Source organism: Erithacus rubecula, assembly GCF_903797595.1.
Source record: "Erithacus rubecula genome assembly, chromosome: 2".
Taxonomy (NCBI): Eukaryota; Metazoa; Chordata; class Aves; order Passeriformes; family Muscicapidae; genus Erithacus; species Erithacus rubecula.
In genome coordinates this window covers 45,500,292-45,622,187 of record NC_136685.1, presented here as the reverse complement: position 1 = coordinate 45,622,187, position 121,896 = coordinate 45,500,292, and the positions used below count along the sequence as shown (strand labels likewise).

The 121,896-nt window shown below is 40.0% G+C and overlaps 2 protein-coding genes and 2 long non-coding RNA genes across 7 annotated transcripts; 2 read left to right on the top strand and 2 right to left on the bottom strand.

Annotated features, from left to right (window-relative positions):
• The first annotated feature begins 8,850 nt into the window (after positions 1 to 8,850).
• HDAC2 (histone deacetylase 2) lies at positions 8,851 to 31,819 on the top strand. 2 transcript variants are annotated; one of them, XM_079326121.1, is made up of 14 exons: positions 8,851 to 9,272; positions 16,598 to 16,710; positions 17,030 to 17,147; positions 18,015 to 18,089; positions 18,394 to 18,532; positions 20,311 to 20,452; positions 23,408 to 23,500; positions 23,599 to 23,707; positions 25,147 to 25,287; positions 27,192 to 27,300; positions 29,387 to 29,517; positions 30,402 to 30,557; positions 31,233 to 31,290; positions 31,491 to 31,819. In XM_079326121.1, the coding sequence occupies exons 1-14, from the start codon at positions 9,221 to 9,223 to the stop codon at positions 31,519 to 31,521; spliced, it is 1,467 nt and encodes a 488-aa protein (XP_079182247.1). In that variant the 5' UTR covers positions 8,851 to 9,220; the 3' UTR covers positions 31,522 to 31,819. The 2 variants fall into 2 exon arrangements, with proteins under 2 accessions (XP_079182247.1, XP_079182248.1); XM_079326122.1 differs by lacking the exon at positions 8,851 to 9,272 and adding an exon at positions 15,653 to 15,702.
• An 18,780-nt stretch (positions 31,820 to 50,599) lies between these two features.
• Positions 50,600 to 53,580, bottom strand: LOC306811984. The gene is made up of 2 exons (XR_013776775.1): positions 53,481 to 53,580; positions 50,600 to 52,746 (listed from the first exon to the last, which is right to left on the bottom strand). It is a non-coding gene; the product is annotated as an uncharacterized lncRNA (long non-coding RNA).
• A 22,778-nt stretch (positions 53,581 to 76,358) lies between these two features.
• On the bottom strand, positions 76,359 to 78,995 carry MARCKS (myristoylated alanine rich protein kinase C substrate). Of its 3 annotated transcripts, none has more exons than XM_079326140.1 (3): positions 78,757 to 78,995; positions 78,335 to 78,455; positions 76,359 to 77,257 (listed from the first exon to the last, which is right to left on the bottom strand). In XM_079326140.1, exons 2-3 carry the CDS (start codon positions 78,431 to 78,433, stop codon positions 76,502 to 76,504), a joined length of 855 nt encoding a protein of 284 aa, XP_079182266.1. In that variant the 5' UTR covers positions 78,434 to 78,455; positions 78,757 to 78,995; the 3' UTR covers positions 76,359 to 76,501. The 3 variants fall into 3 exon arrangements, with proteins under 3 accessions (XP_079182266.1, XP_079182265.1, XP_079182264.1); XM_079326139.1 differs by having other exon boundaries at positions 78,335 to 78,507; positions 78,757 to 78,992; XM_079326138.1 differs by lacking the exon at positions 78,757 to 78,995 and having other exon boundaries at positions 78,335 to 78,750.
• A 5,570-nt stretch (positions 78,996 to 84,565) lies between these two features.
• On the top strand, positions 84,566 to 86,450 carry LOC306798264. The gene is made up of 3 exons (XR_013773308.1): positions 84,566 to 84,766; positions 86,119 to 86,176; positions 86,253 to 86,450. It is a non-coding gene; the product is annotated as an uncharacterized lncRNA (long non-coding RNA).
• Positions 86,451 to 121,896: the final 35,446 nt, after the last annotated feature.

The following is a 121,896-nucleotide window of genomic DNA, read 5'->3' as shown; positions in this document are numbered from 1 at the left end:
ATATGATAAAAGAAAATAGGGCTGAGGAGTTTGCAGACACGCTGATAAAATTCCTGTCTCAGGATACTCCATAGGTTGTTCCTTACTCCTAAATGAAATTTTTAGAATCATCCCTTGGTGCTATATCATGAACACAAATGAGTTTTTATGGCCTGTAATCCTTGCATTTGAACACATCCCAGGAGCAATCCAGCAAAGTAGTTCAAATGTGTCAGCATTTTATCTGTCATGGTACTATGGTATTAAGTAGAAGGAAACCAGGGCAGTGATCATCCTCCTGAAAGGAAGTTGAAGCAAGGCAGGTCTCTTCTGTCAGATAACAAGTGACATAACTAGAGGAAATGGTTTTCAGTTGCATTAGGGGATGTTTAGATAGGATATTAGAAAAATTTATTCACTGGAAAGATGGTGAAGCATCAGAATGGTCTGCTCAGAGAAGTGGTGAAATCATCATGCCTGGAAATCATAGAACAATATAATCACTAATATTGGAAAAGACCTCCAAGATCATTGAGTCCAACCTTTGACCAAACACCACCATGCCCCCTAAACCAAAGCACTAAGTGCCATGTCCAGTCATTTCTTAAACACTTCTAGAGATGATAACTCTACCACCTCCCTAGGAAACCCATCCCAATGTTCTTTTCTGAAAAATTATTGTCAGCTTGTTATTTGTACTGCCTCAAGAGTCATTAAGGACAGATGTACTGTCAGTTCTTCCTGTATGCACACTGAACACTGAAACAGACTTCAAAAAGGCTAAAAACACACGACACCTTAAAATTATATTGGCCTTGTCTTCATATGCAATGGAATTCACTATTTTTTTCTCTAAAAAAGCACCAAGAAACATGACTCAATACGTTTATCTTCTCTTGAAAAATGTCAGATTTTGGGATAAGTCTTTATCAGTCTTTGGAAACTCCTTGAACTTAAGACAGTGTAGAGAATCTGTCAGTTATCCAAAATGCAGCAGCTTCATTGGGTGGATTCTCCTCCTTCTCAAGTGCCCAATATAGAAACATTTGTCTTCTCAGTTTTTTGGTAAAGAAGCCTGTAGCTACTTCTTTCCCACACCTGGAACAGAAGGTGGGCAGATGTAGCTTCATGTGTCCATCTTATGGCTCAATTATGCAGTTCACAACATTGTGAAAGCTGCTTACTAACATCTTAGTATGCTTAATCATTGCCACCTAAAAATCTGAGTCAAGGGACACTTCATAACCAGACTCAAATCCTGCTTTAATTCAGGACTCCATGAAGAAGAAATTAGTGGAGAATTAGGCTATCAAGCTATGTATGACAGAATAACCTCTAGTTTTCATCTTGTTCATGACAGAGCATTAAATGCTTGAGCTGAAAAAAGATATGAGATTTAGTTCTGTTATTTGCTCTTCATGTTGGAACTAAAGTCTTTGGTTTCTACTATATTTTGCTATTAAAGTTTAGGTCTCTTGGGAAACTCAAGATATATTTGAAACTGTTAAAACTTTTGACATAAACACAGTAGCAGAAATAACTACTCATTGCTCTCTAAATAGGTTTGACTATTTAAGTAAACTGCTGTGAAATTAAGTTGTTTGGGAATCATTTGGAATGTAGCTTGACCAGATCTTCAGCTGGAATAATTAGCTGAGGTGCTAAACCAGCTGTTTGTGTACACAGTTAGGCTTCAGTCAACCACCATTTGAAGAAAAGAAGAAAAAAAGCTGTTTGAAGCCACCTAAAGCTTAGAATTAAAGAAGTCATACTTAGCCCCTGAACCAGCTTTCTCCCTCTGCCTCTCTCATCAGCTCAATGCATTTTTTTTTACTTGCCTTCCCTCCTCAGGCAGGAAGTATCATGAAAAACCTAAAATACAGACATGGCTGCAGGAGATTTTGGAATTTGTGATGCTGGAAGAGTGAGAGACCACACTTGGGGTTGGAGATATTAAAGAATCAGGTGTGATTTAGAGTCTGGCTACATGTAAAGCACAGTTAGTCACAACCTCTCAGCTATGATCTTGCTAAAGCACACTGACTCTTCGTCACTCCTGATCATTTCAGAGGGCAACACTTCTACTAGTCTTACACCACTACATGTACTCTTTCTCTTGTTCTTAGCTGTAGCCTAATGGGCATTGACTATTACTGTAATATCCTGTGAGTACTCAGCAGATCTGACTCACCCCACAGCTGTTCTCTTTGGACAACATGGGTCCCAATGGTCTCCTCGCTGGTGAAGCACTGAGGCACTTCCCACACACCTGTCTGTCTGATCTTTGTCCACAATGGCCTTTTGATTGATGTGTCTGAGAACACATGGACCTGCACAGAAACCCAGAAAAGGACTGAAGAGATGAGGATGGTGCAATAAGTAGACCCTTTTCTTGATCCAGGTAGGCTGCTTTTGGGGTGTACAGTCAAACCTGGAAATAGAAAAGGGTTGTAAGGCCAAGTAAGATAGATTGTGACCATGCCAGTTGTCACACAGCCTTCCAAGATGTCTGTTATTTAACCCTGATATTGAATATATCATGCTCTAAAACTGATTAAAAAGTCAAAAAAATGCCACAGGCAATTTAATGGGGAATAAATATGGAACAGCTACTTTCTCCTTTATTTATTTTTGCTTGCTCTTTAATCACTCCAGTGACAAGAAACATGTTTCATCCTGCCCTTCAAGTGTTTTACTCTACCAGACACTACCTGCATGAATATGATATTCCTGAAGAAATCTGCTAACAGAGTGGGGTGAGGCAAGGGAAGAGGAATATTAACAGAGACGTGAGTGTTCAGCCAGCACATCAACACTGATGGCTCCAGGAAAAATGATGGCAGGAAGGTGTAGAGAAGAATTTGCTTCCTTTACCAAAGGCAGTGTTGTATATAAAAGAACAAAATATACACAGTATATATAAATGCAGTATTTTCACCTGGATAAAATATGACAAATTCTTACAAACTACCAATAAAGCACAGTCCCCAAAATGGTAAATTTATGTGGTTTCTAGAACATAATATTGAATCAGTGCTGCAGAATGGGTATTTTTGTATTTGGAAGAGATAACGACTAATTTTTTTTTAAATTTTTTTTTAAGTGGTATTCCTGGGGAAAAAAAATCATTGATGCATAAGAAGTGCTAAATGATGACCTTTTTTACTAGATTTAAGAGGACTAACATGAAACCTTTGCTCACCTTTGTTTCTGTTCTTTGATACCCAGGTTTATTGTGCTGCAAAGAAATGTTGTGGTACATTGCACCTGTGATATATCCACCCTAACAACGGATGAGAAGAGAAGGAACATTCATGACTTTGCAATAATGAGATTGCTGATCCACAACCTGCTGGCAATTTCTGTGCAGGGGAAATGAAGTCAAGTAGAATTGCCAAGGACCTCATCTCCATGCTGATAACTGCACATCTTCCCGTACGCATCCATCCTCAGATCACTCTTTCTCTTATTAATACTTTTATTCTTATGGCTGAAGTAGTTGCAAGTACTCTTGTCCTCTTAGCAGTGAACTATCCATAGACTCCATAACTCCATTTATTTTGTCTGATTTTATTCATTGACAATGTTTTTATTGCCAAGACTCAGTCAGACAGGAAATTCAAACTGATAAGTACCAATTCTAAATGAAATTTTTCCGTTTATCCTTAATTGTTTTCTAATTGATACAATAACTATGTGGATTGTGGCTTTATATCAATTAGTCTCTGAAGATTAGAGTCAGTTTATACTGAAACTAACCCACCACTGTCAAATTGCAATAGTGTTTATACAGTGCCTCATGACAGTATAAATTAGATTTAAATTGGATTTAAGAAAAATTGGTGCATTTTCCTTTTGCAGACATATCTTTATTTAATAACAATACACATGGTACACCAGATAGGTAAAAAAGCACTGATGAGATATTTGCATAGATGACCAGTGCTCACTGGTTTTGCTTGCTTGAGAGATCAAGGGTTAATCAAGGAAACAGGAGGAAGAGTGAATCATGCAGGGACTAGAATGTCTTATCAGCTGTGACCTGCTGAGCTACTGAGACAGGGAAGAAACAAGGAAGTGATTTATAGGTTATAGCAGTTCAAGACTCACTCTTCAGGATTTGCTGGAGATCTATGATACTCTTCACCATGCTCATCCATGTCCTGCAATGCTCCTATTGTCAGACTGTTTTCCACTAGCATGGCACTACATACTGAAAATAAACCCTTACCTCTCTATGTCCATACCAGCTTTCTGTGAATTAGAACAAAAACATTCAACCCTAGCAATTTGCAAGCATACTAACGCAGAGTTATTAAAGCACCATTTATAGGTTCAGAAGGCCCATCTCCTACTTTTTACAAATTTGCCTTCCACTCAACTTCAGTATTTAGCTTAGAAGCAGACAGGATAAAACTAAGTAAAGCAGACATGAGTAAGTTACAAGTACTGTGCTTCATATGGAGGTCTCTGTCTCTGCAAAATACATTGTGATGAATGGTTATTTTATAATCTATCTTTTCAAATGTCATTTGAATGTCATAAATATAATGTCAAATGATAGATATATGTCAGATTTTCTAAAATAAAAACGTCTTTCTTCAGACATTACCAGAAACAGAGAATATCATTCAATTGTCTCACTGAAAGCAAATGTAATTTAAACTGATCTGTCTTTGCAAACAATGAGCACTGAAAAACTCTGCATACCAGACACTCTAGCAGTCACCAATAAATTGTGTTTAAACTAAAAAAGGTAGTGTGAAACACCTAAGTTCTTTGAATGGTGAATGCGTATCATTTATTCAGTAAACTTCAATACCAATAGGAAAAGTTAATCACTTTGCTCCCATTATACTATAACTACCATTGCAGTTTCTTCTAATCCACGTTCCTACTCTTTAAAAAGAAGGATTCTAAACCAAAATATTTGAATATTGATGTTTCAATCCATTTATCTAAAGGCAAGCATTAGAACAATTGAATTATGCCCCTTTCAGTAAAACCTGCATCTGCATTTACATGCAGTGCACTGAAGACAGAGTTTTCCTGGCTATTGAATGCCAGGCACACAACTGCAGAGGGAACCAGTTTCAGGCAATTGCAGGAGACATTCAGTGGGTGAGTACATCTGTCCCAGGCACAACAGGATACAGATGAATTATATTTACACACATGACATAGACATGAAGACACTGCACAGAAAAATGACAGGTATGTAAGAGAATATACTGGCCTAATACTACTTAAAATGAAGTCATTGCCACTCAGGAACAGGGCAAGTTCCCCTCTCAGCTCCCAGACTTTTGCATAGCACTAAAACAAAACTACTCTTAGTCTTAGCACTTTTCAGTAGCAATCAAGGAAAAATATTCAGCAGTTTACCCCCTTGAAATTCAAAAGCAGCTAGTAGATAGCAATACTGTCAGTGCTTATTGCATAAATAAGAAATCTTAATCTGATCAAATATGAACCCCACAGTTAATTTTCTATTTAGTTTTCTTTATTTATGTTTTCTTTAATGATTTTGACATTTTGTATAAAGTAATTTCATTAGCAATGTATCTGGATGATGAAAGCTATGTTTTTTTCTCAGGAAAGTGACTCCAAAACCATGTTTACTCATGCTTTCCAGAATTTTGTAAGGTCTATCAACAGCATGAACAGAACAAGTCAGTAGCATTGTCTGTGATTTTTCTCCTTATATTTACATGTGTATGATTACAAGATTGCAGCTGTGAATGCTGCTAATAGGTACCACTTGAAAATGCTCAGCTTCACAGATAAAAAGAGGATGGGAGAAGAAATTAGTATGGTTAGGGGTAAGAGAGGTGTGATGAGTTGGGCTTAATGATATTAGAGATAACTCTTATTTAAAAAGTTGATTTTGTGAATGTATTTTATATGTTTCTCTAAGTTAAGTTAGTTTGGATTTTTTTTATATATATACTTATATGTGTGTGTGGGCTTGAACAGCTTGGATAAGAAATAAGCTAGGTGATAGCAAGCTTTCTATCTGTGTCTTTCTGCTCTTAGACTATGCCAGGAGTGAGAAGGAAGGTGAATTGCTCATCATTTCTGTGGTGTGCAAGGCAATGCCACTTTTCTTCAACAGCAGTTAAGTGAAAAAATAGGTGCTCTAGATCTTCCATTTAAGCTCTGTTTTAAAAATATCTTTGAGGGAGTGGGGGTGGGGACAGTGAAGGAGAGGACCCTCTGGATTTGAGAATTATAGATTGCTTTTTTAATAAGAAAAATAAAGGGATAAACTTTTACCTATAGCGAATTTCTTGATTATTGTTTGTATAATCATTTAGTGACTTTTCACAGTAGATGAAATTTAGGATAAATACGTAAGAAACAGTAATGCCTTCTATTATAATGCTGGCTGTGTATGTTGAAGATGGAAGTTACTCTTCTGTTTAAAAGATCCTTATTACTATTTTTTTTTATGTCCCTTCCCAAAACAAAACAACAAAACTATCTAAGGCACAACATAAATTCTGTGTAAAAGAATAAGCTAACGTTAATATAATGCTGCAGGAAAAGGGTGAAAAAAAAAGCTAGCTTTTACCCAGTAACAGAAACAAGCAATTACTGGAAGTTTTAAAAAAATATCATCATTATGCTATAAAGTGTCTGCATGTTGCAACATAATAAAAGGAATGGCAGCTTTTCCAAGTGATACTTTGTTTTATAGTCTATTCTGTTTTCCAGTGGATCTAGGCCTCAACTGACTGGTGTTCATGCCTGTTTACCCTGGCAAGTGATGTTCCAGTTTCTTCTATATCATTAGCTTTTGTGTAGCATAGCTGTGCTGTTCCCTCAACAAGCACTTTTGAAGATACCTGCACTTTGAGAAGCTGGGCTGGTCTAGGAAATCCCCCTTGTATATACAACCTGTGAAACTTGATATTTAAGCTTTACAGACCTTGAAATAGTGTCCTTGCTGTCATACTGAGTTGCTGTGAATTCAGTGAATGAATTCTTACTCCTTTGACTAAAGGATAACTTTGTATGCTTATTGATGCTTGCTCGATTCAGGTGTGAGTTACTATTCAAGGAGCTTGTCTAAACAAGAGCTGCACTTGCCTGGATTTAGATGTTAGAAGAACTTGAATAGTCATTTTTACCCTGAAAGTAACATAGCTTCTCTTGATTTAGGCCATTTAAATCAAAATAAGCTATTCCTATATAAGGTTGAGTATCCATATGAAACTAATTGAAATTATGAACTTCTTTTTTTCACGTGAAGTCACTAATAAGAACTTTGACAGTGCATCACTGCTTTTATTGAATTCTCTATGTAGTGCAATAAAAGTATTCCTGATATTCAGCCAGCTGATATGTTATTGTACTCTTTTGATAGACATATTTATCAGGCAACTACAAAATGTTGAGTAATTTCACAAACACATTGAATTTCAGTGGTCAAAGAAGCATATAATACAGTGATTAACTGTACAAAATAGTGTCTGGAGCTTCTAGCATCCAATCTAGGTCTCTTCAAGTAGTGGCAGCACTAAGCAGGCTTGAGATAAAAAGGAATTTATTGCTAAGTGCATATCATGCCTCTCACAGTGTTATGCAAATATTTTGCTGCACTTTGCACCAAGAAGCAAACATCAGCTGTACTATAAAGGTGTAGGAATCAATTTTGTGTTATTTCTAAGAGAAATTTCCAAATGGAACATGAAAGAAGCTGTTTAAAAACGCTATACCACCTGACTACATCATAACATCATATCCTTTTGTTAAAAGGTGAAGGGTGAGAAGAAATCCAGGATTCCATAGGGTTATCCTCTGGGTGTTTGTGCATACATGTGCATGTGCTTAACAAAATAATGTTTGCAGTTGTCTTTCTCTAACAATACATTTTTTTTTAATTTTTTTTTTTTTTTTTTTTTTTTTAATCAGCTACAAGGACCCAGACTCCTGTGAGGTACCTCTAAGAGTGAAAGCAACCTAATCCTGGGAACAAAGATCAAACCCGTGTTTGGGCATGTATGGCTTTGTTGTGTGACATAGGTTTATACAAATCCCTTATTATCATCGAATAGAGAACCACAAACGGCAAAAAAAACATGGGATTTATGTACTTTTAGAGACTCCAGTAAATCAACAAACCTTGAGAGACAAACAAGACTTAGGCCTTTCCTGTCAGCTGCAGCAACAGCAAACTTCAGTGTAACTGATGTGTATCCACAGACTCGCTTATCACATTGAGAACCCCTGTACAAATGCAAATACAAGTAAGCTGGCTAAGTACGAATGGGATCATGTTTCTCCTTCCTGTGTTTATACCTGAGCTGAGGCAAGGAGAGAAAGCGGTAGATCTCGAAGAGAAATGATTCAGATGTTAAATGGTTCTTGCATGGGCATGCCTGGGTATTTTGGGGGAATTGCTACGTGTTACTGTGAAACATGCCTTGACTTCCTCCAGGACAGGGATACTGAGGTGCAACACTTGCAACTAGGACAGAGTACTGACTGACAGAAACACCCACAAAACAAAAACCAAACAAAACAGAAACTGTTTTTGTTGTGGAAAAGACTCTTTCACTTGGGGAGGGCCGGCCGAGCAGCTGCAGCCGCCCCGTAGAGGGTGAGGTTCGGGCCGCAGCGTGACGGAAAGCGCTGCGCGGTTGGGGACGAGGACCCGCGGCCGGTGCTGGGGGGCGGCTGAGGGGCTTCGCCGCGGCCCTGGCGCCGAGCAGGGCCCGGCCCGCTGCGGCCCCGAGCGCGGGACTCCTCACTCCCGCTGCCGCCGGTGCCACTGAGGGAGACAGGGCGCCCACTGCGCGCATGCGCTAAACGGCTTCGCTGAGGGGCGGGGATACAGCCCCGACGCCCGCGGCGGATCGTACCACCGCGCGCCATGGGGGTGAGCCAGAAAAGAGCCTTCTCCAAGAATTCGCTAATGAAGAATCCTTGCTGGTTTCTTCGCTGACTTGTGTGTGTAAATAAGGGAAGCTAGCACGGAGAGGCAGGCGTGAGCCCACATCCCCTCGCGTGCGTGCTTCCTTCTTCCTTCGTTCCCTCTCCTCCCTCCGTCGGTGGCAAATTGGGCGTGTCCCGCTAGCTGCCCCTCCCGCTGCCGAGGGTCCGGCCCGTTCCCGCTGCTGGCGGTCCCGGCGTCGCGAGTTCCCGCTCTCCCGCCCCCTCCTTCCCACCCTCCGAGCCGGCTCCGCGCTCTCCTCGGCCTCCCGCTCCCTGCCCACGGCCCCGGCGCGGCAGCCCTATGGCGTACAGTCAGGGCGGCGGCAAGAAGAAAGTCTGCTACTATTACGACGGTGAGCAGGGCCGGCGCGGGAGCGCGCGTGCAGGAGCGGGGGGGCGCCCCTCTAATGGCCGCCCGGGGCGGGCTGTGTCCCCGGCCCCGCCGGCGCGGCCGCCCCTGCCCCGCGGTGAGGGACGAGCCCCCTCCGGCCCGGCCCCGCGGCGGGCGGGGGTCCCCGCCGCCTCCACCTGCGCCGCCGCGCCCCGCTCCCGCCGTCGGTTCTGCTCTGCTGAGCCCCGCGGGCCGGCGGGCGTGGGGCGGCGGGGTGGGGGCCGGGGGCGGTGGAGTCGGGCGAGGTGCAGGTCGGGGAGCTGCCTGCTCTGCCGGGCCCGGTGGTCGGTGCTGTGTCTATTGTTTTCCCCCAAAATAGTCACCGCTCCATCGCCTCCCATCTTCCCCCCCTCCCAAAAAAAAAAAAAAAAAAAAGAAGAAGAAAAGTTGAGACACTCCCCTCCATCCGCTGAGCACGGAGGCGTTGGAGTCGCTGCCGTGTCTGGCTCCTCCCCTGCAAAGAAAGTCCAGGCCATGTGTAGCTCCGGCACCTGGTGATTGTTGAGCTGAGGCCTTTCCCTGCCTCGGGCTTTCGTACCGAGGGCTGGGGTGCGGAGGGACAGGGGCGCTCTGCCCCCTCCTCCGCCATTCCCCGAACCGAACTCGGATCAGAGAGAGGTCTGGCTCCCACGAGCCTCCCTTCCTGCAGAACGCGGAAAGTTGAGTGCGTGGGTGTTTAATCGTGAAATTTGAGTTGCATGTAGGCCCTCTGAGTTTCCACGCTTATGTGGTGGGGACACAGGGGCTTGCGATCTGCATTGTCAGTCATGGCAAAAAAGTGCTTGGTTTGAGATATTTTCAGCAACTTGTTTTCAGTTTTCTCTGGCCCCAGCAACAAGAACTTTTAGGTTTCTTCTTGAGCTTGAATTTATTTAGCCCTTTTTGTACTGGGAGGTGAGCTCGATGGACAGATTATAAGAGATTTTATTAAATTGCCTCCTGTTGTAACAATTTGTACGGTCGCATCTGAGGCTGGGCTTGGCAGTAGCCAGGAAACAGGTTGAGGATGTTCAGCCGTAGTGCTTTGGCCTTTTCACCATTTTGGAAGTGAAGATGAGTGGCTAAACCCACTCAAGATATCAAAGGGTGTGTTGCCGCAGCAAACCTGCCATTCTTTGGAAATGGCTGATCTTGTGGGGCCTGTCTTGGCTTTTTTTTTTTTTTTTTTTTTTTTTTTTAACCACACTAAAGGAGGCAGAGTGGTGGTTGCCGCCCCCTTCTCTTTGTTGCTAGCACTGGTTCTTTGTTCAGCGTAAAGGGGAAAGGAGGCCCCTGTTAGGGATACTTCTGGTGAGGCTAAGATCCTACTTTTCCTAGGGAAGAGGAATCACTTTTCTCCTTGTTGAAAGAAAGACAGTAGTGATAATTTAAAAGCTTTCTCTCTGAAAATATTTGCCTTTTTTTTTTTTTTTAATTGTTTTGCCTTTTTTTTCTTTTTTTTTTTTCTTTTTTTTTTTTTTTTTCTTTGATAAAGTCAGGTAGCTGTAGTTAAGTAGATGCTGATATATTGTTTTTCTGTGATTACTGGATTTTGGTACTCGATGCTAGCATTAGATTCTATAAACAGCCAAAAAAGCTGTCCTTGTGAAGAGAGGGGAGAAAGTGGAAGAGGAACAAGTTTGGAGATGGCAGGATAATGGCGACTTAAAGCAGTTGTAGCTCTTATGTAGACTAGGATAAATGTAGCTAATAATGTTGAGACAATAGTATCTGTCGTGCCTTAAAATAAATGTTTCATATGTGACAGAAACAGTTTTGGAATACTTTTGATGTCTCATTTATTTGTATTGCCAAATCCAACAGTTATTTTAAATGTCTTTTGGAAATAGAGTTATTAGAAGAAATTTTAGAGTTAATATCTAAAATAAATATGCTGATGCTGCTGTGTGGTTCATCTGGCAATTCTGAATATTTGTAACTGTTGTACCCACAAAGCCATTGAATCACAGTGAAGGGAGTGTTTGAAGCCTTAAATAACCCAAAACAAAAAAGAACAAAATACTGAGGTTCTAGTATATCTCTAAAAGAATGTCATGTCTGAAGAAAACTACCCGTTTTTGGGGTCATAATTGGCTCTCCACACCCACTTTTACTCAGTTTCTTTAAAGTTACAGACTTTTTAGTCTTGAAAAGCTCTAGAACTGTATGTGATTATGCTGAGATGCAATAAACTTCCCCGTGCTTTTTGTGGAACTTGGTGTGGTTGTCATTTCAGGCTGTTTTTTAAAATTAGCCTATCACTTTCTCAGAGTGTATTACTGTTAAGATTTTGGGGGTTTTTGGGTTTTTTAAAAATCAATAGTTTCAATAGCCTTCATACTGTACTTTGAACCAATAAACTTTAAGTAGACAAAGTTTGATTTCATTACCTTGAGTTTGCTTGTAATAGAAAATCAACCACATCCAGAATCTTCATTGCTTGTGATCATGCTCAGGTCAGGATTTTTGCTTAAATTTAAACCAGTACACTTGTATACTATATATACATACTATATACTATGTTCATGTACATACTATATATTATATATACTATATGCATAGTATACTATGGGAAATACGAATTAAAATGCTTTAGTGGTCTTACTTGAAATATTTTTCATAAATGCTTCTAATCTTGATACATGGCCTTAGCTTAGCAAAGTGTGCACCTCACACTACTCAGAACCATACTAGATGGAAGGCTATCATATCTTTTATTTTAGTCTCTTACCATGTATTTTCAGGTTGTTATGGTTTTGCAACATTGCGGCTCAGGTAGTTTTGCTCTTCCAAGGTGTTGTAGAGTTGCCCACAGCAATGAGAAGAGGTCCAAGATGGTCTTTGCAGCTCTGTGCTCCTGCACAGACAAACACAGTTCTAGAGAATTGTGCAGCAGTCGGTGTGGTTACAGTGAATTCATGTGTTTATTCCATGCCAGTGCACTGGCAGTATTGTTTAGATTGGTTCTTGTGCATAATTTAGTGTGGGTGTTCAAAAGGCTCTACATTCGTGAAAAATTTGGGAGATCTGCATCACAGTGCGGTTGGTTCCACCCATAAAGACAAGACTAAACCTGTTTTAGTAGGGCAGTGTGTTACTATAGTTGGGCATTGTTTGAGTAGTACTTCTAGTTAAAGCTTACATCTGCAGATAAAATGAACTTAAACTGAAGTGTTTTCTGGAAATTCATCAGTCCTTTGTACAGTGCATTCCAAACATGATGGTATCCAGCCTCTGCTCAGGGATCAAAAGTCGGATCTTTGCTACTTTTCTTCTGTCTGCCTAATTTTAAAACCAGAACAAAATACCCAATCCTTCAGAAACTAGTGCAGTAATTTTAGGCCTGTTTGGATAGCTGTATGTTAGACTCATCAGGCATTGGTGATCTTTTCTTTTACATTTCAGCTTTTTGTGAATTCATTCCTTAGTGTCACTGAATTCAATGTAACTGCTGCTCTTAAGATTTCTTTTTTCCTTGTGGTTTCCATTGTAGCAATTTGGTTTCTTCGTGTAGTGCAGTTCTGGAGTACCTCACTGTTTCATGGTAACTTTAGCTAAAGTAAGCTGGGATGTGGTCCCTGTACATAACAGTTTAGCTGTTAAAAGTTATAAAGTAATGTAACATGGAAGTTACAAAGTATTAAAAAACAAGTGTAGATGCCATCTCTTGTCTCTTTGTTCTGTCATGTAAGATTGCTTTGTAATGGGTAAATTTATTGGTGTATTTTTCTGTATGTCATAGTAACTGCAGAAACTAATACTTTTTTGGGGGCATAGCTTTTGTTAGTTGTGTGGTTTTGGGTAGAATTAAAATTCCTTTAGGGCATATAGCCTCTTGTATTTTCCCATATGTTAGAATATTTTCTGTAGACCTTGTAAAGTCTCAGAGCAGTAGGTGTCTTAAATTTATGCTCATCTAAGGAATCATGGGTATTTTTTTAGATAGCTCTCATCATTTTGGCCTGTAGCTTGCATGAATTGGGACGAAAATGTGTATGTATATGTATATATATATTTGAACCCAGAACATGACAGTGCATGTAACAATTGTCAGGTAGATCTTCTCTATCACATAGTGAACAGTGTGGGGCAGTAATCTCCTACAGCATTAAGTGGGCACTTGGTTTGTCTCTTTTTAATTCAGGACTCAACTTTTCATAGATTATATGTTGCTACTTCTCGATGAGAGCCATTTAGCTGGCATTTTTACTGGTATAAAACAGTAAATTTCAGTTTTAGAAGCCTTGCTGTGAAAGATTAATAGATTTGCAAACTTTTTATTCATGCTACTTTGCATTTTCCTCTCCTCTTCCTCATTCAGTTACTTTTTTTTCTTTTTGCTTTCCTTGTGTTTCCATACTGGTAAGTGATATACTGTGCTCATAACTCTTCTGTATGATTTTTACTTCTATATTAGTAAATTCTTACTAATATATTACTTTATATTAGTAAGTATAAAGTCAAGTACTCATACTATCTGCAGTAATAATCTTGTGAGCTTGGCCTAACTGTACCCATTCCTCATATACAGTTTTAGTCAGTCTGGTAGAGGTTTGCACAGAGCTTTTTAGCTCCATCAGTGAGTGAGGTGTCCCATCCTCACGTATACTAGCTCGTGGTACACCTTGCTTTTCTTCCCAAAGTGCTCTAGTAAGGCTGTGGCATATGAAAAAGCCATACATAAATTTCAGGATCAGTGGATTAAGTGTTTGTGCCAGGAAGTGCACCACCCTCTTCACTAGGTAGACAGACTTTTGACAACTTTACCTTCATCACAGTAAGATGTCTCTATGATGGGTCCCCTTTATGATGTAGTTGGAAATCAAGGTGCTAATGAAGAAGGATCTTTCCTCTTTTCCTTCCTCACCCCTGCCTAATAGGCATCGCTAATCCCTTGGAACTTGATGTGCTTTTTGTACATATGCTTAAAGAATTTTTTTTATGAGGCTAATGCCAAAACCCTTTTTTGTTGGTGATACGAAAGCCTGAAAAATAGGAATGGTATTGTCTTGCCTGTTGCTGAAGTGTATTATGTTAATATCTATTGTAAGTCACTACTGCTGGCCTCTAATACAGAAGGATCAGTATTCTTCTGCCAGATATTCACCTACCTATCTTCTATTTGATAAATAAACTCTCATTAAATCTACCAGTGTGCCAATTCTTTTAAAATTCTCTTTTGTGGTAAAAAAAAATAAAATTAAGGAAGGCTAAAAAGTGTGCTTGATTTATTTATAACTGTATGTTGCAGTGTATGATATAAAGAATATGCATAAGCTAAAATTTATTTAGTTGATTATTTGTGGTTTATTGAAGGATATGTTGCAAGTGTATTTGGGAAATTTGTTAACTTTTTCTCTATTTCATATGGAAAAAATAACAGACCTTATATCATACATAAGATATAAAATGCTTCTTAATTGTATGTTTCCCCATCCATCAGCATTCAGAATAAAATGCCAGTGATGACTGTAAAAGCTGAAGTAGTTAAAATACAAATGACCTCCTTAAAACCTCCTATTTTTCATCCACAAATGTATTTGTAATGAAGTTTCCTCAATAATATCATATTATTCATATGCATTACTTTCTTAAAAATCTCAAAATTTATAACTCTTACTAGCTTGAAGACTTTTTTTTTTTTAATCTGGCACTTAATAGTAACTTCAAAACATAAAGTAGGGCTAGTAAATTGTTGGTTTTCATCTTCTAGGCATTAGTTTCAAAGATCTGTGATAGATTTTTTCCTAAACATCAAATATATAAGATATTCTTTTGTAAAGTGCTTGAAAATGTTTTTGCTGGAAGGAAGGAGTTTATACTCTTAATACTTTTGCTCTTGACCTGCATGTGGCCAAACCTGTAGGCTTGCAATAAGTAGCTGACCAAAAATACTGTTCTTCTACTTAATTATCCAGGTTAGAAGGTCCAAACTCTTCAAAGTTCTTAACTTAATTTTAAAACTTGGTTTCTATTGTTCTAAAACTCTATTTCTATTGTTATGGGATAGCTAAGAGCTAGATATTGAAGGGTTTTCTAAAGTTTTTCTAAACGTCATCTTCTTATGTTACATTAGGTTATATCTATTTTCTTAAGTGTCCTTACTTTCCTTGTCTCTTTGAAAACTGAAAGGTTGAAGGATTTTAGAATGCTTTGAAACTTTTAATCTTACTGTAATACTTGTTTTTCTTGGTAGTTGGTGATGCTACAGAAAGCTGAGATTTATCCTTCTTCCATGAAGCTCATATTGAAGAGGTGAAACTAAAGCTGTTTTGTAGTGGTGCTGCTTCTTACCTCTGACTGATAAAATTTGCAAACTAGTATGAAATTGTGAAAATAGTGTTTCTTTTGTTCCCAGTGGACAAGGCAGAGCATGTTGAAGGATGTGAAAGAAAAGTAAAAAGTTCAAGAAGGTAAAGTTCAGTAATACTATCGGGAAATTGGGTGAAAAAGAACAGAGGTGCTGTCGTGAAGAGATGTTTTAGAAATCTCCAGCTGAAAGCCATTGACAACTGAACATAATTTACAGGCTTGTTTATGTTTCCAGAGACAGTTCTGCTTAAAATGGTTCATGTGTTGAGAATGCCAGTGCTCAAAACAGGATTGTGTATTTTTTAACAATACCTGAGCTCAGAAGAAAATTTAACTACTAGCCCATGATAGCAGCTATTCCTTCCTTGGAAATGAGTGTCAAGTTTGTTAACTTAATTGTGTGCCTAGTTGGTCTCCAATATAGCAGAGGTTAATCTGGATTATAAAATTCTTGTTAAAGTACTGTGGAACTCCAGCAGCAGGTGTCTGGGGACTCTTTGTACATGTAGTTGCCACAATGGATCTGGAGCTGACTTCTAGGTGTAACAGGGTTAGTAGTTAAGGACAGGCTGAGGATGATATAATGAAATCAGCTCATGCAAAATGGTAGGTTTTACTACAGCCTCTGTTGTGATACTGTGTGGCCATGTCATCAGTAGTGTCACCTCTCCTCTTAATTCCACTTCAGTTTCCCATTTTATTTTTCATTCACTGTTGGGCCAGAACTTCACTCTTGATTTGAAGCCATGTCTTATACTTATCTCTCCCGCTACTGTCTGCTTGTAGTCAAAGTGTTAGATTTGGCTTCTTTTTTTCCCTCTGGCTCTGACATACAACAGTTTGTTTCCCTTGTGTTCTTTTTCAAGTAGACAGTATTCCCTTTGTGGGGTTTGTTTTCTGGAATCATACCTGTTTACTTACCTTGTGAGAATGATTAAGAGGCATTGAAACTTGTTTTGTAATATGAATAGCTATTCTTTTGTGTATTATTGGCAGGTGATATTGGAAACTATTACTATGGACAAGGACATCCAATGAAGCCTCATAGGATCCGAATGACTCACAACTTGCTGCTAAACTATGGCTTATACAGGAAAATGGAAATTTATGTAAGTATACTTGCTGAAGCATTAAAATGCTGAAGCATTTTAAGTTATTTTTAAAGGGCTTCAAATATTGTCACACACATAAATAGAGGTGGAAGTGAAAATAGAGAATACTGAGTTTATTCAGAACTCTTTTACTTAGAGGTGAAGCAGTATTTAATGCAGTCGTATATTGTAACAGAGTAGCCCTTGCCACTACATTTTCCTTTCACTGTTTTCCCTTCAAAGTAGGTGGGATTTCTTTCTAGTTGCCTGTTTTAGCACACTTAGCTCATTTTGCAGAGCACTCTGATTTATTTCTTTAACTTGTTCTTGTTTTCAGCGACCCCACAAAGCAACTGCTGAGGAAATGACCAAGTACCATAGTGATGAATACATCAAATTTCTCCGATCAATAAGGCCTGACAATATGTCTGAGTACAGCAAGCAAATGCAGAGATGTAAGTGCCAGCATCAGGATAAGTCTGTATGTACATGTTTTTATGGTTAGCATTGTTTGAAGCTCAGTATTCACCAGTACAGGGGTTAGAGAAATACTGTAACAAGAGTAAGTAGCATATGCCTGCCTTTAGCTACACTTTTTCATGAAAAGCATTGTCTTGACAAAAATGTTTTTTAAGAGTATGTAAGGATTTTGCCCCTCCTTTCACAGGATGTATTCTAGATGTGAAATACGTCTGTTGATACTAAGGCTTGATGTACAGATTGTGAACTGTTTGTGAAAGTGTCTTGTAATCTTGCTTAAACAAATGGCATTTAGAATATTGGAGAAGTAAAAATGAATGTGTGAAAATGTGTTTAAGTCAAGAAAAGAACTTGCTTATTCCACTTGGAGAGAGAAATTAAAAATTGAACATCATTCACTGTTCACCCTTTCTGTATTCATTAATTCCTTTAATTACAGGAAATACTGTTAGGAATACAGTTTGACAGCTACTATATCAATTTTAAAGGCAGTATTGTAACCTCTTTGTGATGCCTTATTGTCAGCAAATTATTTTTCCAGTTGTACATTTTTTGACATGACCCGTGTTAATCAGTATTTCTTCAAAAATCTAAAAATTATCAAACTTCTTCAATGAGGAGAAAAATCTTCCAATAGAAACCAAAAATAATTAAAAAAATAAATATTAGTTTGGAGGTATACTATTAGGACTCTGCATTGTTTTCAGTGTTTAAATTAGCCTAACAAATGAGATGGGATATAAGTAATTAAAATGCTGAATGAACTGTGCATCTCTGTTATTCATGTGTATATTGGTGCTGTTGGAATGGTATTTTGACATAATACTACATTTCTTATACAGTTAATGTTGGAGAAGATTGTCCTGTATTTGATGGCTTGTTTGAGTTTTGTCAGCTGTCAACTGGAGGCTCTGTTGGTAAGTATAGGTTGTTTGCCAACTGTTTTATAGGTTTACTAGGTTGATGTCAGCAACTTAAAATTTTGATTGTGCATTATAAAATGAAGTAAATACATAGGGATTTTATATAAATAATATTTTAAAAATAATCACATCAGTTACAGACTAAAATATGAGATTTATCAAGTATCTAAGTATCGGTAAGAAATTTGTTCTAAATCAACTTATTTTAAAAATAAAATATTATTACATGTAGCAAATTTAAAGGCAATCAGAAATTTCTGACTCCATTTGCTTTCATTCTTCTGTGTCTCTTTTACAGCTGGGGCAGTAAAATTGAACAGACAACAAACAGACATGGCTGTCAATTGGGCTGGGGGACTTCACCATGCCAAGAAATCGGAGGCATCTGGTTTCTGTTATGTCAATGATATTGTGCTTGCCATCCTTGAGTTACTGAAGTAAGTTGGTAATAAGCACAAGTTAAAATTAAAAACTGTTAAATTTAGGTATTTAAATGTTTTTTATAAATATATAAATATAAAAAATATAAATTAATAAATAAATATGGATTGTAGTTATTATTTAAGTGAGTTTTCATAGCCCATGTTGAACTTTTATTGTTTCAATTAAGAAACCTCCAAGCTCTGCCTAGTTTGGCTTCAGCAAGATATTAAAAATAAAGTACAGGCAAACTGAAAAGATAACTAATAGGAGATAAATCCAAGCAACAATGAACCCTGTAAAACACCATATGCTGTAATTCTAGGTGTCTAGGTGGTGGGAAAGAACTAGAGTAGCAGATTTCAGAAAGTGGACAGGTTTATTTTCTTTTTATTAATATTTCTGTAAAGTCTCCCTCTGCTACGCATGAGGACAGAATAGTGGGCTATATGGATCACTGCCCTGACCCCTTAGGGTGATCATTTTACTCATAATCTTACACCCATTTGGTTTCACAATATGTCTTCTTGTTTCCTGTCATTTGATTTGTTACTGAATCAACAGGAATATTCAGGGAATATCATGCACTGAGCATTGGATTATTTCATGAACTATTGTAGCTGGTTTTAATAAATAATTAAATAACAGCTGTGTTGCTGTGACTGCAAAATAAGAAATGAGGAGTAATGAAAAGTGATCGTATAATTGACTTCAAACAGTAATGCTTCACTAAAATTTCAAGACCTAAGTGCTGCTTTTACTTCTTCAGAGGACTGTATCCCTATTAATAACATAAATCCCATCTATTGGAAAAAATATTTTAGGTATTTGATATTTGAGTCTTGTGAGGGGAGCAGCTGATTTTTCTGGTAAGGAATGAGGCAAGTAGCTGTAATCTGGAAATCTAGAGATGGAAAATATTTCTGAAGACACTAAGAATAGTTAATACTAGCACATTAAGACATTCATTTTAATGTGCAGCATATATTCTGGAGCTGTCTACAGTCTACAAAATACGATTTTCTGTGGTCCAATCATGAATTTCTTAGTTTAATGTGCATGTGGCAGAAGGAATCTTGTGAATAGTTAAGGGTTGTGGAACTGTGGAACAGTCCCTGAAATTATGGGTGCTCACACTCTCAGTACTGTGCAAAGCATGATGAAAAAGCATCTTCTGATCTTCTGGAAAATATAAAATTTAAGGGATACTTGCTGTTTCTGGTGCTCTAAGGCTTCAGATAAATCACAAGTTTCTTTGGTCATCTCAAACTGTCCTGAAATTTGCAGTATTTAAGAAAATAATAAACAGTAGTATAATAAATCTATGCAAATATAAAGTTCAATACACTTTAAGTGAGAATGTGCCTTTCTTTACAAGCTGGAGAGATGAAGAAGAAAAGTCAATGGAAAATAAGTATTTCTTTCTTGTGAGCTTATGAAACACAGACTGTGTTGGTAATTACTGAGAAGGCAGAAAGAAAGGTCTTGGGGTTAATGAAAAGGGTGAATTCAGCAGATGTGATGTCAGCAGAAGCATAAGGTTTAGCTTCTATGGAGTGAGACAGTTTGGGGTAATTACTAAACAAATTTCTTATTTTGATGAATATAAACTTATTAATGTTATTCCAACTGTACTGAGAATTCTAAGAGCTTATGGTCACATAACCAAAATCATCACAGTGATTATAATCTTGGATTTTAATGTTTGGTTGGGGGTTTTTTTTGGTGTTTTTCTTGTTAACTCTTAGTATATTATAAGAAATCATAATCTGTTTTATTTATATGTTCTTTCTAGATATCACCAAAGAGTGTTGTATATTGATATTGATATCCATCACGGTGATGGTGTTGAAGAAGCATTTTATACCACAGATCGTGTCATGACAGTATCATTCCATAAATATGGTGAATATTTTCCAGGCACGGGAGACCTTAGGGTAAGGTTGAACATCAAGTTTCATTAGGTGATAAATTCTCTCTTACCGTCTTCCTTGTAGATACTTTTTTTGCAGTTACAATAACTATGTCCAATAGTGGTGTACAACAGTAAGTTTTCAGAAAAAATGTTAGCCTAGAGTGATAGATTAGTTGAGGAATCTTAGGAAAAATAACACGGGATAGTAGCAAACTAAACTATTCACTTCTACATGAAATTAACACATTCACTTATAGATAAATAGGCTGAAATCTTTTTTCAAATATAATTCATTTAACTCACACAAATTTTGGAGATATCTCTAAGAAGACAGTATGGCATATTTATGATTATCTTTACATTTCAGTTCTGCAGTTACAGTGCAAAGTACTTGTTTGCAGTTCACCCTTTAACAGTCACAAAGCTTAAGTTAAAGTTTGAATTTGCTATGTTTTTTTTGCCTAGTAATACAATTGACTCATTTTTGGAATATTTCTTATGTTATGAAGTGTGTTTTAAGTTCTTGTGATACTCACTGCCTAAGAACTTCAGCATTCCCCATATGGAATTATGTACTGAGCATCTTGGCTAGCCTGAGGGAGGGAGCATTTGCCCACAAAGAATTATCATTAAAGCTGTTGTAGCATCTCTGGCAAAGCTGAGAATTGGAAACAAATTTTCCTGGCCCTTCATATTAATTTTAAGTTAGTCATTGCTCATGTTAGACTCTTGTCTGTTAGAACAGGAATTTGTTCCGTTTCACAGCTTGAAAGAGGATTACAAATATTAGGATTAATATATTCCAACTTCAAACTCATAAATTAAACCTCTTTTATCAGAGACATTCCTGGGATATGCCATTCCACTGGTGTTAGCAACTTTGCATATTAGTTTGTGCGTATAGTTAGAAACTTTAAAAAATTGTAAACACTTCTAAAAAGTTACCCTACAAAAATGCTGTGCTGGGAAATAATTCACTGTTTTCCTAATACATTTAAACTGATTCATGAGATAGAAATATTCATGTTTCAGCTATACTCCTGAAAAGTGTTTCCCAGCCTATTGGTGATACCCAGAAGGCACAGGAGTAAGTGAAAGTTAAGCAGTGGGTTGCAAAGCATTCAATTCAGTGTGGTTGTTGCAGCTGAATGTTATTATGGTTGTTAGATTCTGTTAAACTGTTCTAAATTGATTTAGGAGGAAATCAGATTAGTTTTTATCTGTGTGGTTTAACTTGACTGGCCACAAGGTGGTAGTGGTGCTTCAAACTAAAAGCAGCTCAGACCAGGATGTTTATCATAACAAGCTGCTGTTGCTGAATTTGGCTTTTTTTTTTTTTTTTTTTTTTTTTTTTTTTTTTTTTTTTGCTTTTGGGAGGGTTAGATATCTTGGCTTTTTAGAAGCAGCACTTCCCATTGACAGAGAAGTTTGTGGACTCTTCACCTCACCACACCCAGATTAAAGAATGAAAAGATAGCATAGTTTAAATAAATAAAAGAATATTTTACAGGTTTGGGGATTTATTTTTTTAGCAGTATCAGTGAAAAACAGTATCTCGGGCATGGCAGCTTTTTTTCTGAGGTGCTAGTTAGGATTTTGAAATGAGCATTGTCTGCATGGAGGCTTTAGCAGGCTTTATTGCAATTATTACATCCCCATAGAGCTTTTTTGTAGCTCCAGAGAATACAAAGCCAATTGAACGGACGGAAGAGCTAATTCTCTGAAAAGTCAGTGTTCCTTCTGGAGGCCCATAGTGTGTTACTTCTTTCTGCCTAACTTGATCTGCCATTGATGATTATTTTTATCACCTTTACCAGCCAAATCTCTTTGGGGTTCCGTTTTTTTTGCAGCATTCATCCATTTTCTACCTGAATGTATTGTTCAGTCTAAACTTCCAGTGTCGTCAGTAAGTTATTTGACCTTCTGCATATCTTAGATGATAGCACACGATTTGCCATTTATACACACAAATAGATCAGCTAAGTTCCATAGTTCTCCACAGTGGCCCAGCTTCTGTGAGGCAGTTTGATCTGTTGGTGAATGGGAGGCTACCAGAATGCTAAATTCTTTCTTTAGGCTTTAAAATTAATGTGAGCGTCAGTTAAAACAAAGGTCCATTGAGTAGCTCAAACAATTACTCTGTTTAGGTGGAAATTGTGTCAACATTTGACTTTGCTGTGTTTTAGGATAAGATCAATTTAATGATTTTTTAAAAAATCTGTGAAGCAAGACAAGGAGAGGAAGCAGAGATCTTTAGCTTTTAAGGTGATCGTCAAAATTGAAGTGGTTGAATTCAAGGTGTATTCACTTGATATATGTGGGGTTTTGTTTTTTTTTTTGATTGTTGTTTTTTTTTTTTTTTTGCAACAAACCTTTTCTCTTAATACATAGGTTGTCTAGGAAAGTTGATTAGATAGACTATTACCGTTCCTGTCTTATTAGATGATGGAACTGAGAATAATTTGCAAGTTTGGTTTTTTTTTTTTTGTTGTTGTTGTTCATTTAAGAAGTTTCAGTTTCTTCTAGAGCACCTATAAGTGGTATCTGTTGGATTTTTCTTCTCTCTCTTTTGCTGCAACTACTTCCTGATCCTATGTTTAGGGCAATAATGTGGTTTTAAAAGCCTCCTGAAGTCCAAATCTTCTACGTGACACTGAAAAGATGCATATCACCTAGGTTTTCCTACTTTTGTTTGGTTCACTGTTATTACCAGACTAAACTGATTAGTTATGATTTGTCTTTTTGTCTTAAATCTTCAAATTAAAAAATCGAGTGTATTTATTGCTATTTTAATCTTGGTGTTCAACTCCTACACTCTGAAATGATTTTATGGAATAGGAATCAAGTAAACTCTGCCTCTTCTCTCTCACAGATAATGGTACAGAACACTTCAGCAGACTTGTGTAGACTCTTTTTCGTGATTCCATTCTATGTGCTCCTGTGTTTGTATTAAAACATTTGTCATCTTTGCTTGTAGGACATTGGTGCTGGAAAAGGCAAATACTATGCTGTCAACTTTCCAATGAGGGATGGTATAGATGATGAATCATATGGACAGATATTCAAACCAGTGAGTGCTTTGTTTTTTGTTCTTAAGCTCTCTGAAAACTCTTAGTTTTGTATTTTCATTATATCAATTAATGACTCACTGTTTTGTGTTGATTATAGATTATATCTAAAGTAATGGAGATGTACCAGCCCAGTGCTGTGGTATTGCAGTGTGGAGCAGATTCACTGTCTGGAGACAGGCTGGGATGCTTTAATCTTACTGTTAAAGGTAAACAGAAATCTGTCTGTTTTTTGTCTGTAACTTTTTAGTTATTAGAAACCTCCACCTTTCACACTGTTTTTCAAGACACTTGCATGATGAGGACTGGAGTCACAAAGATTTTGTTCATTACTATGATTAATCACCTCTTTCTTTGCTATACAGGGATGGCCAAAAGAAACCCAGAAGTTGCCTCTTTCTTTCTGTCCATCTAAAAAAGTTAAGAAGCTTAGCTTTCCATATGCTTCCTAGCCACTCAAGTGATTCCCTTTCTTCTATGTACAGGCTTTCTGTAGCTCTAAAACAGCGTCCTGGAATGACAGGACAGCAGGCATCTGCAACACTTACACTGATGGGCAAATACAACTAGTTAGTAGTCAGCTGAGTAGGACTACAGATGCTAAACGTCAAACACCCTGTTGCATGTAAAATAGGTATTACTGGAATGAGAATACTCACTACATTGTTAAATTTATAGTGATGTTATACTGAGCCATATCTTAACAATCATTTTAATTAATTATCATAGAATTAATTTTCTTTAGTGTTACTTAAGTTGCTACCTGCAATTGTGATTCTCTAAATCAGGTTGTTAATTTAGCAAGTAGCATTATTGTTACGTTATTGTTATTATTATTTAATTATTATTTATTTAAATGATAGAATATTAAATGTATAGCAAACTTTTGCTAAGCCTTCAATCCATCCTTTTTTAACTAATGGGTTTTTTTGGTTTTGTGATTTTTTTTTTTTTTTTTTTTTTTTTTTTTTTTTTTTGTTATGCGACAATTAGAGTTTTGTAGGCAACAAAATGCAGTATAGTATCTGTTGGGTCTGCAGTGTTTCAGGGTTCTTTTCTTGATTTGCACCAGGTGGCAAAACTACTTCAGTTGCCCATACAGCTCAGATTTTTTTCCATCTTACATATCTTGGAAACCAAGAGAGCTGCTGCCTCCTGCAGATGCCTTTCAGTATGCTGTATCTCCCTGGAGTGTGTACTGTCTTGGCACCAGTTCATTCTGTAAGCAAGACTTAGCAACCTCTAATACAGGTTCAAGTTTAGAAGTAGAAAGGACCGAGTACTGGTTATGTTTTCCCTTCTTCCCCCCCATTGTATTTGACTGAGAAATTGTCCCTAAATTTGTCACGGTGTATGGCATCATTTATGAAAAGACAAAAACAGTAAGAGCATTTCAGAACAACATCAACAGACCATCATGCAAAATCTCTGAAGACTGGGATGGATGATGTTCATTGTGTTTTGTACATTTCTAGTCTGTAGGTCTTGTCTTCTTGTGAGATTGTGCTTAGCTCTAGGGGGAGACAGTTCTATTTAAATCAATTCAGTTCTTGTTAAATGTGACTGCATATGTCTGATTAAATAGTTTGTTATATATTTTTGTTTAATAGATATCTTGCATGTATTGTCAACTCTTTTTGTTTTGCAGGTCATGCTAAATGTGTGGAAGTTGTAAAGACATTTAACTTGCCCTTGCTGATGTTAGGAGGAGGAGGCTACACAATTCGTAATGTTGCTCGGTGCTGGACATATGAAACTGCTGTTGCCTTAGATTGTGAAATTCCTAATGGTAAATATTGATATTCAAATTAATATTTTATTAAGAAATAATCATGGGAGATCTTGAGTAAACAGCAGATACTTGTGCAGCTAGCTGTAATGTATCAGTTTAGAATAAAATAGGTAGAAAATTATTGCTAGAATTTAGCCCATAAATTTTCAGTATTTTATGTACTAAATTAATGTAAGTATTTATGGCTCTTCTTATGCCTCAGCAAAAATTTTAAATGACTGAATCTCGTTTTGAAAATACAAAATGTAAAACTTATGGAACTTACTTGTAAGTATTTCTAATATGAATACCATTATGAAAGAATGTATACTGCATTTTAATTGTACCAGTGTCAACCTGTAAGCTGTACAACATGGATGTGGTGTACATAAAGATATTATTGACTTTACATAGCAAAAATACTGTGTCTTCATTTTATCTGACAAAAGTAGCTGTAGAGGTATATTGACTTCCATTCTTCCATTTCCCTCAATTTTGGCTATACAAGCTATCTTAAAATTTAAAACCACAAAAAACAATAGTAGACTGCTTTAGAATAGTTGAATGCTGAAGTAATTTCTCTGAGGAAAATCCCTAAAGATCCTGGACTCTTTTTATTTCTGGCCAAATATGCTCTTGGATATGCTTTTGGAATGCCATTTATATAAAATTGCTGTTTGGACTGATTTGTTGCAAATGAGTCACTGGCAGTTTGCATGTTGAACTGCAACTTTTGCTGATAACCTTTTGCTATTCATGTATCTCTTGGTGGATTCAGTGTTTCCATCTGACTTCAGCAGAATGCTGGTGTCAGTGAGAAAAAACTATTTGGAATGTGCTTTTCAAGATACGTATTTTCCATTTTTCATGACAAAATATATTCTTTGTCAGCCAAAGCTTTTGAAGACGCGGTAGCAGTTCCTTATCTTAGGTCATTTTTTTTCCTATTAGCATCTCCCTTCCAATGGATTTTATATATATATATGTATGTGTGTATATATACATATATAATAAGTTTTTTAGATTTTTTTTAACAGTTCTCTCTTCTTTTTGGGTCCTTGTCATCTTCAATCTGTTCTGAGAAATAACAGTGCATTTCTAAATGTTGCAATAGTAATTTAGTAGCAACTTAATCTTCCTGTCTGTTTTCTATCTGCCTTACCAAAATTGCTTATCCTGTAATATTCATAAATGAAGAAAGACAATGGTCACAACTAAAAATAAATTTCAGTGTCTTACTTCTCAGAGGTTCTATGAATTTTTTTTATATTTCTCTGCTTTATCTGGAAAGATACAGTCCTATTAAATATAAAATATTGAAATACAACAATGTAAAATAGCTGTTGTCCTGGCCATGTATTCTTCATCAAGTTCATTTTGTTGGTTCAGTATTCTAGTCAGGGACACTATTTTCTATGAAAATGCAAAAAGTAGGGTAAGGAGGGAATCAGACTGAGCCAGTCATACCACTGAACCAGTTTCTAGCACTTGGCAAGGATATTGAACTAGCTGTGATCTTCAGTCTAGTAACAAGTATTAAAACTTGTCCTGAAGGAATATTTTGAATGGCTCACTGAAACTTTTCAAACTGGACTAATTTTGAGAACACCTACAAAAAATCATCAGTTGATCTTCTCTTTCCTGCAGAAGTATATTTTTTAATTATTTCTCAAATTTGTTATTGAGTTATTCAGTGTGTAATTGCTGTAAGTCTTTCTCGTTGTACTTTACCAGCAAATTTAAGTTCATTTATTGAATAATTTAGAGGAAAATCACTGAGGAGTCCAGATAACAAGCATTACTTGTTTGAATGCTTAAGGTTTGATTGTTCTCTAAGTAAAATCCTGTCAAATCTACTGTTGTATTTAAAATTTGTAAAATCCTTTTCCAGTAACAAAGTTATTTTGGTGTTTGGTTTATAGAGTTGCCATACAATGACTACTTCGAGTATTTTGGACCAGACTTCAAGCTTCATATTAGTCCTTCAAATATGACTAATCAGAATACACCAGAATATATGGAGAAGATCAAGTAAGTAATGTTTACCTCATCTATCAAGTAGGTCATGTGGATCATGTTTCTCCAGAGGTTTAATTGTTAGGCAGTTTGGAAGACTGTATACCTTTCTTTGTTCACTAAAAACAAGTACTAGAATAGATATGAAATGTTTTTCATTTCTGTCAGGGTTTTTTTGGAAGTCTCTTCCTCCAGCAGAGTGCATGCTTATAAAGTCTAACGACTATAAATATGAAAATTTATGACCCAGCTTGGATTTTTCCTTTTTCCAGCATCTGAAAAGATGACTGTTTTACTTGGATTCCCATTCTAATTTTGTAGAAAGTTTGTCCTGCCAGAAAAGAAGCTGGTGAGCTATGATGACTAGAATTTCTAATTCTCAGCTCCATGTCTAAACATGGACTGAGAATATTATTCTTTTAGCTGTCAGATGCAAAATTAAAAAGTCATATGTGAGCTCGAACATCCAGAGCTCTGGAAAGACGGTGATACATGTGCAGGCAATTGAGTGGCTGTGATTTAACAAATCCACAAGGTTTGAGCAGTGCTCATTGACAAGCTGTGGTGATTGTGTGTTTTTAGGCTGTGCCACTTTTGATACTTAGTTTATTCCTCCTTGCATCTTGACATTTTTATTGGAAACAAATATTTTACTTCAGGAGTGAAGTAATGCATATATACTGTTCAGAATCAGTTCTGTGCTGAGCTGGTAGGAGGCAATTAATTAGCCAGAAGTACTCTTGGCTTACTGGGATCTGTCCTTGCTCTGGGTTTAAAAGAATAAACTCCCACCCCTGCCCCGAATTCTAACAGGCTGTTAATGGTACAAATTCTTTCAGTTACTAAGAATACCTAAATAAAGATGTAAAATTGCATGCATAAGTTTGCCAATACTGCTATAACCTTTAAAACTGTCAAATTGCAAAATTCACCAAAACTGTTAAAATACTAATTTTTGAGTGATTAGTATGTAGACTGTGATGGGTGTTCATAGCATGACTATATCAATCACAATCAAATGAAATAAGTTTATAGTGTGTGATGAAAGGAAAAAGCCCACTTATTTTTTGTTAATGTAATTGTACAAAATTTCTCAGCAGTAATATAGTTCTTCAGCTGGTGATCTGCCAGGCTGCTTACTGTATGTTATATACTATTGAGCTTTTGTGGTACAAGTAGGCTGCAAAACTTGCTGCTGCAATTCCAGGCAGAGATTGCTCTTCATCAGTAGAAAACCCATTCTTATACGAGCACCCGCAAGATCAATGACCCGTCATTTTGGAGAATCCTCCTTCAGTTCATCTTGTACTTTCACAGACACCTGGCTTTAGGGAGTTCCCATGCAGGGCAAAACTACTTTGCTAGGTCAAATGATTTAAACAGAGGCAGAGACTCTAAAGATTCAAAAAAAGCACCCAGTTGCCCTTTAGTCCTTCAAGTTGTGCAGAAGCATGCTAAGGTAATTGTTGCAAATGCTGATATTTGGTACTTGCCAAGCCTGCCTTTCTACTTTGGAATAATAGTCTCGAGTCCCAAAAGAATCCTTCTTTTTCCTGTACATGGTACTTTGGAGTATACCATCTATCACATCAGGTTGCTTAGGATAGAACTTGTCTTCGTTCTCCTGAAACAGCCAATAAAGAAGTGTATCCAAATGAATTAATTTTGTCATTGCTGCTTATAGTTGGGAAGTCTTCATGCTTTTAAGTGTCTGACTTTCTTTCTAAGAAACTAGACAATAGTGTATTATCCAACTTAATATTCTAGCTTATTATAAAAGAGTAGTACTGACACCAGTTTAGCCCACATGGGCAGTACTTGTGCTGACCCTGTGGGGAATTAACAATTAAAGTTGTTTGAAATTAGTATTTGTAAAGTACAAAGAAAATTATGTTCAAATACACTGTGGATATTAATGATCTCATTGGGATGGAAAACTTCCTGAACTTGGCATGCTGGTTTTTTTAGTTGAAAAATGAAACTGACTGTAAAGCATAGCCAGGTTAACTTTGAATGCAGAGTTCAGAACTTTATAGAAATCCAAGGAAATGCTAAATGCTACTTATGTGTTGTGATAACTACTCTTGTCTGTTACTTGCAGGCAACGCTTATTTGAGAACTTGCGCATGTTACCTCACGCACCTGGTGTACAGATGCAGGCCATTCCTGAAGATGCTGTTCATGAAGACAGTGGAGATGAGGATGGAGAAGATCCAGACAAACGCATTTCTAGTAAGAAATATCTTTTCATGATAGAACATGTCCATGGTTGTTTTGGATTTAATTGCTCAGAACCTAAGTTGTCGTAGTGTGCAGTATTGGAAGACTGGCACTTATGTTTCCTGAATAGAAAAATATACCTCCAGTCTGACACTTTTGATATTTTTAAGGTGGCATTCATGTGCACATTTGAACTTAAATGGTCTAATGAAGTGCTGGAAGAAACTTGTGTTTTTCATCTTATGGAGCAACTTGGCTGTTTCAAATCTATAGTAGATACTTCAGAAGACTAACTGAATTTTAACTCAAGAAATAGCACTTTACTTTTTTGTGACTAACAAAAGACAGAAGCTATGTTTCCCTTTGAGGTAACATGAGATACAATGTTTAAGGGAAAAAAAAAGCTTTTATTTGCTTTGTTGTGAGACAGATTTTCCATATTTGTGATATTACCCTCAACTTTATTGCCATAACTCTTCTATGAACTTTGAGTTGTTTTTGAGCTATAGCCAAAAATTTCCTGCTATCTTTAGTTTTTTTTGATGGCGATTAGAATAATTCTATAACCTCTTATTAGTGTACCATCCATCTTCTGAACTGTTGAATTTTTTTTTTTTTTTTATCCTGGCATTTAGTTTTCACTATTTGAAGTTTTATTTGATACATGGTTAAAGTATTCCCACTCTCTCCCTGTGTTTCTGCAAAGCTACTTTTTGAAAGTTGTTGTGTGAGTCTTAGAGTATCTTGAAAAATAAGTGGTTTTGACTGTAATTTAGTTTATCAGTATGAAATGATTATAATATATTACTACTCATTCTGAAGTTGATAGTTCTTTTTTAGTAGGCATGTTGTAGTTTGACTTTTAGATTAATTAATGTCATAAATCTGAATCCTAGTTCGAGCATCTGATAAGCGCATAGCCTGTGATGAAGAGTTTTCAGATTCTGAAGATGAAGGGGAAGGTGGACGACGAAATGTTGCCGATCATAAGAAGGGAGCGAAGAAAGCCAGAATAGAAGAAGACAAAAAAGAGACTGAAGACAAAAAAGCAGGTAGGACTGCTGTGTGATTTCATTGTATATTTTAGAACTGCAAATGTCAGTCCTGCCAGGAGACTGATGTTTTATCTGTTAATTAGCTGTTGAGATGATATATTCTTTTCCATCATTCTTAAATCATCTATTTTAAACTTAGGAGTTTCAAGATACAGTATTCAGATTAGTACAATATTTTCAGCTTGAAGTCTTAAAGCCATGGATTTGTATGACTTAATGAAAATAGAGATGAAAAAAATAAATGTTGGGCAAAACATTTGTTCCTGTTTGCTTTTGTGGGGTGAGCCAACCAGTTTTCTCTGAAATAGAAACCAGACAGGGTTCTGGGGACAGTGTAATTCCAAGGACTCTTGATTTTTCTAAGAACTGGATACATCTTGAGCTCAGGGGAACTCCAGGTCTCATTACTGCATGCCATCATTATGGCCAGTCAAGAGAGAACTTGCCTTCAGGCATTCTGAATCACTTGGCATTGTGCCCAGACTCTCCTTTGGATGAATGCATTTAGTGCTGTGCTTTAATATGTAACTAGTGACTTCTCTTAAAAGCCAGTTTCCTCTGGCTAGAAATATATACCAAAAAAAAAATAAACTTGGTCATGCTCTTTACTTCTTAAGTATTTTAAGGCTCTCTTGCATCTTTTGGTATATTTAAAATCTTGTGATTTTTCAGATGTTAAGGAGGAGGATAAAACCAAGGACAGCAGTGGTGAAAAGACAGACGCCAAAGGGTAAACACTAATTTATTAATAATGTTATTTTTTGGATAGTGTTTAAGTCAGTACTGTATAATATTTTTCAGTTTTGTGGAGATCAATTTCAGTTTCTCATAATACTAAATATTTTAGAATCAAGACTAGTAATTCAAAATTACATTTCTAAATCAGTTAATTGAAAAAATTAAACAACACTTTTCTTTGCCTTTGTACAGAGCAAAATCAGAACAGCTCAGCAACCCTTGAACAAAAGATAGCCTCTCATCAGTTGCAGAACATAATACTAGAGTCTGAGAATACCTAAAAGGAGAAACGTTTTCGTATGGAGAGAGACTGCTGATTTCATTTTGTACTATTTGGCATGGACTGTATTTATTTTCAAATGGCTTTGTTCTGTTTTTTGGCAAGTTGTATTGTGAGTTTTCTAATTATGAGGCAGAAATTCCTTTCTTCACCATGCTTTATGTAATAGTATTTAAAAATGGATGTGAGTTATTATGTTAAATGTCTAAACTGATCTATTAAAGTAATTTGCCTTTCCTGAGCTGATTTTACCTTTTTTGTAATTTTATCTTTATTAAAAAAAAAAAAAGTACATGGTTGTCTTTTGTCCATCATTGAACTACAAAGAGGAAAAACTGTTTAAATTAGGCAGACTTATCTTTGAATACCTAGCAAGTTTAAATAGACAGCTGGCAAACAGGCAAATTGAACTGTGCTGTTTTCATTGACTCCACACATTCCAGTGGTTCCTATACGAGGTGCAAACACATGTTTGGGTATACAAGTGAGATTTAAATGGTTAAAGTGATGCTGGAATAACTTCATTGTATGAACTCGCATTTTAGTGTGAATGTTTTAAAACTCTGCAGTCACATGCCTTGTACTGTCCAAGAACCTTTCCCACCACCAGAATCTACCTAAAAAAGTGACTCATTTGCTGTTCATGAAATCAGTATATGGTCATCTTGAAAAGCTTGCAAGATAGTAAGTGAAACGTGGGATTTAACTTGAACCCCATTCTAGTTGTTTTACAACTATGAGTAATGTAAAATTTTCTCACTCTCTTACAGAGGATTTTACTACCCTACCCCCTTTATTGATTCATGAGTTAGTTCTGGTGCTTGAATTAAGCAGAGACCTCAGTGACCCCATTCCCCTTTTTTTTTTCTCAATCTACAATTGTCTTACAAAGCTTTGAAATCAAGGTTTCAGAGCAGTGAACACAGAAGTTAGCAGAACTGCACTGCTACTCAGTCTTTTTTCTTTTTTTCAAATATAAGGTTTTCTTGCTACATTTTTAACCTATTTTCTCTCTATGGTTGTGGTATATGTTGATATTGTGCCTGATGCACCCCAGGGCAGCACTGGCCCTCGTGGCTGCCAAGGCACTGCTGGCTCATGTTCCACTTGCCATCGACCAGCATCCCCAGGTCCCTTTCCAAGGTGCTGCTTTCCAGCATCTCATTCCCCTGTCCATACATCCAGGGCTGCCCCATCCCAAATGCAGATTCCAGCACTTTCCCTCATTTAACTTCATAGGGTTGGTGATTGCCCAGTCCTCTAATTTGCCAAGGTCTGTCTGCTGGGCCTTCCTGCCCTCGAGAGAGTCAACAGCTCCTTCCAGTTTTGTGTCATCTGTGACCTTGCTCAGTGTCCCTTCCAGTCCTGTAAGTCATTTATGAAGATATTGAAGAGCACAGGGCTGAGGATGGAGCCCTGGGGGAACCCATCAGTGACAGGTCACCAGTCCAATGTCACCCCATTCCCTATAACCCCTTGTGCCTGACCCATGGCATGATGTGTTTATCCAGCTGTGTGCCTGACATTTTGGCCAGAAGGATACTGTGAAAGAAAGTACTGAAAGCTTTACTGAAATTAAAAAAGATTACATCAACTGGATTCCCTTGATCAGCCAGATGGGTTACCTTGTTATGAAAAGGAATCAGGTTTGATAAGCAGCACTTTCTTGCTGTGAAGCCATACTGGCTGTGACCAATGATTGAGTTGTCTTTCAGATGTTTTTCAATATTGTGGGAGGAGAAAAGTTTAATTTTCTTAATGCTTTTTTAATATATGCTTTGGTTTCTGCTTTTTTTTTTAGTCTTTACTCTTTCTGAATACTTAATTTCAATGCCTGGGAAAACTTAATAAGGATAGAATTCTTAAATAGGTAGAGAGAGGAGAGATGTAAGAGTTTTTTTTTCAACACCCATGTACTTGTACTGCTATGCTCTTTCTTCCAGGAAAGTACTCATGAGACTCCAGTAGGGTTTATCTGACTCTGTATTGGAAAATCACACATTTAATTTTTTACTGCAGTTTGGTGTAGCTGACAGGTGACTCCCTGCTATTTGGATGATATTTTAAAAGTACATTTGCCCTGAGATTTAAGTATTATGCTAACTTGTTTCTATATATGACTAGAGCAAATATTTGCAACTCAGTTGCAAATTCAGAGTAGCATGAATTCTTAATTGCCTGCTTCAAGTGTTTGTTACCTTTTTGTCTGAAATTTAGAATGGATGGCAATTCTCTGTCATTTAAGACACTGTTAGTTTTAAATAATTTGTGAATTAATTGCTGGTTCTGTTGGAAATGAAGACTAAGTATGAGAGTAGAATTAGTGGACTGAAGTACAGTATTTAAGAGGACAAAATAGTGGGGGGGTTTATATGAATTAGACTGTTGCTGGCCATGGACTATGACCTGTTTTTGCTACACTGAGAACCTCTTCAGTGACACCTGTGTGAGGAAGCATTGCTTCTTTGTTTCATTTGAATGGAGATAGGTGAGGTGCAAGTGCTGTAGGACCATGCTCTGTCCAAATGGTTTGTTTGCCTTCCTCTTGTCTTATGTTATTTGTCAGCACAATTTTTCTGAAAAAGAAACCAAAGAAGCAGACAACCCAAAACACACAAACTAAACAAAACCAAATGCACCGCTCCCCCTCAAAAAAACCCCCAAATACAACCAACCAAAAAAATCCAACCCACTCCAAGAAGAAAGGTGCAACCTTTGTGTGCTGTAAAACAGTCATGGTCTATGCCTGACCTCTGTGAAGATTGGGGAAGAATGTTTGGGCAGGGGATTGGATGGTTGCTGTGAAAATTAGTTTATTTAATATTTTAGTGAATCGTATATGCCCCTTTAGAGCACCTAGAACTTCAGAGATGCTTTTTGTGATCTTAACAGTCTCAAGGACAAATTGCTGCGTTTTTTTTTTCATGGTTGAACCATGGATTCAGAGACAAGTCCTTTCCTTATAGCAAATCTTCTTCAAAATCAGCTTGGAATTGTGGCCAAAAAAGTTGAATTTATAGCATGGATTGCTTTTCTGTATTTGCAAGCCCCACAGAAAATACTTCTAATGTGCTTGCAGTTTTCCATTCCATTTCCATTGCATTTTGGGAACATGAGTATCTGTGTGGGGAGGAAAAAAAAATCTGAAAAGGAATACAGAATTTCTTTTGCTCAGAGCATAGAATTGCTTACTTCTGTACATATGTATGCTAGTGGTTGAAGATGGCTGATGTGGCTGCACTTAGCCAAATTCAGTGTGATTTAGAAATCTGTAAATAGAGCAGTATTAGAAAGGAGTATTATTTATGGTTAAGAGATGTTGCAAACATACAGCCTGTAAAATAATATCCAGAAGGCAGCAGCAGAAATAGTACCTTTATCAATATAGCTACCAACCATAGGATGTTTTATTGGTTTAGGGGATTTTGGGGGTTTTCTTAAAAAGTAATTTGTAATAATTATCTATTTGTGAGGTGAGGACATAGAACATGGAGACTAATGTGTGACCGTATTTGGTCATATCATAATTCACTCCAAATGTTCAAAAGTTGACTTCAACAAATAGAACTGTAAATGCAAATGTAAACATCTGCTCTGTTATGGGTATGGTTAAAGCACTGGCTTGAATGATGTATTTGCAGGGAGTGGGGGTTTGGTGAACTGCAGACATCACTCTTGTTTCCTCAGCACCACCAAATTTGTTCTTTGTTCTCCATCCTATGGTAAGAGGGTAGCTGCACTCTCTTCCCACTCCATGGCTGTGTCTTGATTTAACCATCTCTCTGTTAATAATTTTTTAAGTGAGGTAATTTTACACATTTGAAAATGTTTCTTTAGCTAACTGAAAATATGAATGGATGCAGCCATTTGAAAATGTTGTCTTCTAAGTGACAGGTTTGCTACTTTTTGCTAGAAAAATGAATCCTTCAAAGTCTTTATCTTTTTCTGCCTCACTTGTGTCATTTTGTTTAGTCATATCGTCTTTGTAAGACTATACACAACAAGGAAATACAGGAAATTATTTTTAGAAAGTTTATATACCACACTCAACTGTAAATTTGTGAAGTGTTCAATTCTTTCCATTTTACCTTAGAAAATGCCATATCTTTGAAATGGTGTTCATTTCATTCTGGCAAAACAAGCTATTTAAGTTGGACACCAGCAGGTAGAAATAAAGAATAATTTCCTAGATTATAAATTTGTATTAATTACAGCCTAGGCCTTAGGTTTTTCATGGTTGTGTTGCCATAAGTAGAAATAACCAATAAACCTAACCAATCAACCAACAAAAACAAAACAAACAAAAAGGCCCCCAAAGAAAGAAAAGAAAAAATCTGTGGGCAAGCTTTAAGTAATTCCATGTTGTATTTGCCAAATCATCTCCACCATCTCCACATGGGTGATGCGTATGCTGAATTGCTCTTTGTTTTTTAAATCTGTTTTTAAAACTTTCTTTGTGTGATGGTCTTTTGGCAATATTTAATTCCTTAAAATGCTCCAGGACTTAGCTGGAGGAGGAAAAAAAATCTATATCATTCCAGATTGTATCGTGCTGCTGTATTAAGCCTAGAACAAAACTGATTCAGTATTTATAAAGCAGCCTTTTTTCAGGCTAGTGAGCAATTGAAGACAGACAAATCGACATTTGGGCTGGAACTGGAGGGAAGATCAGAGTTAGTTATGATCAGAGAAGGGTTATGAGTCAGAGAGACATGCTGTTGTGTGTCTGACTGGGATCTCATTTGGTCGGGAAGGTTTTCAAACACAATGGCAACATACTTCTAAAGTTTCTACTTAGTATCTTTCTATGGAGAAAGTTTCTACTTAGTATCTTTCTATGGAGAATGAAATTATGAGGGAGATTTCTGACAGATCAAATTGGAAGAGCAATACTTAAACACCATGGATTTTTAAATTGAACCTTTCTGTGCTAACAGTCTTCATGTTAACCTTCTCATTATTTGAGTGAAAAGGCCGTGCCTCCCTACTTACTGTGCAGGGTTTTCGTGTTGTTTCCCTTCCCTCCTTCCTGCCCTTCCCCAACTATTTTTGGCAGTGTTTTTTCATTCGCTGTTCAGTGAATGGTAATACAAAAGGAATCCATGCATAGCCAGTGCTTCTGTAACTGCAGATAGCATATGTTACCAGTCCACAAAATTGTGCTATGCACCTGAACATCGAAAAGCTAGACACTCTCCTTTTTTCTTTCTTCTTTTTTTTTTTCTTTTTTTTTTTTTTTTTTTTTTTTTTTTTTTTTTCTAAAGGAAAAAGCAGAATGTTTCTAGAATTGCCCTGCAGAATTTGACATACTTCTTGCACCTAGAGAGAAACATTAAAACCAGTAAAGATGATATCTTTTCCTCAAGCCGGATGTTGATTTAAACCATTGGCAACATGGGAATAATACATAAATGCTCCATCTCTCTATCCACAACCAGCAGGAGTCCATGACACCATGCACACACAGAGCAAAACCAAAACAGTCAGAGATTGGTGTTTTGCAGAAGTAAGGACTTGTGCTTGACTTATGGGATGAAGAAGAAGCACCCAGCAAGGCTGTGCTGCTCTGCAGCCCCGAGGGAAGTGTGTGTAGTGCCTTTAAAAGCACTTGCTCAGCTTTCAGAAGCAGTTCAAGGGGAGGGATAATCCAGGTCTCTGTTCAGCCTGGTTTAGACTTTCTCCTGTTTACTTTTCACAGGCAGGTGTTGCTTAGCCTGGACGGCATTTGAGAGACATTACTAAGGCTCACATAACCTCTGAAACTTATTTAGTTTGGAAACCATTCTACATGCCTCTGCCTAAAGCTATGTTTGTTGTATTAGAGGGAAGTAGGCTGGCAGAAAGGAAAGAAATCCTTCCCCTGGTATCTGTAAAGTCTGACAAAAGTGTTTTCTGTTCTGTTTACCTTACTAGTATTTCCAGTTCTCAGATGGATGGTGCCTTAAGGCTTGAAACATGAGGTAAATTCAAGTTATAAGTTATTTTGAGTTCCTAAAGGGAAAGGATTTGATGTTAAGAGGCAGATAAACGACATTTCTGCCAATCAATACCTCCAAATGAAAGTCACTCTGGAGAGCCTGACATCTTGTAGTCTCTAAATTGATGAACTGAAATTTTGCAGCATGAGTAAAGTCTTTTTGTCACAGCAACAATGATTACTTACTACATACATGCCTATCAAGGTTCCTTTACACGATGACATGAAAAATTCCTTTTTACAAAAGTATATTTTTAATATTAGAAGTGTTTCCAGTGCTGTTACAAATCCACTGGTGTAGGAGTTTGTTTCCCTTTCCTCAGGTTGCTGAATTGTCTCCTGGAGGCAGGTGGGGAGAATCGCACCGCAAGCCTTGGCATGTCCCCACTGGGCTCATTGTCAGTGTGTGCTGAGCGTGCCTGGGCACGCTGCAAAGGAGCAGCAGGGCATGATACCACGGCTGGTTTGGCTCTTTGAAGCCCAGAGTGATACAAACCTTGATGAATGGCTGGGGCAGCTCCTGCAGGGACAAGTGCTGAGACAGACCGCAAATAAAGGCGCGTCTCTTCTAACAGGCTGGGCTTGAAACAACCTCGCTCAGCTTTCAGCAGCAGTCTTGCCAGAACAGAGTTCAGCTCAGGTTTAATTTAAAATTAGGTCTCAGGTAGGCTGAGCTTGTGTTTAAGGGAAACAGTGCTGGCTGAATGCATTCCAGCAGCAGGGCATTGAACTCTGGTGTTAAAACTGAGACAGTTAATTCAGTTGAGGCTGGGTTATACGTGATAGAAAGGAAATAGAAAGGAAATCTTGCTGTTGCTGGTCTTATCAGAGGGTGCAAGGATGGGACTTTCACTTTTAGTCCTGGAGACCTCGCTTCACCAGGGTAGCCTCCTTCTCCCCTGCAGCAATCTCACCTCTTGCTTGCTTAAAATCAAGCAGGTCCTGCCTGTGCAGGCCCAGCCATGGGATTTCCTGGCTACCAGGAGTACAGAACCCTGCAAGGAGGGCCTTGGGTAAAGATGCTTATGGAGTTTCAGATGTTGCAGGTCTGTGAGGGCGCACTCCTCTGTTCCCTTTCTTCTGGTGGATCACTTCTCTTTATGGGGCAGAGAGCAGCTTAGCTGTGTGTGTAGTCCTTGTTCTGGTTGAGCCCGTGGACATGAGCAGCTTTCTGTGCCCAACCAGAACCTGGAGTCATTTCTGGGAAGCATGAACCATTGCCTCTGAGGGGGTGGGAGCCAGCAAAAGAGGAATAAGGGGCTCCACCTCTTCCCTCCTCCCTGTGCAGGAAGTTGTATGGGAAGCTCTCACCCTGGTGGGGACATTGCCCTGCAGGACAAACAGAGGAGGTATGACCTCAGTCAGCTCTGCTCCTTTGCAATGAAATGCTGTAAACAAGGGCTGCCTGCATGTGATAGTTCTTTGTTAATCTAAACACAGCTAATATAAAAGATGTGCAAGGCCCTAGAGAAACTTTCAACCAAACAACAGAGCCGAAAACCTCATTACCAAGCACTTAACTAACATGCTTCTGATTTCTTTGAAAAGAAGCTCAGAAAACATGTGGTAAAATCCTGCAGCCTTTTTCCTGAACTCCTGAATGGTCATTAAAATTACTGTTGCCCTATTTAAGGAATTTGAAGTGCGTTTCTCAAGGCTAAAACGTGCTCTGAGTATCCCCATCTCACCCTGCAGGAATAAGACCCCAGTCCCAGAGACTGAGAGCACTGGATGAGCATTTGTCTCCATGGTGTCAGCTCAAGTACTGTTTCCTTTATTTCTGCTCTTTTCTTGCCCTTACATTTCCTCAGCCTGTGCCAATAATACAGTCAATGGTGACATAATAAGCTGCTTTGGAGAATTGTTCTGGGACTTGGAATGGCCCAGCAAAAAGGTTCTGTTCACTCCTCCTCTTAAAGGCTGCCATCACTGTAGTGTGGATGGTAAATGGGAAGAGGCAGAGGCTACCTAATGTGGCACCAGTACAGAAAGAAAAGCTTAACAGTTTTTCTTCTCCTTGTTACACATAGGGCTCACTTCCCAGGGTACAAATTATACCAGTTTAAAAAGGAGTGTTACAGAAGTATTCCATACTGAAAGTGGCCAGTCTTTTCAGTGTTAATGTTCAAAAAGGGAGTAAATTAGTCCTTCTCAATAATACTACTGGAAAATACTATCTGATTTTTAAAAATATTATCTCCTTTCCAATTTATAATTTCCATCTTAGAGCAGACTTGAACATTTGTTGTTTAACTCCCATTGAGCTCTTAGGCTGCTGCTCTAGCAAGGAAATCTTGTCAAATCTGTGATGAAAACATGGCTACTTTATCAGGGTAAAACCTTACCTACTTCATCAAAAAAGAGGTCTAACTGCAAAATAATTTGCTTTGTTTGATTTTTTCACTATTTCAGCTCTTTTTCCTTTTGTCAGCTCTCCAGTCCCAAGTGTTAAGTCAGGAAAATGCTGCTGCATGTTACCTGTGAAGAACTGAAGAGCTGTTACAAACACAAACTATTGTGGTCCTGCTACTATGTGTAGTCCTATTTATTGTTTCGCTTCTGCCTTAAGTTTTGTTGTGGATGGAGGGTTTGTTTGTAAATTCTTTTGGAGTTTCTCAGCTTGGTGAGTTCCTTAAGGGGTGGGGTGCTCTGTGTGTGATTGCCAAAGATACTTGGACAGTCCTTCAAATCTTTGTTGTCTTAGGCTTCTTGCAGCTGCTCTTATGCCTTTTTTTTTCTATCCCTACTTTTATTACTCAGTTTTTCCTGATTCATCATAAAAATCCGAATTTAATAGTCATGGAGACTATGCAGAATTATTTACTTACCAATGTAAAGTCCCTTCTTAAATCTTGCTTTGTAGAACTTTATGGGATGAGCTGGCACTTTGTGTACTTCTGAATGAGCCCTTCTGAGCTGGCCTCTATTGCTTCCTCTTATTGATAAAATCAGAGGCAGCAGTTAACAAGCACTAAGCCAGTGCAAATTAAAGGCATTCTTTCACTGTTTTATTTTCCCTTCCATCCCAGCTCTTGAGTTTTCATACTATCACTGAGTGTCCTTTTTATGAACTGAAGAAGTAGATAAAGATCCAGTGAAAATAGCTGCAGACATGACATGACAGACATTGAAAAAGCATGCATAGCACGGGGTAAAAAATATTTGCAACACATACATTCGTGTTGGCCTTTTCTTTTAATACCAGGATGTTAAAAAACTGAGAAAGCATACTGAAAAATAAATCAGTTCTTGTTAACCTCATCTTAAAAAAAAAACCCCAAAACCAAAAAACTCCAAACAAACAACCCCCCTCCCCTCACTTCTAGCCCACTGTCCCACTGTCATTGTCTTGAAATGGAAACAAACTGTATATATGAGTAGGAATGCATTTATTTTAAAAGGCCTGGTACAGGCAAACTGAGCCTTTCTCTCTGTGACCCAAAGACTTCTGGAAAACTCACATTGAAATAGCAGAGCAAATAAGCTAAAGTGGAATGGCAATCTATTTGTGTGGTTTGGATCCATCCTTTGGATTGCTCTAGTGAAAAAATTCCCTATGAAAATATACAAAAACCCCCAAACCATTAAGACTTTCCTTTTTAAGCTATGTATATTGCTTTCAGGTAAACTTTTCCTTTCTGCTCAGCAGCAAAGAAACTGTGCCCTGCATGGGATAGCTGAGGCTTACATGGGTAAACTGGATCTGAGTGTTGAGAATTTTAGCCTGACTGTATCTCAATTTTGATTGCTCAGAGGAATGCAGACTCTGAAGTGTTGCTCCTCTCTTTTCTGTGGTACAAGTGAGGCAATTCCACTGGAAGCCTACTGAACACGTAGCTTCTTAAAGGAGGCCTTAATAAAAGCTGATGTTTGTTTTTGAAATATGTCTCAAGCTCCCCTTGGGAGACACAGAGAGATGCTTCATTTTCCTTCAATTTCTTTACTTTGGAACTTCTGAAAGTAGGTACTCAAGTTTTGAATTTTTAAAAAGCGAAAAACTAGATGTTGAGAAGGGTTAGGACTGGAAACCTGGAATTCTTGAAGTGTCTCAAGTTCAGGAAAAAAAATTTAGGGCATGTCAGCATCTCATCTTAGAGTAAAGATGAGGCATTCCTGAGCTGTCTTTGGAGCTAGGTGCAGCATAATCATGTTGGATAATGTTCCCCTGGGTTAAGTTCTGCTGAAGGACAGGACTTGTTTGATGCAGAACAGTGTGATCCTGGCTGACCTGTATTTAGCTGGAGAAACAGTGTCCCCATGCAGTGCTGCAGCTGCATGTCTATGTTGGCTCTCCATTGCACAGCTGGCAGGATCTTTATGTTCATGTTTGAAAACAAAGATAAGTCTTAACAATTTTAAACAGACACTTTCAAAAATCAGTTTCTGAAAATCAGTAGTAACTCTGTTGATAAACTCAACAATCCCCTTTTCATCCCAGGAATTACCATGCTGGAGAAAACACCATCTTGGAGAAAAAAAAAAAAAAAAAAAGAGAAATTATAAACCTCATGTAGGATTAAGACAGAGGAGCAATCCAATTAAATCATCTGCCAATTATCTTACCAATCTGAAGCTCAGGTTGAATTCACCCTAAGGGCATATGTATTATTTTAACATACAGGATGCTCTGCATTAACTGATCATGCTCTTTCTAAGTAACTATCCATAAAAAGGGACAAATAATTCAAAACTAAATGTCTATGTAATACAGAAACTACAGAGAAACATCTTTTTAAAGATCAAATGGAGATGATGAGGAAATACCTCATTTGGGATGCTGTGGTAAAAGTGCATTGAATGACTGTCATTGTGGAAAATTCTCAGCTGATTCCTATAAACCCAGCCATACTGACATCAGGCCTGTTGAAACCTTGCTTTTGCTACAGAGTGTTCAGAAAACAAAAACATATATTGATATGTTTGCTGACTAAATAGCAATTTCCTACCCTCAAGAGGGTGCACACACAGGTCTTCCCTTTGGTAGCAGAGTGTGGGTGTGTTGTTTCCCACAGCAGACAGAGAAGCTGCATTGTTCAGAACTGCCAAGGGGCAAAGGATCCTCTGCCACATGCATGGGTTAAGTGTCTTTGGTTCCCTCCCCCCATGCATTAGTTCAGCTCCTTCAGGCAGCAGATGCATTTTGTTCTAGGTGTCAGTTCTGCTCTTTGTGTATTAGCTCAGGATTATTTTATAAGGACTTTTTCTTCCATGTGAAAATTGGGTGGTGTCTGTGACTGCTTGATTTTGAATTCAGTGAGAATTTTTGTGCTCGGTGGTTTTTTGTAGGCTACAGTAGGTCAGGGTTTTAAAGGCCTGGATAAAAGATTTAGTTATCAATCCATCATCAATGGTCTTGTTTAGCAGAATATGCAATAACCTGCATTTTTTTCCTAGTGTGAAATATTTTTCTTAACACAAGACTGTATTTGGATGCAAATATCTTTTGAGATGCTCTCATGGGACCATGTTTTTTCCAAGAAACACTCAGTGCCTGCAACAGCTTGTATGTACAGATAATATTTTCTTGTTGCACTGAAACAAGGCTGTAAGGGTGCAAATGTGTGCTGTTTAATAAAGAACACCTCGGGCTCATCTTTGGTCTGCTTTACATTCAAGCTTGATCTAAGTAGGTACTGAAGAAATGCTCTTCAGCCTAGAGAAAAAATATACTCTCTGCTTTGAGAGAGAATGATCCATGTATGATTTTATGCTAGTGCTTCACATGGAAATCACCATATCTAAGGACAACATCATTCTTTCCATTACTGGTGGGATCCCTTCCCATTCCAGGCTATGCAAATAACTCAAGGCTTTCAGAACACCAAAGTCCTACATCTGACTTTTCCCTCTATTTGGAAAACATGTTTCCCTCTTCAAAACCAATTTATGTTGGCAAATCCTAAGGTCCTGGCACAATCCTGAGAAACACCCCTTTCCTTCCTAATTTTTTTTTCCTCCATTGGCTGGAGGTTGTGGTTTTCCAAACCTTTGACATTCAGTGCTTTACCAATCTACCTGAGGCTTTCTGTTGTTCTGTACCAAAAGCCTAAAATATCCTTTTTAATAACCTGGTAACTTAGCACATGGTGTACATTACTTTCTGCAGCACATCCTTGATCAAGTTCATTTATTGAGCTTGGAATAAGAGACTTAGTGGAGAAGTTACACAATTCTCTACCAATTCATCTTTATACAGGAGGAAGTTTGCTTTTATATAATAAAATGGTAGCCATAAAATGGGAGCTTTGCTTATTAGGACAACTGATGATCATCACAATTTTGTTTCTTCTTGTTGTTACAGTGTTTGTTCTTGAGAGGAAAAATATTACTGCTGTGAAACTGTTTAACATATGAATGCATGTGTTCTTTTTGTGATGATTTCTTCCTGATAATAATTTGCAGAACATACCTCATGTTGCAAATGCAGTTTTCCAGCATCTCTGTTGATAATTCTCAGTTAAAGAACAGAGCCCAGGATTCTGTGTTTTGAAAAGTTTTCTGTTCTCTTTCATTTTGCTATGTAAAATCAAAAATGCTTACAGTCCCTTCCTGCTTTGGAGCCATTTTTTTTCAGGCTTTCTGCTATCTCAGCAAACCTTTCACTTGCTTTTTCAAGTGGACTGTTTCGACATTTCAGTCCTCTGCACACAGCAAAGCTGGTCCTTGTTTCTCATTGCTGATACCATGACATGCTCAACTTATCCACCCTCATAGTCCTTGCTTAAGCTCTTAAACTTGTCAACTGCTTCCAGATTTTAAAGCTTTTCTTTTCTTTAAGTTTTTTTTTTTTTTTAATTCTGGTTCCAGCTGTTAAGTAGGTCAGAGTTAGAATAAGATTAAGTTTTTCAGATCTTATTCCCAAAATATGTCACTTAGTATCAACTGAAACCATTTTGAGCACTTCCAAAAGCTAAAACTATGCAAAATAATCAAATATATAATTTGAAAAATCGTTTCTTTTCTTTTTAAAAAACCTTTCCAACAACATAACTGCCTTTCAAAAAATATTGAATCTAGAAGTAAACTTGAATTAGTGGTGAGTACTGCCTTTATAGTTTTCTATTGTCAAGGAAAAATATGCTTTGGGTGTTTTAAAAAGACCAGCAAACAAAACCCTAAGAAAACCTCTGAACCATCTAGTTCTGGTGCTGGAGACTGTACACTTGTCTCCCATTTCCCTATAGTTCTGGGATCACTCCTTATTCTGTTCTCTCACTCAAGAGTTGGACACATTTGTCGTATGAGGATCTATGCAAGGGTATATATAAGGCAGTATTATATGCAAGCTCTGGGTGCATGGGCAGCAGTTAAATGGGAATATCTGTGCAGCTGCAGCTCATCTCCAGGTTGCTGTCTTGCCGTCTTTATTAGCTGCATGCAAATCCACCAGCCCTCCAGATGCTGTTGACCTGGCCTGCCTCTTGAGTGGAAGGGAGGCATATGCATAAATATGACATGATGTCTAGATGTTATGTAATCTAGGTACTGGAGAGCTGAAAATCTGTGCCAGTATAGGATCTTTCTTTGAAGAGGAAAAGGAATGTTTTTATGGATAGGTACATACTTTTACTGCTACACTTGAAATTAACCACCTTGTAGAAATACATATGAATGTCACTGGAAGGGCGAGACTCATTGGAATTAGCTCTGGGAGAATCCTGAATAGTCTTCCAAGTGTGTTCATTTATCCTAATGATAATTTATTGGATGGATTTAATATTTCTTAGTGCAATGGGACTTTGGGGTTTATAACTCTGAAATAGATCATGCAGTTTTTCTAGCCAAAGAAAGGGGAAGAGGTCAAATGTAAATCTCATCCTCCTCTTAGAGGCTGGAAAACAGTAACTGCAAAAAAAGTATTTGGTTCATTATCATACTTTTCGTAGTACTGTAATAGTAGAGTGGCACTTCTGGAAGTAGCCTACCTTTTTGGGTTGGGAGTAAATGGTATTTAGAGTAAGGGATGCTTCAGTAATACAAGTACCCAAAACAGGACTGGCAGCAACCTGAACATCCATTCTTACTAAATGTACTAACACAACATCACTCTACCAAGAAATGAAAATACTTTAACTTCTTCCAGGAAGTAGCAAAAAAGATGGATTTGAGTAGATGCCAGGAGATGTGTAAATAATAACTATGATTACATTGACCTTCCTGGGTAATTAAGGCCAAATGAAAAACATGCTTTAGCAATCTTTTCTGAGGATTTAACCCCTGAAGGGTTGCAGGTCTATTAACTCAGGCACCTATGATGGGTGAATGCCCTGAAAATCACCGTATGAAAAAGATGAAAAGCATGGCAGCATGGCCCTTTCTAGCTCTCTCCCATCAAGTTTTGTCTCCTTCCCTCAGGACAGTCTGGCACAGTGACTCTGAATGCCTGACAGTGTGTTCTGCAGGAGCACAGCTAATTGCCTAGACATTTTTGAGGCTGAGCAGGGAACACTTCTGAGTCCACATGCACTAAACTGCTGCATGTATTTCTGCAAGATGGGAAATTGAGATGAGCATTTGCAAAAATTACCATTCTGCTTCTTTGAATATAAATAGTTGGTTTAAGTCTCAATTCCTAAATTTATTCCAGAAAAAAAAAAAAATCCTAACTACCCCATTTCTGCTGTGGCAGATTTGCCCAGCATTCAGCACTGCTGAGTAGTTTAATGATAAACATAAACTTATACCTTGTAAAAGCCATTACCCTATCTGGCTTCCAGTTTCTAGGGATGTTCAGAGTAAAGTTATATCCAAAAAAAAGAGGGAGTAACAAGCAGAAACTTGCGTGCACCATGACAATATTTAGATGTTTCAAGCCTTTAAATTGGGCACCAAAGATGTTGATCTCGGCTCCCTCATTGGAGTTGGAATATATTTATTTTATGCTTTTATACTACTGTGCTAAATGCAGTAGGGTTTCTCTGGGGGTAAGGTTGAAATCCAAGCTGTTCTGGTGAGTTCAGAAGCCACCAGGCTCTCACTGAGTTCTTGAAGTTTTCCTTTGTCTGTGATTATCTCATCTGCTAAACAGAGACTGTAATGGTGAGCCATGTGCATTGACAAGGCTGAACATTTAATGTCTACATGGGTTGAATTCAAAAGTAGACTTTCACATCTCATAAAGGCAGTGATCAAATTATGTATAGAGATCTTTAAGCAATAACCAAGGTTGTACGTATGACACTGGATGGGGAGTTACTGATCTATTTGTATTAAATTTAATAAACCAAATCCACTTCTTGTACAGTCTAAAATCTAAAAGAACAGCTTTGAAATCCAGTGCCTATTATTTGACATTAAAATGTGCTAGGGCACATAACTGCAAGGAAACAACCATTACTGTTGACCAGCTTTCAAAGTGATCCAAAGATGTAACAGAATTGATTCATTATTTTCCTTTCAAAATCAGAAAATATAATAGATTATCACAAGTTCTCCCCTCAGGGACAAGAATGTCATCCTTAGTGTTTATGGAATAATACTGAGCTTGGAGAAAAGGCTTACAACTTCAATAGGTCTTTACAGCATCCCAGGAGTGTACAATATTCATGCTTTAAAGAGCTTGTCACAGATCTCCTTTTATTTATATAAACAGAAAAAAAAAAAGCCTTAAATTGTAGCCACAAACCCTGTTGTATGCAGATCCCAACAGAGGATTATTTTTACTGCTTCTTTAACTATTTTCCCCTACATAAAAGCTGTCCACACATAGGTGACAGGAAACGTTCCCTATCTCTGCAAAAATATGAGAAGAGAATTTTTAAAGATAGCAGTAACTATGAAGTTTTATGTACTTTGGCATTTCAAACTGTGTGTGCCTCTGATTTAGCAAAAAATGAAGAAGTCTGAGGCAGACTGAAGTTTCCTCCATTAAAGAGTCCTCCTTCTGTTTTTCATGGGGACATAGATATAAGCTTCTGGATCAAAGCCCAGCTACTTTGGAGCCCCAGGATCTGTGTATTGTAGCTGACCAACCTCTAAAGTGCCAACACTTTTTCCTTGATCCCAGCCATATCCACACAGCCAAGGCCTGCCCTGTAAATTGAAGAGACTCACCCACAGGACCTACACAGTAGCTAGAGGAGAATAAAACCCCACAAGCATTGCCATCAGCTTGTGAGCTCACAGGACAGGACCCAAGTGATCCCAAGGCTGCTCCAGGACTATCACCATGTCCTGATCAGAGCACTTTCTGCAGTTGCCCAAAGCTGCTGCTTGTGCATCACCACACCCATGTGCAGCACTCTCAGGAACTGCTCTGTGCTGTAGGACAGTTTTGATGAGAGATAATCAGATTCACCTGGTGGGAAGCACCAGGGCATGGATACTGCAGTGAAGAAAGTGTACAGAAACACAGCCACTATCTCCTTTTCCAAAGTGGTTCAGTTAACAGATCCTCTTGTCTGCTCAGAGCTGTAAGAATTAGTGGCTGTTCCTATACTGTGTAATTACCAGGCCTTGAGCTAACAAGCATTGACCCTATGAAATACAATTTTGCTTAATTCAGTTTGGCAATGGAAGCATCTTAGTGGCCTGGTGGATTTGTAAAACCCAGCTCTTTTAGTCTGAGGTAATATGTTTCTTTGCAATGCGTAAGTTGAAAAACCCCATAGTGAGAGAGACCAAAATTATGAGCATGAAAAAATGCTCCAGAGAATCACAAATTAATACATATACAAACAAAAAGGGTATCATTCAACCACAAGAGCTTGAGTTTCTGGGTAAAAATATCCACATCAGTGCTGGAGAAAGGACAAAAATCAAAACAGCTAAGTTGGAGAGAGGAAGAAGGAATTAATTTAGACAAACTTAGTTAAGTGGAAGGTAAGGTACTTCCCTCAGATGTTCATCCCCCTGAAAGAAAACAACCCTGAAACTTCCAGAGCTTTACATTTCTTCCACCCCAACAGAAAGTGGTGTTTCACTGCTGAGATCAAATTTATTTGCAGGCAAGGGTGGAGAGAAGGAAAACACCACATTGTTGCATTCACCTCCTTTAATGGTCTAGAGGGAAGTTGGAGTTTTTTGTTATTCCCATCACAGCAATAGTAAAACCAGTACTATGGATGAGATTTTGGTCATGTGTGTGTACACATGTGCTGCTCTCCCAACACAATCAAATTGAAAATAGTTATTTCAGCCAGGATTGCATTGTTATAACAAGCCTTTTAGATCAACAAGTTTACAGTTTAACTTCCTATAGGCCCAGTAAAAGATCTGAGAGAGGAAGTAAAAAACAGACAAAGGAAAATTGATCACCTGTTGATCTGGCTCTTTTCAGCAGCACCTAGGGTTGATGAGAAAATCATTTACTGATTGACAGCCTAACCAATGGTGTCAGCACTGGCATTCTACCCAGGTATGTACCAGTAAATATAGTAATGGAACTGGAACTCAGGGGATTCAATATTACTTGCAAATGTAGGAAACTGTATTTATATATGGTGTGAAGCTAGTAAGTCTGTGCCACTAGAATTGATATTTGTGCCTGCACTTACCTATTTGAATGAACGATACGGTTTTAATGTTTATGAAATTATAATTTCTGTTCTCCATCCAGGAGGTATTTGAAAGAAAACAGCAGATGTAAGGCTGTGCTCAACACTAGTTACCTTGAGGTGCTTCAGCTCATTTCATAAAGGTGCTGCTCCTCTGTGTAGGTTTGCATGGGAGCAACCAGCTCCCTGGCAGCCCAAGAACAGGACGACCCACCCATCAGATTCCCAAACAGAAATCACAGCTGGAAGTAAAGCCTTACATCCCCCCATCCCAGAGAGCTGCCCATCTGTCTTGAGTGAGGGAGTGAGAAGGAGTTTGTGTTTCTCAGAGAAACATATTTCCCCTGAGAGCTGGGCTGAGCACATCCTACATATTTCACATAAGGTACTGAAGAGCCCTCATGTAGATAAGAGCTCTGAGTGACTTGCTGGAGCATTAGGATTTTACTAGCCTGAGTGTAGGAAGGCATCACATCCCATTCCAACCTCCCTGGTATTCCCCAATCATCCAGACATCTCTTTTCAATGTGTCTGAAGCAGTATGCTGAACTGGATTTGGGGGTGTATCATCACAGGGTAATGCATCACGACTAAAAGCCAAAAGAAGAGAAGTCTTCTAAATCTCCCAGTATGAAGAACCTCCTTCAGGCCCACCAACAGAAGCCTTCACAAAAACACAAACCCAGAACTAAACAATGAGCACTATTATGTTTCATGCTTGAGAAAACAATTAGATAAGTGATACTTCTAAGAAAGTAAACTTCTTCTATAAATGCTTGCTACAGAGCTAAACACTTTCCGAAATAACAGCGGCTTGCAGCTGGAGAAAGAGAATGCCACAACATTTATGTGTAATCATTTAGGAATTATGTTAAACAGTTTGATGAGGAGAAAATGCAGTTTTCCTGAAGAAAAGTTTTTTAAAAACTCACTCACAGATTTTGGAAACAAGACCTACTGTACCAAATGTCTCTGATAAGACCAAGAAATTTCAAGTTTCTTTCTATTACTACAACTTGTTCAGCTTCATGGGGTTTAGCAAAAGTCAATATTTTTGCTCAGACAATTTTCATATAGTCTTTTCTTATCTCAGTTATAAGCTTGATCACAAATCCACTGAAATAAAAAAGCCCCAAACCTCTCCTCATTTTCCAGTGGGACTGAGTTGGATGGAACATTTTATGCAATTGGAATAAACAGCAAGACACCATACAGGATTGATTTTTCACCACTGAGGAGTCAGCATAGTTTAGAAATCCAGGGTGAATATTTTTAACTTGCTGTAACATTAGCTACTCCAAATTTTTATATCACTCTGATGTTATTACCCAGCCCAGTCCTTGGAGTGATGCTATCTGGTTCTCTTTTAGCTTTGTTTCCCCTGCAAGGGACAGAGGAAGGAGGACAGAGATAGTGACGGAGAGTAAATAACATTAAATGATTATATTAGTAAATATATTTCTTTCCTGTCAATCTCAATACAAACTGGAGCAAGGTGATAAGAACTACTCCTGACTCCTACCAGTGCCCATGCTTCCAGTTGTGAGACAGAGGGAAAGAGCAGCTGCCTGCTTGGGAAGAGCAGAGATGGGACAATTGACATTTGCTTCTTCTTAGGATGCACTTAATTGAAAACAGAGGTTTTCTTTTGCAAAGCACATTGACCTACATTTTTCTTCTGACATAGGAGCTTCCTGCTCAGCCTTGAGGTTTGTCACACTTCACTTTTCCCAGCTTGGTAACTGCAGCCAAAGACCCTAGTCAGCAGAGGTTTAAGGCAGACTGATATCAGACCCTGCAGATCTTGTTAGTGAATTCTGTAAGTCTTCCTTTGACCAAGCCCACTTGCTGATAGAATGAGCACTCCATGTTCACTCTCTGTAGGAGCTGACACCCTGCTTTCTGCATAAAAACAGGGGGCAGACAGACAGATGACCTGTTCAAATGCCTTTTAGGTGGTTTAAATTTAGTCTTTGGATTGCTCAGCCTCAACTGCCTTTTGGGCAAGAGGGAAGGAAAAAAAAAAAAAACCTTGGGAAAAAAATTACTTGAAAAATAAACTTATTCAAGAAAGGTTTTTATTTCTCATTTAGTACAGAGGAGAATCTTATATGCAGAACATCAGCTATTAAAAGTCAGATAAAATATTGTTTGGTCAAGACAAAAGTAAGGATGGGTCATTTACTTATTTCAAATACATAGTCTTATTACAAGGCATCTCCTTTCAAAGGAAAATACAGTCAGGCTGAGATGCATACATCAGCTACATGAAACTTTCTGCTACCAAAATGTAGCACAGGAAGAGTTAACAGGTCTGGCTTTTACATTGTCATAAGGAGACTTCATTGCTAGCATCCCACTGAGATGAATGAAGGCAGCTTATGTCTAGTGTTATTGTTTCCATGTGTTTGGCTCCAGACTTAAGCCAGCATTCCTCTCAGTTTATACTTGAAAGGTTATCTTCACAACCAGAAGAAACAGAAACTTTCTGTAAATATATGTATGTGTAAAGAGGAGGGCAAATACAGGTTAACTCCACTTATTCAGTTCCAGCTTTCCTGAATTAATGTTTTGATAGTTATAGCAAAAGGAATTTTGTTTACAGAAGCTTCTGATTATCAGAGTGACAGAGATGTCCCTTACAGCACATTTGGTCTGTTTTAAATACATAGGGTGATCTGATTAATATTAACACAATTTTATCTTGTGGTTGGTGATTTTTAGTCTTTTAGGCTTAGCAATAAAGTATCAGCTAAAAAAGAACACAGGAAAAAAAAATGCAGCTAGGAATTACAAATGGAAGAAACAAAGTCTGAGCATATTTTTGAAAGGAAATGCAAACAATCTGCATTTTGGTAAATTAAAATATACTGCTTGTAACAATAGTGCTCCAGAAGGAAAACGTCTATAAAGACTGGAAGTATTTCAGTTGCCTTGAGTTTCATCATGTGAGTCCTGCCAAAGCCTGTTTGGTTTTTTCCCCCATTTTCTCCACCAGTAATCTAAGACTGAATTTTCAGCATGGAAGAGTACCTGTAATTGTGCATTACCTGTGCTTCTCTGGACACAAGAAGGAATCAAAAACAGCTCATTCAGATCAGTGTTTTTACCCTACCTCTGACTGATAGGATTTAGATAAAGCACAACAATTAATGTATTTCTCTTTGGGAACACTGAAAGTGTTTCCAGCAATATCCATTTATGGGTATTTTGCTGAATCCAGAATTCTTCTGATACGAGACTCATATATATGCCCTGGCTATAACACTGTGTGGTTCTTATTTCTGCAGTAGTAGGTAATAGATCAGCATTTTTGTTCTTTAGAACATGAGATTTTCATTTAATTTTAAAACTGATCTATGAGGATATAATTCCACAGACTGTTTTATTAGACATCTGGCAAAAAAAGAAGGTAACATATTGACAAGGGTGATGTAGTGCCTAACTTCTAGGCTCTCCCCTTCCCTTTCTCTTAAGGTAGTAAGAGCCTGGTGCAGAGAGCATCAGAGCCTGTTCAGGGACCTCAATTCCAGCCTTGACCTGAGCTCGCTGTTTCTTGCCAACAAGAGGCCTCTGAGAGCTTAGCACTGCCATGAGAAAATATGGCTTTAGGTGAAATTTCAGATGTCTGTATATGGCCCTTGGGAGCCCAGAGAATCAGACCCACAAAAGCAAGTCAGAGACTGGGATGCAGTCCTGTAAAATAACTGGAACTGGGAAAGAGGACTTGGTCATCTTTAGCAGCAGCTCCAGAACAGGAGTTTAGTGCTTCTATTCTATGGGAAGTACTTCTTTAGGCACCTTAGTCCAAAGCTGAAGACAAGATATCATTATTCGTGTGCCAAACAGCAAAAGCATAGGCTCCCTGAGGGGCATTATAGCCCTCCAATATTAATTACCCAGATAAATTGGGCGGGGGTAGATAATTTGAGAAATAAAACTTGCTGTAGGCACCAAATGTTCCCAGAAGAAGTAATAAATCTCTTAGATATATATATATATATATAAAATAAAAAAGACCTGACTAATATATGTGGGGTTTTTGCTGTAAAATTCTCTTTTGCACAGTCTTCTACTTTCCACCACGGAATTTGCTAAACCGCCAGAGGCAAGGTAAATTTTTAAATGTACAAATGTTCTACAAAACTTTTGCTGAAGGAGGCATTTGGCCACCTCAGTTTTGGAAGCAGCAAGCCCATTTCTCTGTCAGCCTGAAGCAGCCAGAGTGCTGCACTGACCAACACCTCAATGCACAAATATGTTCTACAAGAAGTGGTTCCTCTACTCATCTTAACCCATGGGATTTTAGTGGCACTAACCAACACAGCCACTCAGGTCCACCAGCAATGGCAACTCTCTGGTGCCAGTGAGACAGGCTTTAGCAACAGCTGTTCAGTGAAACTGGAAATTATTCCTATCCAAAACTTCACCAGTTTGTCACCAGAGACGGTGACACTTGCTGAAGTTTTAAAGGTCTTGCAGAAAGCCTTGAAGGTCAGAGCAGTGGATGCAGGTGAGGTGCTCCAGAGAAAACAAGGCAATACCTACAGGGACAGGGTGACCTGGAAAGGTCCCTTCTTTCAGTTGTTATGGTGGCATATTGCTTGAGCAACCTTAACTGCCTCTTAATAAAAGTTTATCTTGATGGCTGAGGCAGAAGTGAACATGATTGTTGAATTTGTTTAAGAGAGACTGAAAAAAACAGGCTACAAACAAATTCCTATCATTAGTTAATGAGAACAGGACAGAAGTAATGAGGTTAAAGCAGCAACGGAGAAGAAATTTAGCCTACCTGGAGAAAATGTTTTCAGAGTTACACAGAGATAGATTTTGTCATAGTAAGTCGTGCAAATATTTCAATGAAAAATACAGAGGTTTAGAATAGATACATTTGTAATAAAAATGGTTCCTGGGACAACAAGTTTGAGACGCGAGTTGGACTAAATTCCCTCTTTCTTTTATCTAGGTCTCTATCAATTTTCTTTATGCACATTATCCTCCTGTCCTTGAACAACCCAAGAAAAATTGCAAAAGTTTTTTGGGCTATTTTATGACCCAGCTTTGCTCTTTTGTTTCCATGATCATCCCTTCTCAATCCTCTGGGACACAAGCCCTCTCTCTTGACTGCAAAAAGAATTTAATAAGAACCAAATTTTGATTTTAGTTGCATCTATTCAGCCCCAGTCTAATAAACAGCATTATGTGAATGAAATGCTAATTAGATAGTACAGCTGAGGTTAAGAAGGGAATAGTTCAGTCCCTCTCATGCTGTTAGGGCTCAGGTTCTCCTTTATGGCTACGTACCAACCATATTATGCTCCCAATGGAATGAGAGTGTGGTAATCTTCCCTGGGATGCAGGGTTGTGGCTCTTCTGGCTGCCAGGTGGGGAATGCAGTGGCTTGGCAGCACGGAGACAATGCAGCACCAGTGTCAGCCTCACAACTTTAGCAAACATCAGCAAATTTATGCCTTGAGCTCCCAAGTTTGAGACGATTTATTTCAGCACAGAAACTCACAGCAGAAGTGCATGCAAGGATGAAAATAACATCTGAAGGGATGAGAAGAGATTATGAGCAGGTAAAGTTGCCTGAATATGTGAGAGTCTCTGTTACACTTTCTCTTTTATTCATGTATTGATTTGATCCTGTGCAGGACTGCCTGAGAGGTGTGGGACAGTCACAGACACCAAAGGAATTAAGATGTTCCTTAGCACTTCCCCCGAGAGACATCCACAGCAATGAAATGTAACAAAAGGTAGAAAATTGCTCTCATTGGATCAAGGAAGGGTGGAGTGCTCACAGGGTTTTATGGAGACACAAGCTTTCCTTGTGCACAGAACAACTGCAAAGACAGGATCCATTCCCTCTTGGGCCGCTAGGCAGGAGAAATCAGAGAACCTCATTTCCATCATAGTAGGACTGCACGACAAACACTTCTGAGGCCCCCCTTTGTGTAAGAGCCATCAGTTTAACAGCTGCAGGGGACACACACGAAGGACAGCCTCAAGCCATCGCTGCAGACAGAAGCTCATGCCAGCCAACATGCTGCATTCCTACAGCTACCAACTGGAAACCAGCCCAGCAAACGCTCCACCGTGGGGAAAAGAGACCACTTCCAGCTTCCAAGGAGGGAACAGGCAACAGACAGGTTGTGTCATACCTGCATGCAGCAGTGGGTTCTGTAGAAACATCCAAAAAACAATTTCAGGTCCCCTTGAGCCTGGAAAAATCTCTACAAGGCAGCTACATCTATGTTTTCTTCTTTAGCCATAAAAATTTTAGGGTATTACCCTTCATCTTTCAGATCTTTCTCAGACACATCTCCGTGTAAGAAGGCTTGCCCAAGGACCACACACATACTTTATCCCCACTGCACTACAGACTTACTAGTTCTTACATTATAGATGAACACCCAGATGGTACATTATTTTTTAGGTTTTCTTATGAAGACTGCAAGCAGTTGTCATGAAAGTCTAGTCTTCTTCCTCTGGAAATGCAGATTTAATTTGTGGCTGCTTCCTTTTAGTGTAATGACAAAAACAGGATCTTGGTAGCAGCTGGGAATAAATACTTAAAGATTTAATTATTTCCCCCTTCTCTAACCAAACGACTACCTAAAACCAGCTGCAATGGAGGTAGTCCTGTGATAGCATGCTGCAGGGAGTAATTTTTCAGGTCAAGCAAAATTGTCTAAACTAATAAAAAGGAAACAGCTAACAAGCTGAGAAATCAGAAAATAGAAATATATGGTCCTTTATCTTCTTTTGATTGAACTCCCGATTAAGGAATCTGTACTGGAACTACAGTACTTCCAGGGGGAGAAAGAGAGAAAAAAAAAAAAAAAAGAAAAAGAAAAAGGAAAGTTTGTAGTTTGTTTAGGTACAATTTAAGATGTCTAGTTTACTGTTTGAGGTTTATGAATATTTCTATCCATTTTTCCTGGGCAAATCACAGTTATGAGGAACAGTGTTCCTGACATGCATGATTCAGGTGAGAAACTTGTATATGGGCTGTCTCTGTGGACTCTCTTCATGTGCTGTTTGGAGAAAGCACATGTGGTTTTGTGTGCAAAACTCTAGCTATCAATACAGCAGTGCCTACCTGACAGGGACTGATTGCAATTCTCCTTTCTGGTTGTGGGCAGTCAGAGGGGATGGTGATGTTACTGGAATCTTCTGCATTTTACATGCTTTGAGGAAGGAGCAGGAGGGAGCCAAGCAAGTGGAAGGACCTGTCCTTTTCCACTGTCCATTCTCTCCATGCAAGTTCTGGGCAGAAGGAGGAGATAAATGTTTGGGGACCAAAGAAGAGCTTGATGCCATGAGATGGTGGAGCAGGATGAAGGGCAATGTTTAATTTGTGCATTATGCATACAGTGAGGCAGGAAGAACTTCCCTACAGGCATCTTTTTTTTAGGAAAAACAAGATATAAAACTCTTGCCTGGTCATTAACAAAAGATCAAGCTTAAAGTCTGTCATGTCATTAATTTAAAAGGTAGGCTAGACACTAAAAGAAACGAGCTTTGGGAGGCCCTCAAACTGCACATATATGCTAATAATGAGATGCTAGCTTCAGCCAGAATGTTTCCAGTTGTTACATTTCAGCTCTCATTTTTAAAAAGCCTTTCGCCCTTACAAGGAAAACAGAGAGAGAGAAGATTTTATGACTGCCTGATGGATTTTCAACACTGCTTTGGAAGGAAAAAAATTAAATCTGCAATTTGTATGAAGAAAAACTGCATGGAGTGTTGAAAGCTATTGGAGTGGTCTTGTCTTAAAATCATTGGAGATTTTCTACTTCCTGTAGGCTGAGCTCAAAGACACCCATCAATGTGACTTGCAGAAAACTGAGCAGTTAAGGAAAAAAGGTAAAACGGATGTCCTTGGGCTCTTCCTTGTTTTGGGCCACCAGAGGCAAGTTCTGAGTGAGGCTGGCTGCTTTGAAGTGGCTGGCTGCAGCTCCTGCCTGCCTTTGCCACACTGGCTCTGTGAGGGTGTGGTGAGGAAGGAAAAAGAGGAATCCTCCCTGACCAGAGGATGGATCTGCTGAAGGCCAAGACAGCTTGATGCTGGGCAGTGACAGAAATCTTCTATAATGCATGGTAACATCTGGCTCGTGTCATCTTTTTCTGGTTCAGCTGCTGGTTTTTTTTTTCATGTGAAAATACTAAAAACAGATCCAAAGCTTCCATAATTGAGGCTGTAGCAGTTGTTTCTCTTTTTTTTTGCTATTATTTGAGAAAACCTTTATAGCTCCCTTTAGATTCTGCAGCTCATGGATTATAAATCTGCTCTTCAAAGCAGAGGAACGCAGCCTTCTGGCGCTGGGAGCTGTCACACCTCCTGCAGGAAGGTAGACAGCCTGACTGCTTCAAGCTGTCTAATTGCAACAGCCAAAGAAAAGATTCACTTCTCTTTCCTTTCTAGGTCACACAATATGAAGAGACGGATGGGTTGTCTTTATACTGTCCCTCAAAAACATATTTCTGTGCTCTCCTTTCTAGCTATTCCCATATCAGTTGAATGAACAGAGTGAGGGTAGGAGCAGCTCAGATAAGCAACAAGATTGCCTTGCTCGCTCTTTCCCGCTGAGCAATTCACATGTTGCCTGCAGAGCTCTTGTAGGTGTTACATGTGTCTACAATCACTTTCTCCAGGCCACTGGGAGGGCTGGGTTAAGTGGGAAGATTGTGACCCCTCGGTATCTAGGGGGAAGGATGGGGCTGGTAAGAGGGGTGTTTTGAGGGCAGAGTGCTCTAGCTTTGCTACGAGGAGGGCTCACCCTGTCAGAGATTCCCAGCATGTTCCCTTTGCAGCTGGCAAGTGGTGGGAGTGGCTGTAGTGCTGCAGGCACTGCTGGGAGAGGCTGCAGCTGCCTCAACGCTGGCACTGTGTGCCCCTACTTCAAGCAGATGAACCAGCAGCCCTAAGGAGCAAAGGAGTTCATGAGTATGGAGGTCAAAAGAAGGCTGCTAGAGGATCACTGTGGATACAAAGTTCTTCCCTTCCTGGGTTCTGCCTGCTTTCATCTCTAGGAGCAGAGTGCCCTGTTTTTATAGCCTGTAATAACAGATGCTTTTTAATGAGTGCATGGACAGACAGCCTATTGTCTGGGTTTGTGCCTCAGAACTGCGTGGTGGGAAGGGCTATTGGCACTTGCCTTTGTTTATTCTGTTTCTAAGGATGTGTGGTCCTTAGAAGGATGGGGGTTTGCTGTCTTTCAGGTGTTTCAGGGCCAGAACACAGCCTGTTTGTGTTATGTTTGCTCTTCTCAGAGTAACCCAGCTATGCCATGGCCTGAGAAGGACCTCCACACGCCTTTAATCCAAATGGACTCCAAGGCTATCCAAATGGCCCCAATAAACAAGGGTGGCCTATCTGAAAATATTTCCTGGTTGTGAACACTGCAATGCAGGCAGTTAGAAAGCCTGGCTTGTGCATACATATTTTCTCTTTTTTTAGTGTCCCAGTGGGGAAGACAATCCCTGAAAGGCTATGAAGCATGGACTAGCTTTCAGAGCTTACTCCTTGCCAGCAGCCTCTCTGTGTGAGGCCAATAAAATTTGTTTGCACTTGACAACAATAGAGTATTTTTGCATTTCAGTGTCTCCTCAGGACTGACTGCTGTTTGGGAAGGCCCTTAGGTCTATCCCTCCCTTTTATCCCATGCAGAATGAAGACACCACCCTTTGATGCCCTGCCTCTAGAACATGGTCACTAGCTATAAACATTGGTATGGGCTTACAAAATGGGTGGAGTTGCTTCCAAGCACTGACCTAGGTGGAGACTGCCCTGTCCTTTAGTACAGCAAAGGCTTTTTCACCAGGCCAGTGACCCTACTGAGTGGGGTCAGGCACTAAGCATTGCAAAAGATTTTTTCTCTCCTTCCCTGTGGATAACAGGGAAACTTTGAGATCCTTTTTTTTTTTTTTCCTCCTCTCCAGTCTTATGAGATGTGTGGGTGCTAAAAAAGTCATAGTAGATCAGGGATTGTGCATGGGAGTGCTAGCCTACTGCAAACACAAAGAGACAGAGCCTTTCTTAGGAGTGATGTAATGAGCTGTGGGCAGCTGTTTTTCCTAGGGCAACCCAAATACTGTGCAGGGGGGTCTTGTGTGTGGCAATCTCAGATGCTGTATGAACTTGTGAGAAAAGCTCATTGATGGAGATGTGACACCCTTGCTGGCACAGCAATCCAATGAGCAGCTGGGCAGACCCCACTGTGAGCAGGAGACAAACCCTGCAGTAGCCAGGGACTGCTCATCTGATGGGTTGCTGACAGTGGGTTGCTCTTCTTTTGCTCACAATATCTTTGAAACCTCTCACCAGCTCCTTTTGCTGTGCTGAGCACGTCTGCTACAAAGCCCTTATGAAATAAAATACTGGCTCTGAGAAAGATAATTATTACAGGCGTTATGATCCAGAAAAAAATTTCTATTAAGTCAGATCTACATTGCTTAAATTATTTTGAAAGAAAATGACAGTACCTCTATTTCAAAAATGGTTAGAGAGTGTTATATTTAATACAGTTGTCTAAAATACTACACAGAATACTTTATTGCTGTGCAATAAAAAATAAATAATGTGAATAGTTATATCTTCCTCAAGCATAGCAGCTGGATCTTTTTTTTTTTTTCTCTTTTTTTTTTTTTTTTTTTTAATCCTAGGAGCTTGATTTGCTCAGTTCTTGTAAGGGACAATTAAATTTAATGATCTACTCTTCAAGAAAATGACCTGTGATTCTGAGAACTTTAATTTAATTATTTCCCTGCTTGAAAGAAGTCTGAAGTGCTTTATTGTTTAAAATAATAGTGTTTGGTGGTTGAAAGTCAAAATGGAAACATCTCAAGGAAACAGAGCTAGCTTTTCCCATATAAAGGGCTGACATACCACACTAGGGTAATGCTATTCTAATGGGCTTTTGCCTTTTGGTTTGAACATATAACTGACTGCAAAAGGTGCTTCATTGAATTTTTAAACAGAAGAGCACAAATTTTGGAGAAGAAATTACAATTTTAGTTGAAAGAGAACTAAAATCTGTTTCTGATGATACTTGCTAATTTGTACTATAGCATGACATGACATTTCCAATGCAGCTATTTCACTTCCATGCTAGACGATTTGTATGGTCACTTTGGTAAAAATTAGAAGCTTTAGTGAGGTTTTCTGGATCATTTATAATCTGATGGGGTTTTTTAAAATTGAAAATTGCTGACAACATAGAAAACCTGAAGGAGTAAAGGAGAAAAATCAGCAGAAGCTATCTTATGACTTATGGTTTTCTTTGTACAGATATATTCCATAGCAGTTCATATACTTATTTAATTTTGTAAAAGGAATGTTTGTTTGAAAGGGATAGAGAAGGCTTTGGCTGCCTGTTACTGATAAATCAACTTTCCTGAATACTCACTGACTCCTTTAAAGCTTGGAAATGTGTTTTATTATCTGAACAAGTTAATGAAGAGCAACCAGTCTGTCCATTAATTATATCATTAGCTGCATTTAAGCCAGTATTTAGCACCACAGTGCAGTAGATGAGAACTAGTTCTTGCTCCTGTCACATGAAGTAGCTCCGTGCACTGGCACTGAAGTCACTTCCATGGGTCCCATGAAACAAACATGCAGAATTTGGGTTTGACAGTGGTCAAAATTGAAGCCTTGCTGTGTATTTCAGCAAATAAAGCACAGCAAGATAAAATCAATTAGTGCACAATTTTTTTTAATGTTAGGTATTTAGTGTAATGCTGTCTGTATAAAAATTGAGATTCATTCCATTATTTAGTGCACTTAATGGATGTTCCTTAACAAGAGACATCCTTATACATGCTATTTCATGAAACTTGGTAAGTATAGGCAACATTCACTCTTGACAGCTGTAGATCAAATTACAAGCAAGCCACAGAGAATGTTTCTGCAGAGGGAACCCTTACTCCCCTACTGGGCTCCTATGAAAGGCTTGGCCAAAATCCAGCTGACTTTGCTCCTCAACTGCAAGGAGCCAGACTGCATTACCCTGCTGGCAGCACTCAGCATCCCTGAGGAGGTTTTTCTGAGCAGAGTCCAAGAGCAGTCACCACCCAGGGCTGCAGGGTATGGTCTGCAGCTGGGGGAACCTCGTGCTGTAACTCATGGCTGGGTGATGGCCCACAGAATACCCTTCCAGGGCAGCTGGAGCCTCCCCTCCTCCAGCCACCAGTGCAGCTCCTGCAGGGCATCTCAGTCTTGTGTGGCTGTGGGTGTCTTCACATCCTTGCCTGTCTGCTTGCAATTGTCCCCATGGCTGGGGGAATGTTTGTCACAGATGCTGCTACAGCATTGTTCTCATGGTTGCCCAACACCAGAGGCACTGGCCTGCTCAGGGTGCAGGACCCTGGGCACTTGCATCCCCCCCAGCCCTTCCTGAAAGCACTGGGATTGATGAAAGGCTGCATCCCCATCCCACATTCTTCAGCAGGGAGGAAAATTTGCTTCACACATGCTCTTGCCATGGACTGTGTAACTCACATGGTAAAACCAGCAACCCAGATATACAGCATACAGGGCATATTTATAAATAAAACCTTTACTGTGTACAAATGAGGAGACTCTGTTATTACATAAGGACATGATTTTAATGGGCTTTAATGCACCAGTGGTGTGGTGAATGCCTTTACCAATTTCTGTTCTGACAGCTACCATTTACCATTACCATCCTTCACCAAAATGCAGCCATGCTTAATACTGGTTTTCAAAGTTGTGGCTGATGTTCATTTACATGCCAATTGTCATCTCCTGCAAGACATATGGGGTTTTATATCTGTATCTGTCACAGACTGGACTGCTAATGGTTAATGACTCAAACAATAGACCACCAAGGAGGTACCTGGGCATTTCCACCTGAACCTGAGCAAATATAAACCCAGTGGACCCTGTGCTTTGTGGACTTCTTTCACTAGATCTAGACTGCAACTATCACTTTGATAAAGATGGAACTCCCACAGCAAAGAAGACCAGAACAAGAGGACCAAATGAATGCTGTTAGAATCCATGGAGTGGTGATATTTTTCTCTACTTAATCTGTCTCTCTGTCACTCTCTTTCTTTCCCCACCCCAGACCCTTTTCCCTACTTCTTTCTCTCTCCCTCTCTACATCTCATTTACTGAATTCAGTTATTGAATTCGGCATGGTCTTGTATGCACCTTAATTTGGGCAGAGAACTCTCTAGTAGTTTTAATAGCTGGGTCTTAACTATATAGTAGAAGTGGTATTTTTTTAAAGGCCTGGTGGAACATCTCAAATTCAAGTAGCAAACTTGCTGATTCTGCCCTTTAAAAGATCCATGAGTGACTAGGGAGGATTTTTGTGGGTTTGTTTGGTTTTGGTGTTTTATTCTTCCTTAACAAAGTACTCAAGATGGCTGCTATTAAAAATCCCTCCACATGACTGTTTAGGTAAAGTTCAGTGCCAACTTTCGTTTTAGCTTCAACTTAGCAGCTCTCATTAATTTCTCACATTCTTCTGGGACTTGGGATTTCCATATTTGGTTTTACTCTTGGATTATATCAGACAAGTTTGAACAAAATTCTTTCAGCTAAATGAATGTGAAAAAAATATATTCCATATGTTGTTATCGAAATCTTCTGTAGCTGTTTAAGTCAAAAATGGCAAGCCAGAAATCTTTATGTTGGCTTGCAATAGAGCCTCTTCAAGAAAACACTCTTACGTTGAAGAAAATTGGTTAAGCAGATTTAAATCAACTTGTCATTTTTTCTGCATACTCTGTAAACCTATTTCATTTTCCCCTCTCCCTTTTTCTTAATTTAGTTTTTGAACCCTTGTTTAAAATGACTTTGCCAGGGATTCATTTACTAAGAATATCTTTAATGACATCTCCGTTATGGATACATTTGTCAAGAACCCCAGCTGCTAAGACCAATGGAGCTGAAAAAGACAAAACATGCATCATTGCTTCAGTATATCTGTGTGTTGCCGACTTTCTTTCCCAGTTCTTACCAGTTTAAGCATCAGACCTGATGATCTTACTTAGGTCAGTAAAATGACAATTTTTGTTTGTGTATGGTCAAACAGTTTCTTGCCCTTTTTTAATCCTAAAAAGATAAATAACATACAAAACCTAGGCTAAAAAGAGTAGCTGACAAGTATCCACTTAAAAGTCAGGAAACCACAGAGGTTGAGGTTGCTACAACAGTACTAAGACTTCACACTCTCTTTATGTTCTTATAAAGGTTACAACACACTTTAACAAAACCCCGTGTTTAGAAAAAGATTAAGCCTTTAAACTCAACTACTTAAATCTAGGAAAAAGTGAGACTCAGGATAGTTCATTCTCTGGTCCACTAAGTATCTAATAATTTTGAGTGCAATGGGATGTTCTCAGTGAGAGAAAACCTAAACTCTCTCTTTCCTGCTCCTTCCGTCCAGCAAGAATGAATGTGCTGCAGAGCAGAGGAAGGACTTTTCTATGAGATAGGTATTCAAATCTCTTCAGCCAGGCATGGAAGCTTGCCAGCAGTTCCCAAGAGTATGCTAGCTCTCAGCTATTGTAAAAATAAGTACATAAAAACATATGTTGAAAATCCCTCACATCCTTCCTTTTCTCCCCTTGCTGTGTTTGCCGCTGGCTAAACAGGGCAGCTAGGAGCAGGGCACTGGAATGCCTTTCCCAGGTAGTTAACTTTAGACATTATAAAGGGACCCTAGACATCAAATCCATGTGTGAGGTCAACGAATCCTGTTATTCCCCCTACTACAGGGAGAACTACAGTGCAGAGAGATGAAACACCAAAAATTCTAAATATTTGCTGCTGTATTCCTCATTCTTGTGTAAAAATCTTAAACACTGAAGGACTGACTGTTCCCATTTGGTTTGGCTAGAGTGGTAAATCTGAAAAACATCCCTCACAGAACATTCTAAATCATTGGACTAACCATTTGCCCGAGGTTGCATGGCAAACCAGCGTCAGTGACAATGGAAGAACACATTTCCCTGGGACTCCAGTGCTCTGAGCACACAAGAATCCTGTCTCTTCTTCATTCCTACTTTGTTACCTGAATTATAGGGATGCAAGAGACATCAACCTCATTCTGCTTTTTTCTGAGGAACACTGCATTACTCTTTTCTTTGCTGATTCTACTTCATAAATAACCATGTTTCTGATTACAGGCTCAGGAGGGGCAGGTACTACTGAAACCCACATGCTGGCTGTGACAGGTACATTTACATAGAGGCCTTCATGTTTAGGATGAAATTCTTAAAGTTTCCACGAAAACTATCTTTTGGTAAAAGAACTAAAATTAAGTTTTCATGTGCAACTTTATTTTTGGCAGTTTCTCAGCCTTAGCTTTGTAGTTCATATTTCCTTGTTTTAAGAAGAAACTGGGCTCATAACAAACATCCTTAAGTCAATTCCTGCTTGTTATTTTAGTGAATAAATCAGAATTTTTGATACTTTAAAGAGGAAAAAATGGAAAAAACAAGTTTGTTCTGAAATGCTGAGACTAATAGGAGTCTGAGATGAGGGAATCACAGTCTCTACCTAGATCAGACCATAGTGATTATTATAGTGATGGAAATATATCATACTCCTTGCTGACATTTCAGTGATTAATGAAAATACATGCATAGGAGAAGGTGCCTAAATTTCTCTTGAAATTAAGTCCGGCCACACTTGAAGGTGAGTGCTAAAGTGTACGTACTAGGACAAAACATAAAATAGTGTGTGTCCAGGGTAGACATAATAAAGAAAATAAAATAGTGATGAGACACATAACAAAATGTAGCCTGAAACCCACAGTCTTTTCAAATCTGCTTAGCACAGTGGGGTAAGAAATTTGGTTACAGGCTGTTTATATGTATATGTATTTTATATATATACACACTATATTACATGCTGTCTATATGGAACAGTGGCTATAGACTATGAAAACGTGGATCTGATTTTAGCACCTGAAGATCAGACCTAAAAGGAGCACTCAGCAAAGATTGATGAGCATTTCTCTTTGTGTTATTAACCTGTGCTATGGGGCCGCATGCTAGGGACATGTTTGCCATTGTGCACAGTAACACTCTACAACACTCTTTAGGTACTTAACATGTTTTCTGCAGGTCCACCATAAATTATAATATATATCACTACTTGCAGATTTATAAACTGCTCAGTTTATCAGACTGTCTTTGTGCCTTTGGTCACCATAAAAAAATTCATGTGGTTTAATGGCAGATGCTAAAGGATAGGGACACTCCTCTTGGAAAACTAGTTCCTTCTTATGAAACCAGCATGGCAACACTTCAGTGCTGTTTTGGTTTCAGTTTGTTTTCTTTGTGGGCTATAGATTTTAAGGAAGGCAGTACACAGGATTTAATAGAAAAGAGTTGGGTTTGTGCACTACAAAAAAGGAGAGGTTTGGAGGCTAGGAATTTAGTTTGCTTTTTCATCACATGAAAGTTTATAATGAAGAGAAATCAGTTCTCTGTGCCAGTTGAAGGGAGTATCAAAAATAATTAGCATAGTTTGTGAGAAGGAGGATTTTACTTAGGTTTAAGGAAAGGATTTCTGACTACAAGTCTAATTCAATGGGACAGCAGGTTACACAGTAGGAAAGTTGTGGAAAACCCTGTGGAGGTTTGAGGTTAGAACAGATAATCTGAAAGGTACAATTGTCTTTATCCTGTCTTAATGCCAGTGGGGGTCAAAATGTTTAGCTTAAACTCCTTTCCCTATCTATATATCTTTGCTTTATAATTTCAATTCAAGGTAATGATTTCCAAAAGGTCTTGAGAAATCAAGGAAAACTTTGTCTTGTGCTTCAGTAAAAGTAGTACAGGAAAGGGAGGGTACAATAATAGTTGTCCAGAATTTATCTCATGAGATACGTATGTATAAACATCCAACTAAATAGAAATACACATGCACTAAGAGAGCCACATATTATTCTTAATGCAGTTACTAGTAAGTCTCTAAGCAAAAAGAGATTTTGAAATTTAATCAATAGTTTTTAATATTAATAATATGATATTTTATTACCTGTTAACTATTCAGTCTAAGATGTAGACTGTTGAGGTAGGTGTTATAAACTCACAGGAAAAATTAGAACAGTTCTTAAAGTGTATCTTTCTCCAAATATGCTCAAAACAACCCTGCTGGGCCCTTGCCATTGCACTCAAAAGAGGACCAGTGCTTGAGTGATATTTCCTGTGAACCACTTTGACCCTGGGATTCCTGTTGCCTGTGTAGTCCTCATTTTCTTTTTCTGAATTAAATTTCTTTTCCTGAAGCACAGTCCTTTGCTGAAGTTCTGCTTGATTTTTGGACTTTCTCTCTCAAGTGTATTATGAGTATTCTGAGTTCCCTTTTACATGCACTTCCAGTCCTCCCAGTGACTGCTATACATTGAGGTTATTTTTTAGCTGATTTTTCTCAACATCTATTTTCCTAGTTCTTTTTTCCATTGGTGTGTTTATGAGAATGTTGCACAGGACAGCATCAAAAATATTGCAGAAGTCAACATCTATTACAGCTCCTAACTCCCAATGCACTACTAAACTGGGTATACAGTCAGAAGAGATGGCAACATGAAATTGACATGGTTTTTCCTTATGAAGCTGATCTTCACTATTTCTAATAATTTTATTCACCTAAAAATACATTTTCTCTAGTGTATTTTCAGTTATCTTTGTTAGCTGCATCATCTGTAACTTCCCTAGTCCTTGTTTCATTGTGTTGTTCTGCTCAACACACATCTCTCTGTCCTTCTACCAGTCCCTCTCCTTTTGTTTTTATGCTCCTCAACCTTTTTTTTCCTCATTCCTTTTTTTACCCAAATCTTTTGTGAAACCATACCTAAAATAGGTATTGGATTTATCTTTCTCTAGTTTTCCAGATTATCCTATTTCTTTTTACTGTCAAAAGCCCTTACTAATGACTCAGAAATTGTTCAGCTAATTTCCTAAAGTTGTGTGAAATCCTTTGACTACTACTTTTTAATGTTATTCTCTTAACTATTTCCCTCATCTTGGCATGTTTTAGAAGGAGTTTTCCAAGCTTAACACTCTCAGTAGCAACAAATGCTCAATGTCCCAGTGGTTATGTTGGCTAAAACAATTTTAGGGAAATTCCCTCCCATAGCTCTCCCATGTGGCTAGCAATACAGAGACTATAAATATAGCCAAACCACAAGCATTTTTACCACTTTAGCTGATTTATGCAATGTGATGGTGAAAATGCCATCAGGCAATCCCTGCACTACCATTCCTGTCTGTGTTAGAGGAAAAGTTGATGAAGTTTTTAAGCTTGTGATTTTCAGGTAAGTGCCTCTGATAACTTTGACATAATTGTCTAGAAAATCACAGTGAACACAATAAATTTTACAAACTAGTGCGGCCACTTTTTCCAATACCATGTGAAAATAAACATGAAATAATAAACATGTTTTTTCTTCCATTTAATGCACAATATACACATTCATTTCATCTGCTGGTCCATGAGGACTCACAGCATTCCAGATGACAGATCTGAACCAATTTTCCAGTAGTTCCATTATAAATCAACTGGAATACATACATTTTCTTCCTATATCAGTAGTTTTGAAACACAATTTGGATAGAGAACTTCTTATTACAACTCTTGGGAATCACAGGTTATATTGGGAAAGTTCAGATTAAGATATTTTCTTAATAGAAAGTCTATGAAGAATCTTTGTTTCTGTACTTTAACATACCAATATTTAATCAAGCTGGAGGATAGCTTTTAATAAAGAATTAATAGCCCCTGAAAGAAAAATAATATCTCTAAATGCAAATACTCTCCTTCAAATGGACACCTTCCCTCCTTTCCAAAAACCCACACTTACTGTCATGCTGGAAATTGCTGCCAGTGCTCAAAACAGCCACTTGACAGAGTAAAAAGTGTTTTAGTTTCAGTACATGAAAACGGCCTCGAAGTGTCACTAGAGAGCTATTGATAATCTGTTTCAAGATACATTTCAAGGTTTTGGGGCTGCTTGATCTTTTCACTCAAGAGCCACTTCTAGCCTAATCTTTGTTATTTCTTGCATTGCCCATCAATATATGTGGCCATGAAGATGCCCTGGCCCCTTGTACACGGATGGCAGGGCTTGCAGTATCACAGTTCCACTTTTATGCAGTCAAAGAGCATGAAGTGAAAAAAGAAACTTGCAAATAACAGGTCTTTGGGTGGGTAGCGTGGGGGTAGGAAAAAAAAGGAAGTTGGTAATTTATTCCCTCTCCCTTCATAATCTTGACCAAGACAAATAGCAATGTGACTCTAACAATGGTAGGAAGTGAAGCAGCCTAACCTTTCTGCATTTAGCCTGGAAGCGTTTTCAGAGTAGAGACTGTCTCTCACAGTTGTTTACACACAGTGCCTGCCACAAACAAGACTCATATTTAATCTTGGCCATTAGAGCCCGTATCACAGTATAAATATTTCCTAGTAGTGAAATGAACCTTTGTTTACACTGCTGCTCAGAAGCCATCCTCAGCCGCGCTCCTCCTGCGGGATTCCTTCCCGGCTGCCCACGTCACTGTCACCTGCAATTTCATTGCCTTTAATAAGGCAGGTTCACGTGTAAGGAAGCCTGCAGCATGGAAGGTTTTTAAACCTTGCAAATGGTGCATTTCTTACACGTGTGTTGCTTCCCTCAAGTGCTGCAGGGAAGGTTCTGATGCTCAGCACCCTTTTATGGTCTCACTGTAAATTTGTGCGGCTCCTCTGAAGAGTTACACTACAAGTGGCCTCATTCTGTCTTTGTCACAAAAGATGAAGAGTGTATTATTTCTGCTAAAATCCCCAGGAACAACTCAGCGTTTCCATCTTCTGTATCTCTGTGTCAAAGCCACACAGAATGTTTATCCAGCAATTGCTTTTGTAGTTAAACCTAGCACACCTGCCATGAAGAATTTAGGAGCAGTGAAACTTCAGAAGTACTAGTTTGTTTCTACTTCTATATATCCACAGATTACTAAACTAATGGCTATCATAACATGCATGCAATAACAACAACAAGATGCAAGTCAAGGCCCTAAAGCCTCTTTAGATTAGATTAGATTAGATTAGATTAGATTAGATTAGATTAGATTAGATTAGCACTGGGATTTAAATAGAGAACAGTTGGCTTTAAATCTCTCTGTTTTTTAAATTTGATTGTACTATTATAATATCACTTGAAAGGTATTTTCCCCTTCTTTCTTCTCTTTGGCCCAATTTATAATAACAGCACTGATGCTTCATGATCTTGAAATTACAATTTTCTGTGCAAGCAACACAAAAGCAAAAAAAAATCACCAGATTAACACAGCATTCAGCGGATAGCAATGACAACCACAAAGTATCATTTTTACATTGAAAACAGCAAATTTTTCTGATGACTTATCCAGAGGCGCTTGTAAATATATTTCTGCATCATCACTTCGATGTATAAGCTTGTTAAGCATTAGAAAGACTCCATGTGATGGAGGCAGAGGAAAAGCCAGGATTGATGAACCTCCAGAGTATAAACTTCCCCATATGTAACAACAAGGATAAATTTCCAGCAGCACTTCATTTTTGTGATTTGCAACAGCAACACGTAAAAGTGCTCCTGTCCATTTTGCCAGTATGGTCCTGTGGGTCTTCAGCCTCTTAATTCTAGCAAACAGAGTACTTTCTGGTACCTTTATAGCACACCATTTCTTGTGGATTCCAGGTGGATGCTGCATAGAAGAATCAAATGTATTTCTCTTATGATTAACATGCATGGGGGAATTTCATAAGTGCATTGCATAGCTTAACAAACTTTGGGAAGCACTGATTTCGACCTCATTCTAGTGTCACCAGGATCCATAAAAGGAAGTTATAAAATTTATCATACACATGACATTATTTCACCACGTGAACATTAACATGTAAAGTTGCTAAACAGCAGAATAAAGTAATCATAACAATTTTCAAATATACCTGCTTCAAAATATCCAGGAAAAAAGAATTCAGGGAATTTTTGGAATTATTCTCATTCCACTGCTTTGAATTATCTTCCTGGATATTTATTAGAAAGCAAAAATGTATGTAGGATATGCAAAAACAGTGCTGAGGGAAAAATGAAAAAGTCATGTTCCTTTCGGTGTTCTGAGTATCAGTCTATGATTTCTGCCATTTTGTTTAATTATCAAAGTGGGATACATTTGCTGCCCAGTCTCCTCAGAGGAGGTAAGTGCTCTGAGCTATCTCTGCTAAGTTTGGTTCAACAGACTCCTAAGCTGCAATGTGGGACTTGTGAGTGTCCTAATGATTCATTCCTGAAAAATGTTACCTTCACCAACCAATTTTGAGCTTGGTTTCATTGGTGGTGTTTGATTAGAACATAGATGTGCACTCCAGTGTCTCTCATAAGTAAATTATATATTTTTAAAAAACAGAAAGGGGGTACTCTAAAACATGACAGCCTTGCTTCAGGGGGCTAGCAAAAGCAGTTTCTTCCTTTGGTTCCTAAAGCTTGGAGATTGGTTTCTCTTTTTGTCTTAGTCCCCTGTGTAAAGGCCCTGCTTGTGCAGGTCTTAACATTCTTTTCCAGCAAGAATGAATGGGGTTTGCTTCCTTTGAACAGCAGGTTATCCTTGCAAGCATGGCTTATTGTGTCATCAAATTAATTTTAAATACTCAGGTGGTTCTCCATGTCAAACTTCAGAGAAATAGCTACTCTAGTATAGGACAGAAAAGAATTTTTTGCACCTGTTAGAGCTACTCAGCAAGAACAACTTACCTAAACAACAGATCCATAGGTATTTTTCTCTTTTTTAGGAAACTAAGGTGTGAACTTCAGGAGAAAGAGTCTAGTTTGTACTATATCTAAAAATAAATCTCCCTCCAGTCATTATGGTCTCTGCAAAGAGCAACTATCAAATACTTTATTGCCAACAGTATCAGTTGTGGTGTTGGAAAAGCCCCTAGAAGGTGGCATTGCTTGGCTCAAATCATTCCCTCTCCAGCACTCTTCTAGTGCAGGTTATCACACACATGGCCACAGGAACTATCCTAAGAATCCTAACACCTGGATTACTTGCTACTTGGTGATAAAAATATATACATCACCAGTAATATTTCCCTGTACTTGCAGTTCCAAAATCAGAGCTGTGTTAGGTGCAAAAAAACCAACCAAACAAACAAATCAAAAACAACAACAAAAAAAAAACCCTCCCCCGCTTTTTAATAGAATAATCTCTTTGATATTATATCTAAATTAATCATATCTTTGAGAGCTAATATTCCATATATCTTGTTTGTGTCTTTCTAACTGCAAATATTGTCTTGTTTCACCTAGTACCTTGATAGTCCTGTTTTGGAAAAACACGTCTTCCTGCAGCAAAGACTGAGGGCAAAGATGTGTAAATAATACTTGCAACCATCCTCAAGACTTCAAAACATTCTAGAAACATTAACTTAACCTTTATGTCACCTCCACCAGGTAACATTATTCTAAAAACGGGGCATTCTGAATCTGAATTCTTTCGTATAAATAATACCTCTTGCTTTTATAGAAAAAGTGTACTGTAAGCGAACAATACAGCCATAATTTACATATTTCTAACTCTGTACTTAATTCACAGGGCAATACTTTGGCCACCTTTCTCTTCAAGCATAATTGCCACTTTGATCCCATTGCTAACCCTCCTCTGATCTTCCCAAAGGGCAACGTTTCTACTTCAGAGCAATCTCAACAGTTGTCCCAGTAAACACATCACGAAACATGTTGCTACACCTTCCCTTTCTGAACTCTCAAACAAGGAACAGGCCCTAAAAGCTCACCACCAGGCTGGCTCTTCCTAGGGCAAGCCAGTGCTCAGGCTTTCAGTAACCTGCACTTCTTTGCAGCACCACCTTATTCTCCCTCACTGGAGTGACAGGAGCCTGCCCTGCTGCCCCTACCCTGCCACACCCACGGCCATGCCAGTGGCTCCCACTCACCCACAGTCACCTGAGGATCTTGGATTTGTAGGGAGAACAAATTAATCCCACTGTCTACACCATGTTATAAACAAGATACCATTTTCACTTGCTTCTTACTTCAGGAAAAAAAAGGACCTGCTTTATTCTATATCGATGAGCTGAGAATGGTAAAAAAAAAAATGAAATATCCTTAGCTAGAATCAGGATGCTTTCAAACTAAGGTACATCATTATAAAAACACATTTCATCTCAATTTCTCAAAACAAACACTGAAACCCAAGTTTCAATATCACTAGTCCAATACCACTAGCTATGACCTTTTACCACTCTTTCACTACACAAAGCAGCATAAAGACTAGATTCACAGGACTAATTTTGCAGGAAACCATTAACCAGCCTTACAGTTTCAGACTAGAATGTGCATTATTCTGGATTTTTTAAAAGGCAATATCAAAGGACTTGTAACTTAGAAAAACTCAAACAATCAAAACAGACGAAAACCTTCAAGCTTTATCTGATCATTTGCAAGTGAAGTTCAAGAGTTAGCTATTTCAAACAGTATTGTAGAACAAAAACCATTTTTCAAACATAAACAGCATCATAATAAAGAAGCAAAATACATGTGCAACACTTGCATCTAATACAACTGACAGGAGTTTTTAGATATGGCAGAAGTCGATACAAGACTTGATTTGTATCCAAGGATTGTAGATCCAAGCAAGAAGGTGATGGCATTCCAGCAGAAAACAAAAAAGCCTGTACTCCACTTCCCTCACCCATCTCACCTTTCCCTTTTCTTGCCTTGCTTCCTTGCCTGAAGGTAAAGTCTCTACAGTTTCACAGTAATAAGTATCAGGATCAGATACAAAACTCAAATACTTGAGGTCAGATGCCTTGGTTTAGAAAGTCTGAAGTGCAGTTTAGATACTACCAAGATAGGCATGAGATCTAAAGCACTTTTGTACAACCAGGTTACATTCTTGGACAAGGTAAATGGTTGTCTCAGTGTAAGTAAATAAACAAAGTAAGTAAATCTCTAGAGCCCCTAGTCAGGCAAAATTAGATTCCAGTTAAGCTTTATCTAAAAATATGACATTGTTTCAGCACATCTGAAATTACCTTGCTCATAGCAATAAAATTCTGCTTAAAAAGAATCACAATATAGGAAAATTGGATTGAAATCACACATTTTAAATTCACATACTCTCTGAAAGAATTTGTTGAAATTAAAATACTTATTATAATTGGCATTTTCATTGAGGCAACCAATGTAATTAAAAAAAAGTATAAAGCTTTCTCAGTAAGAAGATGAAACACCTGATCAGTCACTAACACCCAGCCTCTTAATTTTCTTTGTACATAAAAAAGGATATTCCACAATTCCACAGAAATGACTACTCAGTCCCTTGGGAACCCAGGGAGAAAAGATGCTCCTGCACAATTCTCTGGCAGAAGGCAACAATTCACAACTCCTGCATTTCCATGATTCCAAGCCCTTTCTTGACTTCTGTTCTCTTCTTAAAGAAACCACACAGTGGAAAACTGGCACCATCAAATCTCACCCAACTGCTGGAACAGGAAGAGCAGACCATGGAACTGGTGTTCTTATGATGCACTTTTGAAACTCCACCAGTGTTGGGACTTGGAAATATATTTCAAGTCAAGTCAAACCACAGAATGACAAAGCCCCAAGCCCAAAGTCCATCTGCCAGGGAGCAATTCTGCACTCTCAAGAATGGGAAGTGCTTCAGAAACCACCAGCTGAGCGGAAAAAAACATGAAAGCTTGAGAGGTTAGGAAAAATCTCAAAAAGAACTTTACTAGCAAATATTTTCTTCACATGTACATATGCAGTTTGACAAAAAAAAAAAAAAAAGAAAAAGAAAAAGAAAAAAAATCAGACTTCTCTTTAAGAATCCTTGGATTTAAATATATATATTTATTAAAAAGAGACATTGACTCTATGGCCAAGACATCATGCGTCTCAGAACAGGTTTTTACAGCCATGTTATAAAAACCCCTTAGCAAAGCAGTTATGCACTAGACTTCAAAGACATGTACTCCAAGAATGACACTGGTGTGGAGGATCTTGTTTTACATCCATTTATTTTTGTCCCTCAGCAATTATAGCATAGTTTCAATACATTTCTAAAGTTATAGAGAAATACCAGGGCAACTAGAGTACATACAAGCCAAAGTTAAAATGGTAGACAGCTGAATTAAAAAACAAACAAAAAAACAAAAAACAAAAAACCCAAACAAAACAAAAAGAAGTATGCATTCAGCAGGAAATCTACTATACTTCATTCAGTTTAGGCTTTGTTCTTTAGGGAACAAGGTGCTAACGTGCCATTTTCTCATAAAATGAATCATAATTGCTTCCAAAGAGTTTCTGCTGAAAATGGTGGAAGCAAATAAGTGTAACACTAAACTTTCTCCTATAAACTTAGAAGCAACACTTTCTTGAATCAATTTCCACCCTCCAAACACCACTGCTGCTTTTCTTACATTAACTCACTGTTTTAAGGCATAATTGCCCTGAGCAATATGCTGGAAATTAGCCAAAAAGCCTAACAATTAGAGGCAAGCACCAAGTAATTTTTTTAATAGACAAATTCCGAAATCCATTTTGAAACTCACCTGTACTTGGGAGTAGCACTTGAGGAAGAAAAGAAAATATTGCTTTTAATTACTTTAAGTAGAATGGCAGTGTAAGTTTCCTCCTTCTCCTTCCAGGCTAAAGTTTTCAAGATAATAATTGAGGTACCAAAGCAGGACCAGAACACCAAGACCTAAGTAGGACATCTGTTCAAAAGCTTAATTTTTAGGCAACCGAGCATAAAAATTTCAGTGCCTCACTCTAAGCAATTCAAATTAAACATTATTTTCCTCAAGAGGCAAGACCATCATACACTGGATATCTCTGGTCTTAAAAGAAAGATGGAGCCTGGACAGGAGAATCATACACTCTACATGCTCAGACTGCCTTCCAGTCCTCTTTTTAAAGCCAGAAAAGCCTACAAATTACCTGGTGCACTGCACACTTGCTCTGTAAAATGCACAGTATTACAGAGTCTAAGATCCAGGAAGGTACTTTTCAAAGCTAGTGCTAATAGCACACATGACTGTCTCTGTACAAATTTAGGCAATACTGGCTAGTCCCTTTAAGCTACCAGAGTATCCATAAAAGAAAGACAACCAAATTATACATTTTATTCACATTTATTTTTCGCTTTTAGTGTGCTCACAGAAAATTAGAACACCTTAAGCAGGAGTTTAATAGCAATTTTTGTAAGCAAAGTTACATTCCATCTCTAAGTCAAATTGGTCAAAGCTTCTCCAGTATTTACAAAAACATGATAGACAAGATGCTACACAAAAAAAAAAAAACAACAAAAAAAAACCATTGCATCTGAAGAGTTTTCTTTTATTTTCAAAGACGACTGGAAAAGAAAGCATTGTCTGCTGTAATCAAAAACATACCACAGTATAAACAGTAACCATTCCACTTATCACAGCTTGGTTGAGTTTAAAATTTGTGTTTAAAAGGTCCAAGATGACTGCAGTTTTACAAAAATGGGCAGGGTGGAAAGAGTTGCAAACTTCATGTGCTTCTGGATATCAAGATTTGTTTTTTTTTTTTTTTTATACAATAGTCACAGTTAAAAACACCCTGCTGGTAATACATAATTACACTTTATTAAGGTCATAAACCAGCAATAAACAATAAAGCCTATACAACTTGTATTTCTACTTAATCACTGACTGATACAGCTAACATGAGATAAGTGAAAAGTTCCTATGGTTTAAATGAATTCCTAAGACTATGATCTCTTTATCTGGGTATTGATTTTTATTTTTTTTTTTTTTTTCCTTTTTCCTTTCCTTCTTAATCAAGACTTGTAGTGTTGTAAACCTTATAGAACATCTGCCTCACAAAATACATCGTAATAACTTTCTTTTAAAAAAAAGACTAACCCCTTACATCATTTCTGGCGGGGCGCGCTCCCGGCAAGGGCTGCGCGCCCCGGGTTCCCCACTGCGGCCCCTGTCACTTCATTTGATATCCCTTATTGACCCACCCATCTCCTTCATATATGGGCATGTCCATAGACCGATCGGCAAAAGTTTTATAATATGAAGAGAGTTGCAAAGTATGAAATTAAAAAAAAAATAAACGAACAAAGAAAAATAAAAACCAACGGAAAAAAAAAATCCGAACCAACCAAAACAAAACATTAATACTGATGAAAAAAAAAACCCCGAAAAACCAAAATATAGAGGATGGGAGAGGAAGGCGGAGGGGAGCCCCCCTCCGCCCGTTGGAATGGCGGCAACACATAACGATTTGAGATGGGAGCTGCGGGGGGAGAGAAAAAAAAGAAACGAGACATCTTTTAAATCAATCCCTGGTTGTAGACAAGTTCTCCGAGACCAGTACCTGGCACCACTCCAAAAACAAACAGGGGGTAAGAAAAGTCCGTCGGCGAGGGGCGGCGGCGGCGCTGACTACTCCGCCGACTCGGCGGCGGGTCCCTCGGGACTGCTCTCGGCGGGGGGCTCCTGCCGCGCCGGCTCCTCCGCGGCCGCCGCCTCCTGCTCGCCGCTGCCCGCCTCGCTCGTGCCGGCGCCGGCGCCCGCCGCCTCCTCCGCCGCCTTCGCCTTCCCCTCGGCCGCCTGCTGGCCCGGCTGCTGCTCCTCGGCCGCCGACGATGCCGGGGCCTCTTCTCCCGCCGCCTTCTCGGGGGCGGCCTCGTCCGATTTGGCCTCCTGCGAGTCCGCCGCCTCCTCCTTCGCCTCGGCGCTGCCGGCCGCGCACGCCTCCTCGGCGGCCTTGCCCTCCTCGCTGCCCGCCGCCTCGGGGGCCGCCGCCTCCTCCTTCCCGCCCTCCGCCGCCGCGGCGGAGGCGCCGCCCTCGCCCTCGGCCCCCTCGCCGGCCTCCTTCTTGTTCTTCTTGAAGGAGAAGCCGCTCAGCTTAAAGGACTTCTTGAAGGAAAAGCGCTTCTTTTTTTTTTTCGGGGTCTCGCTGCTGGACGAGGGGGTCGCGCCCTCCTCAGTCTTGGGGGAGGACTCGCCCTCCGCCGGGGAGGCCGGTTCGGTGCTCTCCGCCTCTCCCGCCTCCTTCTCGGAGGCGGGCTCCGACGAGGCCGCCTCCTCCTTGCCCGTCTCCTCGGCGGGCGCGCTGCCGTTCGCCTGCACCTCCTCCTTGCCCGCCTCTGCCGCCGCGGGGGAGGCGTCGCCGTTCACCTTCAAGTGGCCGTTCTCCTGCAACACAAGGACCGGCGTTACCGGCGGTGCCCGGGGGGGGTCGCGGGGCGCGCTCCCCGCCCTGGCCCCGCCGCTCCCCGCGCTTCGCAGCCCCACGCTCTCGCCGGCCCGGGCGCTCCCGGCGGCGGCCGCCAGAGGGCGCCCCGGCTCCACGCAGCGGCGGCCGCGCCGCGCACCCCCGCCCTCGGCGCGCCCCGTCCAAGCCGCGGCGGCGGCGCGGGGCGGGGAAGGCGAACAAAGCTCGCCCGGCCCGGCCCCGGCCCCCCGCCCGCCGCGGCCCCTCCGCGCCCGGGCGGTGCGGCGAGGCGCCCCCGCCTTGCCCCCCCCTCCCCACTCACGCCGCATTTGCATCTCCCAGGCGCCCGGAGCGCGGCTGGCTGCCCCGGGCGGCAGCTGCGGGGGCGGCGGGGGGTGGCTGCCCGCAACGCTCCGCCGCTGCGCGGGGCAGCGGGGGCACGGCCGGCCCGGCTCAGGCTGGGGAGGGGGCGCGGGTGGGTGGCAGAAAGCCGTGCCCCGCGGCTGGCGGGCCCCCGGCGGGGCTGCCGCGGACGGGGCGGGCGCGCAGCCCCCGGTCCGCGGTCCCGCTCGAGGGGCTGCCCGCGGAGCGCCCTGCCCGGCGGCTCCGGGCCCCGCTCCGCGCGGCCATCCGCCTCTGCCGCGGGAGCCGTTCCGCGGAAGGCACCGAGCGTCTTCGGGGGGAGGTTAAGCGGGCAGAAAAGCCAAGCGGTGTAAGATCCTTCCGTTTACGAGCCATTGGGACGCTCTCCATAATACACGAGGGATTTAAAAAAAAAAAAAAAAACAAAAAGAACCGTGCCCCTTCCCCCCCGCCCCCCACGCAGGAAAGATAAAGGAACGAATCGTTCAAAGCCGAGCCCGTTCAACCAAAATAAAGAAATTATTCCTTTGCCTCGAGTTGCAAAGATAAAAGGATCGACCGTATTCTCCATTGAATGTGCCACTGGGGCATCAAAGGAAGAAGAATTAAACAGGATGCGAAAGAGAGTCCGTCGAAGTTGGCTTAGAAAAAGGAGGATATTTAATATTTTTTGAAAATTTCTTTTCGTTTTTTACCTGTCCATTCGCCTTGGATGGAGATGCAGCCACTGCTTCCCCAGGTTTCTCGGCGGCGGCTTCGCCCTTTGCAGCGGTCTTGGAGAACTGGGCACCCATGCTGTCTTATTCAACAAAGAAACTCAACAGATCCAAAAGGAGGGGAAACAAAGAGCGTTGGGTTGGTATAAATACTGGGCGACCAGCAGCAGCAGCAACACACACACACACCAGAGGGGAAAAAAAAAGAGAAGAGAGAACAGAACCGATTATAATGCACTCCTTTTAAAAATTTTAAAGTTGAAGAGATCAAAAAGCAGCAGCACAGGAGGGAGGGGAAAAAAAGGGAGGAAAAAGTCGAGCAAAAAAAAAAAAAAAAAAAAAAAAGGAGCCCAAGTTTAGTAAAAAAGAAGTAATAAAAAATCCCAGATTTGTAGCCGTACTGTAGACAAGGAGAAAATGGAGAAATCTCCCTGGTTGCTAATAAGATGCGGAGTCCAACGCCCAAGTGCACAGATGAATGGGCTTCCCGAGCGGTGACGGCAGCGCTCCGCCCGGCGCCGGCCAATCGCGGCCGCCGCGCACAAAGGGGGGCGGGGCCGCCCGCCCGGCGAACAATGGAGCCGCGATGGCAGCGGTTTGAAATCGGCCCCCGGCCGATAATGAATGTGCCGCTCCGCTCCGCTCCGCTCAGCCCAGCCGCGGCGCGGGCGGGCGCGCCGGGCCCCGCGCCGGGCCGCCAACAAAACACCCCGAGCGAGCGAGCGAGCGGGGCGGGCGGGCAGGGACAATGGTGCGAGGGGCGTGCGGTGAGTGCGAGTGTGAGTGTGAGTGAGCGAGAGCGTCCCGGCCCCGCCGCACGCCCCCGCCCGCCGCCGCCGTGAGAGAGCAACAGATAGTGTGTGCGAGCCCCGGGCGGGGAGAGAGGGAAGGAGGGGATTTGCTGCTTGCTTCCCCCCCCCCCCCCCCTTTGTTTTTTTTTATTGTTTTCCTTTTCTCCTTTTCTTCTTTTCTTCCCCGGGTTTAATTGGTCGCGATTGTTAAATCGCCCCCAATTTGGAAGGTATTTGGACCACGTAGATCGAGTTTCGCCGAACGAGATTACGAGTCGAAATTAGTAGGTCTGTAGGCCAGATGTTGCAAACGCTAAAGCAGTGGCAGCAGGAGCCGCTGCTGGAGCAGAAACGGACCCCTCCCCCATAGAGATATTGGCTTGGAATAAAATATTTTGTGATTAGCCTGCGGCTCTAATTAAATTCTGCTGTCTGATTATTCCTGATTTGTGTTTTTAAAGTATTTTGTAAGGCGATGACCCACTTCACGATTACATTTCCATGCATTCAAGTAGTGGGCGAAGCGACGTTATCAGGGAAACATTCTCGCTTTCCCAAACCTCAGCCCCGAGTGTGTATTTACGTTGAATTTAAACCCTCGAATAAGATGTAACCCGAAACTAATGCACGCGAATTAACGGTGATCTGGAGCGCTTATCAGCGCTGGGGTGGGCGAAATATCACGGACCCGAGTGATTTCCTTTTTCGGAGCAGGGGGTGGCGTGTGCGGGGAGCCGGCCGGCTCCCTCCCTCCGTGCTGCGATGCGGGGAAGGCTGGCCTAGACCCCCCACGCCCGGCACCCCCATCCCCTTTTAAGGAGCACAAACGAGCGTCAGAACGATCGTTTCCCATAGTCGGGTAATCTCCTCCGAACGCCTCTTGTTTATAAACAAGGATGTTAAAATGATTCCGATAATGAAGGGCTGCGGAGCGGGGAGGGTCGGCTCAGCCGCCCACCTCCCTCTCCCCGCGGATTGCCGGGGCTGGCGGGGTCGGTGGGCTCCGTGCGGAGAGCCGCCTCTCGGTAACCCCGGCGAGGGCAGCCGATTGCTTTCAACCGCTCGAGGGGAATATTTCGTTTCTCGGGGGGCAAGAAAGGGCATTTGGCTGGCATTTTTTACGGGGGAAATAGATCCTCTCCCTCCCTCCCGCCGCATTTCACGCACAGCCCCTCCGCAGCCGCCGCCGCCGCTCCCTTTGTCTCGGCCGCCGCCGCCCGCCCCGCCGAGCCTGGCGCAGCAGCGTCCCGCTCCCCCGGGGCAGCCCCCACGCCCACCCGTGCGCCCCAGCCCCGGGGCCCTGCCGGGGTGACCGCCCACGGCAGGGCGGGGGGCCGGGGGTCCGGGGGTGCCGCCGCCGCGCCCCGACCAGCCTCGGCGGGGCCGCGCCGCCGGGCGGTTTCCCTGGCGACGGCGGGGGCGGCGGGGCCTCCGCGGTGGGATCGGGAGCGGAGCGGGGCGGGAGCGGCTCTGCCCGCCCCGGCGTCACCTGCGGGGCTGGGCTGGGCTGGGCTCGGCGGGGCCGGGTGGGGCCGGGGTCGTGGCCGGGGGCGCCGCGGCGGCGGGAGCCGCTCTCCGGGGATCCGCCGGCTGCCGCCTCTCCCGGGCGCGCTGGTGGAGCGGTGCGCGGCAGCGGGCACGGCGGCAGAGGGATGGAGAGAGCTGCGGAGGGCTCACCTTGTGGCGTGACGGCACCGCGACCGTGGGGCACGGCCAGCCGGACGGCTCCTTCTTCGGGATCCTCCCCCGCTTCTCAACTGCACGCGTTGGGTTTCGTGTGCTCCTTTTAATCTGGATTTTAAGGAAATCGTGATTTTGTTGGCGGTGGTTTGGGGTTTTATCTCTTTACACTGGTTGATGTAACAGATCACCTAAGAAGACCTGCTGGAAGACCATGACAGGACTCCGCAGTCAGTATCAAAAGGCATCCTGAACGGGTATAGACAATTTCACCGGCACGGGCTTATGCATTTCTGCTTTCCACCGTAGCTACGTCTGAATTTCAGAGTAACGTCACTGAAAAATTTCACGTAGTGACTTGGAGTTTAGATGATGTGCTTTACATTATGCTTTTGATATGTTTTTCAACCATTTCAGTGTTTTCCAACTTGAAAAGAAAGTAAAAAAGACTAAGCCTTGACTGATCTTACTCTAGGTACTTAGTTCCACAGGTTCTTCTGTAGAGTCTCGGGACAAGCAGGAAATGTGGAATATATGTATGGTCCCTCTGTCAGTTTCAGTGCAATTAAACCTCGGACAGCTATCTCTAACCCAAACCCTTGACTGTGAGGTGCAAATACAAGATTTAACCCCTTGAGCCCTTCAGCTACCAGGCTGCTCCTTGTCTCACCACACCTTTATGCACCCAGCAAAGAGATATGCTGGAGGGGAGATTCTTCTTTCTTCAACTTGTACTTCACTCAAGTTCCTGGTGTTTTAATATCCTTCCAAGAGGCAGGGAGAGGGAAAAGAGAAAGACAAAAAGACAGACTGAAAGACAGAAAGATCTCTGTAGTGTTTTGTAACAGGACTAATCAGTTACAAAGATGAGAATGCCTCTTTTCTACTGTGCCTTCCACATAAAAAGTTGTCCTAGAATTTCTGTGGTAGGAGCAAGGATGTACCAGTGTAAAGTTGCCTGTGTATAAGGTGTTGGAGACTTAGTGTCTGAAAAAATAGTGATACTGTTGTCAAGTGTATTTGCACAGAATAGAATATTCTCAGTTGGAATTTGTGTTAAGGCTGACACTAGCTGTGTCAGCAAAAAAACATATATCCCCCTGTGTCATGTGTAGTCATGCTTCTAAAAACATGACAACCATAACTGAGACACAGCTCTGTGGAGCCCCAAAATGAAGAAGAGACAAGGCCATTGTGATGATCTCAGGGAGGCAGCAGGATTTGCCTCCCATTGCTCTTCCAAAGATTTAAGGGCTCTGTCACTCCAGTCTCCTAATTTCTAAGTGTGTTGCTCCCCCTAGATGAAGTTGTCTTTTTGCAGTGCGTCTAAAAGGTGACTCCTATCACCACGTTTTTCCTGAGGTATTTTCATCCTCAACCTTTTGGGAAGGTGGAAGACTGAGGTGTGGAATGATAAAATGCTTTGTACAGTGCTGCCCAGCAAATCAGCCTCGCAGCTGACAGTGTTACTGATTCTTGGCTGTGACTTCATGATCATTAATAATAAATCTGTGCCTTGCAGCCACAACTTTGATTGGGCATAAACAAACCTTCCTGTCAAGCTAGCCAGGTATAAGCATGGTATGTAGTGCTTATGTCAACTTGGCACCAACATTCTGTGGGAGGCCAGGAAAAAAGCTGATAGCTTTTGGCCCAAGAGCAGCTGAGGCAAAGTTGCTGCTGCAAAGTGTTTGGTCACAATTGGAACAAAAGCTGAATGTGGTGTCACACTCTGGGTTATGTGGCTGTGGAAATGCTGACCTTACATCAGGTACTCTGAAACTGCAATTTACTCCTATGGCTTCTGACTCCTGCCGCTACTGCCAAGCCTCCCAACTCACTAGCACCCAGCTTCCCAGTACTACCAAAAAAATTGATTTTCATCCATTCCTGGAATACAAGTGAATGAAATGGTATTTTCATTTGACAGTTCAGGAAAAGGAGAAAGCTGCTCATATAACAGCTCCTTACTGGTATGGCAGCTTCTCACTGGAGTCCCAGGAAAACCTATCAGTGACACTTATAGTCTGCTAAGGTAAAAGCACAATCATGTTCTAACTCCTGTTAAAATTTGGAAGTTTTAAAAACATGTCCTAACTTGCCACTCGTAGTTGGGACTCAAATGTATTTTAACTTGTTTGTTGGCAAATGCACTAAAATGCAACACACCCTGTCAACACTGAGAATCTGAAAGCATGTTAATTAAAAGTTTTCACTGACACTTCTTATTTTTTGTAATGCACCTTTATCCTCGTCCAGACAAGCCTTTAAAGAAAGTGAATCTATGAGCGGTTTTGGGAGCTGGAATCCAATGTTTACAGAATTCCTGAAACAGTGTGTGCTGTCTAGTGTTCACATTGTGACTCTCCCCTGGGTGATCTGAGCTCTTAGGAGGTCCTGGAGTGCACAGAGACCTTTCCTATGTGCAGAGACTGCAGCAGGCAAACTTAAAAAATTATAATCAAAGTTTACACTGAGAGATAATATTTCCTATATGCTGACCTACCACAAGTCCTTTATTCTCTTATTTAGAAGGTCCTTATGTAGAAACAGTGTAAGACAAGCATAGGACAGAAAACATCTTGCTTGCACAAGAACTGTCAAACTGGGACAGGAATGGGGGAACAGGATGATATGAGATCAATAATGTTAAAAGTTTCAAAACTAAATCAGATTTGCAGAATTTACATCTTTTCCAGTTTCTTCAAAATGAGTATTTCATGATGTCTGAATTAGTGCTGAGATTTCCTACTGACACATCACTTCAGTTTCTTCAAGCTTTACTTCAGTTTGGTGCAATGCTATCAAAAGCTTTTAACCTTTATGTCACTCACAACCATTACAAGCCCTTTACTAATATTTGCCAAGCTTTTATTAACTGAATACATTCACCAATGTTTGTTAAATAGGATACAGACTGTTTGAATGTCCAGTGTACTGGGAAACTGAAAACTTAACAGTGTTTATAATAATTTTAAAAGTATCATACAGCTGGTATCTATCATACCTAATAAAAAAATGCCAATCAACTGGATAACTGGCATCCAGTAATGAGGCTGGTTACTTCTGGGAAGAAAAAAATCCTCAAAGTAAAATCAAGAATAAAAAAAAAAAAACAACAATAAACCCAACACAACCCAACCATAAATTTCTTAGATGATACAAAGACACTCTATGTAAAGCCCGAGCCCCTCCCTTAAGGGCAATCACAGCAAGGCACAATAACTAACAATAGGGATGGTGTGAGTGTATCACTAAAAGATTGGTCCATACTCTATGCTGATTCTTCTTTAAAGAACACCATTTCAGCTGCAAAGAAAGGGCATCAGACCTCCATTGCATTAAGCAGGGTGTGGACAGAAAGAAATCGAGATAGTGGAGAGCTGTAAACACTTTACAATCTTCAGTTCTAAGGACAAATACTGCTCCACTGTAGTTCCCCCACAGCTTTACCCAGGATAAGGCAACGCAGCAGTAGTTCTGTACTCCCTCCATTCCCGTGCTCCGGCCCTACAGTTCCACTCCCTCCATTGTGTGTGCCCTGGCTTTCCTCTGACCTCCTGATAAGCCATTTTAGAGAGTTAAACCAGCAGAAAACTATTCTTTCTCTTTTGCCCAATACCCTTCCTCCATTCTCCTCCCCCCACAACCCCTTCCCACCCCATCCTCCCCTCCCCAGCTTTTTGAGCAGGGAAGGATAGTTTCCTGCTGGTTTAGCTTCTGTAACCCTTGGTGTGGCCAGACAAGTTGCAGTGATGACAAGCAGGTGATAACCTGATTGAGCATAAAGTTAAGCTTCAGTTCCATTGACATTTGCTTCAACAGAGCCACTGCCTCACACAATCCCCCCCTTCCCTGAAACTCGTGCTTGCTTCCAGTTTCCTGGTTCTCCTTCAGTTCTTTTGGGAAGTGATCTAAGTGAAAAATGTCTGATGAGCAGGTATCTTTTAGAATGGCATTGATAGGTGATGTCTCATGATGTTTTACTGAAAGACCACACGTGCTTTAATGATGACTACTTTGTGTCATGTGGCTACAGCTAACCTGGCTTTTATGAATTCCAGCCAGATTTGGAGGGGACAGGAGTTGTGTAAGAGTTGAATCATGTAAACTTATGCTGAAAAGTGTAACAGAGTGTGAAATGAAACCGATGGACCCAGCTAAACAGAAGTGTCTGAAATAGGAAATAGGAAGCATTTGAGCTTGACTCAGAGATTTGCATTCCTGACATTTAGTTGTTGTGAATTGAAACTGATTTAGGGTTAAATCAAACAAGAGCTTGGGGTTTTGGAATTAACAGCCTCTGCACCAAGTGCCTTGGCTCTCTGTAGGGCTCATGCTATGGGGAGAAAGCCAAGTGCCAAAGTCTGTAATTTGCCCAGCTGGCAGGTAGAGGCTGGTACCCTAAGTCTGGTTTTATGATTCTCACTGCCTGAAAAAATACACTGCAGCCACAAGATACAAAAGGCTAAGCCAGCACGAGTTGCTGTTGTTGAGTTGTTGTTTTTTGTTGTTACATTCAGCTCAGAAAGGCTGTTTGTTTCTGGTGGCTGGAATAAACGATATAGAGTGCATCCCAGTCAGCTTGGCAGAAATGTATGTGACATGTACTGTCTGGCTGCTAGTAGGGCACAGATTTTATATCAGTGGTCATGTAATCCCCAGAAATACATCACAAATAGGAAATACAAAGCATTTGTGCCTGTCTCAGAGACTTGGATTCCTTATATTTGGTTGTAGAGGAGTATATTCCTTTACTTGGAAGCCAGAACTCTGACCTCTTCCCTGCCGTGAGGTGCTTTTGCCCCTTTGAAAGCTTAAGAGCCAGTCCCTTTTCATCCAGGAAGCATGGCTTTAATTCCCACCTAAGAAAATCTGAATCCCTTCATTTACCTCCCTCTGCTTTTCCCATGAAGTTCTAGGATGGGGAAATGTGAGCACAAATGTTTCCATTTTCTCTCACTGAAGCTGTTCAGAAAAGGAGTTAAGAGTTACTCTTTGGCATGGAGAATTACATAGTAATTGCTCCAAAACCTGAACATGATTCTGCAGTCTAATTACTTAGCAGGCTTGCCTGGGAGTGGGAAACAGCTTGCCTCTGGTCCTTACTCTTCTGAAGGTGTTATAAGTTTTCTAGTTTCTAGCTCTTAGAGAAAGCAAGGACTGGCCTTCATGGACCAAAGTTAGTGGTTTGTCCCAATGACTTCAATATACAGTCTTGATTCTGTTTTGTCTCATTGTTCAGCCTTCAAATTATTTATATATATATATAATTTTTTTTTTTTTTCATAGTGGAGCACTGAGCAGAGAGCTGGTATGCTCTGGCACTGTCATGTTTCCAGCTGGACAGGTTAATTGCACAGCTTAGAGTGATCTGCTGTCATAGCCTCTTCCCTCACATGTGACAAGACTTCCTTCACATGCAGGTAGATCAATGTTCACACAAACTTCAATTGCTCTGGACTTCACACAGGCAGAGAGATGTCTTTGTGTTTTCCCAGGGAGGGCCTTTGAGCAGCTGTTTCTGAAGTGCTTTGGAGAAAGGACAACTGAGGTGAGACATGGTGCATTGGTTGGACACCTCTGGGGACACATCTTGCCTCTTGTGTCTCCTGGCATTTTGAAAAGCATGGCAGATCATACTTTAAAGCTACAGTTTCTAGGTCCAGTCTGATGAATTCAGCAACTTACTGATAGCTTTAAATTTCCAGTTTGAGTTGGGATAACCAAAATGCATCTATGTCCTTTTGTAGATCTGGCTGCAGTTTGTAACCCACCAACAGAGAAAGAACTGACATCTCATATTAGACTTTCAGATTTTTCATCTTCTTTTTTTCTTCTTTCCAGTGAGTTATTTAGACTATTCAGAATATCATTCTGATAATACAGACCCACCAAATTTATTTTGGTTTTTATTATGACTAAACATTTTATATTAGAAAGTGCTTGTTTTATGTACCTTGCTTTTCATTGTAATTGTGTGTAGTTCTGTGAGCCAGACTATAAAAAGGCTATAAAACTATTAAAGAACATCCAAAGGAGAACCATGAAGATGGTGAAGGGCCTTGAGGGGAAACCATACAAGGAGTGGCTGAGATCACTTGGCTTGTTCAGCCTGGAGAAGAGGAGACTGATGAGAGACTTCATTGCTGTCTACAACTTCCTCATAAGGGGAAGGCAAGGGCAGACACTGATCTTTTCTCTGTGGTGACCATGAAAATGACCCAAGGGAATGAAATTATGTCAGGGCACTTTTAAGTTGGACAGTAGGAAATCACCTTATAGGTAGTTGGGCACTGCAGCAGTGTGATTCTTAGGGTGTCCTGTGCAGGGACTTGAATCCTATAATCCTGGGAAGTCCCTTCCAACTCAGGATCTTCTATGGTTCTCTGTAACCTGTGCCAAGGATTAAGTTCATACCCACTTCTATAAACCCTTAGAAGAGTTCACCTTCCTTATACAGTGAGTTCATTTGTCTTTAAGAGTACAGATACTTTGGTTTAGAGCCACCATTTTAAGTGTAATAGGTAACAGAAACTACTATCTGCTCGTTAAAGGTGTTGATTCAGCCTCCTTGTGTTAAGAAATGGGTAATAAAGGTGGGTTTTTTTCAGTGGCTTTAAGATTTTGTTGTAGAAATATTCCTTAAGTCATGTACTGATTTTTGAAGATGTAGTGATTGAAAGGTCATTTTTTGTCACCAGTGTTGCAAGAAGCCACAGTCTAGGCTGCAGGCTTCAGGGCAGTAAATTAAGGATTGTTGAAACAAATGGGTTAATGATTACAGATTCAGCTGTTTAATTTAGAAAGGCACATATGTGTAATGCAAGAGACAGGAGGGGTTATTGGTGAAATAACTGGTTGAAGACTGGGGCATTTATCCGTATTCCTGCCAGGAGTTAGTGGTGAAATAGCTAGTTTAAGATGGGGGCATTTTAGTCCATATTTCTGCCCTGTGGCAGACTGCCTCTGTGATTGAGGTAAGTCTCTGTAGGTATATTTGCCCTGCAGACCAGGGTGCTGGGTTGGGGCACAGGTGTAGTACAGCTTGTTGTGGATTTTAGAAGCAGACATGGATGTAAGCATAGATGAACTGGCTCCAAGTCTTGGTAAAGAATATTTTTCTACCTTGAACTCTTTGTGTCTATGTTGCCAAACACACATCCCCTGGACCCAAGCTGCTATAAGGCCACTGTCAAGCAAAGGCAGCAGGAGGCTGTGGATAAACAGGTAGCTCCTGACTAAGCTCAGACTGAAAAAGGAAGAATGCAAGAGGCAGAAGCAGGTGAGCCAGGAACGATACAGACACAGTGTGCCATGAGGTAATTAGCCAAAGCCCACCTACAGTCAAATCTGATGTGGGAGAAGGGCTTCTACAAGCTTACCAGCAGCAAAAGGAAAATCAGGGATAATGTGGGCCTGCTATTGAATGAGGGCAGGGACCCTGGTGCCAAGAGATACAGAAAAGATCAAGACAGTGAATACCTTCTTTACCTCAGTGTTTGCTGGTCAGACCAGCCTTCAGGAACAGCAAGACTGTGTGATAAAAAGGAAAGTCTGGAAAAAGGAAAACTTACCCTTGGTGGAGGAGAAGCCCATAGAAAGGAACATTTAAATAAGCTGAATATATACAAGCCCCTGGGGTCCCCTGGGAAGCACCCACAAGTCTTAGGGGAACTGTCTAATGTCACTGCAAGAATACTGTTATTATCTTTGAAAAAGTTGTGGTGATTAGAGCAGACTCACAAGGACTGGAAGGAAAATAATATCAATCCTATCCGTGAGAAGGCTAAGAAGAAGAATCTGGTGAACTATAGACTAGCCAGTATTCTCTTGGTTGCCAAAGAGAGAGACTGTGAAACCTCTATCCTCAAAAGTCATCTGATCACAGTCCTGGGCTACTGGCACCCCTGCTTGAGCAGGGGGATTGGACCAAATGATCTCCAGAAATGCCTTCCTGTCACAGACACACTGTGATTCTATGTGATTCAGACTGTGATATTGTTTTCAGTACTGCCTTAGCTATGCCTACACTCAATTTAGTTTCAAGCTGTATTTCTGAGATCTTGTGCCTCCATTAAATAGTTTATGGAACGTGGAAATTAATGCACCTGCCTATGTGCCTTGGAAGTATAAATGCACCAAAGATTGTGCCGTGCTTTCAGTGAACGAGGCATACAAATGCCTTTTGTACACATTTATAGCAAAGAGAAACTTTACAATCTTTTCCCTCTGTACAATACAAATTACATTAAAGTGTGAGAAAACAATATCTGTAATAATGTTCTTGAAGCTAGGAACTCAGAAACTGAGTAAATCACAGGTTTAATGCGAACCCCTGCCTTTACAAGTTCCCATGCCTTCTGTGATACTGTGTTGGAGTCTATACAGAGCAGATGAAGTAGTGTCACAGTAATTTTTGTTTATTCCTTTTAAATTATACTCTCTCACACTTTTGTAAGGTCTCCCATTTCCCCCCATGCAGCTATAAAAGGCTGCCTTCAGCCTGTTTGGGCTCCAGGCACGCATGCGGTCTTTTACTGACAAAAGCAGATGGCGATTTCCCCTGCAATCCGTTTCCTTTCCCTGGCTGGCATGTGAAACACAGAGAGCATACTGGAGGCCATGCTGTCATACCAGGCCAGCCTCAGAGTGCTCCCCTCGCAGGGGAGAGCCCAGGACCTGGCTGCCCATCAGGCATCTGAATTACTGGAAACTATTTCACATTTGGCTTAGAGCTATTTTGACAATCTTCAGCTGTATCCTTTATTTCTTCCTTCTCAGCATGTAAATGTCCTTTTTATAGTAGCTATTCTTACAGAATTTATGGTTCTCTTTTCTTAAAGCTTCTCATTCCCAGTTCCCCATTTTTATTTAAGTTAGTCCCTTTTCATTTCCTGGGCATACCATGCTAAGCAAAACATCCATTTGAGGGGTGAAATTTTGTGTCTTCCTCAAATTATCTTATGATGCTGGCCTCTATTATTCCTTTTTTTGTCTTCAATGTGGCAATTCTGTTCTTTTTGCCACACTGCCTTTCATGCTTATGAGGAACTCTGCAAAATGTATTATTATCTTCTTTTGTATGCTTCCTTAAACCCCTTCTTTGCTTTTACACCTACCAGTGCAAAGAAATGACTGGTTAATCCATTGATTTCTATTTTTTTCCCCTTGGATTTATTGGTAGTTATTTTGAGTTTGAAATCTCTGTGGGATCAGGCCTATCTTTGTGGACTGTCGTTGCCTTATCGGTTAGCATAAGGACAGAAAAAGTGCAAATTTAAGCCTCTGAGGTGCTTTAATCTTGGCAGTCCCTGAGCAGAGTTCCCCTTTCTGCTTCTTACTGAGATTTGCTAGGGAGGATGTGCAGCTCAGTCAGTGTGTGGGCATAAAGCCTGTAAAGAGCTTTGGAGCAACAACTGGCTTGACACAGCACGTGCAAGGAACAATTTATCTTTCATTCTTAGCCCCACATGTATCATGGACACTTTAATTTCTTTTTCTTTACCCCGTCAGGATTTTCAGATTGCTTTTCATATGGCTGTGTTCAGCACTATTTCTTTCAGAATCAATTCAGTTTCAATTTTTCATTCATGTAGAAAGAAAAATTTCTGAAATTAACAAATAAAGCATCTGACTCATTTAAATGCTTATGAGCCTAATACTGCATTCATATTACTGAAAAAAATAAAGAAATGCTTTCCTTTAAATCTAAATTTTCTAAAGCATAATCAAAGGAATTTTTTGTATTCTTAAGCATTTTGAAGTTTGCATGTACAATAACATTTGTAATACATTCATGGGTGGTCTGGAAATCTGTGAGCAGCAAGTATGAAGCACCTCCACACTAGCAAAAGAAGCAAAAATTCAAGACAAAAGAGAAATGGGAAAGACATAATTATCACTGAATGTGCAGTCAGACTTCCAGTGTCCAGAGAAAACAGGTAACACGGATATTTTTGAGATCATCTTTCCTTCTCTGCACATTTGCAGCAAACAGTAATGCAGTTCTAGTACAGGCTGAGGCTTCTGTGGTGGCAATGAACAGAAACTCACATTCAGGGAGGTTCAAAATGCAGCTGAGCTTGGCTTTAGCAGGCAGACTGAGACCATTCAGACTGCAAAGTTCATTCTTGATGGAGAGTATGATTTGAGTCTTCAATGGTTATTAACACAAAAGATGTCAAGAGCTATGAACACATGTTATAGTGATACCAAAGTCTTTGAGCAAAGTGCCAGAGGGTTTCTCAGAAGATTCAGATGAGGATAGTTTCTTTCTTTATGAGCTCATCAATCCCCATATAAAGCAGACACCAGTCTTTGAAAGGCATTTCTATCTCATCTCCCATACTCCATACCCCATTTATAACCCCTTTATAGAGGGCAGACCTTAGGGTGATTCCTGCTCTCCTCCACTCCGAGTGCAGGACCCCATTTCCTGTCACCTAAAGATCCAAAAGTGATGTTACACACAGAGAAACTCTACCCTTCCTTGGCACTTGCTTGAGGAGAAAGAGGAGCATGGCTGCTGGGGGTGAAGAAAGGCTCAGGAACTGAGGTGAGTTTGGGCTTGGCCAGTGAAGCATAGGGGCAGGATTCATGTTCCAGATGCTCAGCTTTGCTGTTGTGTCAGCAAGCTGCAATGTCACTGTCCTTTGACACTGCCATCAGCAAGCACAGCTCTGCTGCCCCTCACCCTGCTGGTCATTGTCCCAGGAAAAGAAGTTTTCTCTGTTCTGTGCTGTCAGGTTGTGCTTCTAAGCAGATGATTGTATCTTGAAAAGACATTGTGTAAGATTAGAAAAAGCCAGTCTGTCTGAAAGGTTTGGGGGGGAGGTTTTGGCACCACAGCAGACAAGACTGACACATGATTATGTTATCTACCTGCTTGTCATCAGATACACACAGTGCATCTACTGCCTAGCCAGCAAAAGGACTGAAAGAGGAGGAAGGCTGACCACACCTTTCTCCAAGCCATGGGTTCCCATATCTTTTTCTGCCAAGACAAGGCAGGAAATGCAGTGTGTGCTTGTCAGGGTTTCAGTGAAGACTGGTCACACAAGGCTGTAGTTTCCAGCAGTTTCTAGGATTGGAGAAGTGCTTGGGACAGGACACTGCACTCACTCTGTAGGAAGTGCACATCATGGAGGGGTTGGGTACCTCCTGCAGTGTTTCTAGCAGTGCTGTTCTGAAACTCTGGCTGGAGGAACTCCAGCCCATTGCCCGGGAGTGTGGCCCTGTGCCCATGGGTGGGACAGCAGGGGTTGCCAATTAAGTGATTAACTGAGCACAAGGGCCTGAGCCCCAGAACAAAAAGTGGGCTTTTCACGAGTCCTGTCTCTATACTATCAGAATGTAGTGAGTTTCTTCCCTTCCTGTGCCTCGAGGTCTGGGACAAATCATCCATCTTTCTTTTCCTCAAATCTTCATGGGGGGCCCCACTGCAATATCACCAAGTTTGATGAGGGAATGAAGAAAATGTGGTGGTTTTATTTTTATATCTGTATTTACTTTCTTTTTGGTTTGGGTTACTTGGAAGCCTCTCTATATAAAAATACTTTCAAATGTAATTTGCTTCCTTGGGTGAAATTCATCTCCAGCTCTGCAGAAATGCTGTACAAATGTGGTGCTCTCACAGTTGTTTTTGAGCAGTTATCAGAGTTTTCAGAAAAGGTAACAAAATATAAATCAAGAGAAGCATTCAGACTGGTATTTCTGATTTTTTTTTTTAGTAACTGATGATAGACTGCAGGCTCAATTAGGTTTGGAGGAAGTCTTCCAAACACAATGTTTTTCCCTTTATATTTCAAAACAAAAATCTGTATGTAGCACAAGTACATCTATGCACAAATATATCTGTTATGCACTGACTCTATTCCATTCATCATACAAAAACCTTTACAAGTATCACAAACTTGCTGAAGTCAAACAGAGATAAGAGCAACTCAAGTTCTTTTAATTCTATTATTCTAATTTTAATTCTGCTTTACTCAGCATGTGCGATTACATATGTCAACTGTATCTGGGATTTCTGGGAGACATCCTGGGCAAAATCAGTACACATTTTAAGTCACTCTTACACTTCATTAACGAAGTCATAATTTGGTATTTACTAGTTCTTAGCCACTGAAGCAGCAGATGTGTAAGATTAGGAGAAAATGTGAAAGGTAAGGTGTTGAAGTACTTAAATCTCCACTATATTCGGGTTTTTCTAAAACAGAAAGTGAAATCTGCTCTGATTTCCAAAGAATTTATGGAAAACCTCGAAAGCTGCATTTTCAGTTTGCACTGTGCTTTTATTAGCTCTATTAATGATGTTAGAGAGACACATTGTTCTCTTTTAAGCAGCTTTCACAGGGTTAGTAACTAAAGTGCTTTGTTTTCTGCCTAGTCTTAGTGATGATTAATGGCAAAGAATGCATGGAAATGGTATAGATCTGCTTTTCTGAAAATTGTTTTGTAACCATGTCCAACAGCACTGTGGAAAACCTGTCATCCTCTGTGCTACTCTCCTTACCTGGTTACAAATATTAAGAAAGGGAATAATCATGTTGATTAAAGTAGCAGGGCCAACAAAGTAAGGTTTTTCAGGGTGCTTGTCAAATGTTGAGTAATAGGTGGCTCCCCCTGAGCCCAAGGTTTACAGATAGACAGGAAATGGGGAAGAAGGCATAGCAGCAGAAGCAGAAACAATCAAAAAAAGCATTCCCCTTCTCAATGGGTAAGGACAGGGCTACTTGACAGGGAGAAGGACACTTGAGGATGGAAGAGCATTGTGGGGAAGGCTGGGAGGAGGATGAGGTGAAGCTGGTGAGATCAGCCAGGAGCAGAGCAAGCCTCTGATCCACACAGCATAAGAAAAGGAAAACATCCAAAGGTGCAAATGTCCAGTGCTTCCTGGCTGGGATCCTGTTATTCCTGTTATCCACCTTCCCCTTTCTTTGCAACTCTTCCTCAAAGCCATATGGAAGCAGGATTAAGGTGGGTGGAAAGTGCCACCTTTCTCCTCATAACCTCAAAGCCGGAGGATCTCCTCGGGATGGCCTGGGGCCTGGCATTATAGCCACCATCTGTTAGCTGCTGCTCTCTCTGCGGTGGCCACAGTGGTGGGCAATGGCTCAGACAAGGTGCACACAAGGTTCACTGTCTGACAATGTAGTCGAGAGCAGCTACGGGAGCTGGCTGTATCCTGCTGGCAGATGGGACAAAGAAAACATCCTCACACTCTCTTTGTGCATGAGAGACAAAAGGGTCAAATGATTTCCCTGACACCACACAAAATGACTGCAGAAAAGGGCGAACAAATCTTACTTTCCCTGAGCCCAGCACTACACTTCAAATCTGAAACCCCTGTGGCTCTGATAGAGGTGAAAGGGAAGGCAAAGAGACAGGAAAAAGGAGGAGAGAAGACAGGGCATACTGGCTCATGACTGCTCGTATGCACTGCCTTAACTGAAGTTAAGCCTTTACACAGAAGCACTGCAAATGTTGTGGAATTCAAATCTGAAATGAAAATACTGGCAGAAGTGTAGTCTGGGACTATAGTTTATGTTCTCTTTTTAGGGTCTGTATCACTTTATCTGAGAGCCTTGTGATTGTCAGCAGATTTTATTCTCACAAAATCATAGAGAGCAATAAAAGTTTTCTGTCTGTATTGGGAAGGCAGACAACTGAAAAAATATATTATTTTGAGTCCTCCAGAAAAACTGAGGCTGGTTTCAGCTATAGACCTAAATCTTTATAAGTTTCAATCTATATTCCTAAACCCATTAAATAAGCTTTTCTAAATTAGCTTTTTATGAATCTGAAGTCTACTGCACAGTCTATGCTTATATCACTCTCTGAGAGAGCAATGTGGCTTTATACCTGTGATGGGTCTTCCTTGGGGAGTTTGTTGGGAGCCTTTTCAATAGAATCATGAGGAAAGGTGTGGGCCTGCTACAGGGGTAGAGAGTCTGAGGACACTGAAATGGAAAGAAGAATTTCATTTGCTCACCAGTCTCAGGAGTATTTGGCCTTATGAGTAACCTTGGAGAGCTGTGAGGAGGTGGAGGAATGCACATTTGATCCTGAAGGAATGGGTATTAGGAGGGGAAGATTCAAGATGCAGCTTCTTAAACTTTTCATTCTGAGCAATGGATCTGATGAGAAGTGAATATGATTGCTCCCAATGACATCCCTGTCTCCCCTGTCTCCTGAGCAGTGCCTTGGACATCACCATGACATACTCTCTTTGGTTCTAGCAATTGTTTTTGGGATCCCTTGAATCAAGCAACTGATGTAAAGGTTAGGATCCTGGAATCTTTTCCACAGTCCTCTCACAGCTCATTTGGGAGGAAAATCAAGCCTTGTTGTGATTTGTCCCAAGAAAGAATTTAGGATGCATTTTCTGTGTTTGAATGTAATGATTGTTACATGCTTTTGAAATCTTGTTTATTATTGTCCTTTCCACTCATACTGAGTGGAACTTCAGTCGAGTTCTTCATATATTGAAGAGTTACCCAATTTTCCCCCTGTCCATCTTCCCCTCCCTGACTGAAGAACAAAGCAAATCCCTGTATATGGGTCCTGCTTCTTATAAATGCAGTTTTCCTGAGGCCTCAGCCAGTGCAGCATTTCAAGGCTCAGACCTGCATTACCCAAACCAGGGCTCAGAATCACAGATAGATTCTAGGTGGTTACTGATGCATCCTGCATTAGCCTGAAAGAAATTCGTGTTAGTCTCTTCTATGTCTATGCTTATACCTAGTTTACATCTGATAGATCTGTAAGACAGCCTGCAGCTGATACTCATTTGAGCCCTGCAGGCTTAAACACCAGCAGAAATCTGTGACAATCTGGAGAAAAAGACAGGATAGTGTATGGATGGTAAATAGTTATTTGTATTTTCTTTCTAATACTTTGAGCAGTTCTGAATGTCAATCATCAGTTGCACACGTAGCCAAGTCTACATTGTGTTTATTGCCAAATTTGAAAGAGTATCCATCGTGCTAAACCTTGCAAATTCTATCTGTCTTATCTGCAGGATCATGTTGTGTCCTGTTAGCTGGCATCACAAGGGCAGCTTTGTTTTTGTAATGCTAGGCTTGAGTGTTCAACATAATGAATACACTCCTGCAGCTGGTTGACACAAGGATTGTTGACATTTTTCACAATGCATTTTTTTAGACATATGCCTGTACATAAATAGTCAACATAACCTGGAAGGACTTGAAACTCCCATCTGGATGTAGTATTTAGGTCTCACATGCAGAATTTTTCTTTTTCTAGGATACTCTATCAAAACTCTTGAATTTTTAATTTTTGCTTAGTTTTTTAGTTTCTAAAGACCCTAATTATCAGTCACATTTCTGTGATTCTTTGTTCCATAAAGCATGATCCACCATGTCATAATATTTTTTTTTCTCATGTCATTAGTCTGATGACCTGATGATCCCTTGCAAAGGAAATAAGCATGGTAAGTTCTCAGATATTTGCTTCCATCATCATAGGAGCCAGGCTTTGGTAATATTTACTTTTCAGGGTCACATACTCATACATAGAACTGAGAGCATCTAATCACAACCATCTTCTCCTCTCACAACCGTAGCTTCCTTCAAACAGCACCTATTAATAACTTTCCTGCCATTATAACTGATGTAGTATGCTCAAGTGTAATCAGTGTTGTTGCCACAGAAAGTAATACAGGGTAATGCATTTTGCTGCTACACTCCAGTATATAAATGTACAGGCATAAAGCAGTTGTGCTGGTGCTTGAATATACCAGCTGCAAGGCAAATAAGCAGGGCAGAGTCAGTGTCCACACTCAGAGTTTTGAGTCTCTAGTTGTGACAGCATTCACACAGAAGCTGCTTTACAGATTAGGGAATTGTTTTCAATTAAGTCCTTGTTCTCAGCACTGACTGCCTAACCCTGCTAACCTTGGGGTTAGAAAACACAGCAGTAGAATGGCAAGCCTGTATAAGTCTTGTCCAAAATTCATCTTCTGCCTCTTTGTGCCCAGTGGAGCTGAAATACAGAGAGTTGTAAGGGAGACAAGACTAATGTGTCCAAGAAAACCAAGAAATACAAATCACCAATCCTTATGGATATATGCAGTACAATGTCACAGCACAGCTGTCATTAACAGCTACTACATTTGAAGAGAGATGGTTGCAGATTTTCGTAAGAGTTATTTTTCATTTGAAAATGAAATTTTGAAATCAAATTTTTTCCCATTCATATACTTGTCTTGACTTCAAACAGGGAAACTTTCCAGCTCAGGATGAAATTTATCTTCAGAATGAAAGTGAGAGAGAGGATGAAGATGGAATTTCATATTGATTAGGATGACTCTGTGGTGCCAACCAAGACAGATATTTTTGTCAGAGGAAAACCTTACCCTCTGTAGCTTGAAGCATCATAACTTAGATGTGTAGCACTGAAAGATCAAATTTCTGCATGCCAAGCTATTGTGGGGTGCCTTTTCATTTCTCTCAATCTTTCCATTTGTATATATTCCACTCTATAATGAATTTTATATTTATAGGTAGAAAAAGACAAGAAATTGAAATTTTAAAATACCTTTAACTGATGGTAAAACTTTCATCAATTTGAATGGTAACAATAACTTAGTGCTTAGTTTTATTAAAATATGCACACAATTGCCTGTTAGTGCTCTGGGAAAGGTCAGCATTTGTCAAACTGAGTTTAATGTGCACTGAATTTAAATACACTTCTAAAATCCTCCTCTAAAATCTTCCTTTCCATTGTAGAGGCTGTTCCTCAATATGCTGTTCTTCCCTGGTTTTTTAGTATTTTCTCATGTGGTTTTTACTGTTCTGTCACTAGTTTATTGCTGGTCCTTTGCAGGAACCCATTTTAGGAAGAGAGCATTATCAAGCAAATCTGCTGAGAGAAGATGAGGTGTCCAGAGGACTTTAGTCTGGTAGGAGAAGCCTTGAGGGAATGGGTAAATAAATCCCTGCTTCTTCATGAGGTCTTCATTGTCAACATAGGGGTCACGTGGGATTTTAATACTGAATTGTACTGGCAGAAATGAAGCCATCACCACACAGCCTAGTCCATCATCACTGTATTTTTTAGAAGATGCATCCTAAAACATCACAAACAATTAGGCTTTATTGTCTCTTTGTCTTCCTTAATGGAGAGGGATACTTTGGAGTGTGAGAGACATATCCAAGGCATAATGGGTAAAATAAAGACTTTCTAAGTGACAATTTTTTGTCATGCTTAAAAAACAGTGGCCTGGACCAAAAGAAGTTTGACAAAAATTCTGAACTGCAGCATCATGCAAAGTCAATTAAAAATGTTGATAAGTGACCCCAGCCTTCCCTTTTCTATTCTGTTGCTAAAGCTGCACTAGTAGCTGCCATGGAGTTCTTTTCTTGCCAAAAAAGTCTGAAAAAAATGAAACTTTGGATACACTGAAGGGACTGGGAGGGGATGCTGAAATATGGCCGTGGGTGGAGATATCTGAAGAAATGTGTGACTATGCAGGCAATCTTTACATGTTAAAAAACAATTGTAACCAAAGAAATAAATATTACCACAAGATTTAAGAAAAAAAAAAAAAAAAAAAAGGAAAAGAAGTACAAGAATGCTGTCAAGATCTTGGCAGCCAGAAAGAAATAATAAAATGTTCATTCATGTGGGTCTATGCATTTAAAAAACATAAAATGTTGCCCTCCAAGGATGACAGCTTAGACATAAACTGCAATAGGACTTGTGACGTGATTAAAGAAGAGTGCATACCTCTGAGGATAATAAAGAACTGATTCCCTTAAACATTGTGCAAGCTTTAAAATCAGTGTCTTGGTCAGCATCCTAGGAAGATATCCAGATACAGTAAATCAGGAAGAAGTGGCTGAAGTGCCTGGGGACTTTTATTCCGAGTATAATTGTATTTGAAAAACCTTACCCTGAAATGCTTTGCACAGAAGATAGTGGCAGCAAAATGTTGTAGTTTAAAAAGAAAAAAGTCAAGTATTTACATAACTGAGAAAAGATAACATACATCCATGCTTGAAATTATATGGACTTACAGTCAATGGAATTGCTATTCAGGTGTTACTGGCCACAAGCACCCTGATAAGGCTTATTTGCAGTATCTGCTCTGGGAAGCATACCTGGTTCAGTTATTTTACAGTCCCTCTAAAGGGTTAAAAAGAAATTTAAATGTCAGAAGAGGGAGCTCAGATGTAGTTGAAAAGACAGTGGTGGAGATTAATATTCAACCTCTGCCTTTGACAAGTCTCTAAGGCTTGGCAGTTTCTCACTAGAAGTCTATAAAATGCTTAGGCATGATTGCTGCACTTTGGAAGGAGCCAAATTCCTGAATTCTCTGAAGGAGAAAAAAATAAAGAAATTATGTTCACTGTATACACTTCACTCTCATGAGAAGGTTACCGAGTTGTTTGTATATTTTATATCAACCCATGTCACTTCCTCAGTTGGCAATAAAGCCCTCACCAAAATTTTGGCAAGCAAATAAGAAAATGTTCTGCCAGACACCATTAATACAGATCAATCTGGTTCTCCTTTGCGTGAACCAGAAGACTGTTTTCCTGAGGTAAATCTTGAAGAGTTTTTACCTCAAAAGCTTGCTTTAAAATCCTACTGCATGCCAACAAATCTAGGATAATTCATAGAAGTGTTGAGGTTAAGGCCAGAAGGGATAGTTAGATGATCTACTCTGACCTCCAGTGCATTTCAGAGTGGTAAATTCCACCCAGTTACCCCTGTATTGTGCTCTTTAATTGGCACTTGGTAAAAGCACTTCCTCAGAAAGTTAGTCAATCTTAATTTGGAGACACCAAGAAAACAAAATCCACTGTTTCTTTGGCAGTTTTCCCCCACATCATTAATTAATTACTTTCACAGTGATTAAAAAAAAAAAAAAAAGTCCTTTCTTTACAGGTTGATTTTCTTTTTACTTCAGCTTTCAGCCACTGATTCTTGGAACACTTCTCTCCAACAGAATAAACCTCTTTTTTTAGTATCATTTTACAAAGGAACTTACTGTATTTCTATCTTTATTGAACTAAATAGATTGGAGTTCTGACGTTTCTCAGTGAAAAACATTTCCTACAGTCCTCAAAAATTTTTGTTTTTATTTTCAGGGTCTTTTCCAATATTAATAATACCTATGAAGCTTGAATAAATTACGACTGTCTTGAATACTGAGCACAGAGGTAAAAGTTGTCTTCGTAATCTTAGTCACAGCATTTCTTTTGATAAAAAGTAGGATAACATTATTCAGAATGTTTTCTGACACTATCACAGTATAAATCAGTGGCCATGAGGCAGGCTGGAGAGGGGAAGCTTAAATAGGATGCAATTCATCAGGTAGGTCCACTGACAGAAGACACAGAGAGAAGATGACTTTCTGCTTGGTGACATCTCACAGTCAAGCCTTGAGGCCTTTCTGGAAAAAATATTCACTCAGGGAGTAATTTAGAAATCTAATATTGAAGGATGTTGACCTCAGTGGGAGAACAAAGAGGTTGCTCTCCACTTCAGCCCCTGACGTGGGGGCTTGCAGGGTCAGGTGCACACCAGAGCCAGAGCACGTGAAGGAGCAGGGCTATGTCTCCAAGCCAGGAGTCACATGTGTGTGACCACTGCTCAACCCCAGCACTTGGATCAGCTCAGCCAAGCTGTGGAAATCCAGTTTTGGTGATTGCAGCCACCGGTTCCAACTTGTTTATGGAATTTCAGTCTTAACGGTAAGTCAATTGCACTTTGGTTTTGAAAATTCAACCTTCAGTGATATAAACAGAGCAGATGCCAAGGTAATATCTTGAAACTACTAACAGAACAAGACTCCTAGAATCTGAAGCACCATTCCAGTTAAACTTGCTGGAAATACAGATTTCAGTCCAACTTTTCACAAAGTTCAGACACATTCAGAGCTGAAGTTTACTTTTATGATCATCTCAGCCGCCAAGAATATAAAAAGTGAGGAAGTTGTTCCATGCAACATTCTCTCAGGCAATACAGCTAATATGAGAAATTCCCAGTTATAAGAACTCCCCAGCCCTAGCTGCCTATTTGTACTCTCAGTTTCTTGCTGTTATGGTTCTGTTTGTAGGGCTATGCAATAAACCACATTAGTGAAATGATCCCATTAATGCAGAAGCAAACAGGCAACTGCTCTGTTGAAGAACAGGAGAAAGTGTCAATGAAACAATTTAATTAACACAAGGACAGAACAGAACAACTACAGCAACAAAACTAACCTCTCTGGATGCTTAAAAAAATAAATGCAACTGACTATTTCCGAGGATGTTCTATCAGTGTAGCCATGGAACATGCTACTATAGAAGAAGGGACAGTAAAATATTCTATGGGGATAGAAATCAATTTGACAGGAAAGTGAGAACTAAAGGAGGGCAGGAAACACTTTCTTTATTTGAGAGACAATAATATGTAATAACACCTTATGTAAAGGATCAGAAATAGGTTCAAAACTAAGTAGTCAGTAAAGTCTGTAAAACTTTTTATTTTTTTCCAAGGAACTTTTACTGTGCATGAGAAACTTATTCATATGCTAGAAAATTATATCTTAATTATACTAAAATTTGAGGCAGGTGGTAGAATCAATTTCAGTAATAAGCTGAGACTTTCTTCTCAAAGTACCCAGCAAGTTTCCTTGGAAAAGGCTAGATTACAGAGTAGCAAATGTTCTGACTGATATTTCTCCAAGATGGTAAGTGGGGGTAGGAAAAGATGAGTTCTTTATAGGAGGAGATAATCTAATCTTGGATTACATATTAGAAAGAAGTTGTTTATTGTGAGAGTGGTGAGGCACTGGAAAAGGTTGCCCAGAGAAGTTGTGGATGACCCATCCCTGGAAGTGGATGCCCATATTGGATGGGGCTTTGAGCAGACTGGTCTAGTGGAAAGTGTTCCTACCCATGGTGAGGGGGCTGTAGTTGGATGACCTTTAGGATTCCTTCCAACCAAAACCATTCAATGAGTCTAAGCGCCTAAATAGATTCATCTTACTTGTTCAAGGGCAAGCCCCTGCCTTTCTTACCTACTTTTTTGCTGCTCCTGATAAATTTCCTTATAACCTAAACAACACATTATCAGTACCTTTGTCTGCTTTAATATATACACAGAAGCACAGAGAAACTTACACATATATGGGTTTTTCTGTTTTGGGTCATGAAGCCTGAATCAAGTGGAAATGTTACAATATTTTTCCTCCTTTGAACATGATTCTTGAAGAAATTTCTCACTGCCTATTTTGTTCAAAGGTCTTTCTTTGTGGTGTGCTTCTGCAAGAGGGGATATGTTTGGTCTTCAGATGATAAATTTGGAACAATTTTCCTCAGCATGGTGCTTGGGGATCACTTCCCTAAGGCAACCCTTATGCTTTATTCCTCCTTTTCTGGGGAATCCTCTGGACCCATGTCTGGCATCCTGGAGCTCCCCAGCATGGAGGAGTATCTTGGTTTCTGTTGTCCTTTGCTGTGGTCCCTCAGGGTTTCCTACATGTTGGTGCATGCCCTCAACACATCCTTCATTTCAGAGCATCTCCTCAAGGTGACAAATGGGATTGCTGAGGCATGGTACTTCCAAATGGACCAAAGGGATCACATTTCCAAAGAGAGTGGACATGACATAGGGTTAAACAATTGCTTCTGAGGCTTTGGAATTTCATATCAGTTACTTGCATTTCCCAGCTCCAGAAAGTTATTTACAATGACATTTTGTGGCTGGGCTTAATGTTAAATGATCCTTTTGTGGTATTACTTATCAACTGAGAAAAATGAGCTGGTTTTGAGCACAATTTTCCCATCTTGTGGTACATATTTAAGATTAGTTACATGGATAACATCATAGAAATAACTAATTCATAGCTCAGAATCCTTCATGTACCTTCCCTATGCATCTAGCTTGACCCATTTTAAAACTTTGGGAAAACTTTGTTATGCTTTGTGCTGTCCTGCACAAGCTGGGAGCTGTCAGGCTGCTATGCCCAGCAGCTGAATACCCTGATCACCATCAAACCACTCTGCTTAACTCTGCTTTGTGCATCCTAACACCAACAAAGAGAACAACACTTGTCTTGTATTTTTTTCCCAGAAGCAGCCACAGAAGCTGAGATGGATGTGTCTATACTTAAATCATCCATCAGCCCTCCCCTTTCCAGCTCTGAAGTAGCTGCCTCTGGTCTGAGTGACAGTGACAGGCTGAGACACAGTCAGGGATGCTGCTATCTATGCCCAGGGCATACAGAGGGCAAGGGCTGCCACTGTGGGCTGAAGATGTAATCATTCTTTGAGTCATGCAATCTCCTTTCCTCTTCATGATATCATGCACAGGGCACAGCTGGGAGAGAGAGCACAGACTGATTTCATCCAGATGATGGGGGGAATAGGAATCTGTAGTGAGGCCCCTCTCTCTGCCTGGTCTCTTCCCTGCTTTCCAGCGCTGTGGGGACTTCTCTCTCCAAGAGATAAGACAGTATGATGTGAGTTTTATGTCCTTCCCACCCCCTTTTAGGGTTTTTTTTTTTTTTTTTTTTTTTTTCAGAGGTAATGCATACACCTGAAAACTTTTCATGAAGATTAATAAACTAGATGAAGATGATTAAAGAAAATTAAAACTAATATCTGATATCTGCAGCACCTTGTTAAATTTAACATCAACTTAAAAATCCATGTCAAAGTGTAAAATACCTTTATTTGTAGCAAGTATTTTGACCCAGATTGATGTAGCTATCAATGCTATAAATCTGGGTACAGTTTGTTATCTCAACAAAATTGTACAAACTCAAAGGCTAATTTTTTTTTTTTTTTTTCTAATCCAGAATTGTCTTCCTAACTCCCTTGGAACTTTATTGTAGTCAGCCAAAGGAATGGAATAAACTCTTCCACTCAGCACTTAAATCCCCCTTAAAAATTTCTCACTTCTTTTTTCACACTCAAACAGGTATAATTACTTCTGACTAAGATCAGGTGGGTAGAATATAAATTCTGAAAGGCAAGTGCAAGTCTTGGAAACCACAGCTTTACTTCACATCTCCTCCCCTTCCCTTCCTCTCTCCTTCTCTTCCTTTCAGAGCAGAAACAGAGAAGAGGAAGAGATGTTGCTCTTTTCATCAGCTCTTTTTAATGCAGCGTGATTTAGTGCACGTAGAAGTCATTTGTGCAGTAAGAATGAGCCATTTTGCAGCACTAGAATAATTCCATTGTACTGTATTTCTGAAGAGTAGAAAAGCTCATGGCTATTACTGTTAAATAGATTTGAGCAGGAATCACAGGCTACAAAAACAGCTCAGTACATAACTCTAAATGAAAATAACATACTAATGTGTGAGTGATTTACACCAACATCAGCTGTCTCTGCAAAAAGTTAGTGCTTGTTCTCATGCTTTCATTTTCCTGGGTGGAAGATTAACTACACATATTTTCTGATTTCTTTCTTGAAGTGGTTTCACATTAGCATAATATTTTTGTTCCCACAACTTCACTCTCACACAGATTAGTAAACTGGAATACACTATTTCTTAAATAGAGTTCTTATTCATCAAATGTGCTTTTTAGACCTCTCATATTAACAGTGCACGAGTATAACTGTTGCAAACACATTCTCTCCTTTGCTGTAAGTAATATTCACTTTTTATTTGCTTTAGATAACTAAGCAAGGCTGTTGCAGTGACTGCATTTCAGTGCTTAAGTACTAACACCAGTACTTTATGGGCTGGATACCATGTGTATAAACAGTACTTGTGAACCTAAGTATGTGGATTACTGCTTTGGCCACGGACAGAATTTGGCCCTGCATAAAGATTGATTTTTATGTGCCATTAGGAGAGCTGTTTTCAAAACCGTGGGTGAAGAAAAAGTCCCATGAAGACATTACTGTGGGGGTGATGAGACACTAGTGGATCCAGGTGGCTGTGATTATTGCCTGTAGCAAAGGAAAGTTGGTTGCTCAACAGTAGCAAGCATGTTCAGAGTTCAGCTTTCTACACAGCAAAGGGTTTTAAGCATACTGTGGGTTCAGTAAGTTACTTATGCAATTTATACACCCACTGCTTAATGCCTTTTGGGGTAGAAATTATCTGATGCCTCATGCCTTCAGTAAATGCCCTAATCACTTGCACAGAAAGCTCTCCTCTCCTCTCCTCTCCTCTCCTCTCCTCTCCTCTCCTCTCCTCTCCTCTCCTCTCCTCTCCTCTCCTCTCCTCTCCTCTCCTCTCCTCTCCTCTCCTCTCCTCTCCTCTCCTCTCCTCTCCTCTCCTCTCCTCTCCTCTCCTCTCCTCTCCTCTCCTCTCCTCTCCTCTCCTCTCCTCTCCTCTCCTCTCCTCTCCTCTCCTCTCCTCTCCTCTCCTCTCCTCTCCTCTCCTTCCTCTCTCTCCTCTCCTCTCCTCTCCTCTCCTCTCCTCTCCTCCTCCTCTCCTCTCCTCTCCTCTCCTCTCCTCTCCTCTCCCTCCTCTCCTCTCCTCTCCTCTCCTCTCCTCTCCTCTCCTCTCCTCTCCTCTCCTCTCCTCTCCTCTCCTCTCCTCTCCTCTCTCCCCTTTTTATGGCTACAGTTTTAACAGGAGTTAGAAACACTTCCCCATCTCATCTGCTCAGCCCCATATTTAGGGAGCTACTATGAAAAGGGACATAAGTTTCTTTTACACTCCTATGTCTCCTGGGCTAAGATAAACAGTATGCCCCATTTTAATACACATCATATTTTAAAAAGGAGACTGCAGGGTTGTTAATTCCAGTCTTTCATGTGCCCTGGATGATGCTCAAGGCTAAGAATCTATAAAACACTCAGAAAGATGGGATTTGGGATAAATTCATCCCATGTGTGAGTTCCTCTTAAGTAGATTTGGAAGTTTCTTGCTGTGCTAACCAGTGAACCTGAATCTTCTTATCAGGCAGTAGATTTTCTCCTAGACTAACTTTATTAGTCCTGTATTCAGAGCCTAATTGTCCTAGGAACTGACATGGAGATCTCCCTCTGATAAGGGTCAGTGTATGCCACCTCTTTGGGGAACCAGCCCCCAGGACTGGTGTGAGAGGATCTCATGCTGCCACACCTGACTTGAGTGAGCACAGGGCAGCAACCACTGATCATGGGGCTTTCCAAGAAACTATAAAAACCCTCAGGTTTAAAAAATTTACTTTTTCCTGCTAACATCCTGCTGCTTAGGGTCTTTTATGTCCTAAGTGCAGAGAGAAGACGCAAGGACTTTTCTATGGCCTTATGTCCTACCTCCTCCCAAAAGTTGTCATTTGCTTTTTCTTGCTGGCTGAAGCTTTCTGCAAAGATAACTGCTGCAGAAGAACTTCTATTATGATTATTTTAGAGACCTTATTGACTTCAGCATGATTGGATAGACCAGGATTCTGAGTCAGAGAGATGGAGTTATTAAAGGTATAGACGAATATAAGCTTTGGGCAGGAGAAAGCAGGATAGAAACTATAACACAACTTGAGTCGAGTTTGCAGGTAAACAGGATTGGCAGAAGGTTGAAAAATTGAATTAATTTCTCAGGTTTGGTTAAGGAGAGCTTTCCAGATGTTTAGTGTTAATAGAAATAATGATGTGGGAAAATAGTAAGGAATTTAAACTGGAAATGTCAAAACTTTCAGTGCTCATGTCATTACTGGCATAAATATTAATAAATAACAGATTTACTTTAGTTCTGTTTTCTGAGAGCATAACAACCTTTAGAGTTTCTTAGAGACTTTCCCTTTAACAAGCACCCAGGTGTCCAAAGTGTTACAGGAGCACTTTGCCACAGATATGCTACTGAACATGAACCAGGAAGTCTCAGGATGTCAACAGGCTTGCCCTCACTTTCACAGAAAATTAAAAATCAGTCATCACTTCCCCTCCATGCAAATGGCAAAAGAACATTTTAATCTGAGATCACACTGTTGTTTTCAGAAATATATCCTGAAGTGTCAGGAGATCTAATCATTGCTTAAAGGATCTCCAAGAGACAGCTAAGCCCATAATTTCTGTTCCAAATGAAAGGAAATGAAAAGCTGCTTAGGAGCTCAAATGACTAGGGGAGACTCTGGGGAGCCTTTGCTGGGTTGTCTGTGAGAATAACAGCTTGCATGGGGAAGAAAAAGGCTGTAAGGCATGAAAGACAGGTAAGATGAGGGGGAATGGGGCAAATGTGAGCACCTAAGGTAAGGCTCTGGCTAAAAGCATGGGAGTACCATCATGTTCTGATCTGGCACATTTCCACACTGACAGAAATGGAACACTGTGAATTTCTTCTTAACAAGGTTGCATCAAAGAAAACAACAATTTACCAAGTTTGTCTTCCCAGCTGGTAACACCCACAAATACATAGACCCTTGGATCAAAGTAGCAGCAGTAGCATCAAACCTATGGAAATGGTGACCTGAATCTAGACAGAGCATTTATTTTACAGATGTGTTTTGGATCTGTGCTGTTGCAACAGATTGGTCACTAAGCTTGTGGTTACCAATTGGCCAACTCTTTTGGGGCTTTCCTGAGGAACAGTTATCAGAGTAACAAAACTTACCAGGACTTTGGCACCTGCTTATAACTCAAGGTGCAGGCAGTCTCTTGAAGGACATAGCTCTACTTTCAGCTGAGGTCTGTAGAGTGTTGCTCACTCCTGCTGAAACACAAATCATGCTTGTTATTCTTCCTCTCAACTCCATCCTTTTTCTTTCTGCCTCTCTTAATCCCTGCCATATCATACTGTATATATTTGATAGGTTAGTTTCTCAGCACAGTTAAGTCATCAGTAAGGACCAGTGGACAGCAAAGCCAGCACAAGAAAAAGGACAAGAATCTGTGCCTGGCTGTAAAGTTGGGACAGCCCCTCCCTTTTTCACCTGTTGTTAGGTGACAGTGTTTGCTCACCCTCTATAATGTAACTGTAGGTGAAAATACAAACACACTCCTCCTTCACATTAGGTGTAAAGGGAGGGGTAATTCTTATCGAGCAGCTGCTTAGGTTGTACCTCCTCTGCCATGGGGGAGAGGAAGGTTTGCTTTGTTACCACATCTGTGCTTCCACAAGTAAACACGAATGAGCTGAGGGGAGGCTCTCACACCTCACTGTTGCAAGCTGGACAGCTCATTGACAGCAGGCAGGGGCACACACGAGGCTGTAACCCTGCAGCAGGTCTGCTGGAAGGTGCTGTGCTGCCAGTGTCTGTGTTCCAGCCTGGGCAGGACGGGGGCTGCTTCGAGAATACTTTTTTTTTGACATTGAATTTTATTTGCTAAGAGTAAGTCATGTAGATTTCTACTCTTTGAGCACAGACACTATCTGAGGAGACAGCTAGGTCCTGTCTGCACTGTATAAGCGACTAAATGTAGCTTTTTTTTTTCTTTCCTTCAGGTGGGATGTGACTGTTTTGTGTTTACACATTAGCCAACCCCATCTTTCTGGATGTAATAAAACAGTATTTGAAATGGGCTGCTAAATCTTGCTCTGCTTTAAGCTACTAAAACAATTTAATCCAAACTGCAATGTAACAGGCAGGACTTACAGAAGGATTTAAACTAAGAACAATTGCTTCTTTTGCAAGTATATTTGTTGTTAAAATACAGATGGAGACAATTGACAGAAAAGGTTAAAATCTCGATGGTCATAGAAAGGCTCAGATTTAGTGGAATTAAAATAATTCTCTAACAGCAAGTAGAATCTGGATCATATTCATTTTTTGGATACTGAAATATAGCATGAAAGAAGCTCCAAAGGTCCATGTAGTGAATTGTTCTTCTGTAGTTGCAATAAGTCACAAATGGCATCATGTGAATCTTTCCATAAACTATTCTAATTTGATTTCAAAATTGTTAGGATTTTTTTGCATTTGATACCCTTTGGGTGAGACTGTTTAGGAGGCTCAGGCTGGCTGAGGTTAGAAACGCAACTTTTTGCTTGAATTTGTTATCAGATGCTGCCTATGCATTTGCTTTTATGACAACACTGTTTTTAAATTGCATAACAATTTGTCTCTTCAATTTTCCTGTATTTACAGATATCAGGCACCATCCCTCTCAGCCTTTCTTTACTGGACTAAGAAAATTAAGCCTTTCAGGGCCTCTTGGCAGATGAGCTTTCTTGTCTTCTGTTTGTCCATGCACTCAGGTCTCACTATCATACTTTTCCCAAGAACAAATCTAACCTGAGCTGTGTAAACATGCCAGGGGACCATCTGTACACTGACATAAGGAATTTTTTGCCTGTTGGCATACATAATAGGATTCATAATTTTCTTGCTCACAGCCTGGACAATGGCAACTCTTGATACACCTTGTGTTTAGTGAGTGTTCTTGCATTCTTCACGTCTTTTAGTACTTTCAAAAGGTAATTCAATTTACAGCATGTTTCTGTTGCTTGCTCTTCAATCCATGGCTTTGCATCTAGTGATGTTTATATGTTTTATTAGTGTAATTCTCAAAACTGCAATGTTATTAGTTCATCCTCTTCTGTTTTGTGCTTGTCCCTGCTTTTGTGTTTCTAACAAATTTCATCACCATCATCTTTCTTAGGATATAGGACATAGCAAATCTGTCCAGATTCTTGATTGTATCTTTAGATACAGAGATGAGTTTGAAAATCTTGAAAGGGAACAAGTTCTCCCATATAAATGCTAGATAGGGAAACCTGGGGCAGATACTGTAACCAAGAACTGAGCCCCCCAATTAAAGCAGAAAATCTATTTAGTTAAATTTCTGAGAAAAAGATTTGTAGAGAAAAAAGGAATTTGGCCACAACAAGGAGAGCTGCTCCCAGAACACTAGAAAAATACAGTAGATACTCATTGCTGAAGAAATGTGATTCTAATTAAAAAGGTGGTTTGAGTTTCAGTGTGGCGGGTAAGACATGTTTCACAGAAAGCTCACTGCACCAAGTAGGTGGAAGAAGTAGAAACTGTTCAGAAACATAAAATATACTATAGTTCATATCTTGAAGGAAGGCATTTTTCGTGCAGTTGAAAAGGTTACTTGAAGCTACTATTTTCTATTCCATGTAATTCTTTGAAGTCAGCATAGAGAACACGTGGATCATATAACAGGCCACGGTGGAAGAATATTATTAAAATTCAAAAGTTAGGTCGTGCTACCACTGTGACTGCTTTGTTACTCTAGCCAGTTCCCTTAGGTAGAAACACTATTGCAGAGTAATTATGGCTTAAAGGCTCTGTTTTTTCCAAAGGGCTTCTTCAGCACTCCTGGAGCAGGATGGGCAGCGCTCACGGCGCAGGCAGGGAGCCCGTGGCTTGTTTTCTGCTGGCTGTTCTGTGTGTGGCTGCATGCCTTATAACCCTCCTCTAAAGGATGAATTACTTGTTTCCATCTGGGCTTCCCTCACTGCTCTGTGTGACTGCTTTTCAGCACAGGCTTGTGGATCTGTATGTTTTGCTTTTGCTAAAGCACAGAAAAATTGTGCTGAAAATATCCACTGAATTTTGGTACACAAATGGAATTCTGAAGGAAGTGGTTCTTGAGAGTGTCTTACAAAAGTTTCTGTGTTCAAAATGCAGCTCCCACTAACTTAATTCACAAGTCATGGCATTTTTTTGAAATCTGATCCCTAGTAGTTGTTGTGGACAGTCGACCCTCTAGCTGTCAGAGGGGCAGCCCCTTTCCCTCAGAAGAGCCCAGGGTGATGGGAGGACCACAGGAAACCCTGGACTGGTTTGTTGCTGCCTTTCCCCACAGCACACATGCTTTCATTAGTACCAGCTTTATGCAAGGGTGGAGAGGAAATGTTTACTGCCTCTCTCCTCAGAGGTCTCTGTTTGGTATTGGTGTGCTCATAATAGGGTGTTTTGCAGACCTGGAAAACATTTCTTTGACCAGTAAAATGCTCCTAGTAAGTAAAAACCTAGCAGTAAAAAACAGGCCTAGTTCTGATTTACACCTTCAGTACTAGCAACAAAGGGACACCCAATGTATGTGTTAAAGTTTGCTTCTAACTGCAATGGGCTGCTGAATTGTCCCCATTTTCCCTTCCTCCCCTTTTCAATTCCTCCCTACGAAAGCATGTTCTTTGCTTATGGATGGAAGGGAAAGTTTTCTTTTTAAAATAACCTTTTGATAGTCTTTCAGGTTCTGTGTTTGAGGTATGTCATATATGGAAAATTTTCATATTTCTGTACCATGTATATTTTTTTTTACTACTAAGCCATCCTATATGAGTTAAAATTCTTACATTTTGCAATATTTTAAAGGAGATAATTTTGTCATTATTCCAAAAACTATGCAGCAGGCCATTTTTTATACCACATCACAATTTTCCTCCTACTCATTCTTAAAGGAAATCAAAAATTCCAGATGTTTTTCCTGCAACATCTGGCTCCCTGGCACAGGCTTCTGAAACGGTGTTTGCAGCCTTAAAGTCATGTCTTGGTTTTGTCATTTAGTTTACTGATGGGTTGTTGCAGTCACTGGTGACACAGGAACTGGTTTGCTTTGACAACTCTTTCAGTCTGAAAGGAGATAGCCTGGCAGGCCCACTGGGATTCTGCTCAGAATTTTTTGGTGCTCAGGAATGTGACGAGCTCAGCCACCTTGGCTTCCTGTCTTGCAGAAATACGTGCAGCAGTTTAGTGCACGTGGACTCAGAAGTGTTCCCTGCTCAGCCTCAAAAATGAGGCTGCTCATGTCTAAGCAATTAGCTGTGCTCCTGCAGAACACACTGTCAGGCATTCAGAGTCCCTGTGCCAGACTGTCCTGAGGGAAGGAGACAAAACATGATGGGAGGGAGCTAGAAAGGGCCATGCTGACATGCTTTTCATCTTTTTCATATGTCTCTTTTTGGGAACTTTAAGCGTAAAATCTTTCTTCTCTCATGTCCTCCACACTCTGCTTTGGTCAAGTTATGTCTTCTGATGTGTCTCACGTGGGGTGTCCATAATGAAACAGGCCCCATAGAATACCTACTTTCTTTATGTTGATTAATTGACTGATTGATAAGGTGACTCTCATCTAGAATTTAAGTGCTGTGTGTACTGGGTGCCATGACAACTAAGGTAGAATTCCACGAGTGTCCCAGCTATTAACTTTTGCATGTTTCAGGAGAGGAGAAGATCTTTTTATTTCCTCCCTTAAAGATCTAAAAAAGTTCTGTGTTCATCCCAGAAGGGAGAGAAACAAACATTGTGCTGGTTTTCCTGATGTGGAAAAAGCCTCTTTCTCCGTACTTGAAGGGTAAAGCTGTTTTTATCAAATGCATATGCTCCTTCCAGAAATATGTCCCAGCCAGGGGCACAAGCTGCTCACTTTTCATCAAAGGAGCTGAGAGAAATGGCTCCATGGAACATGCTTTACAGTTGCCTGCTGAGACCTCTGAGTCTGGATCTGAATTTCCTGCTTTGAAACATTTTGCTGCCCCAGCAGAATGGTTCATGGAGCCGGCATGAGGCAACCACACCTCTCTTCTGGCTTCCAGAATGTTTTCCCATATGGGAAGGATGTGGCTCTCCATGTCCTGTCTCCTCCTAGTTGTTTGTTTGTGTAATTAAATATTCCACACCAACATAGGGTTCTTGCATGCTTTTATGTCAGACATGATTTATGGTCTGGAAATACCATCATCCCCTCATTTTGCAGTATGTACATGCCCCTCATGTCACAGTTGGTACTACCTGTGCAATATCATCAAGCATACAGAGTAGGGTTATTCTGTTGATTTTAACCTGCATGTGCTGCTGGGGTACATCTTTTCCAAAGTACTTTGCTGGGATTTTAGCTTACAGTGAGAGATTATAAATGGGATGGACAAACAAAGACCTCATCTATCCAGTGTGTATGGTGAAAGTTGGTTGCCTTTGTAGAGTTCTCTGAAGCACTTGTGAAGCAGGCCTTGAAATTAGTTTGCTTTAATAAATTGGTCATAAAAGCTGCATCTCCAGGTCTGTTCCAAGAGTTGCCCAACTATCCCTGTGAGGGCAGCACCCCCACTCCTCTGAGCAAGGGTTAGACAGATGACAAAACATCGTGCATCTTTCAGCCATGTGAATTTAATCCTCTGCCACATGGGAGTGAGAACCCTTAGATGTTCCACAGGGTCACTTAGCTTTATACCAAAAGGCACAAATTTTTATTGTACCAAATAAATTGTCACTTGTAGAACTTCTGGTATCTTGGAAGGGAAAATGGTGCAGTGAAATGGGAAACTAGAACCATGAGAGAATGAATCTAGAGAGCAACATAAAAGAGCAGGGAATGAAAAAAAAAGGGTAAAATGAAGACAGCAAATGTAAATCAGAGGTGAAACTGTAGCCATGAGGTCTGCTGCATGTAGGTGTAAACTTGTTCCACATTCCTCATCCTCTGGCCAGGTGAGGCCCCACTAAAGGTTGCTACTTTTTAACCTAGACAAAAGTATTTGTAGGAAAAATGGATTCATTTTTTCCAGCTCTGAAGGAGTGTAAGCAGAATTCATCCTCTGACAACAGAAGCTAACTAAATATTTTGTCTTGAGGGATGGTCTATTGTCCTATTCTCATTTAGGGTCTGAAGCCTAAGGCCAAGTCTCCACTCCTTGCAATTTTCGTGAGCTGAACAAAATGGAGTGGAACACAGACTGGGACCTAGGCTGGTCTATTAAAAAAGGCACAGTAAAACGTGCACTGTATGAGTCTCTTTGCTACAACATTTTCTAACGCCAATGAATCCATGCAAAACAATGGGAAGGATAGGAAGACCAAGGAGACGAGGATTCTGTGCTCATGAACGCTGCAATGTAGATCTGAGCAAAGGCTGTGAGTAATGTTTTGTGCTATTTTGCAGAAGTTAGAGCTTTGGTAGGAGCATTTGTGCACTGTAGTATCTGTGTCATTGTGAGATGTGTGAAATGGACTGCTTGTTTTACTCCAGCACATGAATTCAATACTGAATACAGTTTTTTGTTCTGACCAGTACAGATAAGGAGCTGCCACTGATATATCCTGGGGATGAGTCAGGGTGATGGTGTGACAAATTCTTTATCTGCTCCACATACACATAAAAATGTCCATTTCTTCTGACTCACAGTTACCAATATTGGGAACCCTGCTCCATTCTTCACTCTTGGTACTGTGTCAATGAATCTCTTACTTTCAGCAAATTTAATTGTTATCTTGCTAAATATGATACTATGGCAACATGCCTGCCCCAGGATTCCCTTTGCTGCTAGGCCTGGTGCAGCTGAACTAATAGAAAAGGCTAATGGGAAAGTCTAATGACCATTTTTAAAGCTTAAATACCAGTCATTTAATCTGACACTCTGCAGGCAGCCAGTTATTTCCTTGGGATGTTCACAGAGCATTTAAATGCAAAATAAATTTGCAGTCATTTGAGCTGGTTTATAGTTTCTGTAATGCTGGAAATCTTCAAAATTCCTTGAATATAATATTCAGAAAATGATATCTGACTGGTTTTTCCCCTCCCCCTTCCAAAAATTTAATGTGCACATGCACTGCCACGATGCATAGGAAAAAAACTTATGGAGCAATCCAGCATACACAATCTGTCAGACTAAGAAGAAATAAAGGTCTGTTGTTAATTCAGACAAATGGTCAGCAGCTGCAAAATAGTTTCCACAAGAAACGGAGGAAAACACTCTCAGTTAAGGATAGAATTTTTTATGATTTTCTGTTGCCTTTTCCAGGGCCAAAATCTACTGCAAATATTCCTATGTAGCATTTATGTGTGTTATCTGCTATTGCAGTGCTGTAAGCCATAGCAACTAAAAGTCCCTTTGAAAGTCAGAAAAGCCCAGTTATTTTTATACTGTTTTTCAGTATTTTAAACAAATTAATTACCACAGAGATATCATACAGAGACTGTCTCTGCTGCAGCAGTGTCACTGAATGCTGGCATTCTGCACCATAAGACTTCAGCTGCAGTGGTGAGCATGGGTACACCTGACAGCTGAGAGTGTTTGATCACAGTGGGAATATGGTCACCTAGCCAGGGAATCTCATATTACATTCCAGGACACCTGTCACTCTCATTGTAGCAGTGCTTTCCTTAACTGAGTCACTTTTTGTGTGACTCATAAGGTTATCCTACATCTGTAGTATTTTGCAACTTAGGACAACAGGGAAAATTTTAAGAGTTCAAATTCAAAATATGTAACAACCCCCCCCCCCCCCCCCCCCATTATTCAGAATCTTTGCTGCTGTTATGATTAACTCCAGCTTCTGATTCAGATTTCTGTACCTGTTTCTAAACCTATTAAGGTTAGTGTTTGGGTCTGTGCTACTCAGCTCTACATTTGCAGGTGATATAGAACCAAAAACCTCAAAAATGCCCCTTAGCTCCTATAAGCTTAGTGACTGTTTCTAGGAATTTTGTCTCAACAGTGTCAGTGTTCCCCAGCACAAATTCCAGAGTGCAGTCTGGGCCTATGTTATTTAAATTACACACAGCAAGCTGAGTTTTATTCTTCAAGGTACACTGAACCAAATCTATTTTGGGTAAGTCCTCTCTTAAATCATGATTGAGCCAATAGACCAGGAGAAACCTGAAAGACTATAAGGTCATTGGAGATTTAAATATTACTATTGTTGTTTGAAGTCTAACAAAGAGCACTGCAATGTTTTCACTCTTCCAAAAAAAAAAAAAAAAAAAAATCCAAGCAACAAACAAATAATCTTTATTTGTTCACCTGAGACATGTTCAGTAGAACTCAGGTATGAATTTGAATTTTGAATAATCATATATTTCCCCCAAGTTTAGAAAGTGTGGGACCTTACCCTTGTCCTCTGCTGACTACAGTGCCTGGTGGATTTGAGTTTCTACATAAACCACAGGATGTAATTATTTCACTCTCATCTGTGTCAAAATTTTACAGGAAAGTTCTCTGAGCTGAGTGTGTTGATTCAGCCTCAGAGACATGCAGTCTGTGAGAACCCCATGGAGTGATGAAGTAAGAGGATTTTAGGAGAGCTTAACATTTAATAGAGGCAGAAGCGAGTAAGCTTCAAGCATAAAACATTTCCAGAACTGCATCTCCAGCATCCTAAAACTACTTTTACCAGTTATTATCAGCCAATTTGAAGATCATAATTTCTATACAAATGAAATTAGATCATATGAGCTACAAGAGTACCAAAGACCTAATCGCACATACATGTAGTTAGGGTTTATTGCTGAAATTCCATGATCATCTGATTTAAATATTTGAGACTAGTCCCCCAAGAGCTGTGGGTGTGTGAGGAGGTGTAGTGCCCTCAACTTTATAGGATTTATGTTGACATAAGTTCAGCCTTGTGGTCTGATGGGCTGATGGGGCATTTTGCTTCTGAAGCAGAGGGGGTTACAGGCAAGGTCTCTGATAGGTTATCCCATAAGGATGGTCAACTTTGATATATTCAATTCTTGCTTAAGTGTCTTAAAAAGTCTCAAGGTGTGAATTGTTTCAATGCCATTCTCAGGAAAGGGCCAGTCTCCTCCTCTGAAAGGTTTGAATTGAAGTGTGTTGTTAGATCCTCATGTCAAGAAATCCTTTAACTCCCCTGGACCTTTCCATGCATTTTAGTCTCTCTTACTACAAATGCTTCTGCAGGATAGCAGCCTTTGATTCTTCACTGCTTCCACTGTATGTAGTCACTCACATTCTGGCAAAGAGAGAAAAAAAAGAGTATAGAAGAGAATGTTGATGAAATTACACATATTCAAGTGCAAGACAATGTTCTGCATAAAGCACTCATCTTGACTCCAAATCAGGCATAGGGAGTGCCTTAGATGCTCAGAGGGTTGTGTCAAGAACATTATTCAATTTCTTTCCCACAGTTATGTGTGTTGTTCTCATTCTTGAAATACTAAAATATTTTGTTGCATACATTTCAAAGGGAAAAAATATGTTACCATTCTGATGAAAAAAGTTATGAAATGCTTTTGCATTGAAGTGTAATGGGCCAGATTTAGAACGGGACTTGAGCAAATGAATGATGATTAAACTTATAAGTTGAATGTCTGGCTCCAAAGATGGGGTTTATGCTGATGGATTCCCTGTGCTTTGAATGCAGGAGTGCCAGTGGTTTGTAAGGAGGATTTGCAAAGGAAGGACACTGTATGAAGGAAATGCTGGAGACAGTTCTGCCTCTGAAAGTCTGTGCCTCAGAAGTTTAACTCAGTGCTAATACAGGTGTCTCTGTGAAAATGGATTCCCTGCCCTAAATCACCTTTGGCACTTTGGTATGTAAGGCAGCTGACCAACTGCTCCTTTTCAAGGTGGCAGCAGTAGAGTAAAGGTGTGTGAAAGTAATGGGCAACTTTTGTCTTTCTGGGAGCTGTGATGAGCAATCACCTTAATGATAAATTGTGCTTTCCTGAGAATTATTGCTTGGAGACATGCAAATGCCACCTCCTGAAACTTGTGAGCAAATATTCTCTCCTGTTGTTGAAGTGGGCTGAGTTCACTCTAGTTTCTTGTGAGACCTTCCTTCCTCTCTCTGTAGGTGCTGCATGTTAAAATAGCAGAATTTCCCAGTAATTTCTCAGCACAAAAGATTTAAAAAAAAATGAAAAAGGTGGCAATGTTCATTTTTGTTTCTCTGCTGAGCAAACAGTAACCACTTTTCTTATTTCTTTACAGAAAAGAAAATAGAAATTAACCAACCTTGACTTGTTTCATGGGAAACTGCAGTTTTTAGGTAATTTCATGGCATCATTTGTTCCTCTCTTTGACAGGGCATGTGGCTGTACAAGACAGAGCATAAGACTTTTCTTCCTCCTCTCCCAGCAGAAATATAAGAACATCTCCTTTTGTACTTCACTTAAGCATTTCTTAATTTTGTAAGAGGGGGTAGAGATATTTTTCTGAGGTTATTACTTTACCCAGAAAGGGCAGTGCACCTAATGGTGGCGTATGTGAGGTGTGCTGGAAACATGTGTGTGCTATGTTTTTTCCTTCTGTCAAAGGATGAAGGCATCTGTTTGAGGCCTTGAGTCAAATAAACAGTGTTTCTGCAGCAGGTCACATTGTGGCTTCTGTGAATCAGTCTAAAGCAATGGGACCTCACACAGTGGATGAGCACCCAGGGCAGGACATTTACAGGGTGCCATGTGGCAGGGCTGGTTTGGGGTTTCCCACAGAACAGCTAGAAATAAAATAGGAAAATTCAGGAAGGAATTCTAAAATGAAAATGAAGTTGAAAGATCAGAAAAAAAAACAATAACACATCCCTCTTTTAAGTGAAATTTCTTTTAAATTCTGAGTTTATTTTTTCTGAAACACATTTTCCTGTTCTTGGTAAGTTCCAACTCTTATAAGCAATATGACTATGGAATTTAATCTAATTATAAAATCTCATAGAAGACATAGTATACCTCTTCTACAATGATATATTTGGAGGTGATAGACAGATATTTCAGCCTGATGCTTTACCCTTCTAAGGAGTTTGGTAACATTTTATTCTATTACAAGCATTTTATAAACTGTCTATTTCAAAACAACCAGTGGGATTTTAAATGTACATTCCCCCACCAGCCCCCAAATTCCTCAATCTCTGAGCTACATGTTAAAGTGAATAAATATGATAATTGCCCTACCATGTTAATGGCTTCTGGATTTAGTAAATAAATATTGCTGTAGTTTTCAGTATGGGTGAGTAATAGATGCAGTTATTTGGAGATAATCACATTAGACATCTTTCAGAATCTACTCCATCAAAAAACCCTCCAAGATCAGCATGAACCTAATTAAGCATAAACAATACTCTTAATTAAATCTATTGTGATTCTAACACAGTTTTATAACATCTGCCATAGTGTGACTGCTGCCTCAGTACTGAGTATGAGAAGTGATTCTAGCTAGCAGCTGCACAGGAATTCTGTCTGGGGTTAAACCAGCAGGCACAAAGGTGGGCAGGTTGTGAGCCACAGAGCTCAAGCCCATCTCCAAGCACAGCACCTTTTAATAGAGGGCTTTGCATGTCCATATGCATCTCTGCTTCACAGAACTCTGAACTTGCCTGGTCTCCAATGGCAGTTTTGGGCATTTTTACCCCAAGCTGTTTGACTGGCCCCTGTGCTGGATCATTTCCCCACCAGCAGCTGGGAACACCAGGCACTGCAGTGCCAGTCTCACAGGTTAGATAAAGCTGCCCTAACCATCCATCAAATTGGGCCAAACTTTTCAAAAAAAAAAAAAAAAAAAAGAAGAAAAAAAAGGCTGTGACACAATCACATAGTCAGGTTTTGTTGTCTGGGGGAAGAGGTCTTGGACACTGGAACACAGTAAATTTCTGGGGAGATGATAACTGATTAAAATCTATAAATTTTCCAGAGCTGACCCCTTAATTACCTGGTATTGCTTTATACTTGTTTATGAATTTTTATGTTAAATATTTTTCTATTAATCATTTCCCCCTTATTTGCAACAGGCATATTAAACCTGTTCTTTCTCTTACATAGAGTTGCACAGATGTGATTCTACTGAGTTCATGTTATTATGGACTCTTGAAAGTTAAAGCAAAGAGCCTGGAAACTGTATGGTTTCCACTTTTATTTTTATCCTGGTAGTTTTAATTGCAGGAGATATTTTCTTAAGTAAGACAAGATTCTCTATATAACAATAAAAATAGCAGCATCCTACATCAGTCACCTTTTTAATATGAAACTATACTTTTCATGAAGGTGTCACAAGACAATGACCTATTAGTATTTTCCCTGTGACTGCATAAATAAGTTGAAAAGTCCTTTTCACTTGTCCTTGCTAATTTGTGCTCTACACTGTTTCCAAAAAAACAAAACCAAAACAAAAACCAAAAACAAACAGAAAACCAAACCAAACCAAACCAAACAAAAAACAAAACAAAAACAAAAACAAAAAAAAACCCAAGAAATGTGCTAAATGTTAATGGACCCTGAAGGAAAATGTATTTTTATTTGTGAGACCCCTTAGAAAGTTAGAAGTCAGCCTTAAAAAGCAGACCTTTTGAAACTCCTTATAAAAAGAAAACAAGATTCCTTTTTAGTCCTCATGGATATCAAAGGAATTTTGTATGTGATTGAGAGCATCTGGCTCTAATTGCATTAAATAGCCTTAAGCATCTGACTTTAACTAGAGAAGCTGAGAAATTCCACTATGGGTGCCACTTTTTCATATACTTTTCACATGCAAAAGTCCGGATCCTGTTTTTATTTCAACAATCAACCCTAAAAAACGAGAAACATGACAGGAGAGAACATTACAGTGAGTTTTTATTTTGGAAAAACATACTCTGTTTGGAGCAAAAAGGAAATTGAAGCCTCTTTTTAGACAAATTTTTTGGCCTAATTATTTTGCATTTCCAGTCTCAGAATGAGAATGAATGCAGAGTATTATATGTTAACACTTTCTTATCAGCAAGTATGAGCAGTATGAGCAGCATAGGCTATATTGCCCTTGGTTTAATTTTCAGTTCACACATATAGCAACACTCCCAAAGTGCTTTAGACAATAGCATTTCTTTAGAGCATATCTGCAGGCATTCCTGAAATTTTCTATGCTTGGAGAATTGTATTTTAGAGTTAGGATAGAGGATTGAGGGAAAAAAAGAGCATAAAATAAAATTTAATGACAGGCTGCCCTTTAAGACTAAGGCCTTCCTTTCATTGAAGTGTTCATTCATTTCCATGGATGTGAGTAAACAGAAAGGAAATAGCTTTTGGCCTGATGAGCACTGGGAGGATGTTTCTGTACAAGAATACTTTGTATGCTGTACATCCAGACTGTTTTCACTGCACTGGCTGGAAGAGATTGCCAAGCATCAATGTTATTAGTGAAAAATGCTGAAGCTGGAGAAGATAAATCCTCACCTAAATTTTATAGCTCAAGCACTTAGGAAGTCCAGTGAAACTGTGATACAGTTTTAAAGTAAGGAGATAATGAAAAATCAGTGTGCAAGCAGAAGCTGTCACTATACACAAATGATTTAAGCAGTCCAGAATTATACCTGCTGCAAATGTGATTCTACAAATTAGGAATATAGTGACCCTGATTCAGTGATGATATGACTTCAATGACTGGCAGTCTTGCTGCACTCAGGAAAAGCTGAACAGCACTGATTCCTAGCCCCTGCTTAATGCACCCTTGCCTTATGATTCTAGAAAAAAAAGCTTGTGCTTGTTTATACACAGACCAGGACACCTCAACTAAAGCAAGATGGAATTAAATGACAAAATCAGAGGGCTGTCTGCTTACTACATTATTGAAGATTGCATTCACTGCATAACAGTTTAAACAAAAGTAATAGAACATGACAATATTTTTGCTATTGCTTGCTTTCATATGGACAATCCTTTCTGTTTACAGTGAGTTGTGTGGATTCAGACAAGTCTGGGCTGAGCTGTTTGTCCTTGTGGTATTTCAGATTTCACACCTCATGCTGTAAAACTTTCCAGGACCAGCTCTGTGCTTTGAAGTATACAGTGTATGGCAGTAAACATTAACGAGTCATAAATATATTTCACCCCAAAAAAATGTTTTACAGATTATACTTGCCTTAGTCTAGTGATACCATTAATTATTCTGCAATTTCAAGAATGTGTAGAATGGCAGATAGCTCAAAATCGTGCTGCTTTGATGAAGCAATTGGACTTTATGGAAAACTTTTGTGTTGAAGCCTTAAAACAAACAAATTTATATTGAAACAAATTACTGTGGCTGTGTGTATTTTAGGTCTAAAAGATTAGAAGGTTTTTTTGCTGCTGTTTCTCCATGAATTAATTACTATTCAAATTAAATTGTCACGACATCAAACAAACTCCAAGGAATGCAACAGTTAAGAGTGTGATTTTCAAGAGTGAATATTTTTATGAAGGTAATGCGCTGCAGCTAATGTTGGCAAGAGCTAGTCTAATGAGAGCAGTGTGTAATTATTTGCCCTGGATGCCAGCTGTCAGTGTATAGATATTGTATATTTAATTACAGTGAGCTGAAGATAAATGTGATACCTCTAATAGATATTTGTGGCTACACAGCAGCATTGATGTGCCTGTATGAAGCTGTGTTTCTATAGATTGTGTGAGTACAGTTCAAAATCACAGCTGTACTGATTTCAGGAAGTCTGTCCTGAGGGTCCCTTGCATAACACTGGCTGATTCTCATCAGGGTGATAAGGAGTTTCAGTGCAG

Coding starts and splice junctions, on each gene's coding strand:
- MARCKS (XM_079326140.1), bottom strand. CDS start 78,433: ATGGGTGCCCAGTTCTCCAAGACCGCTGCAAAGGGCGAAGCCGCCGCC. Junction 77,258..78,334: donor CATCCAAGGCGAATGGACAG/GTAAAAAACGAA, acceptor CTTGTGTTGCAG/GAGAACGGCCACTTGAAGGT.
- HDAC2 (XM_079326121.1), top strand. CDS start 9,221: ATGGCGTACAGTCAGGGCGGCGGCAAGAAGAAAGTCTGCTACTATTAC. Junction 18,090..18,393: donor GTCAACTGGAGGCTCTGTTG/GTAAGTATAGGT, acceptor TCTCTTTTACAG/CTGGGGCAGTAAAATTGAAC. Junction 30,558..31,232: donor GACTGAAGACAAAAAAGCAG/GTAGGACTGCTG, acceptor GTGATTTTTCAG/ATGTTAAGGAGGAGGATAAA.